This window comes from Taurulus bubalis, assembly GCF_910589615.1.
Source record: "Taurulus bubalis genome assembly, chromosome: 10".
NCBI classification, from domain to species: Eukaryota; Metazoa; Chordata; class Actinopteri; order Perciformes; family Cottidae; genus Taurulus; species Taurulus bubalis.
The window spans coordinates 12,298,657-12,442,835 of record NC_136598.1 but is presented as its reverse complement, the minus strand read 5'-3'; the positions used below and the strand labels follow the sequence as shown (position 1 = coordinate 12,442,835).

The window sequence follows — 144,179 nt, the reverse complement described above, 5'->3', positions numbered from 1 at the left end:
ATTGAGTCATCTCGTGATACACCTACTGATGTGGTTTATCTGTGCACAGTGGGGAGTTTCTTTATCCTAATGCGCGACAGAAACTGTGCCACATTGGTTTGACCGATTCGTTTGTTTATGTCGGCGTTCTAAGAAGTCTCTTCATGACTTCCTCTGCAACACACAGACGCCTCTCACGCGGAATCCTCTGCAGTCAGCTTTTAGCAAAACCACCTTGGAAACAAAACGCAACTTCAAGCACAACAGCGGTAAGTTTTGATTTAAAAGAGAATAAATAAGGACACTAATGCTTAAAAAAAATGTTCCAAATGCATGATTATACGCTTTTGACCCCAAACATTTTAAATCTGGAAGTTATTTAAATTGTATTTTATACAGTTTCTTGTAAATAACCAAAGTCTTCAAAAGTCTTGCAATTGACGTAATGTAAAAGTCAAAAATAAACTCTTCAATAACCATTAATTATCATGAATCAATGTATTTCATAAATGTTTCCTTCAGGTATATAAAGTTCATTTATCTATATAAATTAAAGCCCTCGCAAATCAGCAAATTATGACAAAATATTAGAATAGAATAGTTTTTACACTGATTTACAAATGTACTTAATTATCTTTCAAACTTTGTTTTCCAAAACCAAAGCAAACGTGAAATCCTATTTGGTTTTTGGTTTTCGGTGGGTATACAACACTTTGGAACGGATCACATATTGTCTCACTGCTCCATGTTCGTGTTTTCAGCCGGAGCCCACCATGCTGGCAGTCTTCACCTTGGCCTCCCTTGGCCTCCTGGTGCGGGCGTCGAACCCCTGCCCCCCGACCTGCAAATGTCTCCACAATCTGACCACTGTTGAGTGTCAGGAGAAAGGACTGGACCGGATCCCCGAGCTGCCAGAGTGGACAGAGCAGCTGTACGTCTCATACAATAAGATAGAGGTCATGCCCAGGTGGAGGCTGGAGGAGCTGCAGGTATGAAACTTACGGCAGCCTGGAAACTGTAAAGGGGTGCAGCATGTACACACTAGTAGTAGTGTGTACTGGTTAGAGACTCCTGCAGCAGGAAAGTCCTCGGTTTAAATGTTCCATGTCCTCAAGTGTCCACCTACTGTTGATTTCCTGCAGCAAGACAGTGATGAGTTGAAACTTACTCAAAGAACCATACTGGTGGCTGCCCAGGAGATAGGAACTCAGTGCTCCGCTCGTCAACATTTCTTATATCAGCAATGAATCAAATGACATGTGAAAAAGGTCAGTAGACAGTCCCACTGTACTGTACGTACTAGGGCTGCAACTAACGATTATTTTAATAATCGATTAATCGGTTGATTCTTTTTTCGATTAATCGATGAATCGGATAAAAAAACTAAAAATCAAAAAAACATTAATTTCCAACCCTTTATTCGAAAACAGAAGTGACAGTGCAAATTCACAATGCAAAATATCTTCAGAAAGTGCACAAACAGGTTGCTCCTTGAACATCCCTGAGCTGTTAATTGAAAAAAAAAATTGAAATGGACAAACACTAAAAACATACACATGTATGCTTTACATCTGCCAAATGTGAGCCCTTTTTTACTGTAATTGATCTCCTTGGAGCAGAGGCTGCATTTGTTGGCTAAGCCCAACTACGTGATTTGCTTCATTCTATTTAGTAAAAAAAAAACCTGCGGCCAGATCCACCGGTGTGCCGGTTAAACATTAACAAGTGACTGCGTGAACTGAACCAGACCGGGGGGTTACGGCATGTTTCATCACGTTACGTTTTTTTCCAAGCAAGACTGAACTGTAACGGAACATAACGCAACGACAATACACAACCGTACACAACGTTAGCTAACTTGAGAGCAAGCTGACTAGCTTCCATTAAAAACAAGTTTGAGGGAAATGAAGCCGCTGTAGACATCTTAACGCTGATTGGCCAAGACTCGACATGTCACATCAAAGATGTTTTATTTTTGCGAATATCACAACCTCAGCTTTTCTCCGTATCTCACTCCAATCTCAGACATGCTGGCAGGCCAGTTACTCTGCTGCACACAACATATTCTGCTTATGTAAACCAAATTCCGTCCCGTAGGCTAATCTCTTCTGAAACAGACTTGCCCATTTGGGCTTCCAGGAAACATGGCGTTTGATGTATTATCTTACACTAATACTATGATACATCACAGACCAGTCTTCTCTCCTTCCTGTATATTCCTAGGTCCTGGACCTGACTAAGAATCAGCTGAGTATCTTCCTATCCAACAACCCAGTTTGGCCCACTATGACGAAGCTGTCTAAACTCTTCCTACGCAACAATGACCTGAGGGTTCTACACCCTGGTCAGTTCCTAAACTGCCCTGCCCTCACTTTACTGGACCTGAGTGGGAACCAGATTGAATATCTACCGATCGGATGCCTCCGCGGATTAGCTAATCTGAAGACGCTGTATGTGAACTTCAACCAGATTCAAACGTTACAGGTTGGTGGATTGGAGGGAGCCTTCACCCTCGCTGAACTCCACTTTAGCCATAACAACATGACAAAGATAGAGGAAGGTGTGTTCAAGAACTCCACTGCATTGGAGAAACTCATTCTATCCAGAAACAGAATCACAAGTGTAAGCGGGTCCAGCTTCAGAGGAGCGACAGGTCTCCAGCAGCTTGACCTGAGTGGCAACATGCTGGCCGCTGTTCCAGCTGCGGCATTGAGGGATGTGGACAGGCTCAGGTATCTGCATCTACAGACGAACAGCCTCACCAGCCTTCCAGAGGATTGCTTCTCCTCACTGGGCCTACTGGTTACTCTGGATTTGAGCAGCAACAAGCTGGTCACTCTGCCTGAGGGGTCACTGAGAGGTCTGACCACGCTGAGGGAGCTGGACCTCAGCTCAAACCTCATTGATTCTTTCCCCTCACAAGTCTTCAGGGACTTAATCAACCTCACAGTACTCGATTTGTTCAATAACAGACTGACATCTCTTCCTTCCGACGTATTCAGTAACTTGACCTACCTGCAAGACCTCCAGCTGGACTGCAATCTGATCTCCGCCATACCTATCGGGGTATTCGATTCGCTGTCCAGACTCAACGAGCTACAGCTGTCGAACAACCGGATCCTGGAACTCCACCCTACTCTCTTCAACAAGCTCAAGTCCCTGCAGAACCTGTACTTGGAGAGCAACATTCTGAGGCACCTTCCCCAAAAACTTTTCCACAAGCTGAGGGCCCTCAAGGAGCTACACTTCGACGACAACCACATCAGGTCTCTACATCGCTCGGTATTCCACGGTTTGGGGAAATTATTCTCTCTGAAGCTCTCTCGCAACCATCTTGCCTCTCTACACCCGGACCAATTCAGAGACCTCATCAGTTTGAAAGAGCTCAGACTCGATGAAAACCGCATAGCCAACCTTCGGCCTACAGGCCTGTTCAGGAATCTAAAAAATCTTAACACACTGGATCTGGACAATAACCGGATCTCGGAGCTGTCTCCTGATGGCCTCGTAGGCCTGACACGCCTCAAAGAGCTCAATCTGAGCTTCAATCAGCTCCGTGACATCCCGTTCAACACCTTCTATCCCCTCCACTTCCTCCGCAAGCTCCTGCTAAAGAATAACAGCCTGAATAGTTTACACCCCCAGCTCTTTGCCGGACTCTCAAATCTCACAGAACTCAATTTGGACGGGAACAAGCTGGGTCACCTGCAGCCGGATGTATTTCGAGGACTCGCAAACCTGCAGAAATTGAGTTTGAAGTGCAACCATCTGAGAGCAGTGGAGAATGGGACTTTGGAGCCTTTGAGAAAAGTTAGATCCGTCTATCTGTCGGGTAACTTGTGGGACTGCACCTGTGCACGCATCCTCTACATCAGTGGATGGGTCCACACACATAGGGACAAGCTCGGAGACCAGCCCGTTTGTATCTCCTCCTCTTCTTTCTCACCCTCAACCGAGGACAGACCCCTTTCCGAGGCAGCTCTGTCTCCCTGGCTGTTACACGATCGCTGCATCGCCAATGCTGCAAGCGGCTCGTCGCCTTCATTTCCTGTAGCGGTTTTGTGCTCTCTGAATGTTCCTTCCTGCCTTTGCTTTTCATGTCTGCTCATTTTTTCTGTCACAAGTTCTTTTGCACCCTAATCTCAATATATTGTAAGTTTGAATAGGTTTAAATGCATTCAATATTTGCAGAGGAATAATGTGATGCAAAAAGTGCAAGATAGATTTGGGGGATACGGGATTTAATGTGGATGTGAGCATACATGCTTTGGTGGCACACATAAGTGGTGCAGCTTGAAGTAAAGCTTCAACATAAGACAACAGTTTAGTTCAGAGATCAGTTCCAGCATGCGTTCCTAAATACTGTAAAAACTGGCTTTGTGACAGACAGGAGATGAGTTGTGTCTGCATTTGATTTTAAATGTTGTAAAAAAAAAAGGTATATTTGTCAAAAAGCATGATAAAATTTCAATAAAATAAATAAAAACCTTGATATTTATTTATCAGTTTGACTCACAGTCACAAAGTTGAGATTTAACAAACATACACTCCACAAGAGTCACAGATACAAAATAGTTTTGGTAGAGTTCTCAGTGAGCACATCGGCTCTTCCTATGCACACAAGGCAACTTTGTTTTCAAAAACTCTGTTGGATTTCATCAATCTATTTAAGATCATAATCGAAAAGTAGCAACTTTATAAATACCAGTTGTACAACTTAATTAGGTATTGTTTAAAAATCCTGAAGAACGTTGCATACAATAAGTCAGTCACACTTTAGATTTTACAACCTAGCTCAAATGCTGCGTAATTTAATTGTGACTGGTTTGTTTCTGATCCTTCTGATCAAAGTGGGGGAAATTAATGAAACCACTGCAAGCTTTTAAATCAATCCGACTTTTTTTTAGAGTCTCTATTAATTTAAGTTTTTGAGTCTGTGACCTCACAGACTCAAAAACTTAAATTAATAGAGACTCTAAAAAAGTCTCAACAATTGATATTTAATGAGGTACCTGCACATACACTTGTTGTGCTAACAAGTTTAACTCTTTCTGTTGTCGCACACCCAGCTTTAACTCTGACAGGCGAGTTGGATTTCTGTCTTTTTTATATAACAAGCTGAAACAGTTAGGAAGCTGACGGTAATGTTCTTGAACTTCTGCCATCAAATTTTACGGACAAATACACTCAGATAAGAACCAAAAGGCTCATGCAGGTTTCTCTCAGTGACCGAATGTGAACACAAATTACATGATCTGTTAAACTATATAGCCAAAGAGCAAATTAAAGTTTTCCTGTACACTTGTGTCCAGTATGGTGTTTTGGTCCATGATGATTTGCTGCGGTTTCAGATTAAAACAAGTTGCATCAGTGACAGACAGATTATTCATAGCTCTCATATTGAAACTGACTTTACAAATTGCTGCATAAACAATAGTGATGTGTCCTTTCGTGTCGAGGCTTCGATGCGCGTGTCGAGTAATCCAGATAGATTTTGGTGAAGCGCGTATCGAGGCTTGTGTCGATGACGTATGCGGTGACGTTCGAAGCCTCGCGAGCCGGCCGTACCACGTGACCGATTCAGAAAATAGTTTGTGGGTTTGCCGTGCGATTTGAAATATAAGAGGCAGAGAAACTCAATGGATTTCCCCCCTTCCTCTCTGTACCCAGCTTCATGCCTGTGAAAGGGTATTTTATAAAGCAGGCGAAATAGTCTCAAAAAGCCCAGCACAGTGGAAAAGTTCTTATTTTTAATTTAAAAAAATTGGACACATCAACAAGCGGAGCTGAGGCTTGAAACACCGATCCTCTGACTGAAAGTCAGATATTCTAACCACTGACCCACAGTCACATCACAACCCTCTCCCAATTTGTTTCGAGTTTTGATTTTGACCCCGCCAATATATCATAAAGATCGACACAATAGTAATAAGTTAATAATTGATGTATTGGCGTCACAAACATAATTTATTCCATTTAAAGCTTCACACACCAAAGCCATGGTGTCGTTATGATCACTCTGCCTGTTTTACATCTATTGTCCACTTGGTGGCGCAGTAGAGCAAATGAAGCTCCATGAAGCTCCGGTACATGAGCGAACCAATTGGATGGAAAGCTTCAATGCTTCAGGAAGCTTCATCTCGCCATCACTAATAAACAGGATATAATCAAAAATTGACGGTGAAAAAAATGCCCAAACATAAGTTAAAAGCATGATAATGTTCATCTCGTGATTGAATTTGCCTCCAAGTAATACTTCATACTAATGTCATGTTATTGTGCCTTGTTCCCACCCGTCTATCTGAATCATGTTCCATTGACACAGTGATACAATAAGTTGTCACAAGCTAAGACAGTTTAGTTGTGCGATCTTACAATCAATAGTAATTGTAAGTTAAAGTGCAGCGCTGATGCAACTGGTTAGAACTCAGTTATAAGATTTTTTTTTGAAAGACTCTTAACGTGTATTTCATTTCCCGTCAGGATTCCTGCGTGTTCTCTGATGGCGGCATTTAGTCTTGACTGTGTCCATGTTTTCAATTTAGTGCAACATGAGCACCAAATATTTTAGTTCCGACCGCCTTCTGTCATTTAGAAGCACTCGTTTCTTATACTATCTCTTGCAGCTTATTCAAGTTGCCGTACCCACTTCCCTCACTGCAAGTCAGGTGAATGCCTTAAATTCAAAACAAAAAAAGGTGCTCACTTCAGCCTCTTAAACCCATTTCAACATCAACTAAATGGTTAATTTAGGGCAAATATTGAAGCCCTGGTTCTGACCATCCCATTACCCAGACAGACTCCTTCATTTTATTACTGCATCAGTAACACCAACCAGATTATCATCAAAAAGGCCCAGCAAAGACGTCCCTCTTCAGGCAACTCGTGTCAAATAAACTGTTGGTCCATTTCTATAAAGCCATCATCACAGAGAGCCTCCTGCCGATGCCAACCCACTCCGTCGAGGGGGGAGCAGACGTCTCTTCAGAGTTCAGCTTCAGACGTAGAAACACTTGTGGTCCTTCAGGTTCCTCAGGTAGGAGAAGCTCTTCCCGCACTTGTCACACATGAACTGCTTCTCCCCGGTGTGTATCTGCTGGTGGGCCTTCAGGCTGTTGCCTTGGTTGAAGCTGCGGCCGCACGTATCGCAGCTGAACGGCTTCTCCCCTGTGTGGATGCGCTGGTGTCGGTTCAGGTTCCCCGTGTTGCTGAAACACTTCCCGCACGTGTCGCAGCTGAACGGTTTCTCCCCGGTGTGGACGACCTTTCGGGAGAGGTTGAAAGAGAAACTGTAACTGGATATCATTTTCAGATGCACGATAGTAAAGTTTTGCTTTACGCCACATTGGGCCTCATGATAGATAGATATATTCATTTGTATTTATTTTTTACAAATCAGCACCATGATGTAGATATTTTGGCATCCTTATGATCCCTCTATTGCCGTTAAATCAAAACAATTTCTGGTTCACATCAGAGCATCACTGTACTGTGATGGACACGAGGAGGGAATAGCTTAACATGAGGTCAGATGCTAAATGAAGAGGACTACTAAGAGAGGGGACGTGGCTGTCACTGAGACGAGAGAATAAGTCGACCCAGACCAGCCACAATGACTATAACGATATGAACAGAAGAATACATTTTAATTAAGTTTGTTTTATTATAATATCTAAACTCCAAATAGATTGATTCAATTATTTTAAGCGAAAAGAGTAAGACGGTATCTGTACACGACATGTACGACAGGTGTGGACCAATCAATAATTTCATCGGTATCCAAAAGAAAATTTAATGTGCAAGGAAACTGGTGAGCGCCACGAACTCTTTAAATCCCTCATACAAACAACTTATCAATCATTTTAAAAGCTACTAATGAGTCTTTAAATAAAAAAGGCGGCCTAAAGGTTGTTAAAAGCAATATGTCATGCAAACCCACCTGATGCGATTTGAGGCTGCTGTGCTGCGTGAACATGCGGCCACAGATGTCACAGGCGAAGGGTTTCTCTCCGCTGTGCGTCTTCATGTGGATCTTCAGATAGCTGGACGACTTGAAGCTCTTCCCGCACAGCCCGCAGCTGTGTGGCCGGTCCACAGTGTGGTGCTGCTGGTGCGAGCGCAGGTCTGTGATGGAGCTGAGCCGGCGGCCGCAAAGCACGCACGTGCACGGGATGGCCGCCGCGTGCGTCAGCAGGTGCTTGCGGAGCGAGTCCACACAGGCCACAGCTGCACCGCACGCGACGCACGCCAGCGCTTTCCGCTCGCCCGAGTGCATCTTCTGGTGCATCTTCAGGGCGCTCTTCTGGATGAAGCACTTGCCGCACGTCTCGCAGTTGAAGGGACGCTCGCCGGTGTGGATCCGCTGGTGGCCCTTCAGGGTGTCGGCCTGGTTGAAGCTCTTCCCGCACGTCTCGCACCGGAACGGCTTCTCGCCCGTGTGTATGCGCAGGTGGCGCTGCAGGTTGCCCTGTATCGTGAAGCTTTTGTTGCAGTACTGGCAGTTGTAGGCCCGCTCCCCCGTGTGGACCATCTGATGCATCTTCAGCCCGTGGGCTCGGTAGAAGCTCTTGCCACACTGTTCGCAGTGAAACGGGCGGACCTCGGCGTGAAGGCGCTGGTGGTTCCTCAGCAGCTGCTTCAGGGTGAAACCCTTCCCACAAACATCGCAGGTGTGTGGTCTCTCTCCTGCGTATGGGAGCATTGAGTATTGTGAGTGTGACAGAATGTGCTTTACAAGTAGCATACTCCTATACAGATCCACTTAAACATTTTTTATGAATATAAATGAAAAATGACTGGATGTAATGTGAAAGGGGTGTCTTGCACTGACCAACACAAAGATAACTATCGCCTGCTACGCAGATCTACTGAGCTTTTTCGGCTAATTGTTTTGGTTTTTAAAGCCACATTTGAGGCTCACGGCTCTCACCACCCGACTTCAGTTCAGAGGGACGATCAACCCTCTGTACACTGATGAATGTAAGTCCATTACGTAATAATGTAGAGGGCCAGAAACTGACCTCCAAATGAACGCTAACGTCACTATGTGCTTCTTGCGCACTGTATCGCCACACTCACCCGTGTGAAGCAGCACGTGCGCATTGAGGCTTCGCTGGAACGAGAAGCCTCTGCCGCACTGAGAACAGTGGAAGGGCTTCTCGGCATTCGCCCCGTGGACGGCCTGGTGGGCCTTGAGCTGCAGCAGCTTGGTGAAGGTTTTCCGGCAGTGTTTGCAGCTCAGAGGCTGCTGGCCCTGACCCTTACTCTCCCTCTTTGCTCGACCCTGATGGGGCTTTGTGGGCTTTGTGACACGTTTGGGTCTGGTGGTGAATCCTGGGTCGCCGTCGACCGAATCTTCTGGCTCTAACTAAGAGAAAAGCAAAATCCACAGATTGTTTATTAATTATCTCCTAACCGGCGTGCTTTAAAAAAAAGAAAGAAAAAAAAAGAAGAAAAATCGGGTATTCACCTGGTAGTCCGGGTCGTCCTCGTCATCCTGGCCTGGATCGTCTCTGTACGGACCGGAATCAGAGGACGCCTGGTCAGCAAATGCCTCCAGTCCTTCCTCCTTTATTATCACAGGTTGGACACAGTCCTGAAAGAATGTGGACATATTTAAGAGTCAAAACATGTTGGCGGCCTGAGGAACTATATATGTGGCCACACCTGTCCACATGATATTGTGTCATTTCACACCTTAATTCCAATGAGAGGAAATCTTAATCCTACAGCATACAATGGAGTTTCAGAGCACGGTGTGCAACTTTGTGGAAACAGTTTGAGAAAGACTCCACTGTGCACATAGCCAGCTCAATAAAGAAACAGTTTTATCGTGGAAAACCAATGCCCAAGAACAACAGTCACATGGATGGAACAAAAAGGTGTTTTTTGGCCAAAGAGTTTACTCAACTGCGGCCCGCCGGTCATTGTCAAATGGCCAGCAGTGAATTCTTGAAGATGAACTAGAACATAAAAACATTGCACTCGTCATCGTCAAAACTAGAGAACTATATGTATTAGATACCAGATGTCGAGTAAATTTAGTCGAATCTGGACCGCTGAGCACAGAAACCAAAACTTTACCATTTCTGCCTCTTTGCTACATCTTAATATTAGACTTACTAAGCATGTGCTATTGTTTGGCCGTGACTCTTTGTATTGTTGTTTATGGCCCACAGTTTAAAAAGTTCGGCCACCCCTCATCTACATAGAAGAAGACAGGATTTTACCTCATAAGTTCTGCCTTTCCAAAGGTGAATTATAGGTGATCTCTTCACTCCAGCATCCCCACAAGCCAAAACTGTTGGAATTTAAAGAGTTGCTTATCAGTACTTTTGTGACAAATGATGCTTCAGACAAAATACGACGCAGAGCAGAAGATCTTCAGGTGCCTGAAGGGAGCAGACATGAAGGAGACACAGCACACTGCCATGTCTCTTTCTCAATGTGACACATTCAAAATGTTACTTAAAAGGAGAAGTACTTAGGTATCAGCAACTAAATATATTTAAAGTATGAAAAGTAACATTTCAGAACGATATACTATATTACTGGGTTATAATTAAGTAGAAATTAGATTATAGATTAAATTATTAATATGTTATATTATGTGTTATTATTATTTATATAGCTTTATATACTGGCCTGCAACTTAACCTATAATCCTGTATTCCTTTCAAGGGGGACAGAGCATGTTAATGAACACGAGTATAAAAATACAAGATGCAAAGAGAGTTAGCAAGAATGCTAATTTACATCAGTAGTCCGAGGACAGGTAACAAAAACAAAAACTTTACAAGTAACACTAAACAACTGATTGTGGTTGACGTTTTTTAAAGGGTTACTTCACTAAAGTCACACAATAACTCAAACAACAACAAACTGAGGCAGCGCTAGAGCAGCAACTCCTTTGTTCTGCAAGCTAAAAAGGACTATTTTTGTCAGTCTAATGGCTTTGGATCTAAATATATAACGTAAACTTAAATCAATATTGATTTTCCTAGGTGTCTAAAATACATGACTACCTCATGCAATCTCACCATTATGCGTCATAACAAGCAACACAACCAATCTTCCACTCAAAGTCAGATTAAGAAAAACAACCCAGTAAAAAGGATAATCTCGTCACCTCTGCGACTCTTCCTCCTCAATCGCTGGCTCTTGACTCCTCCTCCTCCTCCTTCTCCTCCTTCTTCTCCTCCTTCTTCTCCTCCTCCTCCTCCTCCTCCTCTCGGAGCCAAGTAGCCCTCCTCCTCTCTGCCGCTGTGTTCCGTCAGCTCCTCTGTCAGCTCCTCCGCATCCTTCTGGCCGCCGCTGCCCTCCAGTACCAGCTTCAGCTCTGTCTCTGCCACCTCCAGTCTCCTCCTCAGCTCATCGATCTCTGCGACACCCTGCGTCACCTACAAACACAGACTTTTTTTTTATAGAAAGCAGGACAAATGGGCAATGTGACGACTTCATAGTTCTCTGGCTTTCCTTTCAGTTTCCCCCCCCCCGCCCCCCATTGTTATATCATAAAGGTTGTTGTAAATGTTTTTGAGCAAGCTGAATCACCTCGAAGCAGAAATGTCATATTGTTAAAACATTACAGCACTACTTCAATGACGAATGTCTGCTCCTTCTCGTGGTCATCATTATATTTAGAAGTGATAAAGAAACCGATACAAATCAAAGCCATCTTAGTTTCAACAGTTTCCTCTCACATGCTAAGATTTGGTCACAGTGTTTATTCTATTAGATTAAACTCTTGCATGGCCAGTTCTTTGGAACATCAAGAGCTAAAACAATAAGACGATTAATAGATTAGTCAAATGACAAACTACATTTTCTGAAGCAGAAATTACCCAAATGTGCTGGTTCCAGCTTCTCAAATGTCAGAATACACAGTCGCATATATATTTGGCTTTTGTACAGTTGGTTGTAAAAAACACGCAGTTTGAGGAACTCCAGAAAGTTGCGATGGAACTTTTTTCTTCCGTTTCATAGAGCAAACAGTGAAGCGATCGATTGAGCAAATGAGAAGATAATATAAATAATTGTTAGCTAGAGCACGAGGATATCTTCTTCAAAGGTTAGAAGAGGAAATGAAGTGCATCAATGTTGTCGTTTTCACTGATTAAGGAAAGCTCTGACAAAACGCATGTTGCTGAACAGTGAAACTCACTGCATGCCAAGTGAAGATATGGTAAAAAAAAGTCTAACAGCGTCTGCGTAACGAACACGAAGCAGAAACTAACTTCCACATCCGTCATGACCTCAGCACAAATACAGCAACGCAGTAAGGCAACGTACTTCTATCTGCAGCAGAGAGGAACCCTCGAGGAAAAGATGGCAGATCTTATCCACAGCTTCTCGAGCCAGAGACGTCAGGAAGACGCTGAACCGGATCACCTGATGGGAAATGGACACTGTTACTCGTCGTGTGATACATTTCAGGAGGTGATGAAAGGATGGTGAGAACGTGGTCCGATAACGCTTTCATTTTCGTATCTTATTCCTGTTTTCTTACTACGAGATCGATTAGGATCAGTTTGCTTCTTATATGTTACTAGATGACAAATTTAAGAAAAACATGACTAAATCTAAACACTATATTACACAATTCTTATGTACAAATTACCAGAAGGTAAAATACACTTGAGCAAATTCCAACATTGAGCACTTAAGTCAAAATACTATTAGATAGTACTCACACCAAAATGGTACTCAAAGAAGCAAGGGTAAAAGTACATTTGACACTTTTGCAGTATTATGCAGTCTGTTATTTGTATATTACACAGAGGATTTGTGTTAATGCATTAATATGTAAACAGCATGTTAATGTTGTAGCTGGAGCTCATTGGTTTTATTTGATGCACTAGTGTAACACATTTGAAGCACTTGTTTCTTTTACTATCTATTGCAGCTTATTCAAGCTGCCTTACCCACTTCCCTCACTGCAAGTCAGGTGATTGCCTTAAATTCAAAACATAAAAAAAAAACGCAACTGGCCAGCGAGCTGTTCGCACATTGGTTCATATGGTGTGTTAGGAAGCTAAACTAAAAAATACTGTACTTTAGTACCATTTTGAGGTACTTGTACATTACTTTCGTAGTCTGCTACTTTATACTTCTATTCCACTACATCTCAGAGGCAAATGGTAGACTCTTTACTTCACATTCATTTGACAGTTTCAGTTACTTTGCCGACTCAGGGAAAGCCAGAATATCTTACTTTACCTTCAAATATTAAACAAACTAAACAATTTATGCAACTTTTAAGTATATTCTTATGACAGTATTTGTATTTTTACTTTAGTAAAGTTTTGAAAGCGGGACTTTGTAGTATTTATATTTTTCCCCGCAGGCTTTTGTTATTAGATACATACATAAGACTGTTTTTTTTTTGTCACGGTTAGTTTTCAGTATTATCCTCACTTATCCTCAGTGTCCTTGTGGTCACAGTTGACTACAATGTTAATTAACAATTGATCATTGTTAATTGATAATTGATGGTGGCGCCTGGTCCAGCAGCGGGTGAAACCTGTAGCGCCTCTAGACATACAGCAGATAGAGAGGCCTGCTGCCAACTCAAAATGGCGAACAAGATGGATTCTTCTCGGTTGTCGTTCAGCCAGAGCGACGTGTTTATTATCAATTTAGTCCAATGGTGCGCTCAACCCGACTCGGCGGCGCTGGAGAGAGGGGATGTCGAAGTTTAGCCGATGGAGGCTGATAAAGCAGCGAGCTAGCTAGCTCTTCTATTTCTATGCTCAGCCGGCTGGACGCCAGAGGAGGAGGGAGTCGAGAGCCCGCGGGGACACACCGGGGAGGACGTAACGGACACGGCTCGCTCGCTCTCTCTCTCACACACACACACACACACACACACAGTAAACCGACAGTTCCACGTACCTTCTCCTCCGAGGACCCGGGAGTGTTTTCGGTCGCGCATGGCAACACTTCTGACTGTGTTGGAGCGTAGGCGCCGATAACTTTGGTCATTTCTGTCACCGTCGTACTCACCATTATCTCCAAAATGGAGCCCACCTGCGCCTCCAAATCCGACATCCTGACAACGTCAACGTGTCCGCTTGTAAATGTAGCTTCAGCAATCTAATAATGAAACGAACACTGCTGCAATATTGTCGTAACGGTGAATAAAACAAACTCGTGCTGCTCACAACACGGATGTTCCACTTCCTGGTTCGTGTTCTTCAAAATAAGAGCACGCGGACTTGCTACAGCAGCGGTGGAGCAAGTATTCAGATAATTTAATGACCAATAGTACTAATACCACAACGTAAATGGACCTGCACCTGTACAGCGCTTTTTTAGTCTCGCGACACTCAAAGCGCCATCATGAGTAACTAACATGCATACACCGTAGGAACAGCTAAGGGACTAGTATTAGTATTATAAAGTCCTGCATTGGAAATGCTTGTAAGTATAATCAGCTAAATGTACTTAATTAAAGTATTAAAAGTACTCTATGTAAAACATGTCTGTTAAAAATATTGAAACATTACTAATTATTATTTGTTGTTTGACTAATAATAATTTGAATTATGGATCATTTAATCTGCAGATAATTAGGGCCCGAGCACTGACATAGTCAGAGCGGAGGACTTATTGTTATTTTAATGTTTTCATTATTATTATTGTGCCACTTTGCACAGGAAAAGATGTGCTTACAGTATTCAAAATGTGCACACCAATCGGACTCTGCGGACATTTTAATCGGATTGGGGGAAAAATTGTGGGGGAAATAGCTTAATAGCGCCCTCTTTAGTTGTGGAAGTAGATTCCCAGTAGGTGGCGCTATGACTGAGTTAATATTGGCATGCAGAAGTCTTCATGACTCATAAAGCATGTTAACTTTGGAACATTTTGACAAAGTACAGTTGAGTTACAACAGCTTGATGTATGGTCAAGAACCATATTAAATAGTAGTCAGAGATACACTCAATATCATGAAATATGATTCAATGCTGAAGGAAACCTGAAAATATGAAAAGACTGAAGAATCATATTATTTATATTCAACCTTAGTGGATAATTGTTATTGTCTGTATCTTTAGTTGAGAACACTTCAAAGTGTACAATTGCACACTGCAGGCTTTCTCGCAGACAGTCCGAGACGCCAGAAACAGTCCTGTAACAACAAAAGAAGTAGACTGACGGAAGTAGTGAACATTTTCAAAGCAAACTTTCTCTTCTTCTCTGCTTTTGCTTCTTGTTAAATGTATTGAAGCTTTCATAAATGTTCAAGGGTCATGAGTTTCGCTTTGACAGGAACACAGGTAGGAATAAAATAAATATATATATATATATATATATATATATTTTTTTATTTTTTATTTTTTATTTTTATTTTTTAAAAAAATTTTTTAATGGAGAAGACAGAGCTCTCTATTTCTGGCCTGACGATCAGCTTCACCACCTAAGTAGAGGACAAGATGATTGCATTTGCAGTTGTCCTAAACAGAACCGCGACCCCTGCACTAATACCAGTGCCATGGCTGTGGGCACAAGACCCGTCTCACCATAAGCCCCAAACTACCTTGTCTGGTGGAACCGTGTGTCTCCTGCAGAAACAACACATCCACCTATTTTTGGGTCTCGAGACTACAGACATCAAAGCCCTTTTGTTTCCGATCTCGCCCACTGTTCATGTTGAAAGACCCTATTTTAAGGCTTTGCTCGGAGGCATCAGAGAAGAGAACCAGACCAGATGTAACAAGCAGAGAACAATACAGGGAAGAAAACACCGTGAGATACATGATCATTTACTTTCCCCCACGGCCGTGTCAGCTTTTTATGCGGACACGCAAAACGTTTGTGTCCCACACCCCCAAACTCAAAACATTTGAGCGGTTCTGAGCTGGCGTACACCATGTAGGAGCCGTCACAAACCTCCAGGGTCTGAGCAGGTGAGTCCAGGGACATGAACACCTGCCGGACGTGCTTCAGTTTGGGATCTTTACATCAGAGAGGAGGTGAACTTTGTCTTGCAAAAGGTCAATATAAAAGTCTGTCTTTGTTTTTTTCATACTGATACATAATTGATATGTTCACCTTGTTGTTTGAATTTGTATTTATAAGAAGAGGACAGAGAAAAGAGAGAAGGTTGAGGGCAATCCTCATAAAAGATGCATTATTCGTTATCATTCTTATAAATAACTAGAATATGTTTTGCTGATACATTTACTTTTATTCTTTGAAGATTTTCATTTTGCGTCAAGTTTGTTTGTATTTTACGAGAAAAGGGGAGGACAGAGGAGAGGTTTGGTTTTCAAAGTCCTTTTATTGATCTACTGCAGGGAGTTACCAGATCACTGTCACATCAGTTCAGCCTGTAAATAAATGAATAAAACATCTCAAGCAACAAATATCAAGTTATCATAAATGAACAATCAGCTCTACCTCTACCCTGCCGGCATTCTGAGCCAAATGGCCAACTTCGCAGTAACAGACGAGGAATTCATTCAAGTGTCTTCAGTTTTCCTTTTAGCAGAACATAGATGAACAAAGCAAACGAATAAACTTCCCAGAGAACCTAGAACCACCTTTTTTAAAAGGAGGTCCGCAACAGGCAGCCTGTTCAGGGACCCGCCAGCTGCCTTTCATGGGGAAACATCTGGACTAAAGAACTCCTTCATCCCCTGACGTAGGTTTGGAGGAATAATCAGCCACAGGTTACAGCTGTGCCAAGCACACACTGGAAAAATCCTCAGCAGGGCAGGAAAAGCCACTGGAACATACAAATACTGGTATAATCTGGAGCACATTGAGCCTGAGGAAATTTCTGGCACTACTGGTTCTGTTGATGATTCTGAGTGATATGTCAAAAGAAAAGGCAGCTAAACTCTATGGACATTAAAGCAGCCTTTTTACAGTCATCCCTCACTTGAAAGTTGCTTTTCAAGTTGGACATGAAGAGCACAACAGCTTCAGCTGCATTGGAATGGAGGTTCACTCTTTCGAGGATCAGATACAAGTGCAACAAAGGATTTACATCAAGAATCTACAACGCATTCCTGTGGATCCCAACAGAGCCACGCAGCGGGAGGCTCCTCTAACAGACACTGAAACTGACATGTTAAAGTCGAAGATTGGCCGAATATTGTGAGTAGCAAGGCAGAGTAGGCCCGATATAATGTGTGACATATCTATCCTATCATCAAGTACAAAGCATGCTACACTGTGCAAACAAACTTGTCAGGAAACTGAAATCAGAAGAGGTGACCTTGAGGTTTCAGCACTTGGGAAAAGAAGCTTGTGGTGTTCAGTGATTCCTCGATGGGAAACCTTCCAGACGGAGGCACTCAAGGCAGACCTGGTCATGCTTATAGGGGAGAATGGACGGTTTTCACCTATATGCTGGCAGTCAAAGAGGATCAGGAGAGACTTTGGCACTTGCAGATGGCATTCACAGTGCAGTCTTTTTGGCTACACTCTACTTACCACAGGTGATTGCACACGGAATAATTTGCCCATTGCTGTGTAACGGACAATCTCTCTCTCTTCTTGATGTGGTCAAGTCCACCAAAACCGTGACTGAAAAGAGGCTCCGCCTCAGAATCAGCAGCGTCAAGGAGCTCGTCCACTCTGGGACCATCCAGCAGATCATGCGGTCAGCTTCCAAGGATCTGCTCGCTGACTGCTTGACTATTGGACGGGACGTCTGCACTCGTTCTGCTGAGGGCTCTCAGCGAAGGTGGCAACTTAAAGGCTAAACGAGCTAATCAACAAAAGCCTTACTACCCTCAAGCTCTAGTCATTAAAGTTGCAAGTGTATCTGTTTTTTGTGACTGTTTTTTTTAAAGAGAAAGAGGAGTTTGTTAAGTACGAAGTTACCCAGTGTGCATGTGTGTAACAGTTTGTTCTAGAGGAACAGAAGACGTGTCGCCATTGTTGTAAATGTCAAGCATAAGTTTTGAGTAAAGTCTTAAACAATCGTCGCTGGCGTTATTGAACTAACATGGTGCATATTAAAAAACCCTGCTGCGTTGTCATCTTTCTCACCAGCCTCAGGACGTACAGTCAGCGCGCACTCCCTGACATTTCCTCAGGCACAGGTGTGTCTCTTGAGCAGCCTCGAGTCCGAAAATCCAAGTCCACAGCTGCCGCAGGAATACGGCCTCTCCCCTGTGTGGACCTGCATGTGAAACTTGACGTGACCGAGCTGCCTGAACCTCACGCCGCAGACCTCGCACTCGTAGGGCTTCTCCCCTGTGTGGACCCGCAGGTGCCGGAGGTAGTTTGTGTAGATCCGGAAGGCCTTGCCGCAGTGCTCGCATTTGTGCGGCTTCTCCCCGGAGTGCTGCAGCTTGTGGGACTTGAGCGCCTGGCGGATGATGAACGTCTTCCCGCACACGTCGCAGCCGTACGGCCGCTCCCCGGAGTGGATCCGTTGATGGTAGTCGTACGTGGCTTTGTAGAAGAAGGACTTCCCGCACGCCTCGCAGCTGTACTGCATCCGCCCCGTGTGGATGAGCTCATGTCTCCTCAGCGAGCCCGCCGTGTCGAAGCCCTTGCGGCAGGTCCGGCAGCTGAACGGCGTCATGTCCACCGTGGTCTTGTCCCGCCGGTAGATGACTCTGCGGTTGCCCAGGGTCCGTTTTCGGACGACCTGCCCGCGCCTCTCGTCGTGGGTCACTTTCTGGTGCCTCTGCAGCTGGCAGTTGTAGAGAAACGTCTTGCCACACAGGTCGCACATGAACGACTTGGCGGCGCCGTGCAGGAGCATGTGCGCCTTCAGCTTGTTCTGGACGAAGCTCTTCCCGCACACGTCGCACCGGAAGGGCTTCTCGCCCGTGTGGATGCGAATGTGCCTCTTTAGGTTGTGCTGCAGGGTGAAGCCAGCGCCGCACGTCTCGCACGTGAACATCTTCCCCCTGTGGACGGACTGGTGCGTCCGCAGCGACCTCCTCCGGGTGAAAGCTTTGCCGCACACCACGCACTTGTACGGGTGCTCCCCTGTGTGGACGCTCTTGTGGCACTGCAGAGTGAACGCGTACCGGAAACTCTCCCCGCACTCGGCGCACTTGTGCGGCTTTTCCACGGTGTGCACGACCCGGTGGGCGCCCAGCGCATGCTTGGTCTTGAAGGCCTTGCCGCAGGCAAGGCACGCGAAGGACCTTGCATCCGTGTGGACGAGCTGGTGGGTCTTCAGGTACATTTTGGTCTTGAACGTTTTCTCGCAGAGCCGGCACTGGAAGGCGGCATACTTCCTCTCCTCGTGCCGCAGCAGGTGGTGCTCAAGGGTCGCTGCAGTTCGGAATTTCCTCGGGCACTGGTCGCAGGCGAACGGCCGCTGCTCTCTGTGGGTGTTCGCGTGCTTCATCAGATGAAGATGCCGGTTGAAGCTCTTGTTGCAGACGTCGCATACAAAGGACTTCCCTTTGCTCTTGACTGCCGGCGCCGCGTTCCGGCTGTCCACATTTTTGGATTCTGCCGTGTTTGTCGGGGTGTAATCCTCTACAGTTTCTAGACAGAGGACAAAAATGTATATACAAATCGTCACACAGGAGATAGAGGCAATTTGAAATAAGGGAACATTTGGGCATCATTTTAGTTAATTAACTTCTCAAGTACATTTGAAAACTAACATAAATTGCTGGTTAAAATACTGGGCGCCTGTGGCCCGGTGGTGGAGTAGACAGTCCTGATGGGCAGGTGGCACCTTGCATGGCAGCCCCTGCCATCAGTGTCTGAATGACACCATGAGTGTTAAAGCTTTAGGAGGTCGAAAGACTAGAACGTCCAGATTTACAGTTTAATGAAGCATGTTTTCTAATTGTCTTGATGTATTAATGCGGTTTACTTCCACATGAACAACTTAAAATCTCACCTCGTCGACTGGCGTCTAAGGACTCGGCTTCAGAATTCACCTCCTTCATTGCCTCTCCAACATCTAAAGAAGAAATAAGTCATCAGTCAGTTAGTCAACTAAAACACCCAAAATAATAATTATATTTATATGCTCTCAGGGTCAAATTTTCCTTTTAAAATGTAAATTATATTTTCTGGTGTTGTGAAATCATGCTCTTAATCATTGCTATTGCTGTCAATAACATTATTGTTTTCTGTTGGATTATGGGAAATGAAAAAGTAGTAATTCCCCTTTTTGTATGAATGCAGTTTAATGAGTTGTTCTCCTGTGTCCCTTATGGAAATAAATATATCCATAATTTAAAGGACGGTCCATAATTAATTTGATAAAGTTTGGCGTAACTTTTCATCCAGTCGAGGTTGTGTATTACCCCATGGTGTTTGAGAGATCATATACAGTATTTATTTTGTGTATTATTATCATAATATATGGAATCTGTTTCATGAAACAAAATAAAACAAATACAAATATGTATTAAACTCACAGGAGGATTTACTGCCTGAAGTCACCACATGTTTTAACCTTTCTGCATCTGTGTTTGTATTCATAAAGTACATTTGTTATTTTGTGATATTAAAAATGGATGTGAGCTTGCCGTGTCTACTTCCTGTTTTTCCCCACTTTTCCCAAGAGGACATGAGCTTTTAATAGGGTTAGTATTTTGCAGTGGACTTTTTTTTTTCCTTACCAGCATCATGTCCACTCTCCATCCCGTCAACGGGCGCTGTTTCTGTGACTTCCTCCGTCATCGCACCGGCCTTTCTTTTCAACGTCCCGAAGGGCTTCAAGGTGTAGATCAACCCGGTCTGCTCGAACAGGACGGGGCAGCCGCTCAGGACGTTCTCCCTCCACGTTCGGGCATTCTCAAAGTTTTCCGTCGTGACCTTCAGCTCGCCCTCCAGCCGCCCCGCTTCGGCCTTCAGGCTCTTGTTTTCATTGCGCAGCATCGAGGACAGCTGGCAGAAAACGGCATTAACCTTTCTCGTCGCCTCCTGCGCCAACATTTCCGCGATGCGGTCAAAATCTGTCTGCGGGGATGAAAATAAATTGTTTACTGATGTTTAATGTGTTTATGGGTGGACACATGGATGTGCCATTGTCTCCCAACTGCTCGTGCTGACAAAACAGAATCAAAACGAATGGTTTAAAACCGTTCAGCACAATCACACGACACAGTGAGCATTGACAAATAAAGAGTTTCAGCTGATAACTCTTAACATATCTATATAATAGAATTATGGTAAAATGACAGATGCAATGGTTCTGTATGTGTGTTAGGTTAGGAGTTAATTTAGGAAGCTAGTTTCGGAAGGAGGTAAGACAGTATTTAGAGTGATGTCAACGTCTGCAGATAAGAAAAAATTAAAATAAAAAAAATATTTTTTCTCAAATCTTATTTTTTTAAATTAGAAATAACGGATGATTAGACCTCTTTGGGCCTGATCAGTCATGTAAATGAACCTATGTGAGAACTATTTTATATAAAGTGGTGGGGGGGCATGACGGGTCCCACTGTAATCCACGTCTGTGCTATTGATCCGTTTAAGACCCATAATTACAAACACCCACATTCTGATAAAAAAAAACATCACGTGTTTTATTTTTATTTTGTAATTTTTTTTCAGTCAAACATATGTTGCCATGCCAGCCAGATTCACAAAATGCTCATTTAGATTGTCACCAGAGATATGATATAATAATATAATATATGTCCCGTTGGCGCAATGACACCACCTTCTTGTATAGGTTCCTCAGTTTTAGGCAAGGACTCATTCCTGCACCACTCCATACGGGCGTGTAGCTTAATACTCAAGCATAAATCATGGTTTATTAGTTGATTCATATTCAGCGGTAACGCACCACGTAGGTTATACCAGACGCCATTTGTAAAAAAATAACTAAACAATTCACAATACAAACACAATTAAAAAAACGTAATAAGCGCCTACACCAATATTAAACTACCAATATTGAGGTTATTAGGGACTAATAACTTTGTTGTTACTGTTCAAAATTACAGTTCGCCATCTTTGTTACGCTACGTGATTTATTTCCGGTGGTCCCATCTCTCCCACGACAGCGTTTCTGGCCGCTCAACACGTTGACTGACCTCACGTCTCATGTCGGGTTCCGTAGTTAATTTTTCTTCTTTGGAATTTCCGATGTCAACAGCGGTCTTAATGGCTGTCTGAAGGATGGCTTTAGTTTCAGAATAAAACACTGAGTTTTCTGACATTTTTACCCTCAAAGCTAACAGCCGACGCTGAACAACAGTGTTGGTAGACAGCGGCACCATCGAGTCCGGAAATGGAAGTGGCACAAAGGTCGTCATATTTCAAAATAAAACTCTTGAACGTTAATTCGCTTGCAAAATGCTATTTTATTGCAATAACGAGAAAATAGTATGACATTATACACACAACTCGACATTAGAGAGTCATTATACAATTTAAATCCTTTTGTGTGAAAATAATTACATCTTAATGGCCATTCGTTGAATATTATGAATAAACAAAACATAAATTAGTACAGATTAAAGAAAGACAAATTAAAAGTCATTCAAAAATTACCTCAAACTTCACTGAAGCCCCAACTCAACTAGAGAAGATAAATTGTTTCAGCTGCTGAACATTAGATCATATTTAATTTTTAAATCAGGAAGCTGACATCTTTGCTGCGTTTGTCCCCTTAAAAACATTTATATTATCTTACCTTGACATTTGAGGTTTCACATTTTGCGATGTTAAATGTTTTCCGACAAGTAAACAGAAGTATATGTGTTTTTAAGCAGCTGAGGTTATTGAGACAAAGAAAATAAATAAAACTATTAATGCCATGAACAACACTGCTAATCTTCACCGTCAATAGTAGTAGTGCTGCAGCTACTTTGATAATCAATGACTTTATTAATCACTGTGGATAAATCCCTAGCCTGTCACGACTAATGAAAACTAAGAGTTACCAGAGGCTTGAAGTGTCTAAATTGACCAACAAAAGTAAGTAAGTAAACAGATCTCCTGTCAATAAATTAGCATGTTGTTAGCAATTTTGTGAATTGTACCAGCTCCCGACGACAGATTATGAAGATGAAACTTAAGGCACAGAGCCACACACACACTATTTGGTTTCCCTTAATACAACACAGTCCTCCTGCGCCTACGGCCCGTCGCAGCTGTGCTTCTTCAGCTGCCTCGAATCCGAGAAACCCCGGGCACACTGCTGGCACGAGTAGAGCTTCTCCCCCGTGTGGATCTGCATGTGGGACTTGAGCTGGTTTGACTGGTGGAACTTCCGGTGGCAGTACAGGCACTCGAACTGCTTCTCGCCCGTGTGGATCCGCATGTGCCTGTAGAAGTTCCCGTCCGTTCGGAAGGCCTTGCCGCACTGGTCGCACTTGTACGGCTTCTCGCCCGTGTGGATGCGCTCGTGCTGCTTCAGGCTGCCGGCATGGAAGAACCGCTTGCCGCACACGTCGCAGACGAAGCGCTTCTCCCCCGCGTGGCTCCTCTGGTGGTAGCCGAAAGAGTACTTGTTGTGGAACGACTTCCCGCAGATGCCGCAGTTGAACTCCTTCTGCTCGCTGTGGCCCCGCTCGTGCAGCCTGAGGGAGCCTGCGGCGCTGAAGCCCCGCAGGCATATTTTGCAGCTGAACGGCTTCACCAGCAACTTGATCCGCTTCCGGGTCTGGAAGAAGCGTGGCGTGCCGTCCGCATCCTCGCTCCGGTCCGCGTGCACGTACTTCTGGTGGATCAGCAGCCTGCAGTTGAAGAGGAAGGTCTTCCCGCACAGATCGCACATGAACGGCTTCCTGGCGCCGTGGATAAGCATGTGGGACTTCAGCTTGGTGTTGTCCGAGAAGCTCTTGCCGCATTCCTGGCAGGTGAACGGCTTCTCCCCCGTGTGAATGCGGAGGTGCCGCTTGAGGTTGTTGTTCAGGCTGAACCGGGCGCCGCAGATGTGACAGGTGAACGGTTTCTCCCCCGTGTGCACCACGCTGTGCCTCTTCAGGGCCGTGCCGGTCCGGTACGACCGGTTACACACCGTGCACGTGAACGGCGTGATGCCCGTGTGCTTTCTCTTGTGCACGGTCAGCGAGTGGGCGTACTTGAACGTCTCTTCGCACATGCCGCACTTGTACTTCTTCGAGTTGGAGTGGACGATCTGGTGGAAGCGGAGCGTGTCCTTGCTCTTGAACTCCTTGCCGCACGTGGCGCAGCCGAATGGCCGCTCCTCCGAGTGCACGGCCATGTGGCACCTCAGCTGCACCGACGTCCGGCAGGTCTTGTCGCAGAGCTGGCACTGGAACATCTGCTTCCACTTCTCGTGGCGCAGCAGGTGGTTTTCCAGGGACCGCTCGATCCGGAAGGTCTTCCCGCACTGGTCGCAGGCGAACGGCTTCGGCGGTTTGGACCGCTGGTGGCGCCTGAGGTGATTCTGGAGCGACTGCTCCTTCCGGAACGATCTCTTGCACTGGTTGCAGGGGAAGGGCAGGGGCGCTTTGCTCGTCTCGTGGCGCGAGAGGTGATTTTCCAGAGACTTCTTTTCCAGGAAACTTTTGTCGCACTTCTCGCAAGGGAAAGGCGTCTTGTGGACCTTCATGTGTTTCTTCAGGTCGCCCTTCAAATGGAATGTGACGCTGCAATGCTCGCAGGAGAACCGCTTCGCCGTCTGAGAGTCTTTTCGGCTAACCCTCCTCCCCTGCACTCCAGCTGTCTTGATTTGTTTCTCTTCTGCGATGTTGTCAGTGGAAACTGGAAGTACAGGGGGGGAAAAGATTTGATTTTATTTTTTGTTTTTTTCCCCCCCCAAAGACGATTGTATCCTCTACCTATTCAATGTCCTTCCAGAACTTTAATGTTGTGGATTTATTTTCTACGCAAGAAGCAGTCGTCTAATTGTACCTTCTTCCATTTTAAAAGTTGCTCTCCTGGTCCTCCTCGGTCTCCCTGAAGGTGCCTCTTCTACAGATTTCTGTGACACATGAGAAAATAAGTTTAAAAAAAATTTGGTACCATTAAATGACGTGCAATCAGCGCCCCAACAGGTTCTCAGAATTACACTTCCTGTTTATTTTGAAACATGACAGAACTTTTGAATTTTTTTTTTTTACAGTCAGCCTGTTTGCCCTTGAAGTACACACTGCATCTCCATCAGAGTGGGAAATGAACACCATCAGATGCAGCTGAAGTACACGCACATGTAATAATTCAGACATTGTGCATCCAGACAAATCAGTCTGCAGAGTAAAACTCCCAAAACTGCACGCAAAAAACACTCAAACCTTTTCCTGTGCCGAGTCAGCGCTGCTGGAGTTCGGGCTGGGGGCGCCTTGAAGCACAGACGATTCAGGGACGAGGCGCTCCTGCGGCCCCGTGGGAGCGATGCTGTCGCCGCCGACAAACGGCGCCGGGCCTGCCGCTGGTTTGGGGACAGTCACCGATCCAGCAGTGGGGCTGGGAACGGCTTCGGGACCCTCCGCCGTCACCGGGTCTGACGTGGATTCCTTCGCAGCGACCAGCGGGTCGGAGACGGACAACGCCAGGGCTCCTGTGTCGTGCCAAACGACAGAAAGATATCAAGCATGCGTTGAGCGATGAAGCGCAGAACTGCCAAAGATTCAGTCGCTCCAGCTTCTCAATGTGCAGCATTGGTACATTTCAATATCGTTGTAAATGAAACGTCTTTAGGGTTGGGGCTTTAAGTCAGACAACACTAGAAATCTGACTTGAAACATGTTGTGGACCAATCAGTAATCTACAGTAACTATACTGATCATAATATAATTGTCATTAGACTGATGCACACGTAGTTAAAAGATAAACGTCATGACCCAAACATTAACACCCCACAAGTTCATAATGTATGTTCTTTAAACTCAATGCAACTGACAGATGAGTCACGTGACCACCACAGGGACCGGTCGGCTCACCTGTCAGCTGGCAGTCCGGCACCAGGACGTGGGTCGCGTCGCCTCCCGGCCCCCTGCTGCCGCCGTCCCCGATGCTCCTCAGCTCCTTCTCCAGCTGCTCCATCTCCCGGCCCAGCTGACCCACCCTGGCCTCCAGCTCCTGCTCCAGCTGCCCGGCTTTCTTCTGCAGCACATCCTCCAGCTGCTCCACTTTGGCCCGCAGAGCCTCGTTCTCCTCGAACAGCTCCGAGGAGAACTCCGTGAACACCTTGTGGATCTGGACCACCAGGCTCTTCTCGATCTCCTGCACTTCGCCGAACGACGCCGCCCACTGTGCGTTTGGCGCCTCTTTGGCCCAGACGTCCCGGAAAAAGGACACGGTCGCCTGGATGGCGACTTCCACGACCGACGCCACTTCTCTGCCGAACCTCGCCTCCATTTTTTCTTTCTTCAGTCAGACGCTAAGCTCGCCTCGCCGTGTCCGCCAGTCCGCGGGGCATTTTGTTTGAGCGTAAGTAGGAACTTGAACCAGTCGGTTGGGCTCGAAACTCAACACTCTTCCGTGTAAACGTTACGTTCTCATTGGTGTCCTACATGGCGGACCGTGCGTCACTAAACAGGCACATCCGCTTCCGGTGTCACGTCCGCATTTCAAAATAAAGGCAGACAGACGCCCCACTAAGATCAGTAAGCGAAAACAATCAATGGTGGAAGTAAAAGAAGAAATAATTCAGTGTAAAAACACAAATATAAGTCTGGCATTCAACATTTTACTGAAGTAAATATATTAGCATCAAAGCATACTAAAAAGTACCCAAAGTAAAAGTACTCTTTATGCAGAATGGCACACTCCAGATGCATATCTTACATTATATTACAAAATGAGTGATGTAATAATGTGTACTTTAATGTTGCAGATGTTAAAGGCGGGACTATTTTTAATTACATTGTACTCAGCTGGTTAGCTTAATCTATTATATTATAATTGCTAAATTAATATATATTTGGTATTTATATATTCCTCGCTGACTTTGAAGTGTGCTACATTTTTGTTAATGTAACTGATGGGGCTGGTCCTCTTAAACTTATTCTCCTGTTTTTGTGTTTTTTTTACAGAAAATACTTATGATCCCATACATTTGTACATCATCAGGCTGCTGTAGGCAGGCATACAGATAGATAGACGGGCTGAGGGCAGATAGACAGTGGTGCTCTGTGTCCTGGGAAGAGAGAAACGCAAAGATTCACTATTGAATTTATTTTCTTGAATTTATTTTTATTAAATAACGTTTAGAAATATCTCCATTTGTTCGCAACTGTTGTTGTTGTTGATTGTTGTTTGTCTCGTCTAACGTCTCATGTCTAATGTTTATGCACCTTCCGCCATGAAAAATTCCTTGTTTGTGTGAACATTCCTGGCAAATAAACAGTTTCTGATTCTGATTCTGAGTGTGTGTGTGTGTGTGTGTGTGTGTGTGTGTGTGTGTGTGTGTGTGTGTGTGAGGTGTTCTCTGCATAAGAGTGGGTCCAAGTGAACGATTATGTCAGTAATGACCGTATCTGCTGTTGCTTGAGGATTATTTTGTAAGAACACGGTTGTTATTATTATTATTGTTATATAAAAGCCTTCTAATAAAAGATCCGAACAATCAAACAATCGAACTTATCTGCCAGCCCTGATTGTCCTCAGAAACATAGAAAAATGTAATGCTGGATAAAAAAAATAATATTAAAATTATAATATATGTAGTCTGAGCCCTATTCAAAAGTATTTAGTATAGTATATATTCCAGGCAGTCTGTGCCGAATGACGAGCGTGATGGGAGCCGGATGCATCATGCAAACAGAAGATGGGCTACTTCAAACTATCATCAACACGTGCTGATTCGTACAGCTGTTCTCAGGCCACGTCCCATAGTGCAAAGAAAAGGTTGCATGAAGTTTCATTGCATTGCTACCATGGACATCATCATCAACAACAATACTCATTCTCGAACAGACACTTCTGGAATCCTCATCAACGACTGCATACTGCTGTGTGGTTTTGGTGCACAAGACAAAGACTGAAATGTTGTTTCATGTTCGTGGCTGAATGACTGCTTCCTTCTGCTGAAGCACAAGTCAAGGTTTCAACCGTCTGCCGAACCAGCGCCGACTAACTGAACGTTCTTACTTCTGGTTGAACGTCCGTTTTTATTATCGCATGATCAACATGCCGGATTCAGAGAGCGGGAACGAGCGCCGACCTGCATCCGAACGGAACTCAACTTTTTTTTAAATTAATTTCCAGGTGAGAAAAGAACAAACGGTGACTATAAACAGGTGAATGATAAACCAAAAGGTATTTTATTCGTCATTTCATCTCGGGCCGACAGACTTTGAGGTGTGGTGTGAACAGAACAGACGGGCAGGGTACCATCCAAACCGTTCCAAACCAAATGGGAACATTTACCCGCCTCCACACATCTGGTTACTCCTGCTGAGTAGAACGGGTTCAAATGACGAGCTTTGTTGCGCTCTGTGTACCCTGCATGCTCTTTTGTCCCGTGTGCAGCAACAAAGTGTTCATTAAGCCGTCAGACGCGTAATCCGACAGCATAGCACTGTGCCGCGTCGCTGCACACATGGAAGATTGGCCCGCTCAAAGTTCACCGCTCCGGCTTCGTTGTGTCCCACATGCATGGAAAATGATTGCATTGATCTGGCATTCACACTGAAGTTAGATGCATAAAGTGTGCTGAAATCAAAACAGGAAAGAAAGTTACAGTTCTCGAGACATGTTGGTTTTTTATGATAAAACACAAACCAGATAACACACCCTAAAAAAAGAACAAAAATATCACACTTTAAAGGAACAGAACAAATAATTCACCTGGCAAATGTCCACTTATGAAAATGTAAAAAAAAGATTCCGAGTGTGAATCTCGGGCTCGACAGGCCGCTTAGAGAGGAGAATGTCAACTTTTAAGTTTAAAGTCCAGCTGAAGTCACAATAAAAAACACATACAAACAATTATGTCAGTAACACACACAACAAATAAATTCCTTTTTAATTCATTGTCGATAGTTTTTATATTACCTAAAGAAAGGGGAAAAAAGACCGACTAAGCTCCGGTACTTGTTGGTATTTAAGAGTAAGGACCCCACCCTGATCTGGACTGCCTCATCGGTCCCAGAAGGCCCGGGAAGTGCGGCAGATGACCAACCAGACATCTTCATACTTGAAGTTCTCTCTCTCATAATACTGAAAAAACAGTGTTTGAAAACACTTCCGGTAGAAGCATGAACCTCACCTTTATGTTCCTCGTCAAATTCGATGTTTGAGTGTGGAATGGGCTCAGTGTTGCCTCTTGAGGGGGGAGCCCTTTCCCACAATGAGGCGAAGAAGAAAACTTACTTTAACAAGTGACACAAAGGAGAGATAAATACTTCATCCCAAGACGTTTCAATCAGGGTTTTTACAGTTTTACTTGAGGGAAGACATCACGGAGAAAGACGGAAAGCTAAATAAAATAGAAATATAGTGGGCACCATTGGGAAACCAAACATATGACAAATCAATTTCTCCATTTTGGCTTCTGATTTTTTTTGCGCTGCAGATGAATATGCTGCGCTGCAGCAGCGATTTCAGCTGGACTTTCACTAAAAGAATAAAAAGAAATAAAAAGAATGAACAAGGTTTTCATACAGTAGCAGTGATATTAAAACAGCATTCGTATATAAAAGGATATTAAAAAAAAGGATTTAAAATGCTGTCTGACCAGGATGCTCTCACCAGTAACTTGAGTTTACCCATCAGCCACCGCGGCTGGTGTTTCCCCCAAAACTCATCAGCTGCATTCACTGTCATGTGTTCGACTTTGACCATTCTTCTTCCATCTTTTTGTTGTTCTCCTTGCCTCCCTGTCGTATATGGCTTTGTGGTGAGTCGACAGGAAATGCAAACCGATTGTTTGGTGGATGCCGAGTCAAGCGGGCTGCAAAGACGAGCTTCTATCGACCAGATATTTCTCTCCAAACAGAACATGCAATCTCACAACTTCCAGACTTTTCTAAATATTTGGTCTGTCTGATATCCTGGCTCTCGACGCCGCGTCAGTTCATTCATTCATTCCCGTCTACACTGATGGGATGTTGAACCTGGACAGTTGGATGACCTTTTACACTCTTTATAACCTCTGACATTTGAAACCTGCTGAGTTATATTGTTCTTTCTTTCTGTGTGTGTGTGTGTGTGTGTGTGTGTGTGTGTGTGTGTGCGCGTGTGCGTGTGTGCGTGTTGTGGATCGGACGTGTCTGGAAGACTAAGGTGGCGTCGGAGGGGACAAACGTATCAACGTGCGATGCACACGGTAAGAACACACAAACATAAAGAACCTGAGAGCTATGGAGACCCTGGGAGCGGAGAGCAGCGGCGCACATACACATAAACACACACACACACACACAGACACACACACACGCACACACACACACACACACACACACACACACACACAGACACACACACACACACACCACACAAACGCACACATGCACAATCTCACCGCAGGCAGAAAACAAGATATTTTGAAAAAAATAAAAAGAGGATGCAACTGACTTGTGTGAATAAGTGAAAGAAAAAGATCCAAGGAGGAGTTTGATGTTATAAGAGAATAAAAGAGTAGATGAGGCCGGTGTTCAGCCGAAGGGCCTCATTCATTAAAAACATGCCAGCCAAAGAGTTTGTGCTTATGACCAAAGCCGAACGTGAAATGAATGGAGAGCTGAACCTGATGCACCAATTTCCTTTAAGGCATCAAAACCTAAATCTTCAGCTTCCCTAAATATGAATTTTGTGTGTTTAAAAACAAACAAGCACAAATTAAAAAGTAAAATGAAACAACATTTTAATGAATGAGGCCCCTGGGAGCCAGAATCTACCATTTAATTAGTTTCATCTCTATCTGATTATTGATCCAAGAAGTGTACATGTGTTTAAAAAAGAAGAAAAAAAGACTCTTGAGAGCCAAAGTTTCTGCAGTGAGTGCACTGGGTCACATGGGCTGACTTTATGTTAAACCCCTTGTGACTCATCTGTCATGCAGAAATCTTCATGGTAAAATCTTTGATCCACAATGAATGCTATATGAATGGAGGGAAGCCGCTCTGTTGGGCACATCTGTCAACATTTCAAGCTATTTCCAAGGGTGATCGTTCTTAAGGATTTTAAGCCTTTGGATGCTTTTCTATGACAAACGTTTCTGCTTTTCCCCGATTGTTCTGAAGTTCATCTACTCTTCTCTTAAACCATCATCTTTGCACCAGAATCCGGCACATCACTGAAGCTGTTTGTCAGTGTTGACTCGTCCACGATGAACATGGTTCCAGTTCTGTTTGGTATCAAAGTAAAAAAAAGTCTCCTACGGCCAGACCTCCGAGGCGGATCGGACGAAGTGGAGGACAGAAAAAGAAAACAACTTTCTCTAAGTTTGTATGTCTGTAAAACATTTTGGCATAATTTTCATTCTCTTTCAGAGGAGTAATAAGACATAGTGTAGGATGTCTCGACTTACAGACAGACAGATAGATACAGTAGATAGGACAGACGGACGAGGAATACATACAGGTACAGCTCATCTCATAGAAAAAAAAAACATGGAACAGAATGAGCTATGTCATGTCGCACGACCGGCAATCACAAACAGCCTTTGAGATAACGTGACGCGCGTCCCGCCACTCTCTCGTGCGTTATCGCCGTTTAGCGGTGCAAAAACTCTCTCTTGCAGTTCTCCGAAACAGTCACCAGAGGGCGGAGGCGTCAGTGACTCTGTGTGTTCTCACAGAGACACAGAAGAAGAAAGAGAGCGAGAGAGAGAGAGAGAGAGAGCCCTGAATCCGTCCTGTCCGTCCTATGAGTAAAGCCTGGGTCAGTCCCTCTGTCCTGCGTGTCACTTTCCATCCAAACACGACCGCTTTGAAGATAGTGTTGGAGGCGGAGAGAAGGGCGGGGAGGGGTGAGGCGTTCACTAGCAGTCTACGGCCCCGCCTCCTATCCGGAGTCCGACGATTCAATCCCGACCAATTCCGACAACCGGCTCACTTTTTCTTACCGGACTTCTCCGAGCGCTTCGAGTCTGACTTCCCTCCCCGGTCCGACTTCTCCGACCGCTCGCCCTTCTTTTCCTTTTCCTTTTCCGTCTCCTTCTCCGCCTGCTCGATCCGCTCACCGCGGTCCGAGCGCTCGCCGCCCTGCTCCGACCTGTTGTCCGCCTTGCTGCCGTCGCGCCGCGTGCCCTCGTCGGTGGATGAGGTAGTTGGTTGGGGTTGACCCCATTTGGCGATGTCCTCGTGCTCCGTGATGCTGGCGGTGATGTTGGTCACCCACACCTTCAGATCGTCCTGTAAAGGAAGATCACGGATGTCAGCTGAATGGTCCTTTACCGGTTCAGTGATTAAGAAATGTTCACATGATGTGATCAAATAAAGCCACTGCTATTTTGAGATGTAATTACAACGAAACGAGAAACGAGAATGTCTCACCTCATCTTTCGCATGAAACAAGAACTCACTGCCGTCCTTCGTTCTGCAATAAGCGGAGAGAAATTAAACTTAGGAAACCTGTTTGGTGAGACACTGAACCTCGAGTTGCTCACCAGATGATTCACAGCAGCCCACTGTACCTAAAAGGCTTAGGATGAGTTAAATGGGTTGTAAGGGTTTAGCATTTTGGGATAGAATGAACCCTTCATCTCTACATAGGGATCGGGTCTTCTTCCTGTTTCACCGTCGTGTTTCTAGCCCAGAAGGGACAAACCAAACAGTGGCTTTAGACAGGGCATTTAGGGTGCCTTTAGACAGGGCATTTAGGGTGCCTTTAGACAGGGCATTTAGGGTGCCTTTAGAGGGCATTCAAAGAACTACCACAGTATTTCTCCGACACGCTTGTGAAACTGTTACGAAACCGTGGTGCCGCCAGCCACCGTCTGTCTTCCGTTGCTGTTAAAGTATTCTTATTACGGTGAGGAAGGCCTCTGAGAGAGGGCAAACCTCGAGCCGCTAGATGCCAGGAAATCCTACACACTGTTTCTTTAAATCCAAAACACTGTCATCGTCATCCCAGGACTGGAACCGTTAGGCACAGTGTTATCAGATTTGAACTTGGAGCAGCAGCAGCCATATAAATTGAACCAGATAAACCAACATGCAAATGTCTTGGTTTGGTCCTGTATCATGTTTGCCAGACCAGAAATTGGAAGCATCACCAACACCTTTCAGTATGTATATGAGTATGTCCCTTAAAACTACTCCAAGCATGTTGTTTGATGGAATTTGCGCAGAAAAAACGAGACCCAGAGATGTAGCATTGTTGCTAGTAACCAAAGTGTATTAAAGTATACAAAACTGACTTAAAATAATGTTCTGTGTCTGAAAACGTTTGTATGCCCTGTCTCTGTATAGGGAACTCCAGAAGCTGGCTTGATCGATAGATGTATTTGTAACTTTTTTGCTCACTGGAACACAGCTTTTTCTATTGCAGGAAAACAGTGAAGAAAACCATCAGTCGCTGAAACGATAGCTCCTCCATAGTCATCTCTACATTGTGACTCCCTTTCAAAGGTCAACTCAAAGGTCAAAAGGATCAAAGTCAAACTAGACACACGTGGATTTGTTGTGCTGATTAAACCAACTGATCCCATTGATTTCATGTTGTCGTAAATATTGTGAACCTGGTTACTAAGAATTGTATATTCAACCTAGTTCCGTATGACAACAGCCTCTCACTTGAGCGTGAAGACGTTCTTCTTCTTCTTGTAGCCGTTGGTGACGTCGCAGTGGCAGTCGGAGAGGTTGAGCAGCGGCTCACTGTTGTAGGGCGTGGCGGTGTTCTTGGCGTCCTTGTAGAAGCCCATCTCCCCTTTGTTGAGCACGCAGTACAGGTTGACCCATGACCTGCTGTGGTGTGGGAAGGCGGGAGGGGTGAGGGGGGGGTGGCGGGGGGCAGGGGGAGTAGTGGAGGAGGAGCAGGGGGAAAGGAGTACGGGAAAGGCGGTGGTTGGGGAGGGGGAGACGGGAGGAGTCAGGAAGAGCTGCGGAGTCGCTCTCGCTAAGCTAACACCTCACTCACCTGACCAGAGCAGACAGGTAGGTGGGCGGGATGGACCGGCGCCAAGAAGGGAGGAAACACACTGCTGAACAAACACAGACGGACGGACAGACGGACGGACGGAGGATGGAGGGATGGGGAGGGAGGCTACGGTCTGTTTGTGTGTCTCTGTGCGTGGGGCTCATATATGACTTACCTTGGAGGAGACGAGAGGAGCAGCCAGTAGCAACGAGGAAGAGAGGAGAAAAAGAGGGGAGAGTTTGGTTAAATGGCATTTTGGCAGCAAACGCAACTTAAAACTCCAGTCATGCGCCATTTTGCCTCTTTGAGCGTGTTTACATGCACACGGCATTCCATTAATAAGCTTACGCCCAATTGTAGGTATTATTCAGAGCAAGCTGTCTGCACGCCACTTCACGTCCCGATTTCAAACACCTCTTTGTGACAATAGAAAGAAAACTTCAGACTGGAGAAGGCCGACGGTGCATGTGATCCGGTGTCTACGTTACTGTTGTGAGCACTAGTTTCATTCAGGTTAATTATTGTCCTATGCACAGCCACTGGAGAAGAAGTGGACATCTAAGATCTCAGGGTCCCTCCAATAATGATCATGAATAGAAAATTCCAGATCTGAAGACATTCCCTGCAGGCATTACTGAGATATTGCATTCACAAGAATGGGACGGACATATGGACAACCCGAAAAAAAGCGATGTCATCCGCCCCCGGCTAAAAATATAGGGATAGAATAATACATAATATAAAATTATACATATATATATATATATCATCTGTCGTGTAATTTCAAAATAAACTGAATGTAAACAAATATCTAATGAGATGTAAATGGGTAATAAATCCTTCTATCATGGTAAAGATTAAGATCAAAGAAATGATAACAAGAAAAAAAAGTTTTGCATTTTCTATTTATTTTCACATAATTCTAATAAAGATAACAAATGCTGTTCTTGACTTTGGTAATAGTAGCTTGACTTCCCCATGTAGCTTTATCTCAAGCTTTCATCTTATGATGGAATGCTCCGAAAATGAAGCTGACTGAGAGTAAACATTTGTTTTTGTCAACATTACTTTCCAGGTATTCCACAACGACGACCGACTCTCATTCAGAGTTTTTTTGATGCATAGGAATGGCGGCTCTACGGCCAAAGCGTGTCTGTTTTTAAGACAGGAGAGCAGATGGAAGAAAGAAACTAAGTACATTTACTCAAGTAATGCAGTCAAGTAAAACTTTGACGAACTTGTACTTTAGTTGCGTATTTAACTTCTCTTCTACTTCACTGCGTCTCAGAGGCAAATATCATACTATTTTATTTATTTGATAACTTAGTTACTAGTTGCTTTGTGGACTGAGATTAATAATACAAATATAAATCAACAAATAATGTTGACTATACAGGTTAAAATAAGACAGTTAATGCATCAATAATTGTATAACCAGTAATATAAAATATATGATTCTGAAATACATCATTGCAGTGCATAATGAGTACTTTTACTTTAAGTATATTTTTATGCTAAGACAAACGTACTTTTGAGAGCAGGACTACAGTCGTAGATTTATGTCAGAATATGGACAGGAAACCTCGATAACGCGTCTCAGCTTTTCAGAAAAAAAACTTAATTAACTGAGCAATGAACGTAAAACTAGTAACTGACGGATCTGTATGCCACGATATGCGGTCAGTTTGTCACTCAGTTCATCAGGGCACTACAAAGAGTACACACCGTTCACATGCACCGCATCCTCCACTCATCCTGAATAATACCAGAATACACGTGCACATAAGTGCACATAAACATACTCAGTGCCTCATCATGTAGCTATGTACCAGAGACAGGTTGAACCTCAATCCTTCCTCTTAGACTAACGGTATCCTCTCTTTCTTCAAAATTGATTGGAGGAAAATGGTCTGAGCCCCCCCCCAATAGATCTCTTCCTCCAACCAAAGTTGAACACAAAGCAAAAAGAGAGCGTACAATAAGCCCGGGCGAGGAGCCGTTTGGAGATTCACACTTGTCCCGATTGAAGCCATTCAGGATTATGCTTTACCTTGCCATGTACATTACAGGGCATGTACATACACGAGACATTCATCCACTGCCTTTAGTGGGGCACGTGAGTGGGACTCATCCACAACTGGAAGGGAGGGATGAGCGTTTAGCTGTGCGTGTTCAGCCCAGCCACTAGAGGGCAGTGCGGAGACAGACGTTGCCATTGGTGTCTCGCTGGAGGAAGCAGGGAGGTCATCTATGGAGGCCAGGTAGTGAGTGTGTATGTGTGTGTGTGTGTGTGTGTGTGTGTGTGTGTGTGTGTGTGTGTGTGTGTGTGTGTTGTGTGGAGGCTAAGTGACTGGGCACAAGGCAGTGTACGGCATCGCAGCTCCGTCAACCTCCACTCTCACGGCATTCACCAGCCAGCCATCTCCGTTGTGCTCTACTCTGTGGGCTCCCGTTAAGCATCATGCAAGATGTTTTCACATGCGGTGAGATTTTTGCTGGATGTTGTTTTAGTTCATGCAACTGTTGTCTTCACGTTCTGATCCTGGTGATCAGAGATGGCATACATTAAATTTTCAAAAGGTCCAGTACATTAACATGAATTTAATGTAGCTTTTACCATTTTTGTCCCTGCTGTTTATTTATACCTGCTGGTTTTAGTCTTTATTTGTTTGTTTTTTGTTAATTCATTAAATAAAATAATGTATTATTATTTTTGGGGTGTGAAAATCCATCTGAAGAAACTGTGAAGAAAACAATAACAAAGTATAATAAAAACTATTAAAACAAATTTGTAATAGTGGGTTGTAATTCATTTATAATTTGATTCATAATTGATAGAATTATTGTGATTGTTAATTATCAACTGACAGCCACTGCGATTTCTATATTCATACAGCTTAGTATAGTAATACAGTTTTGGAGAAGAAAAAAAACCTACACTTTCTACTTTTTTTATCAGGTTAGGGAGGGAAGACCAAACTGTATAGTGATTCATTTCTACTTCACTGCTAAATCTTTTCCGTTGTATCACATTACTTCTCTTTGTATATTATATTATTATACTTTGTACATCTATTATCAATTGTAGGGAACAGTAAGATGTGCCACAAATATTGTTGATGTAAAAATTCTTTGGAAGCAGATAAAACTGACCTAATATTTCCACTGCAGAATGTAGATTTTTTTCTAATAAGTTATCTAGTAAACAAAATAGGTAAAACACGGTAACGTCACAGCATCCCTCGAACATAAACATGAGTAAACCTTAATGTATGCTTCTAAAGACACACAGTATGTCAGCTGAGTGAGTGTTGCCTGTATCGTGTTGTTGACCCTCACGGTGGGACCAACCAATGAGGCCTTGTGTGTCATGCATCTGGTCAACGTGTCAGACGCGGCGTCAGTCGAGTGTGTTAGCCTGTTAGCTTAGCATGCTTGAGTCATGCCCCTGTCGCCATTGCCTAATCATTAAATGGAGGGGTCAGTGATGTCATGAGAAACAGACAATGGAGATACGACATCTGCCACAGTCCACACCCGTTTAAAATATTATCATTTTATATATTATATAACGGTGGACTTTGGAATGTAGATGTTGGTACCATTTTATGTGAACTTGCTTGACAATATGTGAATTGCTCTTTTCGGGTAAATCATTGGTAATTAATTGAACAGAAACCCCTAAGCCTGATAATCATGACACCAGTGTCCATCCTCCCTGTCTACAACTTCTATCATCTGCTGGTCCAGGATGATTATGACCCTGAACACCCACCTATTGGTGCTCTTCTTCAGGGTCTCGATGTCCAGCTTGCGAAAAAGGAAACCCTCATGGTGTGCGGTGTGTGCTGGCGGCTGGGGCACCGTCGGGCTGCTCTGGGCCGGAGCAGACCTGGACCGCCGCGTGGTCTCTCCCGCCTCTTTGGGTCGCGGCCGGCGCCGCGGTTTGGGCCTGTCCCGCGCCCGGGGTCGGTCGACACGGGAAGGCTTCTCGGGTACCCCGTTGGGCAGGCGGGGCACCTCGCCACGGGCCTGGAAGTTGGGGGAAGGGAGATAGAGTCAATGAGGATTTGGTTCATGTTTTTGAAAGAAAGTAATTCACTCTTTCATGGCCTTTCACATCGATGAATGTGTTTCACATTTACATCGCCCAAAGCATGTATGTTCCTATTGACAGGTTATCAAGGACCAAAAACACCCTCGCCATTGAGAAAAGCCTTTCGTGGCATGCTTTGTTCTTCCCTCAACAAAGAAAGATGCTACGGTTCTGATTTAGCTGATGCTATCGTAGCATCTAAGCTAACTCTCTTCACTGTTTCTTTGAACAAACAGTCGCCGTGTCATCTCATACACACCTAAAGCGCCTTAAGCTGCCAGCAGCTCCGAACAGGACGTTGATTGGTTTGGACACAAGCGTGTTGCTTGAAGCCTGACAAAGCAGGATTTTTGTGTGATTGCGTGATAATTGCTGCTGCTTAGCGAAGAGATGTTGGGCACTAAGCATTTTCTGAGATGAAAGTTTCTCAAGCCATTGTAGGAGCCATGTGAGAGGTCAAACCTAAAAATATTCAAGCTGGTGTAAACTAGAGACACCCTCACAAATAAGTGTTGGAATGAAAAAACTAATCCTAAATCGAAACCTGGAAAGATCCCATTTAGTAGTGGGACAGTAGGTTTTTTAACATTTTCCCATGTTATAAAAAACAACCCAGATGAGCTACAACAAAAATAAACACTGTGAGTTGTATGTGGATGAAATGCACAGCACATAAATCTCCAGACCTGTGCTGCTTCCCTTTCTTGCAGCTGCTCTACAATTTCTGCCATGGTGGATCTCTTTTCTCTGTAGAAAAAAAAAGAAGCAAATTAGAGAATCACATTGAGTAGATAAAAACATTAATAATGTTTTTTGTTTTTTTGCATTGCTTTCCTGCAATATGATACAAATGCAATGCCCTACACTCATGATAAAACATTTTTTAAGTGAAAATAAACACTAAATTCCAACTACAAAAATGAATTAAAAACATCTCTTTAACGAAACATCCGTTCATGTGATGTATGACTTGCTCCTGGTGTCCCTTAAAATGAGACAATCCCTCCGTGTGCTGCATAACACGTAGACAACATAACCGAGAAGACACCTCAGTTCACTCAAAGCCTCACCCGCCTCCTGAGCGTCTGTCTGAGTGCTCTTTCCCGGTGTCATGCTCACTGGATTCCTGTCTCTCCAGCCGGTGTCGGTCCCTCTCCCTCCGCCGGCCCTCGTGGCCCCCGTGGCCCTCGTGCTCGCTGGACGTTTGCCTCTCCAGCGTCCGCCTGTCCCGCCTCTCGGCCTGTTCCCTCCACAGCTCCTGAGGCAGCTCGTCCCTGCGTGCCTGGATCAGCTGCTCGCTGGACAGCTGCCGCTCTATCTTATGGTCCCTGTGGTGGCCGTGGGTCTGGACCTGGGGCTCGGCCTGGCCCAGCGGGTCGGTCCTGGACCCCCGCAGACCTCTGGTGGGCTCGCTGTGCAGGCGCTCCCTGCAAGGCTCCTGGAGTACCACCTCAGCCATCACAGCCACCTCCGGTCTCTCCGTCCCCATCACTCCCATCATCATGTCTCTCTCTCTCTCCCTCTCTCTCTCCCTCACTTTCTCCAGCCGGCTGGCCACGATCAGCGGCGTCACCGCGTCGTCCATGTGTTTGATTTTGGCTTGCCGCAGATACGGGGACGATTTGGCCTCCAGCGTCCTCGCCGCCTGAGCTGGATGGAGGTGACTCATCGCCTTGGTCGCTTGGTCTCTCGTCGTGCCGGCTATTTCTCGTGCCTGGTTGGCCGAAACCAGCATGGCCGCCGTGGCAACCGAGGCGATCGAGGAGGGAGAGGGCTGGCCCAGCCCTGCAGCCACGCCCACGACGTGCCGTGCCTCCAGCGTGCTGCGGTAGCTGGAGCCATTCATCACAGGGGTGTAGTTGGCGACCGTCGACCCCAGCCGACGAGCCACGGACGAGGGAGAGGGTGTGGGCGTGGCGGGCGAGGGCGAGGGAGGAGAGTTGGCTTCGTTCTGCTCATAGATGGTCTGTCTCATGACGGGGGAGAGCGGGAGACGGGGCAGGGTGGACGCACTGGGTAAGGCATCTTGAGGGTCCAGGAAGACTTTACGACCCAGCAGAGGGGTCGGCGGTAGCTTGCTTTGCTCGGCTTTCAACTTTTCTACCTGCGGAATCAAAATGGAACAAACTTTAAAATCGAACTTTAAGGGTTTTGACTTATTTTCTAGAAACATGTCTTCCTACTTTAGAAATCCTAAGCTTTGAGCCAACAATTATATTATTCTGGAACTTACAACTTAGCCTTTTCAGTTGAGAACTCTCTCTTATTCTGGCCACACAATAATGATGGTGATGGTGATGGTGATGGTGATGATGATGATGATGATGATATTACCGTGGTGAGTCGCCGCAGTGAGCTGAATCGCTCCTCCCAGGTGGCGGCGGCTTTGCGGAAGGCTTCGTGTCGACGAATCAGCTGCTCCACCTCGTCTACACTCGCGCCTAGCTCGTTGCTGCTGATGAGCGGCTCCTGAGCGGTCAGCCACGCCTCCGCCACCACCGCCTCCTGGGCAAACTGGTGAACCTCCAACACTGAGGGGAGGGGAGGAGAGATGATATTCACAAGCACATGAAGAAACGTGTGTTCTACTATATATGTGTATCTCTGTGTGTTTGCACATCTATTTCTACCAACACAGTGCTTCTCCTCTATCCACTCAAGAGCCACACAGCACCGCATGTGCATAGATTTTCAAAGTTTATAAAAATGCAGGTCAGCTGTGAGGCAGAGATTTAAGGCACCAGACGGTATATACTGTATGTAATGCGGACCTGGACCCGGATGCGCATTCAACCCACGCTGGACCCGTTCGTATGAGTCAGTGGTCACATTTAGTAGAGACAGCAGTCTGTGTAGTTACTTCACGACACTACTCTAAACTTCTGTCCGCCTCTCTCTCTCTGTCTCTGAATAATTAACTAATGCATATGATAATAAACAGATACAAAACAATGCCAATCCTACTTGTATACTTCACATATAACCTATATCCCAGGAAGAAAAGGGGAAAACACACCAAGTCTTTCTGCGTCCGTGCTGCTCTTTTGGTCCTGAAACGTAGATTCTCTGCATTGATTAGTTTGATGTTAGAGGATCAATTTTGTTTATAGACTATGTTTGTCCATTCTAACTCCTTAATCACTATATTAACACTGAAAAGACACTATTGCCTACTGCCTTAAACAGGACCCGATTTGCTCTGGACCCGGCCTTTGGACTTGGTTTTGATCCTGGACTTGACTAAGTTGGTCTTGACTACAGTCCTTTGTGTGAGTGTGTGTGTGTGTGTGTGTGTGTGCGTGTGTGTGTGTGTGCTCACATTGCTGTAGGAAGTCCCAGTGCTTGTCCCACTTTTCAGACAGCTCATATTGCTTAGCAACCACCTTGTCCAGCCTCTCCTTGATCTGAGAATCAAAATGAGCGACATCAGAATCACAAGTTCACAGGGGCGACCAGGTACTATTGTTGTGTATATTTAGAGCATGGGCCTAGTCTTTAGTTTGAGTTTAGTTATATTTTTGTAGTTTTCTTTTGCAATTCATGTGTGACTTGGCTGATGCAATTTCCTGTCTGGTCTGATTGTCTTAAAATGGAAATATAAATATAATATGCAAATAACACATCTAAATTATACATTTATAACTGTAATACACTGCTCCAGATTATTACCTGAAGTTCATAATCATTTTCATGTATCCTGATCTCACCTCTTCAGCTGCTGGGTTTCGAGCAGCCAGCAGAGTTTTGCCCATCTCGATACAGTCCAAGGTGCTCCGGGTGCGAGCCTCCACTTCGCTCTGCAGACTCTGGTGGTAATTCATCAGCACCTCCACTGAGGACACGTCCCTGCAGGACCCACATAGAGCAGACACTCAGCTCCTCGCTACACAAAAACACCTGCTTGGTGTATTAATAGTGTGTCGCTCGGAGAAACCTTTGAATCCCCTTATTAAATAAACCATTATCAATCAAATTGATTGATAATGGTTTATTTAATAAGGGGACAGTGCACATTAATAAAAACAAATCTGTCTAGTCTCTAGTCCCGAGAGGCAGATGTTAAAAAACTAAAACAAACATAAAAACTGAAATTAAATTAAATAAACAAGGATTATAAAATGTTGATGCTTTTACAATACATGCACAACAGTCAAACACAGCTAAAAAACAATAAAAGACATGCTGATGGTCGACCGTCAAGACAGACAGACAGCGGACAACAGACAAACGTACAAAGTACAACACGAACAGAAAGAGGGCAGCAAAGAGCAGTTATGTTCTACTGCTGACAGAGCTGGGCACCAATCAACCATTTCTTTAGTTGTGTCCTAAAAGAACTGTATGTCCGTAGATCTCGAATAGTCCCTGGAATGGAGTTCCAGTCTAGTGCAGCTTGTACAGAAAATGCAGACTGACTGAAAGCACTTTCCTGATCAATCAAATATTTAGTCTCCAGTGTGTAGAGATGAGGGGGCTTATTAGCAGAACTATGTTGGAATTTATGTATAACCACCTGAAACTAAGAATCTTTATTTTCGTTAGATTAGAATCGATCCGTCATATCTACGTAGGTAGCGGGTCCTTTTCACAGAGTCCACCATGTTTCTACAGTAGCCCAGAGCGGACAAACCAATTCCTACACACTGTCGCTGTAAGATTAAAAACATTTGCTAAAAGAGTTGTGACGCAAACAAGTTGAACAACACATAACAAGGTCTAAAGGTCCAGCCCTCTTTGGTGTAAAACATACAGCATGTTATAACTTGATTTTGTGTCGATACCTGGGCTTCTCTCCTGTCCCTATCTGACAGATGATCGATTCCATCCACATGATCTGATCTCGGACCATGCTGAAGAACCTCAGCTTGTCCGTCTCGGTGGTGATCTGCACCCGACACTCCTCGCAGGACGTTAGCAAGTCTTTCCACAACTGCATCACTTCGTTCTCGCGGCACGCGATGGCTTCGGCCTTCTCGCCGGCGTACACCGTCCTCAGCTGGGCCGCGCTCTCCTGCAGCTGACGCACCTGGCAGAGTGGGGGAGAGCGGATTTTAGGGAGACGCTAAGCCCGAGCGAGGAAGAAACAGAAATAAAAAGAAAAAACAGAAAAGAGTGTGTTTTCCAAATGACGCACTAAACACAGCTGCTCTGACAGCTGTGTTTAGTCAGGGCCAAATGGTACAGGCTCTGTCACTGGAGTTGACACGGAGCAGCTGTGATTTCATTTTGTAAAATGTAACACTTTTTTTTTGTTCCCCAGGTGCACGACTGAGACCAGATGAAGCTAATTTAAATGCAGAGTAAGACGGTAGTTTTGCCATGATGAATCAGACTCAGACTCACAAAAAGCTAAATATGTTCTACTACCAATCGATATTCAGTTCTACTCCAAAGTCAATTTGAGATTTTAGAGTGTACAGAGAGAAATGAAAACAATACAAGTGAATGTCTCGAGCTGAGTGAACACTGAAGCAGATCATGTTACATGCTGTCTGTTAATTTGTATGCTGTGTACCTGTGTGACCAGCAGCTGAATGTCCTGCTCGAAGCTGTGCAGGAGTCTCTGCAGGGTGCTGGTGTTGGCGGTGCTGCCCTGCCGAGCCCGAACTTCTGGCAGCCGTCGGTGCTTGTCCTCGATCTGGGCCAACACCTGAAAAAGAAGAACATGAAGCCGTACAGACGTGTTCCATGTATACAGTGTGTGGTGTGTGTGGTCCACTGAAACACTGAAAACGTATTTTCAGTGAAGGCCTTGGTTACAGTAAGCTAAGGTGAGACGTGTCTTCTTGCACCAGAACATGCTAGAATGTAAGATGCATGAAGACATAAACAGGTCAGTCTAAATTAATCAGAAAAATCTGTTAAAAAACAAAACATAATTCTCCTTATTTGTTGGATTATGTATGGTACATGTTGTGTTGCATAGGATAACCCCTCAGAAATCAATAAGGTGAAATATTTGCAACATATAATATTGCCCCACACAGTGAAAAAACCCACCATGTCATATCTATGTTTTGTCTCGTTGCCCCTCACCTCTCTGCAGTCGGAGAAGAACTTGTGCAGTTGGTGTGAGGCGGCAAGCATCTGCGCCCGGGTCTCCATGAGCTCCAACAGGTCGGCCCAGGCCTCGTTCACCCCGTCCTTCCACTCGGCGATGGTGGCGGCCTCCGAGTGGCCGTAGTCGATGAGCTCGTCCACCATCTGGTTGACGGCCGTCACCCGCTCCTGCCCCACGCTGCCCGTCTCCGTTGCGAACTCCGTGAACTTCTCCTGCAGTACCTGGAAGTGTGTCGGGGAGTTAAGAAGGGGAAAGGAAACGTAAGAAGGGAGTCAATTATCCATATGCTCCTAGGTGAGTTGATTATCCACAAATACACTAGCTGCTGTAAATTAATAAATACTCATTAAAGTTGGTATAATTAACAGCAGATTTTTGGTTTTCAACTTTATAAAAAGTGTTTCTTCAATTTATTATTCATTCGCAGGCACCGTCTGTCGACACACTTACGGTGACATGCTCGTAGTCTTGACCCAGTTCCGGCGAGCTGGCGACCACCTCCCTCTGAGCGATCCACTGCTCCAGCTCGTCCACCTCCCTGTTGAGCTGGTAGAGCCAGTACTGCTGCTCCAAGCGACTCTTCCTTTCCTCCACCAGGTCCTTCAGAGACACGTACAGGCGGTCGATCTGCGACTGACGCTTGCTGATCTGCTCGCTGTGGAAGAAGAGAGGAGATAGTGTGGTGTCAGGGCAAGTATATATATATATATATATATATATATATATATATATATATATATATATATATATATATATATATATATATATATACACACATATATATATATATATATATATATATATATATATATATATATATATATATATATATATATATATATATACACACACATATGTATAAAAGAATCAGGAACGCTCAGTGGCCGCTATAAAAACATCACACCTTTTGGAATACTCAGCAGGAAACCCTACACTGCCTCTACCGTCTATGTCAGTGTTTTTCAACCTTTCAGCCGCGGCACATTTTCTACAATAAAAAAATCCCAACACCAACAACCAAAATGTCACATTGTAGCATAATATGCTTCAGCATATATGGTAGGTAATAATTGTGCTACCTACTGGCATGGAAGAGTATTTAATTACTAGGCCAGCCACTATATTGCAGGCTCAGACGCTCAACAATGGAAAATTATTTTCGGCAACTTAATAATATTTAAGTGAAATTGGACATTTTCCCACAGCACACCTGACGATATCTCACGACACACTGGTGTGCCGCGGCACAGTGGTTGAAAATCACTGGTCTACGTGTCCTGCGTGTCCCAGCAGAAATTCAGATTCATCAGACCAGACAATGCTTTTTCCTCCTTCTGTCCGGCTTCAGCGAGCCTGTGCCCACTGAAGCCTCAGTGTCCTGTTCTTTGATGACAGGAGTTGAACCCGCTGTGATCTTCTGCTATTGTAGTAGCACACAGGTTCAGCTCCGCACATTGTAACGGCTGGTTATTTGAGTTACTGCCGCCATCCTTACAGCGTGAACCATACTTGCCAGAGGTTCTATTAAAATAAGTGTTTTTCATCAACAAAACTGATGCTCACTGGAAGGTTTTGTTTTTGTTTTGCACCATTCTCTGTAAACTTTAGAGGTTGGAGTCACTTGGATCACATTTCTTCCCGATTCTGAAATATTGGTCTCAACAGCAACACAGGACCATGTCTGCATGCTCTTAGATTGTGTATGTGTGTGTGTGTGTGTGTGTGTGTTTACATGCTCACCAGTCTGGATGGCCCATCTCCAGCAGCTGTCGACACTGCTGTGACAGCAGGCCGACGGTCTCGGCGTAGTCCTCGATGGTTTGTTCCAGGACCAGGTGTTTTTTCAGCAGCTGCAGCGTGCTCGGCTCGTCCTGTTGGGAATAAGACAAGACACACACAAGGAAGAGTTTCACTTTCAAAAGAACACACGCTGCACAAATGCTCGATGTATAAGTCTGCGCAAAGAGGGACGAGTCATGCTCCGGTTCGGGTCCAACAAAACAACATGATTGTTAAAGCATTGCTGATGATTTCGCTGTCAACCAGGGTGGTTATAATGACGGACATTTTATGCACACGCACCTTTCCCTTCTCCTCGTTCATCATGTGCAGCTCCTGCTCGCTCAGCCAGGCCTCCACCTCGGCTGTGTCGAAGTAGTACTGCTGGGCCTGGTACATGGCGTCCAGGATCAGCTGCCTCCGCTCGGTCTCGGCCCAGAGCAGAGCCCACAGCTGGGCCAGCTGGTCGTGGCCCGCTCTGATGCAGTTGACCTCCGGGCTGCGTATAGAGCCGATGATCCCCGCCCTCTCCAGGACATCGTCGATCCGGCTCCTGTGGCCCTGCAGCTCCCTCTGAAGGGTCTGGAAGAGAGACATGGGGTAATGAGGTGACTGTTTTGATCTTGATCTATTGCACTTCCTGGGAGAGGGATCCCCCCTCTGTTGCTCTCCCTGAGGTCCCCCCGACCCCTTTTTAGCGGGAGTTTTTAGTTTTCCGATGGGAGGGTCCAAGGAGGATGTTGTATACTGTACAGATTGTAAATGATCCGGATCTGAGGAACATTTGTGAATTTGAGCTGTACTATTACATTTTATTGAAAAAAAAAAGTTCTCTGTTGTTTATAACAGTCTGATAATAAGACAAACTTTTGGACAGGAGCAAGACAAGTACAGTACGTAAGAAGGTGGGTGACCGGGTATGGAGGCCTATTCTGACTTTCTTACCTGGTTCTTCTTCATGAGCTGCTGGACTGCCTGCAGAGAGGAGCCGTGCTCATGAGACATGGCCATTGGGAGGCGCTCCTGGATCCACAACTACAACCAAAACAAGATGACACGCAGCAGTCAACACTTTGCGCACATGTACACCTCATTACCCGTGGGTGAATATGTGTATCTAATTCAAATGTAGAGATATCCAAATTCTTGTGTGGACGACAACAGGGTTGAACATTAACATCCCATTCATAAATCCTAACATTTTAGGATTGTGCCAACGGTCACACTCACAATCTCGTCCTCCAGGTCTCGACCGACTTGGTGAACTTCCTTCGACGCCAGCAGGATGCGCCGTCTCTCCTTCAGCGGCTCGATCAGACGCACCATCCTGGCCTCCACAACAGCTTGGCGGCCAGCAACCGTCTCCTTGATCTGCGTCTGCTGCGGGATAGAGGCCACCTGCATCTGGAGCTGCCCAACCTCCTTATACCACACCTCCATCTGACTCTCCATGGTCTGAGGAGGAGGAGGAGGAGGAAGAGGAGGAGGAGAGGGGGAGTAGAGTGAAAGTTATCAAAACAGATGGAGGGAAAGAGGATGTGTTGAACAGGAGAGAGGACATGTTGTCACGTGGAACAAAATGAAGATGGGATGAGGGGAATGTGACAGAAATGTAAACATGAGAAGTTTGGTGTTGTTATGAGTCTTGGGTGACAATTTAATTTTAATTTTAATCGGTTTGATTACTGATAGAGATTGAAGATAATATTTAGCTGTGTTTCCGATTTCTAACTCACCATAATAATACTATCACTCAGTATACTATTTTTTTTTACACTGTGTAGAAAACAACTTAAAGGAGCCGTGTAGGAGTGTAGCAGTGAGAAGGATTTAGTGCAGGAGTCTCAAACTCGCGTCCCGCGGGCCAATTGCGGCGCGTGGGCCGATATTGTGTGGCCCCCTACTTGACATCAAAGTTTAGTGTTAGTGCGGCCCGTGGGATATATATATAGAAAATATTTTGTTTGAAAACAAAAACTGTAATATTAATGTTTCATGTGCACACACCCTATGAAGCTTAATCTGTAGTATGAAGTCATTTCTCATTCCCGAATATGTTGCAAATGGAACTTATTGACTTGCAGTGCAACAGTGATCTAAAAGCTAAATTCAGAGAAGCACAAGGAAAACCAGACATGACTGGACCATTTCTGAGTGAATTGCCTCCATCCTTCCCTGAGCAGACAAAAGTGATCAGTCGGGTAATGTACCTTTTTGGAAGCGTATGTCTGTGAGAAACCTTTCTCCACTATGAACTTTAATAAATGAAAGTACAGGTCCAGGCTTAGTGATGCTTAGTGAAGCTGTACTCAGGGTTTCACTGTAACCTCCATCAGGGTTTCACTGAGACCTGGTTTAGGGTCAATGTGGCTCAGCTGTGTGAGCAGAAGTGCTGCCAGGTGTCTGGCAAGAAATAGAATAGAGTACAAATGTATTCAGGTTTTGCATTTGTTGGTTCAGTGCAGTTTCAATAAGTTGTTTTAAAAAATAATATACATTTGCACTGTTAAAAACTATTATAAATATTTATAGAAACTGCTGGTTGCCTTTTTTTATGCCGAAAATATGTTATGAATGTAAAAAAAAATACTGGGCTTTCTGTGTGGCCCTCCGATGAGATCACAATACCAGCGGTGGCCCCAAGCTAAATTGAGTTTGAGACCCCTGATATAGCGGTATCTAGTGGTGAGTTTCCAGATTGCATCAAACTGAATACCCCTCCACTCCTTTCCAAGTGTGTTGAAAATGTCAGTTTTTGCCCTTCTGAAATGTCATTATTTCAGAACAGATGGACCGGAGAGCGAAGACGAAAATGCAGAAGAGCCAAAGAAAAACTAACAGACATGAAGTATGGTGAGGTTTACTGTACTCCTTGCCAGGGTGGACGATGGTCAGTGGAGTTTGGTTTGGAGTTATGATGATGAGGTAAAGCAGTGCTAATGGCGGCCTGTTAAAGGAAGCTATAAGCAAAATGCTGTGGGTCTTTACACACCTGCCTGCCGCCTGCGTTGTAAACACTCTGACTCCGCTAAACCATCGCTGTTGGGACGCAAGTGACGAGTTACACCCCAACATCACAAGTACAGAAAAAAGGACGGTAACAACTTCTGTTACGACTGCGTCTATAATGCATTATAAACATTCTTGTACTACGTTATAATTTGTTTATAGCTGTGTCTATGTATAATGCTGTATAACTGTAGTCTGAGGGAAGGCCCACAGTCACAGCCTTAGAAAACCCCTGCTTTATAATCATAACTCCATACAAGGCATTTCATAATGACTTATTAGATCAAGTATCACCTTCTAACTGACTAACTGACTTTTTAAATGCATTATATTCACTGTTATAAAGCATTATAAACATTCTTATAATGCTTTATAAACAGTTCTAATGCAATATAATGTGATTATAAGTAACGATAAGTTGTCATTGTTTGCTTTAATTAAAAAAACAAATATATGCATATATATATAATCTATAACAACATTATAATGCATTATAACATTGATTATAATGCATTACAAAATATTATAATGTATTACAACTATGGGAATTATTATACACAATGATACTAAAAAATGTCAGTGAGTGACCAGCAGTTATGAATAATTATACTTGACCTTATATGTTATTATTAAATACTTATATTGTTATTATTATTGATAACTATTTATGAGTGCTTATATCTATAATAATACAGTGCTATAAGAAGATTATAGGGCATGTTTATAATGCATTATAGGCACACCAATAGAAAGTGTTATCAAAAGGACTTTTTTACTTTGCAACCTGAAATTAAACCTATTGGATAATCAATTATAAAATATGAAGTTATTTGAACGTCTGAAGTCATCTGTATGCGAGTAGACACATCGCTGTCTACACCCTCCATGCTTGAGAATGAAGTTGGGGTTAATTGGAAGATTTTTGGTAATATTTTCATTTTGCGTTGATTAAGTTTTGGTTAATGGACTCCACATATATAAATACATATATATGTATTATTAAATATATCTCAATACATCAGTAATTCATGAAGGAACGACAGATACTTGTTATCGCGTTGGATGCTTATTAGGATGAGAAATGTCCTACAACAAAAAACAATCCAGAAAAGAAACCATCTAGCTCACAAGCAGAATCCTCCCCAACAATACACGTATTTAAACCTTAAAAAAAGCTACGGTGAACTTTACCAAACTTATTTGTCTTTCCTATACATTTAAATAGGAATGACCTTGTAGTGTAATAATCTGAAGCCTAGAGCTGGAGAACAGAAACATATGTTTCTGTTGAACAAATATAAACTTTTTAAAATGTTGCTTTTTAATTTTTTTAAACTTTTATTTAAAAACCAAATACTGAGCTTTAAGCTTCTAGGCCTCCTTTGATAATGAACCAAGTGAAAAAACAGCTAAAGAGGTCAAATCATTATGTAGCTGAACTGATCAACACTCTGCTAATGCAGCCTTTGAAGAGATCTGTTAGAGACACATCTTTTTACCCAGAGGGTTTCTGGTTATTTGTGTTTTTTAAATCCTACGTACATGTAGCTTTTTCAGCTGCTTGTTGACAGTGGTGAGGTCCTGTCCCTGATCCACATAGGCTAGCTGACCCTCCAGTTGGCCCAGTCTCTGGTCCAGGCTTTCGTAGCTCTGCACCAGCAGGTCGGCCTTGTTGGCCTCAAAGAGCTGGCGGGCTTTGGCTTGGGTGGTGCTCTCCAGATCCTGCCAGCACTCCCTGATCTCCTCCAGCTTCCTCCGGACCACCGCGCTGAGCTCCGGCTTCTCCTGGATCAGATGCTGGCCCTCCTGGATGGACGGGATGAGAGAGAAACAGAAGAGCGATAAAACAAGTCAGGCTTCTCATGTTTTAAAGGGGGGACCATTAAAGGCGATAATGACACACAGATTAGGGTTTAATCCCCCGAAACGGGATCCAAACTGTTTCCCGTTTCCTCAGAAAAATAACAACGGGAAAACAGGAATAAATGGTAACATTCCAAGTGTACTTGTATATCGCTTTAGCTAGCCCTACAACAGCCCTATATACATATATATATATATATATATATATATATATATATGTATATATATATATATATATAAAATTGCCATTCACGTCCCTTAATTGTTCTTAAAGCGAGCACGTTGCTTGGGCCTTGTCGGTCGCTAGGATTGTTCCACATTCAACCGACTGTACTGGCTTGGATGCACATTGCACAATGTTTGAAATGTAAAAATCATTGACTTTAATATTATGTGTAACATTGTCTGGCTATTACACTAGCATCCTCTGAATGCTAACAAAATATAATGGAGAAAAACACATTGCTCAGTTTTCAGACATTTAAGGAAAAATTCCCTTTGGAAAAGTATGATTTTTTCAGATATTTACAGTTACTGCATTACTTTTTAAAAGAAATTCGGAAACATGAGGTAACTATTGAACATAACGAAATAATACAATTAACAGTATGGGCATACATGAGTAGCTCTAAATCAGTAATTTCAAAGGTTTATCAGGAAATTACAAAGAGCAGAGGAGCTACCACAACATATATCAAGGAGAGATGGGAGAAAGAACTAGAAGATGAAATACCCAGTCAGCAATGGGAGAATATGTGTGAAACCGCGTTTTCTACTTCCTGTTCTATGTACTCGTGTGAATTCGGCTGGAAGAACCTTGTTCTTTCTTTCTTACCCCTAAAATTAAGACCTACTAACTACAACAAACCATACATGCTGGAGAAATTGTAAGGAGGGGACAGCGAATCACCATCATATCTTCTGGATCTGCCCCAAAATACAAATGTTCTGGGAGAGCACTTGGACAATGATGCAACATATTCTGGAGCAACAGATACAATTTACATGCAAATCACTTTATTTGGGCGATCTCCCAGAAGGAATAACAGGAAATGACAGGTACCTCCTGAAAATGTTAACAGTAGGAGCAAAAAAAGCAATCACTCGTAACTGGTTACAAACCGACCCTCCCTCAACAGAAAACTGGACTGAAATCATTAAAGAAATCCACGAGATGGAAAGAATTAACTTCCTTCTGAGACTGAGAAAGGACACATACATAGCTAGATGGACAAAATATATGTCAGAATAAGGAAATTGGCACATGACTTGCTAACCTCACCGGTTTTCGGATTTTGTTGGCTCTAGAGCAGACCTGGGCATCTTACGGCCCGCGGGCTCTGCCAGTCTGGCCCGCGTGAGGTCAAACAAAAATAAAAAATAAATAAATAAGGTGCACGCCATGAATGCAATACAAACGGCACTGCTTTTACTTTGAAGGCGATTTATTGATGTGTGCGCACAGGCGCGCTTACGCAGCCTCACGACGGGCAGTGTTGCCGACTTGGAGACTGAAGTGAAAGCGTATTGTTCTGCAGTTTCTGTCCTCAGTGAGCAGCGGGTGCTGCGGCGAGACCCCCGCCTCCCATGGAGCCTCGCGCTGCAGTCTCCACCTCCAGATTGAAAATGAATCGCGCAAAGCCGCCGCGGATCTGATCCTCTCTCACTGATACCTGTCAGCTGTCCTTCACATCTCCACCTCATTCAACTAGACTTCATGCACTTGTTAAAGCAACACAGACTGGACTTTTCTCACCGTGTAAAAACAACTGAACTGGAAAACATCAAAAGCACTTATTGCTTTTGTTTAAAGTTAATAAATTGCTGGTCTTTAACATACATATTTAAGGTAAGGTTTAAAAAATTTTTTTTACTTATTTTCATAGCCTTATTGTAACATGTATTCTTACCAGTAGCAGCTCAAAACCATATAATTTACAGTTTTTTAATAAAGTAATAACATTCATATTGAGTTAATTGAATTAAGTTCAGACTATTGGTTTGGCCCTCCACAACGGTCCAAATTTCTCATGTGGCCCCTTGGGAAAATTAATTGCCCATCCCTGTTCTAGAGGCTCATTATCTCTTAAAAAGACAAGCACTATGTTTAACCAAGATGCAACCCCGTATATACAAGTTTAGATATAAGTATAAGAAACCCTGTGAATAGAACCCTTTGAAAATATTTTTTACATATGTTTGTTGGACTGAATTTATGGTTGACACGATTGACTGACAACATCGTTGAAGTGTTGTATGGATGTTTTGATTTTTTTTGTCTTTCTTCTTATTATTTTTACTTGCTTAAAATATTCTTTCTTACTTTTGAAGGATTTATTTCTTGTTAAACTGTAAAAAAAAAAAAAAAAAAAAAAATTAACTACCACAAAAGAATCCATCAATGAACTTGACGTTTCATATTCCTCGCAGAGGTTCAACACAAATTAATTATTTTGTCTTAATAATTATTAATACCACCAAATGATGAACTAAAGTTGAGTCAGGTTGGGAACCCATAGGTTTGTGCATATTTCTAATGGTTGCATTTAGTGTTGCTTGTAATGTGACCAATGCATTTCTATTGTAGCTGAAGTTAAGCCTTGCTCCCGGGAAAATCTGAATCCGGACCATGTCCCTAGTGAACATGGAGAGAAGAGTCAAAGGCATATACAACACTTCAGGTACACAAAATGTCTTCAAATAACGAATGTCACGCCATAATCACTGTGCAATATTAAACATAACCTGTTATGATAATAAGGTCACTGCCAACCTCAATCAGCGAATCTGTGTCTCCACAAAGCACTTGGGAAGTATGAACATAAACTCATAATCTTTAAGCATATATCAGTGTTGTGTTAATCACTTACGTCCTCATCACTATGCAAATGTCTGCCAAACAGTGCTCCAAAAGCTAATCAGCTCATTGGCTCTGACAGCATGAGACAAAAGTTTCTTTCAGGTGATTTTCTTTGTGTCCAAGAGAACGCAAATGAACAGTGTATATTCAACACACAAAAACAGCTGTGTGTACAATCAAAGAACAAAATAATACCTATAAAATACACAACAATGGAGGTGCAAAATAGACCAGAAATGACATTTTAAACATTTTCAAGGGCTGCAGCTAATTATCAGTTTTGTTATCAGTTAATGTCGTGATGATTTGTGCATTTAGAATCTTTTGCGTTGATAAAATGTCTGAGCAACAATCAGAAAACACAAACCCATTTCTTTTCACAAGGATGCAGTCGGTACCAGTCTTCTCATTTGAAAATAACTAATTATTGTCAAAAAACAATTTGAATTTTTAACAAACTAATCAGTTGACCCCACGACACTGAAAATTAGGCACTGAAGCTGTGACAGTTATTTGATCGATTCGTAAGAAAAAAGGATTTGGCGGCAATTTGAATAATCTATTAATCATAAGTAATTTAGAAGTGTGAATATTGTCTGGTCTTCTAATTCTTCATAAGAAGGCATAAATCCTTTTCTCTGTTTCAGCAGAACGACACATATTCACTGGATCTTATGTCGGGATAATTATGTGCAGACACAGTGGAACTGGGCTGGGGTGTGTGTGTGTTTATGTGTGTTTATGTGTGTGTGTGTGTGTGTGTGTGTGTGTGTGTGTGTGTGTGTGTGTGTGTGTGTGTGTGTGTGTGTGTGTGTACATCAGAGTGTGAGGAGAGATTAAACCTTGTTGTATTGAAATGACTCATAAATTACCACACACTCCCCTTCCCCCTTCTCTCTCTCTGTCCTTTTTTCATATTTCTGCCCCCCTTTGTACCTCTTCTTGTTCTGAACCCCCTTTACACACACACACACACACACACACACACACACACACACACACACACACACACACACACACACACACACACACACACACCTGCTCCCTTCCTTTATCTCTCTCTGTTTTGCCTCCCCCACAGTGGAATTCTTCCCCCATCAATTGTAATTCGTATTTTGCTGCCCGTCTGTTTTTTTATGGGTTGAGGAGAAAAGGAGTAACAGAGAAAAAAAGGAAAACAAACTAAGAAAAAAATGATATATATATATTAAATAATTTAAAATTTTTAAATGAAAAGGAGTAATGAGCACAAAGTACAACTGAGGCCGATGGGAATGTCATCCGTTTAGCAGGTTTGGTAATGAAAACATTCAGACAAACTGAAGTTTTGACCTGATTATGGAAGAATTTCATAAAATCATATAAGTGACTTCCGTTTATCCTGATGTGGGTATTAAAGTGTGCCCCAAATCGTGTTGCAATCCCACTCAGATCCACAGATGCCAACCTCATGGTGGCGCTAGAGGAAAAGTCAACAAGAACCGTCAGTCACAGAACTGGAAATTATACCTGATTTTGAAACTCCAAGAACAAACAATTAAAATAGTCTGACCAAGACTGAATTTGCACCGAGCAGTGGAATAACTTTGAGCAGTGACTCATCATCATCCACCGAGGACAACATCCTGCCGCCTGATTCACTCAGGTTATGATCAAATCTATCAGAGCAGCCCGATGACTGGAAACTGGGACGACACTGAGATTATGAAGAGGTTTCCGGTCAGAGCCCCCGGACCAGCTGAGTGAGAAGGGTTGAGGGTATCTCACGTTACGCCACCTAGCTCTGCGCTGTAAAAGCATGCATAGTCGTGGAACAAAGGAAAGTATAGTACTACAAACATTGCAGGTTTCAAGTCTTCCCTAAAAAGCTATTTTTTATAGGAGATATAGATATATAACTGCATCAGGTTAATGTCAGATACTTTAGACTATCTCAGAATGTATTAATATTTATGTTATATTTATTTTTGTTCAAGGGTGTATCAAACAGCAAAACATATAGCTATATATTTTTTATTATTGTCAGTTGCTGTGTATAACATATGGTAATACATTTTACAACATAGTGGTAACAAAGTGGCAATAATTACAATAATAAAACGTCTAATGTTTATTATATTCCACAATGTCTTAAAAATGTATTTCTAAATGTGTGGAAAATGATTAGATTTCCATAAATGGAAAATATATATATGTATTGCATAAATGACGTGACATGGAATCCTATTTCTTACATTAAAAGAAGGTTATAGTGAAAGAAATACAACCACTATTGGTTTTAAATCCTGAACCAGCCGTGGAGTGAAGCAGAAAAAGGAGGAGCAGAAGAAGAAACTGCAGTTTGTGTGATACAGCTCCCGGACACAGAGAGGAACTGAGAGCCGTACAGTCTCTACACTACACCACCCGTTGTCCTCCGTTCCCAGCGTTTCCCCCGGCTGCTGATACATGCCGTCCTCTGCTCTGAGTAGGCGGGGTGCGTGGGCTTCGAGTGGCTTCACCCCACCGACTCAGAGCTCCTACTCCACCCTCGTGCAAAGGGCGTCATGAGAGCGCTGTGTTTTCTTTTGAACGTTTAAAGGATGCACATGTGTAAAAGATCTGGGAGGAATTTTAAGATCAAAACATTCAGATGAACTGACATTATCAGTGTTGACGTTGCATCAGAGAGCCGTAGGCCCGTCCTGTCTTGTCATGCCGCTTATACCCGGAGAGGCGACAGTGAGTCACTGTATTGCCAGTTTGCCCTCAGTCCAACGCGAGGTACAGGCTCTGTATGTTTTGATTGGTCGTTTGGTTACTCGATTAAATCGAAAAGTGTCCGAAATGGGAAAAAACTACGACTCGTCATTTTTTCACATCCTCCCTGCCATCAGAAGAAGGAGGGCGAGCGGCGTCTCCGGGAGGCAGACTTCAGTTAGCGGTTAGCTCAAATTTAGCCAGCAAGAACTCCGGCACTGTGGGGTCAACCCGCTCTCCTCCGGGCGAAGTAGTTTCCTGGTGGCGAGGAGGCTTTTCAGGTTTCTGCCTTTTTTGATTTAATCCAATCAACATCTTATGAAAACGTACACGGACCGTATAGTCCGGGTTAGTGTCACAGTGAACACACAGACGGCTAACGGAAACTACAGCCACATGGAGATTATCAGTGTTATTATGACCGTCTCTCAAGAGTTTTAGCAGTTTCGCTAAATTTGGCGTATTCTTGACCTGCTGTTAGTTACTAGTAGGCATCAAGTGTTCTTTGAAGCTTGACTTAAACTCAGGGTATCTCTGCCCTTGCTGTATTTATTTTGACTACTCTTTTTTTTATTCTGTCTCTTGCAAATTGCCCCACTCCATGGCAGTCATTGGGGTACCCACTTAATGGGGTCATAGCCTTGTTACAAGTTCCCCTCTCTCCCCTTATTTCCGGTCTGCCTCTCCACCTACCTCTCAACTGTCCTATGAAGGCTAAAATGCTGAAAAAAAAAAGAAGGAAGTATTCCACTAAATCCCTGTCTTATAGCAACACAGCACCACTCTCTTTTAGCAATCACATAAAGAAGAGCTACGCTGCTGTGATTTTAAGATAATTAAAATACAGAGAGAATAAACCAAAACAAAAAAGAAGAAAAAGAAGAAAGCAGGCAAGGTGCAGGAGGACAGGGAGCGGGGACTCCTGACACGATGCTGATGCTGCCAGTAACAGACGGCCGCCCTTAGTCTGCTGTCTGGTTTGTATATTACAGCAGACATCTGCTCCTGAGTGTCACCGCTGACACTGGCTGCCATGCTCAGGCCGCTGCAGCTTGTGTCAATATTTACTCTGAGTACGAAAAAGAAATCTGCTCGTCCGACCAAACAGACAAAAAACAACCTCGGAAAGCTTCGAGGACACAGGAAGTGATGAATGCAATATCTATCCATACTAGATACTCATAAGTCACAGCAGTACGTAGTGTTTCTGAATAGCGTGCACACTATTTTCTCAAGCAAGTGATATTTCATAGTCGCAGTTTGATTGACATTCGACGACACACAGATTTAATTATTCCGTGTTTGTATAAAATTAAATATAAATAAAAAACAAACTGCTTCAACAAGAAACTATAGTGATTAGTACGTAGTATTTATTGTGTATAATATAATTTGTATGTAGTATGGTCACCACCTGGAAATCTTCCTCATGTTTCCCTCATAATATGATGTATTATTGGCTATGATGCTAGAGGACACAAAGGGAAGGGAAAATAACACCTTTCACCTAACACATGCAGCATAAACTGAGATATTACCAACATGAAGCCCACTACACCACCGTACCGGGGATATTTTGTTAAATTCATCACTGGTCGACAGCACATATAAAAAGGCATCATACGAGTAGCCTGCTCTGGCTAACAGAGTAGAGGGTAGAGAGCTATGCACTTACTACAAACACACACTGTGAGAGGACATATTTCCCAGAAGGTGCCCATCTAGAGCCGGGAGACGAGCACTGTGAGCACCCGTCTACCTCAGAAAAAAAAAGTGCCCTCCTCTCCTCTGTGCTGCTGTGAAAGCACCACTTTGACTAGAGAAGGACTGAACCTTTTTTTTTTTGTCTTTCTCAACCGCTCTAAGTGTATCTTATTTTTTCTTTTACTGAGAACATCAGACAGCTCAGAGTGCTCCCGGATTTGGGAGGTAAAGGACAAATCACTCTGTTGGGATTAATTTCATTTCACTGCACTTTCCTGTCTGATATGAACTTCACGTACCCCACAAAGTTTAAACACAAGAATAAGAATTGAATCGGTTGACCCTCTTGCAGAAATCATGTTCATGGTTTACTGTTAAAAGCGTAATTTCTTTGAAATCTTGCTGGAATAAACAGACTCATTACTCTTTGAAAGTGGGGCTCTGTTTGAAGCGTGAACAGCAGGGTTGCAGTGTATAATATCACAGTGAGACGCATTGAGGTCAGAATCAGCAACTAGACGATGACCGGCTGCGGTTGCCGTTGCTTTTGTTAGTTTTTCATGTTTCAGGGGATGGAAAATACAGCGCGGCCCAGTTTTAGCAATACGTGAAGGAGCACCTACTTAATGGTAGATATGACTAAAATAGCAATATGGGAAATATAATGTGAAACGAAGAGCCGCAGAGTCGACCCTTTTGCTCTGTGTGGGCGGGTTTGCAAAACTACGAACTCAACTAATGCAGCAAAATCATAAAAAACCTTGAATACTATTATCCAAGAAAATGTGGCTACCTACAAAGCAATCACTTACATCAATCAATCAATCAATCTTACATCAGCATCTAGACCGTTTTTTAAGATGCTACGACAGAAATATGTTTCTATATCAGAGGAACACTTACAGATTTGTATGCTTCATACTGGCATGAATGCTGCATGGACAGTGTTGACAAAGTATCGAAATAAAACTGGAACGGATCGAACGAACATGAAAAATACAACGGCAGAGCTCCGCTTCAGTTCAACATTTTTCCCCAGTGAGAGTGCTGGGATCATCACTGCTCCATTGATGTTCTCGCTGCACACATCCTGCAGAGCCAGCACAAAAGCTACAGGTCAAAGCTTAATGCACACAGGGCTTTCTGAATTGAGGTACTAATGTGCATGCATAATTTAGGTTATGGCAACTCATTTAGCAAAAACATGACCAGAAGATGACCAGGACACCCTTCATCGGCCTCAGATACATGCTAGCGGGGCATGGAGGCACAAGTCTAACATGCTAAATGTCACCATGCTGACCATTACATAAGTGCATGGTCACTTTTAGCATGTAACAACAAAAAAAATGTCAGAAAATCCAGTGATGCTCCGACATCCCAACAGTAACGCGCTAAAAAACGTCGTTAGCGGTGTTTTGAAGGAACTGCTAACGTTTAGCGCGTTGGCTCAAAGCTATAAACACTAAAACCGATGTTTTAACATTCAATTATGAATAAAAAAAACTATCAAGCCTATTCACAGTCTGTTCACCTCAAACTGTTCATCGCTCTACTAGTGTGTGATGCAGAGAGAGAGAGAGAGAGCGAGAGTGGGTTCAGGGCCACAGAGATTGTTATTCTTAATGAGGCCAATTAATTATCAAGCATAATAGGACAGCAGTGGGAGGGGGCAGGGAATCGAAGAAAAAAAAGCCCATTGGATTCAGGCGAGCAACTGCGTGGGGAGGAAGCCGTGTTCGTTGTGCGCTCGCACACGCCCCCACACACTCTCTTCACACAAACAAACACAATCTGCTGCAACTGAGGCGAAGTCGCCCTGTTACAGCCGGAGGTTTCTGTTTGGTTGAAATCACGGCAGAGACATTACAGAATGACGAGGCACATCTTTGAACGGAGGTTACCACATCTGGAATACGAAGCAGTGATGTAGTGACACTGTATACGTCTCTCTGGTGGTGGCAGCGACCTGTCAATCACAGAAATCACAGTATCATGCTGTATTGAAGAAGACTTGAAACTATAGATTGAGACATAAACTCATGTTTACAATGTTTACTGAGGGAATAAATCAAGAGAGAAGAAGAGACTTCTATATGATCAAATGTATTGCAACTGGAGGAGTCTCCCCCTGGAGGCCATTAGAGAGAACGCTGGTTTTAAGACACGTCCGCATCGGCTTCACTCGGCAGAACCGGAGGTGCTTCTGAAAGCGTGCAATGCATTATTGGTTGAGAGAAACCTGCGCAAATGGTACTTCTGGATATTCGTCTGTTGTCATTTTGTTACAAATGTTTCCACGCAGATAATTCATTTATTAATTCCGTTGTCATAGTTTCACGTTATAGATATGATCCACCTATAATCATATGTATCAATGTGGCCCATTAAGGAAGCCCAGTCGTCCAGCAGCAACACAGCAGCAGAGTTATTGATGAATCAATTACACGACATGAGCACTGCAAACCTCAGCTTATTAGATTCAGCTCTCTGTACTACATTAACACCTCCTGTTGGAGGCTGAATCTCAGCACTGTGCTCTCCCAGTCTGTGTCTGACATCACTTCCTGTTGTACCGTGACACGTTTCCTGTCCTCTGGTAAAAGAGAAAGAGGATTGAGATTGAGACGGCGCGAGTGTGCAAAGGAGAGAGAGAGAGGGGGGGAGGGAAGGAGGAACGACCTTCACGCGTGAGCTGCACGGAGAGAGGTGGGAAGACGAGGAGATGGGCTTTGGGGATTGGGCAGCTGTTGCCAGGCAACCAGCGCAAGCACAGGAAGAGTAGACGAGTTGCTTTACGTCACTACAGGAACTGACACAGCACAAAAAATGGATCATATCAGCCAAAGAGAAGTCAAACTGTCGGGGTCTCCCCTTTACCTACACAATGAGGGGAAGCTTTTCCCATCAAAACTATGATTATATGCAGGTTTTTATTTGTTTTCAGTGTACAATGAAGGGGGAGATGGCAGTGTTATCTTTTTTGGGGAGCTCTGATAGATACGACTAGCAGTTTTTCTCCGCTACAGGAACACATTTATAAAATAAAAATGTTGATGGCATTTTCCGAGACAACACAAGATTTCAACATGGGTCATTTTTCATGTGTTTTCAATGACAAGAAAATTTTTGCTCCTGTTTTCCAGGTTTCCAGGACACGTGTGAACCCTGAAGATACACACACACACACACACACACACACACACACACACACACACACACACACACACACACTTACAGATGGCTGACGCTAACCTAAAAAACAGACAATGTGCTTCGCAGAGTCCTTCACGGTTCTTGGCCGATTACATAAATAGACTGGAGATTCTCAGAGGACACAACCAGGACACAAAAGACAGAGTGTTTGGACCGGAAGTACTTCATACAGTGAACAGTAATACAATCAGCTCGAAAATTAAACAATAAAGGTACTTTATAAGAAAGTTTAAATATTTATATATTATATATTTTTTTTAAATGCCATACAAATATATTTATATCAGGACTCCAGCTCCTTATCAGTACTGCAACAACAAGACGCCGAATCCTGTGAAGGTTTTCTGTCCCAAAAAAAAGGTTTAAGTTGCTAAGCAACGGCCACGGAGCAAGCTTTTGGGGTGAAGATGGATGTCACGTACGACTTCAGAAGCAAAACCCAGTCGATCTGCCAAGAGCTGGATGGCCTGGTGAGACTACAGTCTGCTACTGAAGAGCATGAGATGGGACCAGTAGAGCTCTACTGGTGAGGATCACATTGGCATAATATTATCCACGACCTCACATTAAACCTAACCAAAACCTAACTTTGTTCCTAATCCTAAAACCAATTCTTGATCTGTAGACAGCTCTTTAAAATAGGGCAATTTATATATATGTATATATATATATACAATATTTTAAGTACATTGTGACTTTTTTTTATATAAAAATGTATTAATTGCATGAAAGATTAATAATTTGCATATTTTCCACATATTGTGCAGCGCCCAATTTCCAAAAATGTCCTCAACGTCAACGCCTAAAGTTGGTCCTCACAAAGACGACATACAAATGCACAAACTGTCCTCGCCACGAATGCCTTAATTCTAACTGGAAATAAAAAATGAAATATAGTAACAGTGCTGTCAGTGTCTTCAACCTTCATCTTCAGGTGAAATATGATCATAGTGTATATTTTTCGTCATACTGTTCAGGTACATGTGGTGGCTTATTAAGTGTGAATAGCATGTTAGCGTGGCCGTCTTTTACACAGTTTGGTCAAAGTCCGGAAGCGGAATTTTGTTTTGGATAGATGTTTGGTTGGGATGAGAAGGAGACTCATTCTGCATCCTGCAGTGTGGACAGAAGCCTCTACACTCTATACACCTTTTATTTGGCTGCAAAATCAAGTTGGACTCGCTGTAGTATAAATATACGAATATAGGAAAAATCCATAAAGAGATGAGAGCAGTTTAAGTCTTCAGTGTTTGAGTAGTATAAGATATGGTGTTTAGTAGGATGGTATACTGCTTTTCTTACTCTAAGCCAAATTACATACTTTCATCCAAAAATGAAAACAAAGAAATGCACTAAACAATATTCTGATACTTTAGCTCGTGGGCGTGAAAAAAAAACTAAAACACAATGGACTCCTTTATATATCAGAGCGGCAGCAGACTTTTCAAGACGACCAAAGCCACTTTTGAAATGTCCAAAGTAATCATTCCAATGATTTACAGCATGTGTGCAAATAATGCATTTATACCAGATTTAATAACAAGCAAAATTCCTTTTAGCGCTTTGTAAATGATCATCTCCAATTTACCACACATTTGCATCCGAAAAAACATGCTATCATTTGACCTCCTCTTCTCTGTGTCGCTCTCTCCTCCAGTAAGCGTTTTCCCGTAACCCAAATCTGCCCTCAGATCAGCACATGACCCATGAATCTATAATGGAAGTCGCTCGGCGCTCTCAGGCACTGCAGCGCCGCTCTCTCTCTCTCGACATTATATATCGCAGCCAATTTTTCTCACATCACATGCCCACGTTATGCTAACATGCACACGGCTACACGCATGCACACACACACACACACACACACACACACACACACACACACACACACACACACACACACACACACACACACACAAACACACAATGCCCACTATAGAGGAAGAAACAGAGGAAAACGATTGGGTTCTCAGCAACAGGCACAGTTGTTAAAGACAATGAGCAGATTCTGGGCCAGTAGAGGGTGAAGCTGTTCAACTGTATACGTAACCATCGGCCATAAAGTTACAGTGATGATGAAGGACAGAAAAATTATGTAATGTCTCAACGCAAACACTAGCTTATGTGAAGCTTTTCTGTTCTGACTGTACGAGACTGTTTCGACTGAAACCCCCCTCTAAAAAAACAGGAACGTGTTTTCTTTTGAAAAGTGTTATTTTGGTGACTAAGATTTTGTAATTATGTCACATCATCTACCTGTACCCGTGTCTGAATTAAAGCTGCTTTTTTTTTAGAGCTGTTTTTATTATTTTGGAAAACATCAGGAAATAATGAGAAATCAACCATCGACATTTTCTTAAGCCCGACAGTTATATATTCAAACTGCACATTATATTTGTCTGAGCAACAGTTCAAAGCCCCAAAGAAAAATCAAGTATAGTATAATGTTGGGAGAGGTACAGCAGAACATTCTCCCGTTTGAGAAGTCCTCATCGTTCTCTGCCTTTCTGCTGATCCAGTAACTGACTAATCAGTTCAGCTACAGCTCCGACCGTGTCATAGGAAGTCTTGGAGTATGATGCATAGATAACACACGACGCATGCTCGTGTTCTGGGGCCATGGCTCCATTAACTCTGCTCCCACCAGGGAAGCTCAGTTTGCAGCCATGCCCAGGATGAGACTGCAGAGGACCGAGCCGTGACGTCACAGTCAACTGTATGCACCATATGATGAGTATGAGTTTTAATGACTGAAATACACCCAACATAGCAAAATGTATGTATCACATGGCAGTGCTAGTCTTTATGACGATACATGTAGTGTTAGTTGGATGTTTCTTCACTAGAAACACAGTTCAGAAATTAGAGTTCTTCCTTCCGAGCAGACGTGCTGTCATAATTTGTTTATACCACACATTCACAGACCAACAGCAGCCCATATGGGCTCATCGTCATCATCATCATCCATGTGTCCGCTCAAAATTCCCTCAGCAGCCACTCGGTTTCTTGCTCTGAATACTCTGAAGGGTAATCACAGAACCTGATCGAGTTTTGTACCGACAGCCTGCACGGTGAGACTGCTGACCGCTCGCCAGCAACTGTCAAAGCGATCTGATGACCTGAAACAGGCATCAGCAGGTCAGGAATCTGCTCAGCTTTGTTGTGTAATCTTTTATGCATTTTCCTCTACTTTGTGCCTAAAATGACGTTCCGATGTACGGACACAATCTTTGCTCAAAAACACGCGGGAGTGTTTCTCTATGTGCAGCTAAAATGGCTTCAGCAGAGTTGTGTCTCTATGAGAGAGAGAGGAATATGTTGCACATGTTGCCTGCGAACAAACAATCAGCTGTCAATTCATTCACAAATGGTGAAACAAATAAATAATGCCACATGATAAATAGAAGGCTTCAAACGGACCATACGATCTGCACAATAATTCCTGATCGGAGCTGTCCTATTATCCATCTTAAATTACCGAGATGATTGACGTCAGGCTATGTCGGTTTCTCAAAGACTGATCCGCCCTCAAACAGTCTCGTTAATTCAAGCCAGACGTCAGTCATCTGGATAATTGCGCGTGCACGCTCCTCTTCAAAAGGGGGAGGTGTCGAGCAAAGATTCCATGATCTTCTAACGCTACAATGGCAAATAAGATCAGAGAAAGAGCGTCTCTTTTCCCCGCTGATGAGCAGGAGATGATCATGACTACATATGATGAATTTAAGTCCATAATCATGGCAAAGTCTAATGTTGCGTTCACATCCAAACAGAGCGTTGCGAATATTCACAACGCTTCGGTTGCGAATGCAGCATAACGTCGCCTCAACTGCGACGGCTAGACATAAGCATCGCAAAATATCAGACAAGTTAAATGCGTAAGTGTTGGGAAAATGTATCGGCTCATTTTAAGTGCCTCATCACCCAAATCAATCAGATTATATTTATTTAAATGTACCTGCTGGCAGTAGTATATTAATTAATATATACTTATGAGGATATATGTACTGTATGCGCGTATGTATCATGTACTATATATGTGTATATACATGTATGTGGAGATTACCATATAACTAGGAGTTTGAATATGTGTATGGGCAGATCAGTATGTATGTATTATTTGTAATCAAAAATTCAATCAATCGAAGCAGTGAAAATAAATTGTGTGTGATTGTCTCTATTCTTATCATGAGTCCACCGTAATAATTTTCTACAATAATGATATGTATGGTGTACTAATAACACTGCCATATAATTATGATGTACGGCTCGTGGAGGTCTCGTAAATAAGTGATTCTTTGTCGGCAGAATCGATAGCGCTCGTACAGGAAGTCATGATGATGTGAAAATGGATCTTGGCGAGCTGGAAGAACTCTCTCCCTATAAAACTAATATAACTAATATCGCTCCTTCATTAATGAGGAAGGGAGCTGCCTTTTTTGTCCGGTGGGAGTGGCCAACTTATCCAGTGAATTTCAGTAAGCCTGCGCTGGAGCAGGTTAAGGGATTTGGATATGTTGCTATGGTGATTTTTCCAAACTTGCTTCGTGGAACCGAAAAGCCGGTCAACTTATCCTGAAAATTATCCAGCTAACTCAGTAAACCAGGTACGAGGAATAGGGCCCAGAGGTGTGAAAGCCTGGACGTGCTGGCAGCTGGGGGAAACACCACTAGAGTAACCCAATTACGCCTGCGTCAATTGCAGCTTTAAACAAGAGGCTGATGTTTCCGTATGAATCTCCTTAATATGAAACAGATCTCATGAGGTCACAGAGCTCTGGTGAAGGTTACAACGACCATCCTCTCTATTTAAAGTCCCTGTCCGCATTTTCCACTGGCTTTGTTACGCTTTAATTAAGTGAGTTTAGAGCTTAGGACTTTTACAAAACAGTTGAAAATGAATTTCACATTAGTTAATGAAAGGCTGTGCAACTTTGATGATAATATCCGAGCAGCAGTGCTGGTCTGAAGGGAGACATAGAAGGTCACTTTTCTCTTTAAAATGCTAAATATAAACGCTAAACTTCTGTGACTAAACTGATTGTTACAGCTGCTATTTATCCCTCCAATCGCAGCGAACATAATCCTTCATCAACATTGCTTTCTCTGATAACAGTTAGCACAGTGAGCTAGTTAAGTTCTTAAACGGGGGACTCATTAGAAAAAAATGGCTCAAAGTCTACATGCCCTAAAGGAGGAAGACAAAATAATGTAAACGCTTGATGAGTACAGTGTTTCAAAGCGACATAAGGCAACAAACAAAGCTTCAAATATGCCAAATTATTGATGCACAAATTGCAATAGGTCAAAGAACTCCAGAGTAATTAATTTTGTCGGGGGGAACCTCTTGAAAATATTGACAATGTCTGCCAAACACAGACTGCAGCAACAAAAAGGCAATAAAGGCAACATACTCTGAGAAGAGCACAGATCATAATATCGAGTTCACGTCCTCCGCTGCTTATCATCAAAAGAAACCCAAATACTACATCATAAAATACACACAAACATTATTCCACATTGCAGAGAGACATTACATCCCGTTCTAAGGAGCCAAAGCCATGAAACTCATTCAACGACAGAATCAACTTTCAGGCAAGAGGAAAGAAATGAGTACCAGAACTGTTTCAGGGGAACCGACGGCACTCACCTTTTCAATCTTGTCCAGCCACTCCTTGTTCTGGGCCAACTCGGCCATAAAGGCCTGGTGCTTCAGCCATTTCTTATGAAGTTTCTGGGTCTCGTCTCGGCTGCTGTCCTTCGCCATCAGCATCTTCTCACACACCCAGTCCCCCAGCTGGGCGAGAGAGGCAGGGAGAGAATGCAAGCGAGAGAGAGAGAGAGAGAGAGAAGCGTCAATACTGGATGAGCAAACACACTGTAAATAACTGTTAGTGTGGATAAACCGATTAAAAAAAGATTCTGATGCACCAAAACGCACACAAATAGGGGCATTCAAATTGAGTCCACTTTCTAGAAAATCATACTGCATGCTCGGCTGTATAACACACACACACCTACACTACATTATCATCATACACACGTGTACGTTTTCATTAGCGTCTCGGATTTGTCAAAGCTACAGATAAACTGGGTTAAGTGTATTGTAGATAAACGCACAGCGGGAAATGCAAGGTCAAACACACAGATGTGAATATTTAATGACGCTCAGCAGACACATGTAGGCCAGACACACGTGTACCAACAAGCATGGCGGCGACAATTCACATGTACACACAGCCACCACATCCTCAGTGTCAACACACACCAGCACAGTAAACCGCCCCTCTCACATCCACACACACACACACACACACACACACACACACACACACACACACACACACACACACACACATCTGCTGTCCATCAGAGAGTAAAATCTGCGCTGACCGCATCACCCGAGATATTCAGGTCAGCATCGGCGCCCTCGCCTCTCCGTCACCGGCGACCTCACACCTGCGAGCGACACTTCCACCCGCGCAGCGTCCCCAGCCCTCTTAACTAACCCAGCTGTGGAGCGCTTAACGGGAACGAGCCAACGGGATTGTGGTGGCTGCTGGGAGCCACGGGTGTCCGCATCCTCGCCGGTCCGCCGCCACACACATGCAAAGGCGCTCTCTTCACCCGCAGAGCCAGATGGAGAGAGTGAGAGAGAGAGAGAGAGAGAGAGAGAGAGAGAGAGAGAGGCGCCTTCTGGGAAGCTGAGCACGAGACAGCCGCGCGAAAAGAGAGAGAGAGAGAGAGAGAGAGAGGGGCGGGGGCGGACCGGTGACGAGTGAGAGGGCAAGAACGAGGAGGACTGAGAGGAGAGAAGGAAAAAAAAAATCATCCTCCCCCAACAATAAAATGGCAGGATTCCGACCCAGTGCATGGGCGCCCCTCCCCAGGCTCGCACCTTTTCAGCGAGCGAGCGGGCCGCCTGGTTGTTGGTTGGAGAGATGTGGTGGAAGAGGAGGAGGAGAGGGAGGAGCCAAGGTCTGGGATGGGAATTTTGGGGGGAGGATCCAGGGCTCACTGATCACAGCTAATGATGCTGGGCTGGAGGAGGTTCAAGGGGGGGGATTTAAAGGGTGTCAAAGCAGGAGGATGGAGACGAGTGAGGAGGGAAAGAGATTTGCTTTTGGGAGTGAAACGCGCCGGTTCTCTGCGAACGGCCAAGCTCTTCTACAACTGCTTTTGTGTTATCCCCCCCCCGTCCGCCCCACACACACAAACTACACACAGACACCCCTCCCTCTACCGTCCCCCTCTCTTCCCCTCTCTGCAGCAGTCCTAGGCAGTCGTACTCTCCGTCTCCAGCTCGCCTTACTCTGCTGCAGTGATAAAGCAGAGAGCAGAGAGCAAAGAGAGAGAGAGAGAGAAAGAGAGAGAGAGAGAGAGAGAGGTTTGGACGGAGGAAAAGAGACCAAAAAAAGGTGGGATGATAGTGGGAAGAGATGGACAGGTAGTTGGACTGGAGAGTGCAGGGATTCATCCTGAATGATGTGTTTGCAGCTTGAGGGGACAAGGGGGGTTTCTGACCCTCTGTTTGTCTTCCTCTTCTTGGAGCTATCGCGGCATGAGTCAGGACACGCCGAGTAACATGACAGGTCCCATGACTGCAGGGGTCATGGAGGGTCACCGGCTGATGCCCCCCTTGATACTGTAAATTAATTGAATGAGAGAAGAGAAGGAAGAGTGTGTGTTGGAGAATGGGGGGGATGGAGGGAGGGTGGGGGGGACTTTCCAAGGTTTGGGTTAAGTTAAGTAAAACAACAACAAAATATTTAAGTGACCGAGTGATTCCAGGACAAATGCTACTCCACTGCTGAAATACTGTGGGAAGACTTTCAGAAAGAACCCCCTGGCTTAAAGGCTAAAGTATGGAAGCGTTTCGTTTCTTCTTCTGCCGAAATCAGAAATGAGGAAGTGAATAACGAAGTACATTGTAACTTGTTTGGCCAAGGATTTACTCAGCCATTGAGAATACAAGCTTTGGCGCTATGTTGCACACTTTGGAACCGAGATGCAACGTTCATCTCAACGTTTTCCCAGACCCAGAGAGACTCTCCATGGAGTCACTGTAGGATGGTAGTAACACGCTATGAGTGGACATCCGTTGCAACAGAATATATTCTCTCTCATACCTGCTGTGCTTTATCTCTAACAGCACTAACAGTGCAAAGTACGACAACAGTGCCGACCGAGCTAACAGTGTCCACCTGAGGGTGAAAATGCATAGCGAGGGACTGTGTTCAACAATGCAGCCTTTAGGCATACACCTGCTCTCTAACTGAGTTCACCTCTTCAGTACCCTTTAGTCCTGGTGGTGTAGTGTAGACAAAGAGGAAGAGACAAATTGAAAAGGAACTTTTTTGTTTATATAAGAGGGGGAAAAAATATGTTTATACTTTACAGCCACAAAATTACCAAGTTAATTGAGAGCCCGTGAGAAAGTTTATAAGTCTCGGAGTACTGCTGGTGTCATCCGCAAACAACTGAACGACTACAATTACCACCTCGCGGCTGTATGCCACCGGCAACCAGTGAAGTTGTGGTTTACATCCACATCTGTCCAAAATGTCATCACTTGCAATGATTGACCACCAAATTTTGATCAGTTCGCCTGTGGGTCCAGGAGGACGTTTGATCCAACGGAAGGACGGTCAACCCGATAACATCGTTGTTTTCCTGCGCGAAGGCATAAAAATGTGTAAAATACATAATAAACCCAAGAAATATTTCTAAAAGAGCAGTGAGTGCTCTCAAAGTCTGTACCGCGACATAAGATTAACCTTTGTTAGTCCAACATAAACACTGATGATGTCCTACAGCACCTCTTACCCTCATGGTCAACCTATCACCACTGGAATAGTTATTTTTTCTGACACTCACCGAAAAGACACAAGTTTGTACAAACGAACCACGAGGCTTAAGTCCAAAATCATAAGCCTAGGGTGGGACTGTTTGGTTTTGCACAAAAATATCCTATCGTATGAAGCTTGGAGTGAATGTGTTGGCAGGTGAATGCCAACACATTCAGTGCAGCATTAACCGAGCAGAAGAACACACGGGAGAACACACCCTGGCAGCTGAGAGCTCGGGTTCCTACGGTCTGACGCAGCGTCACTCGCCCACTGTTGGCAACACACACACGCACACACACACACACACACACACACACACACACACGGTCGGGGGAAGTCTCCTCATGCATACTGTATTTCTACAGACACGCATACCACATACCAGCCGACAGATAGATGTATGGCTGACACACACACGCACACACACCAATACACATACACACATGTACACACTGTGGGATACACTCTTCCTCTTTTCAATTAGTAATGAGGAAATGTGCTGCTGAATTATTCAGTAGAGCCGAAGAGAGAAAGTTGCTGAAACTAAACAAGGTTCTGGGCCCAGAAAGAAGCCCGTGACTCCGCAGGGCGAGAGAGCCTGAAGCGTGAGGACCGTGTCAAGGACAGCTTCCAACACAAGTTAGGATTAAATATGTGATGCTAAAAATACAATGCTGACATGTTTCTCTCATATCAGTAAAATAACTTGTGTGGTTCTGGTGTCAAAGTGTAGCTCTGAGTGAAAGGAGGATATAAAAAAATATATATCTGTAAATACTCATTATCAGATTTACCCATCCAGACCATCGTCTTACAACAAACTAACAAGTGTTTCCATTGCAAACTATATACAAGCCGGTTGAAACTTTTATGACATGTCATCAGGACACTGCTATGGAAGAGTATTAGGACCCGGCATGAGGAACACAAACATTAGATTTTTGTGAAGATTTTATATTTTATTTTGCATTTCGAGAATAAATTAGAAATGTCAAAGACCAAGTTCAAAGACGAAATGCTGAGAATCAACGAAGACACCATTCGAGAAGGAAGTTGAAATGTTGAGAATGAAGTTGAAATACCATAAAGAATGAAGTCTACATTTTGAGAATAAAGACAAAATGTTGCATTTTTAGTAAAACTGTTGAGAATAGTCAAAACACAATTTCAAGAAAAAAAGAATGTCAAACTTTTGAGAATAAATCAAACAGAGTGTTTGCACATATACTGAAATGTATTTTGACTTTATTCTTAAATCACAACTTTAAAACATCTTCATATTTTTCCCTCTATGCCTGGCCATAACAGTCTTCCTTCCACTGGCAATAAATGACAAAATGATAACATCTTATTGTTTGCACTTTAAAATTTAGGACTCAATATATATATTTGGATTATATTCCCACATCCATTTTATGTTTTGAGTGTGATGATTGCAGGAAAAGTTAACACAAAAGTGATCAAAACGTTTGATGTACAAATGTCTCGTGCTGCCACTAGAGGCTGCCACAATATGAAGTTGGCGATGCTGACAAAAAGGAACAAAGAAATGGTTTTCCTTTTTTTTTCTCCGACCCCCCCTGTGAAAATACTCTTGAACCAATTTAATACAATTCCACTCCAGCGAGTTCAACCAGCACAACCAGTCTGTGGGCTTCCTACCTCGTGACAGTCCTGAAGAAACCTCTGAAGTGCCCACTGGTCGTTTAGTTTTTCCAGCCACTGCTGGGCCAGCTCTCGGTTCTGGTTTCCCCTGAAGGACGGAGATGGGAAATTCAGTTTCAAGTATGATAAATATCTATAGTAGAACATATCTATCTTTGTTTATCTTTTGACAATCCGCCATCTGACTGAAATTCCCAACATACAAGCATTTGAAAAGCTTGTCAATGGAGGAATAATAACTGTATTTGTAGCAAACAGCAAACAAGACCAGCTATCATTTCAATAAAAAACTAAAAGCACCTTAATTAACGTAATAATCGTGAAATGGTTTCCTACAGAACCAGAATGTAACACTGACATGACTACCTTGCACTGTGCTCATCTATTCGTCCCCATGGGAGAAAAATTAATGTCCAACAAAATAATTAATGTAAATGAAATCTAAAAACCGTATGGTTCTTTACATTGCTATTGTTGGACACACACAAAAAACAACCCCCACCTAACACACGCACGCACGCACGCACGCACGCACGCATGCACACACACACACACACACACACACACACACACACACACACACACACACACACACACACACACACAACCTCAGCTATCACACAGATTTCATGGTCAGGTGTCAGCTGTGGTGGACTAAACAGGCCGAGATCTGTGTTTTTCTTCTCTGTGCTTTGTTTAATTTACACTTGAGGGTCCCTCTCCTTTCAAAGTCTTAAGCTGCTATTATTCTTTTTTCTTTCTTCTTATCGTTGCATTGTGTCCAGACAGCTGCTTGCTTCTTTGTGCTATAGAATCAGCTTAAGTGTGTGGAGCTGCAGTTCGTGCTCACTTTGAACAGAACTAGCATGAAGAAACCTGAAACGTTTGCATAATTTCCTCTTTAATGGAGATTTATTAAAGAAAACAAAAACTATTACGGGTTTACAAGCTTTTTCTTTTAATATATATATATATATATATATATATATATATATATATATATATATATATATATATATATATATATATATTCACTAAGATAGTGATAGTCACTGTTTACAAAAAAGTCACTGTTTACAAAAAAGCTTTTCTCTGATATCTTATGCCGTGTTCACACCGGAAGCGACGCGAATTCGCGGCGCCGCGTCCACCGCGGAAGTTTACTCGCGCGAGTAGAAAGAGGGTGTTCACACCAAACGCAAATTCGCAGCGCGACCAAAGGGGCGTGGCTTAGCTCTGTTGCTTGCCTCTGTGAGAGACAAGCGACGAAGCTTTCATTTCCGCTATCGACCATGGAATAAATAACCACTAGTTCTGCTTTATACTTGCTGTGGAAGTCCCAAACATGTCGGAACATGAAACGCCCTCGTATTTGGGTTCATAACATCATCCGTAGTCGCACACAGCTGGGTGAATTTCACCGACTCCTCCAGAAACTGCGTCTCGCGTATCTCCGTAAAACGATACCGATTATGCCATCGACCATGGAAATAACCACCAGTTCTGCTTTATACTTTTTGTGTAAACTCCACATATGTCGGAACATCAAACTCCATGGTGTCTGGGTTCATAATATTATCCGTAGTCCCACAACAGCGTCTCAATGAAGCCGCTGTCAGCGCTGGTTCAGGCGGAGCAGCAGCAGTTTCATTCAGAAACGGGGAGACGGCGGTGGTGACGGGCGGAGCTTCTCAACGCTGATTCTCAACGCTGATTCTCAACGCTGATTGGCTGCCGCAACTTTGCGTCACGCGATTTCTCTGCCAGAGTTGGGATAATTCAACTCACGCGAATTCGCGCCACGTCCCTCGCTTTGTTCGCCCCAGGTCAAACGTTCTGTTCGCGCCGCCTCCAACGCGTCTATCTCGCCGCATATTCGCAAATTCGCAAATTCGCGCCACAGCACGTCTGTGGATTGACTTTACATGTAAACTGGTCGCGCCGCAAATTCGCGTCGCGTCCGGTGTGAACACGGCATTATAACTGTAAATGTCCTTATTTAACTGATTTTGCCTTCCACTTCAGATCTTTGGCCTTAATCCACTTAAATCAGTCTAATCCACATCCTTTCATGTACTGCTTCGTAAACAAGTTGGTGTTGGCCTGCGGTACCTGTTGGCGAGGGTGTCGATGCGTTCCTTGATGCGGTCGGAGTAGATGTTGCTCTGGCTGATCAGACTCTCTCCGGCCTCGATCACAGCTTTGATCCTGTGCAGGTTGAGCTCCATGGTAGTGGTGAAGTCCTTGTGTTTCTTTATGGCGGCCTCCACCGTTTCCACCGTGGTGGGCAGCTCCACGTGAGCGAGGGCCGACTCCTGGAAAGTGAAGAAAGTAACAGTGAGACAGTTTCCTGGTTTAAGAGCTAATCAAGTGACGTCAGGGGATACGAAGAAAAGCCTCAATAAAATAAAATAAATATCTCAAGAGCAGAGAATGGATAAGTTTTTCTGGAAATTTAAAATCTTATGAACAACAACCAGTTTTACTCTTTTCATTGTTGATGAGTTGATCAAAAAGATTTAATTTGATAATCCATTAATCAGTCACAGTCGATATAAAACAACAGCTTATTCCAATGAGGCTATAAGGGAGTGCTGAATGTCTGATTATACATATAATTACTTAGTGTCTCCCTATAAATCATGATATGTAACCTATTTTGGTTTAAATATCAGTCTATTAATAATGCTGTTCATCAATCTCCTTAGTTCAAGGTAGGCACAAATATCACAACGGCTAAAATCAAAATGAAAGAAAACGTAGTATAAGACCGGAGCACAAATTATCTAAATGTAGTACCACACTGTACTCAAAAAACACACAAAAACAACGCTGTCCATTATTGGGATTATTATGTCACAGACAGGGATCAATGAGCAAACCAGTTGACTATAGGAGCACATCTTTACAGATGTACTATGTGTATTGAACTGAAAGTGAGGAAGAAACAACGAAGAGGCAGATAGAGATCTACGGCGTGGAACGTCTTTGATACTTATTAAAGAAGAAATGCCGCTCTCCCTGAATCAAACCCCCGGGCTAATGAGGAGAGCTGGTTCCTGGTAAAGATCTTTTATCAAGCCAAAAGGGACGTGACACACACACACACACACACACACACACACACACACACACACACACACACACACACACACACACACACACAGACAGAGAGAGTCCAGGGCAGCTCTACCTGTGACATTTAAGATTCGAAAAAAATTAAGATAATTCAATATAGTTTTTCCTTCCTGATACCGATACCTGAATTTAAATATCGTCTGACACAGCTGTGTTTGTGTGTATATAACATATATATATATACACACACTATACGACTAACCTTGTATGGATGTGATATGATTCATTGTTGTATGGCCTACCTCTCAGGTAAAACTCTTTGTAAAGCATGAACAAATACATACCGGTACAGAGAACGTATACCATAGAAGTTTCTCTTATCACCTCATTGGACATTTTGCTGACGTTACACTCTCCGATCGGTACTACACATGTGCAACTTTCAACTGAGATGGGAAAAAAAGGCGAGCTGGCTCACTCCGTTGTTACTTCCATCGGCGATTTCAGACGCAGCAATCTTTTTATTTATTTTTCGGAGCCGGAGATGGAAGTAGCCAACGAGTGAGCCGTCCAGCTTCTTTCTCTTCTACGTTGAGAGTTGCACACGCAGCGATCAGGCTGGATGTACGGATCAGGTTGTGAGGGACGCCTGCTGTTGTTGGTCGTGTGTAGCCTAAATTGTCTGATAAACGATACGGTAACGTAATATCGGATCGGTGCAAAGACACGCATGCTCGCCGATCCAGCATTTTAGTTTTGTTTCAGAGGTATTTACGATACTGGTATTGTTATGGGAACAAATCCTGAGGAAACCAACCTCAATGCACATGATCCCGAGATAAAACAAAAGCGAAACGTCACCTGATGTTAAAACAGCAACATAAAAGCACATCATACTGCATGTTGTATACATGCAGTATTCGCTAGAAGCTTTTCTAATCTGTGAATAACACACAAAGCCAGTTATCATGCAGAACGATGGATGATTTCAGAACAATCCATCCAAAGGTTTTTGAAATATTTCTATTCTGAACCAGAGGTTTTTGACTTCTTGTAAACTCCCATTGCTCGGCGTTTGCTGGTCTCACCTGGTTGTTGAGGAAGGATTCGGCCTGTTTGACATCTCGCAGGAATAGGTGGAAGATGTGAGCCTGGACCAGAACCTCTCTCCGGCTCTCCCACATCTCCAGGAGTTTGTTCCAGCCGACATCGAGCTTCTGGAGCCACTGCTGCAGGGCGGCCTGAGGGAGGGGAGCCTCCTCGGACTCCAGCAGCTCGTTCATGGCCTGCAGGCGCTCGTAATCCTCCTCGTACCTGCACGAAAACGACAGAGACCATGGCACATGATGTCATGGTAAATAATAAAGTTATGTTAAAAAAGAAAATCAAGAATGAGCCTCTGATTGTCCTCAGCGACCCACCGTCCGATCTCCTCCTTCAGGGCCGCGTGTTTGTTGATGAGCTTCTCCGCCTCTTCCAGGTCGTTGGGTAGCTGGTCTGAGGCGGCGGCCGTCTGCGTCTGGACCAACCAGGTGAGGAAAGAGTCCAGGTCCTGGCAGTCGGGGAGAGGAACATGATCTTTTTTTGCCTCGTAACAATAACTAACTCATGGCAACATTGTCATTTCACACTGTTGAGCTCATCTGTTTTTAAAAATGCAACTAAATTGGTGAAGTCAGTCACATGGCAGTATCAGTGGGATGGAATAAGATGGCAAGTCAGTCTCTATTCAGTACACTCAGAGTGATGGATTCCTCCCTGTGTACCTGTATGAAGCTCTGCAGTCTGCTAGCCACCATCAGCGAGTCCTCGCAGCCCTGCAGGGTGCGTTTCAGCTCCTCCCATTCCACGCTGATGCCGTCGAACGGCACGAGAACCTCCATGGCCTGACCTGGGTGGGCGGTGGCCATGTGCTCCGCCTCCTCCTACATCACCAGACAGAGACGACGTTGTGGTGATTGTAGCCTTGTATGCTGCATAATGCAACCTGCATATGCTACTACCGTAAAATGCGGGTTATAAGCCCTTTCATAAGCCGCACTTATTATCTTTACTGATGCATTCTATAGTGGTTTGTTTTACAAAAAACAAAAACAAAAATGAACAGGTTACAAGGTTAACATTAACAGTGATAGCCGTCAAGGCTAACAAGACTAAAAAAAGAGCAGTTTTTCTGATGTAAATTATCAAAACAGATTTGTATTTATATTGAAAAACCACAGTGAACACCTTAACGAATGTCATCCTTTACTGTTTGTGTACTCAATGTATTTTTTTCTCCCACAATTCCCTACCTGTAGATGCATCAGTTTGGGCTCCAGGACAGACAGAGCTCCCTCCATGGTGGAGAGGCGTCTCTGCAGAGCCAGGACTCCTCCCAGGTCGCTGCCCACGTACTGAGTGGCGTCGATGGCTTTTCTCTTGTCCTGGATCTGGGACTTGATCTCGGCACACTCCAGCAGGTAGTTCTGCAGGCGTAGCATGGACTCCAGCTGATCTTTCTTCTGCTCCACCAGCTCCACAATGCTGTTCCACCTGGTACGGTGTGACGGACAAGGACAGAGTGAGAATGTGGTACTGAGGGAGAAATGTGCGACATCGAAAGAATATCATTCCTTTTCACTACAAAAGAGACTCGTTTAAAGCTTGTACATTTACCCTCCATTTTCCAAGAAGAATATTTTCAGAGCACAGAGCCAGTTAGGATCGTTTATCTCCTCCAAACCCCAAAACCCACTTGAACACTACATGTCATCATTCACATCCATTAATACACTGATGGCAGGGAAGGTGCCAACCTCCCCATCAGGTCTCTAACTAACCATCCAGACCCACTTAAACATTGCAGACATTTGGGGTTAAGTGTCATGCCAGTGACACGTCAACATGGACTAGCGGAGCATGGGGATCGACCCGCCGATCCTCTGATCCTCTGATCGAAGGACAACCCCGCTCTACCACTGAGTCACAGTAGCCCCAGAGGTGCAGGACTCATACACTGCAGTGAAAACGAGGTCACGGAGATTAAAATGTGACCCAAACCCGCTTTGTGCTCAGAGGGTTAAGGCAGGATTTATTTTCTTCCACTAATAATGTTTGAAAAAGGATGAACAGAAAGACTACCAGGCATTAATCAAGCTCTCTATTGTTGCGGGAAAAATATTTGATTGATTGAGTCGTATCTCTTTTATTGGTGCCTGTATGAAAGCTCTTGTTTTTGGTTTCTGTTATGTCAAAGCTAAATATCTTTAACATAAAACATGAATCCTGAATCCTGCTGCATAACCGGTAAAAGACACGCTGACCAGATATGACCTGATTCCCCAGAGACGGTTGATTTGGTTTGCTCTCTGCCCGGCCCTGTCTGCTCACCATATCGTCATACAATATGTTCTCCTGATTCTGCTCCAGATCAGCAGGTCTCAGTACACAACCTATTCGGCCAAGACGCGCGCACACACACGCAGAGATCCCCGTGACTGTAATGAGGTAATGGCAGAGTCGCCGAGAGGCAGACAGGGCGCTCTGCGGGCGGGCAGGAAGACAGCTCGGTGACACTGACCTCAGAGCTGTTGAAGTCGCCTAAACATGTAACGTGTGTGTGTGTGTGTGTGTGTGTGTGTGTGTGTGTGTGTGTGTGTGTGTGTGTGACAGGGCCGCTGCTTGTATGTGTGTATACAGTTAAGCAGTGGTGAATAAGCTTACCCAAATAGACACAGAATGATTTTTTGTATGTTTTTATATACAAATTAAAGGATAAACATGAATGCATGCTTACATGAATCCTGATGATTTAAAGACAAAATATTAATTATAAAAAATATTTCAATTGTAAAATTGTAATAATACTGTAGGAAGGTGCACACAATTGGTTAACTGTTCATATTTAGGGCTCCAACTTGCTTGGATCCAACATTTCCTTCTGAAATGTTGCTAAATGCTGTTGTTGGCTTTATAACTCCTGTCTGAGCGTTTAATGTTTTCAACCCAAAAAATAACAGCAGCCAATAAATCAGAAATCAATTTGAAAGGTTGAAAATGTAAAGACGAGAGAAGAAACTGACTGAGATACATAACTATGGGCTTTACGGGATGAACATATTCAACTAATGGGAAACAGAGTTATGTGTGTTTCATTGTCGATTTACACACAATAACCCCAATAATGTACGTAGTCTTCATGTGTAAGCACAGAAAAGCTGCCCTTGTCTTGACTGAGGCAGCCGGCACAGATGGTTCACCCCGAGACAAACGCCATGAGCCATGGTCACAAGACTCGTAGACACCCGGCCGCCGTGGACTCTGCTGGCAGACGTAACCGTGGTCAGTGAATGTGGCTGAGACGGATAAAAAAGCCACTCCCTGCTAGAATAGTTATTTGCTACCAGTGAACGGAAGTGACCATGTTTGAACTGTGGAAGAGTGACGTAGAGACGTCGAATACGGCTCAAGTAGCAAGAAGTAGAGTAATTTTCTCATAGACTTCTATACAACCAGAGGAGTCGCCCCCTGATGGCCAGTAGAAAGAATGCAAGTTTAAGGGACTTCCACATTGGCTTCACTCTTCAGAACCGGAGGTTGCAGCCTGGTCTACCATCCGGTCTTCCGTGCACTCAGTATAGACGTCCACAGCTTGACAGCTGATAGTACTAATAATAGCCATGTTCTTTGTTTACGTTCATTATTTTGGAACTAGCGGTGAGCTGCGTTCATTGAAAAAGCAACAATGCATAATCGTTAATGCTAGGAGAAGTACAAGTCAGTTTGATTTCCGTACCTGGAGTTGAGGTGATCCTGACAACCTCTGACTTCTGTAGAGGACGGATGACCTCCATCCAGGAGCTGCTGAACTATCTGGTTAACATCCAGGATCCTTCCCATCAAGCTGTTCATCTCCTGGTCCAGGCTCTCAAACCTACAACAAAGGGCATTGTGGGATACATGGACAGGACAAAGACAGTTTTTTTCACTTTGATACAAACAACTCAGCTGAGCTTCCATTTGCTGCCACAGCGACCAAACCTTCCACCTCCCCTGCCTCACCTGTGTGCCACCATCTCCACGTCCTCCAGTCTCTCTGGGATCTCCATCTTGTCCAGCCATTGCTCCTTCTCGTCAATCCACAGCTCGCAGGCGTTGACCTCGCTGAACATGCGGTAGACGGCGAGGGCGTCGTGGAGCCACTGCTGTCTGAGCACCGCCACCTCGGCCACCTCGGTGTATAGCTGCTCCACCTCTCCCATGCGCATCTGCACCTCCTGCAGAGAGGGGAGAGGACAGGAGAGAAGAGAAGAGAAGAGGGGACAAGGAAGGGTAAAAAGAAAAGATGTAGAGGGACATACAAAATACTTGACAGGAAAAAAGTGACACATCCTTTCGCTGCTCACCTCCTGTTCACGGTACTGCAGAGGCAGCACCACCATGTGCTTGCGCAGCGCTACGACATGCATGCGATGTTTGTCAACGGCCTCGCTGACCCCCCTGTGCTTCTTCAGAAGCGACTGGGTGGAGTACTCGTCATGTCCAAAGTCCTCGCTGGAGACCAGGCGGTAGGCGTCCTGCAGCCATGCCACCAGGTCGTCCGTCTCCGTGGAAAACTGGAAAAAGTTGAGCGCGTCCTGCAGGTGGCCAAGACGCTGCGCGGCCTGGTCCTCCAGCCTCTTCCACTCGCCCTTCACCTCCATGATGCGCTCCTGGATGCCTGCCGTGCCAAAGCTCTTCTCACTCAGGATCTGCTTCCCTCGCTTCATGGTGTTCTGGAGGAGCAAGATAGGATGGAGGAATAACACGGTTAATTATTTTTACAGGTGGTCTTCTAATAAGCAGGTTCTTCAATACTGTCGTCAAATTGATCAAAATACTTTCAAACTGTGAACCAGACATATTATACAAATGAAAATGTACAAAAGAAGGGCAATGGCGATATAATAACTGTATTTGTAAAAAAAAATGTTAAAAGGGATGGTTTGGGTGTTTTGAAGTGGCTTACGAAGGGGTATATGTCAACGTATTACCTACAGTAAATGGAGTTTAGAGTATCAGTACGTGAGCAAAGCAATGTACTGCTGTGGACTGGGGGGAGCGGCAAATCCTATTTTATATACCTAAAGAAATGTAAGAATAATTGAAGTCTTTATCTTTGCTTTCTTGATTAGACTTCTTTGACAAAAACAGTAATTTTACCTTGCAGAACACAGGAATTGCTGGTCGATCGCTGTCTCCAGAGCATAGACGGATATAACAGCTTCAGAACCCCTTTGAAAATAGCTCACAGCAAGGTACAGTAGTGGTAATATTCTAAATATAGCGTACACTTTTTTATTTAGGTGAACCTGTTTTAGGTGTCTAAAGTACATTTTGCTGCTGCACCCGTGCACCGTCTAGCTCCAGTGCTGCTACTCCTGTTTCTCCAAATTTGGGGCGTGTCGACCACTATCTACCAGTGGTGGGCCGTCAGGGCCTGCTAAGCCTTCACTGCTGGCCTAAACAGAATCACAAAGTTATAGCTATTTTATAATTTAATTGTTTTTTCACAAATACACTACATGTATTATAATTATTTTTTCCTATCAGCTTATTTTCTCATTGCACAGCTCCTTGTCTTCCTCTGTTTCACTGCCTGCAGTCTTCAGGCTGCAGGCAGTGCAGCTTGTTTTAAGGAGAAGCTTTCATCCAATCAGATTATTTTCTCTCCTGTGTCTCTATGTCAGCAAAGCAGTTTAAGGCCTTTGCAGATCAAAGTACACTGAGAGTGGATGTTGTGGTTAATTGTCATGGACTTCTTTAGTTTGACAAGCTTGGCGGATTCTTTGACATGCAGGGCCTGCGAAATGGCGTGGATGTATATGATTGGTCAGTGGCCCAGCGTGACCATTAACATGCGCTGTGATTGGTCAGTGGGACACAAAGCTTCTAGAAACTTCTAGCTGCTACCTAGAACCAAAAAGCTACCTTGTTGTTGGATTTACTGATGACTTGCTGGTGGATTTTACTGACACTCCATTAGCTGTTTATCAGCTAATAGAGTGATTTGAAGGCGGAGTTCTGAAATGCACTGCCCGCCACTGCTATCTACTGTAGTTAACACACTTACTATGAATAAATACCTCTCACAACCCCACTTCAAAACGTCCAAATTATCCCTTATTTTTGGTAGGTGACCTCAAAAGCCATTTATAAATGAATAAATGCACTGAAGTACATGAAGCTCAGAACTGAAACGCCAGGTACTGCAGGTATTCCAGGGGCTCATTCTCAGACAAAAGCACAGAAAACGCATACACACCTGCAGCAGCGACCGGTGAGCCAGCAGTTCTCCAGCCAGGGTCTTGTGTTTCTGTAGTAACTTCAGCACACTGCTTAGGTCCTTCCCGTAACCCTGAGCTCCCAGGATGGCGCTCTTCTCCCTGATCCAGGCCTCCGACTCCTCCAGCTCCTAACAGGGCAACAAAGATTTACATTTCAATGTTTCAACAAGGAAAATATTCTAAATAAAAAGTATATAATCAATGAAAAAACATCGTTGAAAGAACTGAGAAGGAAAAACACGGTGAAGGAAGAGTCCTCCCTGTAATGCTGAAGTCCATCTAACACTGATCCCAGTCTGTTTCCGAGAGCCTCCAAAAAAGGCAGAAGGGGATCTCGCCAAATGAATCAGTAATTACGGCAGTGATTCAACAGTGTGAACCAATGACTCTCTGTACAAAGAAATCTGCTCTTCTCATTATACGCTCATTACTTTCATAGTTCGTTCTAAAAGCTTACTCACTAACACTAATAACTCGTCCATCAACTCCGTGTGAGTGACGAGCAGCTTGTTCAGCAGATAGACACACATTCCCAGTCTGACACATGACTGCCGAATGAGACGAGATGAATGAGAAAAATGGTGTTGGAATTTAGATCGTATCTGAGTGTTCAAACGATTAGAGGGCGGGTCCAGAAAAGGACAGCTTTCTTTGACTAGAAATAATTTGTTGTGTGTGCATAACTAACAGGATTATAATTTGCACCTTCTCTCCCAGCCTCCAAGAGACACAGCTGTGTTATTCAGAAATGTAGAATAGATATGCTGTGAAACACAAACCAATGTCCTCCCCGCACTGCAGAATATTTTGTTCTCGTGCAAAAGGAGCAAGAAACAAAGCGTTGTTATTATTATTACTACAGTATTTTGCTGTGTGCTTTATCATATCTTCAGTGGAGATTCCTGTTAGATTTCTCTAATTAGCCAGCTGTCAGTATGAAAATTGTATAATAAATTAAAGACAGAGTAGGATTTCCCTTCAAAAACAATGTATAGTTAACTTTAAAGCTGGTGCAGGTTTGAGAAGATGAAGATGAAATTCTTTGGAAATACAAATAAAAAGACTGATGTCTTCAGTTGCGTTTTCCGAACGACGGCACTCAAAGGTGGAGTGATGAGGGGAGGAGAGGAGACGCAATGGTCGTTTAAATACAAGTTGCACATTTAAACACAGAACGTCTCTCCTGGAGGGCATTCATGTCATTGCACACGTTTGTGCACACGATAATAAACAGACATTATTATTATTATTGTGTGCTCAGAGCAATCAACGCGCCGCCGCCCCACCCCTACCTGAAAGAAGGCCCACAGCTGTCTCGACTCCTCAAGCTCATCCCGCCGTTTTGCTGCCAGTTGTTTCAGCTCCTCCAGGCAGGTAGAGACGTGGTTTACACGGTTACAGATCACCTGTGGGTCGCACGGTTGGTAACCTGGGAAACGATAAAATTAGGTTAATGCCCGTGAAAATCCCAAAACGGATACATCACTTCATTCGTGACACGCGCGTTCTCTGAGCTGGACCACCTACAAAGTGTGCTGAGCAGATCACCTTACTGATATCGAGTGGCCTCAAGGTCAAATACATCTTCACTGGACTAAATGAAATCAATACTGGTCTATTTCAGTCGACTGAGGAACAGATCAGAGCACTTCATTACTACTCAAACAAATCTTATATTTTGTACCAAAGGTTCAATCCAAAACATATTGGAGAGGTGTTGTTGTTATTGTGGATGCACCAATTAGCCTTTTTTAGTCCAAAACGATATGATAACGAGCCTCGATCTCATACCAGTGTTCAATTAATAGGCTGTATGCCTCAGTGTGTGGAAGTGTCTGGGATCCTTCTTCAAGGCAACATCAGGTCTGAACATTGCTTTCCTGACTAAATGTAACTAATAAATACATAGATATAAGTGCACTGAATTGTTAGAGTCTAAATTGAGGACATCCAATACCAGATCGGCATCTTGTCACCGGTATCCAATACACCTTAGGTCTGCATGACGTCAACACTGAAAATGCGTCAAAATCAATATAAAAAAAAAAACTGTCTTTGTCCTTGAAGCGACTAAATACACTCATAAAGCTGTACAAAGTGTTCAGTATTATAAAATGGAAAAGCCTACAGCTTGTCAAAATAAAATTAACATAAATTAATACAAATATTTAGCAGTTATTAATTATTAAAATCATTGTTTTCGAAATATCGTCAAAAACTTGATTGGTTAATCTAGAGAGAATTTGGTCAAATGGTTGTATACTTATGGCACTACTAACACTAACCCTGAAGCTTAGTTTAGACTGTTGCTTTCATATAAAGCTAAAGACAGTGTGTGTGTGTGTGTGTGTGTGTGTGTGTGTGTGTGTGTGTGTGTGTGTGTGTGTGTGTGTGTGTGTGTGTGTGTGTACCCTCTATAGTGGTGAATTTGAGCGCAGCGGTGTTGAGGGTCTCGACCCTCTCGGCCTGCACTGTAATGTCGGCTTCCTGCAGGGCGTGTTTCTGCAGCAGGTCGTCCACCTCGAGGAGATGCTTCCCAAAGTCTTTGGACAGAAGCTGGACCTGAGACGGAGCAGGAGACGACAGGGAGCATGTGTGATGTTATAATACATCAGGATGTCTTTCATTTCTACTTTTCCCCCTCTCTATTCTATCCTACTATATTCCCTTTGTCTTATTTCTTTTAAAAGTCATAAACATGCAAAAAAAAGAGCTCTGTCTTTCTGGATCTCCCCTTTTTCTTTTTCTCTCTCTATGTCCACTATATTCATTTCCTCTGTCTTTGTTCAACTACTGATTACAGTGGAGTGTCTCTTTCTCTGTCTCTCTCTCTCTCTCTCTCTCTCCCCCTCTCTCTCACACAGCCTGCGGTACCTGTATGTCCTCCATCCAATCGATCATGTAGACCATGTCCTGGAACGTCTTTTGCAGGGCCAGGTTCTTCTCCAGCCGGGTCCTCCTCCCAGCCACTAGCTCCTTCAGCAGACTCCACTGGCCCAGGATGTTCTCCTTCCGTGCCAGGATACGCCGGATGTCGTAGTATGCTTCTGCCTCCATCTCTGCCGCGAGTTCCACCACCACGCCGATTCGCTCTTCGTATGAGGCGATGTCCGCCTCGATGGCCTCATGTTTCTTCATTGCCGCCTCGACTGCTGGCAGGTCGTAGCCAAAATTGTCCTGTAGCGAAGGGAAGAACAATTAAAAAGAAAAAGTTGCGAGATGCCCAAAGAATTTGGGGAGACAAAGGGGGGAGAAGTGAAAAGAGAAAGTGAAGGAAGACTGATCGAATGAAGATTAACGACTGAATGACGACCAAAGCAGAACCTTAATTTGCACACAGTAGTACAGGACTTGATTTTACAGGAATTCATCTGAATGGAACGATATTTTCTGTTGCAGGCCTACTATGTGATTTTGACTGATATAATACATGAACTAGTACAAGCTATATCTTGCACATTTTAATTCCAATCTTGTTAAAACAACACAAAAATGTCCAAAGTTCAACTTCTGGACCAAAGATGTCTCTAAGACATACTGAGTATAATAAGTACTGAGTACAATAATACATTTAAAAAACACAGGAACTATGCACTTAGACCAGTGGTTCTCAAACTGTGGTGCTTTTACCCTTTAGTGGGACGCGAAGGTATTACAGGTGATGCGTGGGGGGGGTGATTTTTTAAATATATAATTTTCTTTTTTTTTATATATATATATATATTTTTTTTTTTAATGAAATCCTTTATTACTATCACAGTGGGGAAATTATTCTCTGCATTTTACCCATCCTTAGTAATTAAGGGGCAGTGTGCTGCTGTGAAGCACTGGGGATTCAGGGTCTTGCTCAAGGACACTGAGACATGAACCTATGGAGAACAAGGATGAACCGCTACCTTCTGGTTTCAGGACGAACACTCTCCATGAACATGATAACTTTACATAGTACAAAAGTACAAAGTAACACGGACATAAAATGTCATTAATAAATACATGGAGAAATGCCTGTACTTTCGTGGAAATGTTTACGTTACGCCGTTAACAGGTTACGATGCGCGACTCGACAATTCTTGGCGTTTTGCTAAAAGCCTCTGTGAGGTCTTTTCTGCTGCTGTGTCTCTCAAAACAGAATAGATCTAAGCTCAACATTGAGCATTAATTAAGAGTGGCCGTATCAAATCTACCATCACATTTAAAAAATGTTTATAGAGGAAAGCAGCTCACTGCAGCCACTGATACAACGTGATGGCTCACATATCTGCACTCATTTTGGTTTGCACAGGTTGAACGTGATTGTTATTATCTTGAAAATATATTCCGTGCAAAACAGGTTATTTGGAGCCACAATAAGTATTTTTTTTGACAAATATTAGTTATTTTTTGCACAGATAGAACTTTATTTGCATTGTTCTAACAAAGTGATTCCAGATGTTATTAGTTTTTGTCTGATGGAGCGATCTAGTTTACTTGAAAGGGATTGTAATTTTCTTCATTGTATTATTTGAAAAAGCACGGAGTCACAAAAAGTTGGACCATTTTGTTACAATTTTGTTGGGGCGGTGGGGCCCGAACATTTTTCTTCCTCCAAAGTGGGGCCTGACAGAAAAAGTTTGAGAACCACTGACTTAGACTAATGCAGTTCATAAGTAAAGTTTTATATTGATCTGTTATTTATCATTATGTCACTAATCATCTGGGTTTTGCATCCGTGAAAAATAGTTGGCATAATGCATTAAATATAATTTAGAAAAGGAACTGGAACTGCCTAGCAAAACTGAAATTTAGCAGATCCTCTTTCTCCCCTATGCAGTCAACCCTTTTGCTTATTCGTGATTCCGTCTTCACTGGAAGAGGCAGCTGCATGAGGTCCTTACCTGCGATACGAGTCTCTGGTTCTCATTGAGCCAGGCTTGTCTCATGGTGGTCTTGTGGTCAAAGCACTGAGCCAGCAGCTCCAGCTTCTCCTGACGAATCAGCTCCTTGCGCAGAGCAACGCCTCGCTCATGCTCCGCCTTCTCAAGTTTCTCCCAGGCCTGGACAGAAAATGACAAAAATACCCAAATAAAAACAGTTTTATTGCGGTAATTTAACAGAAAAACCTAGGCCAATGCCAAATGTTTGTGAGAACTTTGGAAACTAAGTTTGACTGCAGGTTTTACACTGAGTATTTTAGAAAACCAACACAGCTGGTAGATGTAAATTACCTTGTTGATGTCTGAGATGAGCTTCCCCTCATGAGGCACGTAGGGTTTCTGGTTGTTGGCTCTGAGCTTGCTTTGGATGGTGAACAGAAGGACCTCAAGATTCCCCTTCTCCTGGAACCTGAACGAGAAACAAAAAAACCATAGTCAGCGATCCAGTCCTGTGTAGGACATGCCGAAAGCACTTCCAACTTTGGTTCAGAAAAAAACAGCATGAACGCTTGCTCCCAGGGAGGTCTAAATCTCCTGTATGAACACCTGGGTGGTAAATGATGCTTCAAACTGATTTGGGTGCATATTCTGAACAAATGCAGAGCCACTGGAAAAAAAAGAATGATCTCTTATATAAAAGACATTGAGGACGATGGAAAGGGATCAAGTGTGCACATGGGCTCTTGACAATTTCCTGGGAAAAACAAACTCATAGTATGTCATCTGGCTGGAAGTTGGTACACTTTCTATGTATCGATTCACAGATTAATTGAATGTGTTTGTAGCTACAATCAGAGTAGGACACCAAGTCGCCAGTTGTCGCCAGTTGTCGCCAGTCGCCAGTTGTGTTTTGCAAGCAGTGCGTTAATGACTACATACTCTTCAGTAAAGGGTACGCATGGATTCATACGCATGCGAGTAGATGTGCAATGAAAAAAGAAATGTCACTTAAATATCAAGTTGCCTTTTCATAAATCCACAAAAAACGTACTTGATGGGCTTCTCGATGGTGCAGTAGGTTGTGAAGGCCTGCAGCTGCTGCTGAACTCCGGTCAGCGAGTTGGCAAACTTCTGGTTGCTGATGACTGCGATGGTCTTTTCTATCCAGTCCAGCAGGTCCGACGCCAGAGCCTCGTAGCGGTTGACGATCTTTTCTGCCTCAACACAGTTTTCTAGGACCTGAGTCAGACAGAAAGGGGCAGGCCAGGATTTTTTTGAAAGATGAAGTTTGTATATTTCTCCATCTCTTAAACAAACGACATGCAATATTCGCCCGCTAGGGATTTCTAATCCCTCAATCAAAGCAATAACAAAGGACGGGGTGCGGTAACATCATGAAGTAGCGTGGGATCATGGGAGGATTTCTTCAGTGTTCATCGTTCAGGATTTTATTTTTTACCGGGAGACGAATCCTCATCCTCTCCAAAACAAATACAATTGTTGAAACATTTGAGATTATGTAAGTACATAATCTCAAATAGATTTGGTCGTTTTAAGACATTTCAATAAGGAAAAGTTACATATTTCACCTTTAGGCCCCCGCACATTTTGATGATTTGTTACTTATGATTTAATTAACAAATACTGCCGGCCCTTCACCTCTCATTGAATATCGGTATGTGTGTGTGTGTGTGTGTGTGTGTATATATCAACATGTGTGCGACTCATTACCTTGCCAACCCTCTTGCCCTCCACAATAAGAGCCTTCATCTTGGAGAAGTAGTGGTAGTAGGAGACCACATACGTGATGATGGACTTCTCGTCTGGGTTCTCTGTGTTCACATCTGAGACGGAGGGAGGTGGAGAGCAGAGGGGTTATGGTCTGTTTGACTTCTATTTATCTCAATGAGTGAAAGAAAATACATATATGGCACTGCTTTGGTTGTAATACGGATATAGCTGTATGTGATGCGTGTCTGACTGAACCAATTGAACATTCTCACCCTCGGGGTCCAGCAGTTTGGTGAGGCCCAGGTGCTGCTCAGCAATGTTGAAGGCTTGCTGGAGGTTGTGGGTTGCATTGGACCGCGTCAGCTTGTGGAACTCTATCAGGTCGGACCTGGAGGGCGCAAGATGATGAAACAGAGTTTGTCATATTTATATGACACTAATGCTAAAATCGGCCAAACCCGCTACACGTCTCTCCACAATCTTTGTGGTGGAAACCACCTAACCTGTGTCTGTGTATGAGGGCGTTGAAGGCGAGGCCGTCTCTCCAGCAGGTGGTGAAGTTCTGGATGTTGACCTCAGGGTACCTGGAGCAGAGAGAAATTCCTTTCTCACAACTTGAAACGGAAACCGATAAAAACACTAACACACCGACTTGGTACATTTACACAAAAGGCTCATGACATTCACGGTTGCAGTTTACAGTCTCCTGTATTTTCTTTATTCTACTGCTCACCCTGCAGTCTTCATCTGGCACCAGAGCAGCAGGGCGTCCTTGGCGGAGCGAGTTTCTCTGTTGTCCTCCGTCTCTATTTTGATCACCTGAATCTGAAGAAGAACACAGCGACGCGAAGAGTTCAGTGTTTGTGGACGAGTCCTTAAGGCACAGACCCTGCTTTATGTTTCTGTATTTACCTTTCCGTTACTGAAGACTGTGTCTGCTAGTATGAGCATATTGTGGAATATCAAGCATCCTGAGGCAGAGCTTTGTTTTGTTTTTGTTGTATATGGCAATAACTATGCAGCTTCAAAAAACATCATAAGCAGTGATAAGATCCGTGATTAAATTGGAGAAAAGCAACCATTGTTAAGATTTTTCTAACTGGGACAAAAGTTTGTCACCATCTTAAGTCCTGCATACAAAGGCTCTGATTGGCTCAGGAGCCACGAGAGCAACACCAGCCAGATTTGAAACATTTGAAACACTCTGTCATAGCAGTATTCCTGAAACCTCGAAGGAGAGAGAGGATTATCCGGAGAAACAGACAAGAGCAGTAGGCGTTGAGGTTCTCAGGGCAAGGAGGTGTGGAGCCTTTGTAACGCCTGATGATAGGTGGCAGTGACAGCCATTCAGCCGATAACATCACAGTGACATGATCGAAGGTAATTGGGAGACATGACACCCTGGAATCAGCTGCTACCCATGTCGTTAGGCACAACACTGCACACACACACGCCTGCGCATGAACGCACACGCAAGAGGATGAACACTACGCATGAGCACAAATAGAGACCAGATGAGTTTTGGGATTACGCTAAAAATCCTTCGTCCGTCTCTTCATCCTCAGAGAAAATCACAATGTGAAACCAGCACTAGATTTTATTTAAGCGGCAGATACGTCGTAATTAATATGAAAACAATGAATCAACTACTGTAGAGATGGAAAACACATCATTGTAAATCAAATATCAGATATCGGACCGATAAAATCTGGTATCGTAACAATGGGGCCGATCGAATTTAACTCTATGTTTATATAATATACATTATAAACTGGCATTTTAATTCCAATGTGTCGCTGCATTTAAAAGGTTTCCACTTGGATTGTATTGAATTAATAAAAAAATTATACTGTCCTAGCAGGAGAAAACACACAGAAAGTAAACTAGTAGTTCACACTTCAACATGATGCCAGATACATAGGAAATGCATAAAATGTTGCTAACATCTCGCCAACAACTAGCGCACAACAACAACACATGAACAGTGACACGGAGATTACATTAGTATATGCACTCAGTTTGAATCTGAATCTATACATCTGGTCAAATATACAGCAAAGTCACATTAATGTGTCTCGACTCATTGTAAACAGCAAGTGAGCTGGCAGTGTGTTAGGCCAGCGAACGCTCTCACACACGCACACACACCGCAACACAAGGACATTCGGCCAAACACACACAACACTATAATTATTATTTGTGAATGGTTCTGTAAATTCATTAGGATTACCTCTTCCTTTGCCTGTCGCCTCTCTCTCTCTCTCTCTCTCTCTCTCTCTCTCTCTCTCTCAAAGCAAACTCTCACTTTCGCCACAGAGAAAAGGAGGAAAGGGGGGAAAGGTGGAGATGAGGAGATTGCAAGAGAGTGCAAGATAACTGGGAGCCTCTCGGAAGACCTTGGGCACCCTGAGGACATTATACTTAGCGTTTAAATGTTTTGGTTAAATTAGGTTATCGACCTTATTAACATGCCTTCAGATTATGAATCAAGCCACAGATTCTGTTAGCATCACAGTTCTGGACAAAAAAATAAAACAATTGTGTAAATAAATAAATCTATTTTTGAATTGTCTGTGCAGCTTAGCTTTCATCATTATTTCATTCAGTCCTAATTATTTTTAATAAATTGTCTCTGTTCAAACCCAAATATTTCATCTTTCTACATGGTCCCTTGATATTGTGTGGATTTTGTTTTAATTTCGATGTCTATATTATTTCTATACAATCATTCGAAACTCCTTCAGCTCAGACTCCAGCATCAACTAGCCCACCACGGACAGCCCAGATCTGACTTTGCTGTCGCCTTCGACCTGCAGTCGGAGCGCCGGCGAGAGGAGGAGAGCTCAGCACCCGGCAGCAGCTTCTCTTCGTCCGGCCAGGAGCAGAGCAGAGCCTCGCAGCTATGCCGGTCCGCTCTGGGAGCCAACGTCGACACCGCGCTGCTGGAGGCCCAGGCTGTATTGCTGGGCTCGTTGCAGTGAAAGGAGGCATGGGAGAACCAGAACCAGGACTAAAGAGACTCAGGTGCTCGGAAACGTGACCAATTTCATCCACAGGGACCGCCAAAATTAACACAAAATGTTGATACAACTTCCTTGTAGTAACTTTAAATAATGGCAGGAGTGTAAAGGCTAATATGATAATAAACAGTTATAATTACAGGAGTCTAAATGAGACAACATGACAGTAGTAAAGAGTGTGGTACACTGTATGGCAACTGAAGAACCTGATCTCTATTTTAATCTATTTTATTTTTGTCTCTGTGAAAGTGTTTCCGAGCACCAGAGTTTCTTAAGAAAACCTCTAATTTTACTGCAGCAGGGATCTTAAAGGGCCGGTCCTCTCAGTTCTGGTTCTGGTTCTCCCTTGCCTCCCTTATCGCCAACGGACCCAGCAATACGGCTTGGGTCTCCAGCAACGTGCTGCCTGTGTTGGCTCCCAGTGGAGACCGGCAGTGGAGCGAGGCCACACACTTTTCTAATACACAACACCAATGCTGGTATTTTCCCATCAGCCAACCATTTTTTTCCCCTGTCCTCATTTTTTTCATAATTACTCTTACGATCTTTCACACACACACACACACACACACACACACACACACACACACACACACACACACACACACACACACACACACACACACACACACACACACACACACACACACCTGAACGACAGTCCTCTGCACCGATCTTTTTTCTCAGCGCATGCAAAATTGAAGAGGCCATCGACTGGTGGCTCTCGGGAGCAGGAGAGCGGGACGCAAGCCAAGCTCACAGCTAATGGCGGCAGAGCTAGTAGTCAGCTAACGCTCAGGCAGCCCAAAGCTGTCGGCTTACAAGCTTGACTCAAGGCACAAACAGGCATTACTAAATTAACAAACAAGCATGTTAGGAAACCTGTTACTTTCTGAAGCATCGCTGTGATACAGCTATTAAATCCGTTTGTGCAATACATTTCTATATTGGTAAATATCTCCCTCTCTCTATTTGTGTTTTACTTGGTGCATGTGATTGTTGGCTTATTATTTCATTTTTTTACATTACCTCAATGTCTTTTGGAGTTTAGATAAAGGTTGAATGAAAACGTACTGCTGCGGATTAGTTTGTATCTGAAAGACACACAATAACACAAACAAACTAAACCAATCAGACTGCTGTAGATCAGCAACTCTGGGAGGTACAATTATTGTTTTTGTCAATGGACTGTTGTGGCTTTTAACTAATGTGTTAACTTAGTTAACATTTCCTAATGTGTTAACTAAACATTGTTGTTTTGGGAAATTTTGTTTGCAGGTACAAAACGAAATGTCTATGCAAAGTGTGACTTTATGATTACAAAAACCACACATATATCAATAATGCAATCAAGAAATTAGTCTTAAGAGGTGGACATCATACAACACTCATTTCAACCTTTACACTGAAATGATTGAGTCCACTCAAATTGCACACACAGAACATTCGTCTTCTTTGCCTCGACAGCTCGAAGAGGATCACTGAACACACTAAGAAGTCTGCTAGCGGTGCTGTTAAATGTGCTTTGTGGTCGGTAGCCAGGCCTAACATGACAATACTGGGTCCCATGAGACAGCTGCTGTGCACCATGAATGTTACAGAAGGGTCCAAATAATGCTAAACAAGCGGTTTGTGCCAAAGCCAGGCTGCAGTGCTGAAGCGTAATAAAGAGGCTTCTGCTGTACTTACATGGCAGGAACTGATCCTGTATCACTGCTGCGAAAGCCTGGAAACCTGTGTGTGTGCGTGTGTGTGAGTGTGTGAGTGTGTGAGAGTGATAGAATGTGCATGTCAAGTCAAGATGTGCTAATAGGTGTGTGTGTGTATAGCTAGACTGATGGAGTGTGTATGTCAGAGAGTGTGTGTGTGTGTGTGTGTCCTTGTTGAAGAGCAGACTGCAAGGCGACTGCTACCTTCCAGGCCTCTGAGCCCTGAGTGACATTCAGGCTTTATCCACCAAACGCCGCTGTCGCATACTGATGATGCGGCAGTTGTGACCCCCCCACTGCCCACAAAACACAGAACCCCTGGCAGCTCGTCCTAAACGAAGCCACGGCTGATGACAGCATCCTTGTGCTTCAGTAGGTAGCATTGGAACGTGCACCAGCGTCACAGTGCACTTATGGAGGAGCTCACTTTTAAGCCTCAGTATCCCACGGGAAGAATCCCATTTTTGAAGGTCAGTCGTAACGTCCATGTGAGACTGTTGATATACAGAATATTCTTCAATTTAGCAATCTTTAAGATTTTCGTGAAATCAAACCCTGCTGATTTTTTCAACAACAGCCATTTATATTATTACATTCTATGATTACCTCTCTGCCTCTTGATAGAGGTAGAGTCCACCACTCCAACGCTGGATTCAAATTGCTTTCGCAAACACACAAGGGACTCAGAGGACACAGTGTAGCGTGTAATCAAGTTTTCACTCTCAAATCAGAGCTGCATTAAGTCGCTGCGAATAAAAACTGACTGTTTCTTCCTGCCGCTGCTTCAGATGGCCTGGCTTTGGTTGTGGAGCAGTCACAAAGCACTCAATATATTTGTCACAGCGGTTAAATGCTGACTGTGATTGTGGTCAGTCTCAACATTTCTTTATGACCAAGGATCAGTTATAAAGATTGCAGGGAGTATTACAACAACAAAGGCGAGATACCAAACTGACAAACCAATCAGAGAAAACCCAAATCGTGTTTTGCTCATTGCCATAAGAACATCACCGAGCTGTGATAAAATGTCATAACCCGAACAATGCATGGGTGCTTTATACGGGTTTGTGCTTACCTGGAAGCGCAGGATGATGGTCCACATAAGGCCCAGCGTGAGACGGTGGTTGCCATCCACAATGTCGTGGGAACCCACATTTTCCAGATGAACCCTCTGTTCTTTAAGGAACTGCAGGGCTTTGTCCACGTTCTCCAAGCAGTGGATCCGCATTCGACCCCGTGTAGGCCTCGGCTGGGGACGGGGGTCAGAGAGGGATCGGCATGTCACATATCTTTGATTTTATTTCAAATTTACTTTAAACTAGAGCTGAAGATTTGGACATTTTTGGAAACAGACGAAATAATGAAAGGCTCAGGAACAAGCAATCTAGTGAGCTAATGTATTGATGTTCAGAAAGGCTGTAGACAGCACCTTTAACAGTTAACACTTCACACCCTGTGACGGATCAATTCAGAGAGACTACAAAACAGATACCACGGCCATTATGGTTTGCCATTACGTGCACGTCCGTGTGTGTGTGTGAGTGTGGGTTCCCACCAGCAGCTCTCCACTGAGGACCTCCAGCAGTCTGGTGAGCATGTATCCATCCCTCAGGTCGTTGTAGAGGTCCGCTATGCGACAGGACACTCTGGACAAATGGGAGTTGACCCACTTGGTAAAAGTCTTCTTCTGCACTGCATCTCGCTCATCTGAGAGAGATGAAGGAATCAGTGTCACACCAGAGAGGAATGAGACAGTTAGGATAGTCAAATGTTCACCTAAATAATATAATCTAACATTTGCGTGAAATCAAATTGTGCTTCCAGTCTAATCTAGTGAGATGCTCAACCTGATTTGATACTTTCTCATTTACAAATCAAGCCATTTAAAAATGTAATTAAATTAAAAACAGTAGATGGTTAACACACCATGCCTCGTTGCAGGTATGTGTGTGTCTGTATGGATGGGAGTAAGCACGTGTGTGACCTCTGACCTGCCAGGGCCCTGATGCGGGAGCACTCAAACAGCTTGGAGCTGGTGCATTCTGTCTCCCAGAATCCTGAGCTGCTTGGTCGGTTGTTGTTGTTGAGCTGGCGCTGGGCTTCCGCGTTGTCCAGGTCTGGGGAGGCATTAGCCATCGCGCCCAACGCCCTGCAACACAAAAACACAAACACACACACACACACACACACACACACACACACACACACACACACACACACACACACACACACACACACACACACAATGTTAACGTTAACATATTTGCCAGGAATAAACTCCAATGGCTACAGCCTATTTAGAGCCTATTTAGAGCTGCAAAATATTACTAAATCAATCAATTATTTAATCAATTATGAACATCTGCGTTAAACACAATATTTGAAATGGTGCTGATTGTGTTATTCCTTGAGGTGGAACTAAGTTAAATCAACACAGATCAACTAAAGTATAGTGTTGGTCGACGAAGAATTTCTTTGTCCTCATGTTAAGATATGATCACACGTGCTGTAAAGACACACACACACACACACACACACACACACACACACACACACACACTCGTACATGCAAAAAGCATAGAGAAAGGCAGCTCACACTTCCTAATTAAACTATGACTGACACTGTTTAACCCTTAATTAACCCCACAGGTTCATTGAAACAAATTGAGATTCACACAGAGAAAAATATGAAACATTCCTTGCAATGTTACCAATTTAACTTGTGTTTTCAAAATGCACAAATAACACGGCTCACAGCAACAACAGCAGCAGTATGAATAACATTTATTTCCCATTCATGAAAGATGCAGCACCTGTCCTTGGCATCAGAGCTTTTTATTATTATTTTTTATTTATTTTTTACAAAAGATAAGCTTAAAATAGAATCTCTCTGAAGGCGGGTAAACCTGACGGAGAGTAAAAGTGAACTAGCTCATCTCTCTGACAGCTGAAAACCGGAGGATACAAATAGCTTCTAAACTTAAAGGTGAGAAATGGAAATGTTCAAGACATCAAAATGATAACGAAAATAATCCTTTTAACTTTCAGATATTTATGAGTTTTAGTCTCATTTTACATACATATATAACAGATTTCCATTTAATCTTAACAAAAAGCACTGCATGTTCTCCTGGGAGCGTTTTTACAACACACCCTAAACCTAAAAGCAGCTCCTCCAGTAACAAAAAAAAACAAGAGGACTTTAGGACTCCTAAAAACTCCTAAAATGATGTATTTGATGCCATTTAAAATATACTTAACAAGTCAATATTTTATATTGATTCATCTATCCATTTATTTTATTAATTAATTAATTTAATTAAAGTTCCTTCCTAAAAGTTTCTCTGAGCATCTTTGTGAATACTTAAGAGAGCTGCTAGTTCTGAAGCCATGCGGTAAAGATAAGATCCTTTGGGAATACGTAAACAATAAGCATCAAGCACGGCACGCTTCCGTTTTACGTATATCAGAAAATTCGGAGCAGACGTAAAGATCAGCGAACTCTGTGATAGGACACTTTCTCGCTCTCAGGCAGATATTTGACAGATTTATTTCTCTGACTGTAGTTAAGAGGCGCTATGTTATGTGTCTTTATTTTTACACTTCCTTCATGATATTCCACTGATCTCCTTTAAAAAAAGAAAAGGAAGTCTGCATATTTATAATCTCTGTCAGTGTATGTCGTCAAAAACTAAAAACAAAGCAGTGTATTCCGCAAAACATTAACATAAAGATGACCAGCAGGAAAGACAAAATCACGCAGCAGGAGCTACAGTATTAAGATGTTTCTGAGGACGTTTCAATCCTTTTGTTTTTCACCCACTGTATAAGCTCATCAGTTTGGGAATCCACTGTAACGCACATGAATTTCAAGCCGACTGCAAACACTGCTCTCTAACGCGGGTAACAACTTCAACGGACACTTTTTAAGCCACAATGAGAATTTTACGTTGACTACTAAAAATAAACACTGTACGACGTTTGCACTTCGAGACGATATCTATGATGCGAGTCCCGGTGAACGCTACACTGTCAACATTAGTTTGAACCCGTTCCTCCCCCATGTGTCTTTGTGTTACACCATTAAACATATGCATTGGTTTCTCCTGGTAAAGAGCACATGTCCCCACAAGACACAAGATATGCCATTTGGTGCTCTTCTCCAAGGCTGCCTGGGGAGAGGGGGGTACATGTGTGTATGCATGTTGTGTGCTTACATCGCAGGTTTACATTAATAAAAACAGGATCTGAGGATGTTTATGATAACCACTAATTGATTCATTGGGGTATCAAGTGAAAGAGAAGAGGTTTTGGGGGTTTCTCTGTCGTTTTCTGACTCAACCTTTTTGCTGTAAATCTTTTTGTCTCTCCCCTCATCCCACCCATTTTTTTTGGCCTCTCCCTCCCTTGCCACTGCAACAAAAGTCTAAGCTCGCTGTTGTCCCCATACCTAAACCCACTGGAAAACAATGTAGCCATATCGAGTAAATGTCAGCGTGCCCGGGAAGACAGAGAGAGGAGGGGTAGCTGTGCACATGCACTTAGTCGTTCTCCCTGGAGAGGATAGCAGCAAAACATCACAGCGCAGTGTTTCTGGTGATGAAGCAGATAGAGGACTGCACAAGAACCCCGCAGAAGTGAAACCTACGGGGAAAAGGAGTTGATTTATAGGTCAAGCGAATTAATCTAATGAAAAGGAGAGCTTGTTTGCAGCTGTGTAAAAGGTGATATTCAGTACGCAATCAAATCAGTTTTACACGGGAAAATTATAATAATGTAAGTGGTGATGCAACTAATGATCACATTCTCGAACGACAACTAACATTGTCGATAACATTTCTAAAACGTCCATTGAATTGTCCATTAAACGAAAGGGAAATATTCAAAAGCCTTTTTTTGTCCAATCAGTCCAAAACCTTTAAAAAAACCAGAAGCAGTTTATGTTTGGCTTATTTCTTTTAAATATATTTTGCATTTATGCATCCTCTATAACACAAGTTTAAGAGCAGGCCTCTTACTTTTAATTTAGTATTATTTATAGTATTTTATCGGCCGCCAACCTCCGGTTCTGCCGAGTGAAGCCGATGCGGAAGTGTCTTAAAACTTGCATTCTCTCTTCTGACCGGCAGGGGGCGACTACTCCGGTTGCCAAAATAAGTCCTTTTGTAAAGAAGCCAAAATAAGTCCTTTTGTATAGAAGTCTATGAGAAAATGACTACACTTCTACACTATGAGAAAATGACTACACTTCTCCCTTGATTTATTACCTTAGTATAGGGGTGGGGGATAAAAAAAACATTCTTAAATGCATCGTGATTCTCTCAGCAGATGCTGTACTTCCTGCGCCAGCTCAGGAAGTTCAACCTGCCTCAGGAGCTGCTGATCCTTTTTTACTCCGCCATCATCCAGTCTGTCCTCTGCTTTTCCATCACTGTGTGGTTTGGATCGGCCACCAAATAGGACAGAGTCAGACTACAGCGGATAGTCAGGTCTGCAGAGAGAACTATTGGTTCCAGCCTGCCCCCCATCCTGGACTTGTACACCTCCAGAGTCAGGAAGCGGGCTGGAAAGATCACTGCAGTCTTCTCACACCCTGAACACAAGCTGTTCCAACTCCTCCCCTCTGGTAGGCTTTTCCATCACTGTGTGGTTTGGATTGGCCACTAAATAGGACAGAGTCAGACTACAGCGGATAGTCAGGTCTGCAGAGAGAACTATTGGTTCCAGCCTGCCCCCCATTCTGGACTTGTACACCTCCAGAGTCAGGAAGCGGGCTGGAAAGATCACTGCAGTCTTCTCACACCCTGAACACAAGCTGTTCCAACTCCTCCCCTCTGGTAGGCTTTTCCATCACTGTGTGGTTTGGATTGGCCACTAAATAGGACAGAGTCAGACTACAGCGGATAGTCAGGTCTGCAGAGAGAACTATTGGTTCCAGCCTGCCCCCCATCCTGGACTTGTACACCTCCAGAGTCAGGAAGCGGGCTGGAAAGATCACTGCAGTCTTCTCACACCCTGAACACAAGCTGTTCCAACTCCTCCCCTCTGGTAGGCGCTACAGAGCACTGTACGCCAAAATCACCAGACACAGGAACAGCTTCTTTCCACTGGCCGTCATTCTGATGAACAGTTAATCAGAATCTTCCATCTGCACTATCTGCACTTTTTTGACTACTGTCTTTAATAGCTGTTTTATCTTTATCTAGTTTACTGTATACTGTGTGTGTATAAGTACGAAGAGCAAAGTGAAACCGGAGTCAAATTCCATGTATGTGCAAACTTACATGGCCATTAAAGATGATTCTGATTCCGATTCATGAACAATTCTGACTGCAGAAAGCTCAATATTCGGAAATTTAAAATTAAATTCTCAACGTTATGATCGCCTGTAACAATTCTGTGACACCAGGCTGTCCGTTCCTTACCACTGCCCCAGAACACAACAGCGCCCTATTTCTCGTACCTGGCTCAACAAAGTAGAGCAAATGTCCTATTATCCATTAAATTAGCGAGATGATTGACGTCAGGCTAACTTCTACTGTTAGAACTAATGTTCTTATCTTTTAAATATATTTTGCATTTATGCATCCTCTATAACACAAGTTTAAGAGCAGGACTCTTACTTTTAATTTAGTATTATTTATAGTATTTTATCGGCCGCCAACCTCCGGTTCTGCCGAGTGAAGCCGATGCGGAAGTGTCTTAAAACTTGCATTCTCTCTTCTGACCAGCAGGGGGCGACTACTCCGGTTGCCAAAAGAAGTCCTTTTGTATGTGTATATACATGTATGTGTAGATTACCATATAACTAGGAGTTTGAATATGTGTATGGACGGATCACTATGTATGTATTATTCAGAATCAGAAATTCAATCAATTGAAGCAGTGAAAATAAATTGTGTATGACTCTGTATTCTTATCACGATCACCTTAATCATGTTCTACAATAATGATATGTATGGTGTACTAATAACACTGTCATATAATTATGAGTGCTTTCAACACATCCATAAGTTTCTTAAGCGCTAAATAAATTTAAGAACAGCGCGGAAAGCAGCGGCTGATAGTCTATGTCTGTGAGACGGGCAATGGGCTGCGCCTGTGGTGTTCAATGTCCGCAGCTCGAGAAGCTCTCGTAAATAAATGATTCCTTGTCAGCAGAATATATATATAGCGCCACGTACAGGAAGTCATCCTGATGTGAGAACGGATCTTGCCGATCTGGAAGAACTCTCTCCCTATTAAACTAATATAACTAATATCGCTCCTTCATCAATGAGGAAGTGAGCTGCCTTTTTTTGTCTGGTGGGAGTGGCCAGCTTATCCAGTGAATTTCAGTAAGCCTGCCCGGAAGCAGGTTTACATTTCTGGATGTGTTGCTATGGTGATTTATCTAAACTTGCTTCGAGAAACCGAAAAGCCAGACCTACGTCATCTTATCCTGAAAATAAGCCCGCTAACACAGTAAGCCAGGTACGAGAAATAGGGCCCAGAAGTAATACATGTGCGTCTTGTTTACGCTCTAAACTAGTCTAAAGTCAAGCAGCCGAATATGAATACAATCTGACTGGCACACCCTGGCTGAAAAGCTAACGTATTGAAGCGTTTTGCTTTTTCTTCCACCCAACTCAGGGGGAGAAGTGAATCACGAAGGATTTGCGTCCCTACTCAGTCATTGAGAATCAGAGCTCTTGTGCTATGTTGCACACTTTGGAACCAAGATTTTACAGACACAGAGAGACTCTCCAACCAAACCAAAGTTTACATCATGGAGTCAGAGGAAAGCAGGTAGGATGGAAGTAACACGCTATGAGTGGACATCCGTTGCAACAGAATATATTACACCGTACCTGCGTACTTTATCACTGTATAGTTTTACCACATGTTCCAGAAAGCGTTATTTTTTGTATGAGAACTGAAAGCTCTTTGCCTATAACAGGGGATTTGTTTGAAGAGAAGTCTTTATTATTTATTAGTGAATTAGATCAGCTTGTTATGTGAAGTGACTCAGAAGATGCTGAAGTCGGTGTTTTGCTCCTACAGGCACCATTTTATTTATTTTCTTGTTGGTTCTCTTTGCAATGCTGGAAAATGTAACACTCCAGTTGACAAAGCTCTTCTATTTGTTACTAATATTTAATTAACACAATATAATGGAAGGAAATTAGTCTGTTTGTTTCATATGCAATGTTGTAAAAATAGCAGATAGTCCCAATGAGAAAAAAAAATCATGTATCAAAAAATGGTGATGCATCAACATGAATCGATAGTCGTTTTATAATCGCATCGTAGCCCTTTGATCCCCACCCCTACCTCAGTAAACATTGTGAACATGAGTTCATGGTCTCACTCTCTAGTTTCAAGTCTTCTTTAATTTAGCATGATGTTCTTCTTCATTCCAAATATGGTAACCTCCGTTCAGTGGTTGTTAAAAAAATGACATGGCGACGGCCATAATCCAAAATGGCGACGGAGAAATCACCGAACTCGAGGCTTCAAAGCGGCCGTCCACAAACCAACGTGTGACGTCGCGATGACTACATCCACTTCTTACATCCAGTCTATTACAGTATTGTTACTGAAGTAATGAAACAAACGACTTGTTAGCAATAGATTAAGGGCAGAGGATGCACTACTAGTAGAGTCTTTTAAAATCTTTAGTCCATCTGTTTTCTTTCTTCCTATCTGATTGTTGGTGCATTCCTTCTTTGAAGATGAAGGACTGACAGAAACACTTGCCATCTTCCGCTTAGACACCACTGAACCTCGCCTGCTATTAAACGCCTTTCTCAGCTGTACTGATAATATCTCAGCATGGTGTGTTGCACCTCAGATGAGTGGCAGCCGATGGTGTGATCTCAGATGTTGCAAATGAGCTAGCCCCATGTTCAACCTCCCTTCATCCTTGTACATGTTTCACCCATAGGCCAGCGTTTCCCTTGAGAAAGTCAGAGCCAAATCAAGGTTGGTTGTATCCAGTCCCACTGTGGACCGACTAATATCGAGCCCCCTGACTGATATCTATCTACAAAGCATGAAGCTAGCGAAGGTTCATATAGTGTGTGTAGCTACGGAGAAGTGGGAGTACGTGGAGGATAAAACAATGGCAGCCAATCAGTAGGCCTGTCACGACAGTTACACTATACGACTCATTATGCCATATATAGACATGACCTCGATCATTTTTGCTGACTTCGGTATTACTGTTTTGTGTTTGTATGCATGTTTATTGACATAAGAATGTCACCACTATTTAAGCCAACGTGATGCCAGAATAAACAACAACGGTTTTCCCTATTATTATAAGGCATTTTGCAAACGTTGAACATTTTAGTTAACAGAGCCTGAGAATCCATTTCATTTATTATCTTTGATTGTGTGGTTCTATTTTATGTCTTATTCATTTAAATTTCTTTTTTTAAATGTTCCAATTCCAATGTCTGAATATTCTCAAGAATTCAAAGTTAATTGACCTTTGAAGGGGTGTACTTGCATTATATGTAATTAAATCATAACCATGTAATCATAATATCAGTGGCATGAAATGGTTTTTAATATGGCCATGATATTGTTTATCGCAACAATTTCTGGGGCAATATAATGTCCAACAAAATCGTCCTAGTAATAATCATGACAGTCCTACTAATCTGAAAGGTAACGCCATTTTTTAAAAACCATGTTGTAAACTGTCCCAGCTTTCACCAGACTAAAATAAAAAATACTGTGATGCTATGACGTAGAAAGAGAGACTCGAGGTAGACTGTCTATTTCTATATAGAAATAGACAGTAACGTGTGTGATATCATGATAAATCATTACAAGAAACGTTATGATAACATCATCAAGATGGAATCCAAACCCATTACAATGGATTACAGAGGAGAAACAACATATTTACCACAACAGCAAGTCAAAAGAGATTTTGAGATTAAAAGGGTCCCCCGATCGGGGGACCCTTTTATATCAGGAAAATCAAGAAAAAAAATCATGGTATAAATCCCTCCCCCCATAAAAAACAAACATGTTAGGTATCAAATTAAACATAAAAATCAGGGCTACAATAATATATAATCCCGATGTACAACCTCTAAACACAACTCAAACAATAAATAGGATTAGGGGTTAGGGTTAGGGTGTGGGTTTAAAGGGCTAATCTCATGACAGTCAACATAGTGTGTGTGTGTGTGTGTGTGTGTCCTCTGTTCTCCTTGCCGTGATCCTCGCCTAACCTAAACCACCTGGTGTCTCTCAATCAATCCGACTCTGCTCAGATTTATATTTGCGTGTGTGTGTGTGAGTTATCACTGTTATTCTAATAATGAGACTCAGCTGTTGAGGAATCAGCCGGCCCCAGGCAAGAGCGACAATCACACACACACTCCCGAAATAAATGGTCAAAATCGAGAGAGTGGAGTCGGAGATGTCCTGGCCAAAAATGATGGATCCTGCCATTTCTTCCAGATAAACGTTTCAAGTCTAAAAAGCCCAAACCAAGATAGACCTGATAACATCACAAGGGTAATTTATTTCGGAGGACGAACAGCTGTGTTCACAGGCCGACTCTTATTTCTCGTGACGAGCAAACTGCAGCTCCTTGTGTCAAAAAACTGTGGAGTGCTTCTGAGTTTCCTCATTCATCATCATGCACAAACACGCGGTCGGCACATTCCCTTCCATGAAGGTTTGCGGTAAATGGACTGGAAACAGACAGTATAACCCGTCCCGACTGCAGCATCAACAACAAAGTGCTGAGTAATGCTGCTGCTCTCACGGCCGGCCGGTATGGAAAGTTGGATCAGTCATCAACACCTAAAACCACAAAGCTGCACTAAAACGTGAGTGATAGAGTAAATTCTCTGCCGAATGCTTTCAATGACATTTATGCTACTCATAAACACAGCACACTTAAGAAGGTTATCTTCAGGGAATCTTAACTGGAAATATTGTTGATTTAAAAAATGTCCGCAGAGCAATATCTATGTTTCACACGCCGTTGGTTAAATCTGCTGACATCCATCAATGTTGCTGTAGTCTGTAAACTCAGACGATTTATTTATCTGGAAACAGAAAAGTAAGGGAAACAATATCACAAACACAGGATCAACATAAACAATGCTTCTGGATCTTTTTGTGCTTTCCCAGACTGGAGGGGATCTGGTTCTGGTTCTGGTGGACTCCACGGGGTTACAGGAATCATATGTTTAAGTCTGTCCGGGATACAGAGTCTCCTGCTCCAACACTGAAGGATCAAATGTTTAAACAGCAGCAGCCTCTCTGATCTCTCCATGGAGCGGGAATCACTGCTGTGTGTGTGTGTGTGTGTGTGTGTGTGTGTGTGTGTGTGTGTGTGTGTGTGTGTGTGTGTGTGTGTGTGTGTGTGTCCACCTCAGTGGAAAATCACACACACATTTTTGTTTACCTACACGAAATATGGCAATAATGAAAACAACAATATTACCTGTCTGGTTTAGAAATGTACTGCAAATAAATCATGTGGTGCAGATTAGGCCATATCTTTGTTTGAGTAGAGCGGAATAGACACGTCGATTCATCACGTGTGTCTAGTGGCTCAACAAAACTAATCAGCGACCATTTTGATAATCTGCTAAACATAAATAGTAGACATTCTGCGGTTTCAGGCTTTCAAATTTCAGGATTGGCTGGCGTTCAGTCATTATTGAGTAGTAACATGAAATATATTTGGGTTTTGGACTAAAAACCAAGCAATTTGAATAAGAAACCTGGGAAACTGGCTCATGAAATATCTGTTTGGTTCTTGTTGTAAAAAGAAAGAAAGAAAGACAATTCAGAGAAAATAATTCATAACTAATTGTTGGTTGCAGCCCTGAAACAGATGATGAGGAGGAAAGTCGATGTGAACAAAAGAAGTTGTCATGTCCCACCCACGCTGTTTGATTGACAATCTAAGTAAAACAATAACTGGCACCAGAGATGTCTTCTCTAGTCCCTCGCTCGTAGGACAGAATGTCGATCAACTGAGGCATCCCGTTTTTTCTTCTGGTGGACCGACCTGAACCCGAACCTCAACACGGTTTATAGGACAGCATCTAAAAAGAAATGTTCTATATTCAGAGTAGATCATAATAATAATAATAGTCAACAATAATTGACTAAATTGATATATTGGCAAATGACAAAAATTGTATAATAGAAATTATTGCTTATTGATTTTCTATTGATTTACTATTGGAACAATGGCCTATATGGCATGTGTATATAACCTGTGTGTGTGTGCGCAGAACTGTCACTTTTGTGCTTTCTCCTCTAAACCACTCAGTGTTATTATTGCCCTCTCTCCCCAGCTATGCTGTCGCCGTTGGTAACCACAATAAATCACCATTACACCAATGGTGTAATGAAAGCGTCAACCCATCTACACACACTGCTCTCTCCTTTTATTATCCTTCACACTTTTTCAACGTATTCCCACTCATATCTGTGTCCTAACCTCCAGTCATGTCTCTTGCCTGCACAACTAGAGTTTTGGGGTTATTGGCATTTGGCACATTATTATTATTGGGCATCACTTCCAAAGAGTGACAATACTCTAATCGTTTCAGTACGCGAGATGCCAAGCATCAGGTGCCCTTGAAACAAGCACTGAACCCGTGAATGCTGCAGTGAGGCTGCTCAGTCGCCAACACCAGTGAGTTCAGTGGCCAAAGGCTGCCGTATGGTGCTGCCTAGCATCGGGAATAGCCTGTTGGCTTCTCTTTTGATTATTATTTATTGAGTTCATATTTAAAGAATTTGCATCGTTTTCGTCTCAGAGATCCCATCATGTCAGTTCAAGCATTACCAACTAGCTAGATGCCCACACAATAGGAACTGCACTCGCGAGGGAGAAGTTAAACCAGAAGCACCATCTCAGGTTCTAGAAACTTCTGTGATTTGAGTAGTCAATCAAATAATGTGACTTGATCCATAATGACACGTGTGTCTTTGTATTTTCTGATCTTGTGCTAACCTCTGAAGAGTAAACAAACAGCAAACAACTAAGAAGGCCCAGATCCACTCTTTAGGAGCCCCTCTTCAGGCCTTTTTAAGCTACAAGAGCCTTTCCAAGTGACTTGGTTTCAGTCCTGCCGCCCTACTCCAAAGGTCAAATGTTCCTTAGTCCCAAGAATTATCAGGGTGAATTTTACAATACTGGATGTCATGGAGTGACCAAACTCCAACTTGAGAATGAAACAGATAGCGTGCAGTGTTACTTTAGACGGCAAGGAAGCACTAGTTGGTCAAGGTATATCTATATAGTGGGTATAGATAGGATAGGCTAAAAAGTTAGTTGAATGATGAAGCTGGCAATATTAATTTTTTCCCCTCCCAATCCCATGAATACTTTCTGAACGCCCAGCTCTTTTTCAGATTAGATTTGAGTGAGATAATCATAATCAAGAGGGAGTGATTTATTTTATAGAAGGGAGATGTTACAGAGAAACAGAAAGCCTGACATTGGAAGAGGAGAGGTGAAATAGTGAGAATCAGGGGCAAAGGATACAAGAAGCAAGAAAGAGACGGTGGGGCATATCACTGGAAAGATGAAGAGAGAGAGAGAGAGAGAGAGAAAGAGAGAGAGAGAGAGAGAGAGAGAGGGGAGGAAAGAGAGAGACAGCTGCCAGTGTTAATCAGTCAAAGGCAGCAGCTCTGTGTCTCTAAAGGCTTAATGGGAACCAGACCCTCAGTGTGCGTCCTCTTTTTTACCACACACACACACACACACACACACACACACACACACACACACACACACACACACACACACACACACACACACACACACACACACTCACACACACAGCGGTCCTCATCAATATCGTGACATGCACATCACAACATTTGGGGGACATTTAGGCTGACCTCTGCTATGTGGCCGATATTGCATCTCCATATAGACATATGTGAGGATTTCTGTTGATTGATGTAAAGATTGGGCATCAATTATATTCACTTCGGAGGGTCTTAGGAAAGTAAGTGAAACCTCCTTATTCTCCAGATTTAAATGTATTGACAATCATACAGTACAACATGTCACATGCTTATAAAACATGGTCTGGTAATCAATTCGATGACTGATGATGATGTACATTAAACAACAGGACACAACAAGTTAATCCTGTGCGGCCGCAGCTGCAAAAACAATAAGACTCAGATTAAATAGGTAACAGCTTGTTTTTCTCTGGGATACTTTCCCCAAAACCGACACAGTTTCTGGGGGTCATGGTGAAGAGAATAGTATTTATTAAGGGTGGGTATTATTACGCAGTAGTAATGTTGACTGTTAACTGTGTAAAACCACCTAGTATGATAGAGTACACTATCTATTGAACAAGGTTTTCTACCCTACTGTATTTAATCAGAGCAGCGATAAAGTTTGTTTCTTCTGTGCATATATCTTGCTGATCTGCAACAAAAACCAGCAACAAAGGACATCATTTGTATTCAGCCTGATGTCATGAGCTCTGCTACGAGACCCCAAGTCAAACTTAAAATTCAAAAAATTATTCTCCACAACGTGTTCCAGAATTATCTCACTTTGCAAAACACACCTGAAACCAAGATTGTTCTGACAGGGATGAAGGCTCTCTCTCTCTTTCACACAAACGCACCAGGTGCTTCATCGTGACGTCACGCAGTACGCACTTTACACACAGTACTGAGTCACTTCTACTCATTTCACCTCAGCAAAGTGTGAGAGAGAGAGAGAGAGAGAGAGAGAGAGAGAGAGCCGACGCCCAGTCCTGAGTCTGCGAGAACGACCGCAAGTCTTACTCAAAACTGTCACCTTGTGGTCCGATAAACAACAGAGCAGCAGCAGAGGGCTTCAGTGTCCCAGAGAGGCTTTCTATCGCCCAGACACCACAAGGTGACGACAAGAAGGGTGTCAAAGAGAACTCTGTCCCATAATAGAGCTGTGTGTGTATATATATGTATATATACAATAGATCCAGATGTAGTATGATACAGTAGCAATATGAGGGTGTTCATAACACTTTTGAGGATAAGGGTCAATGTGTTTATGTATTTTGGTATTATACAAATAGTAGTGATACTAGACGAGATGTACCATAAAGTCTAATAAATGTACTATTTGGTAAACTGAGCACCACAGGCGCACTTGCAAAACCCCTGTAGGCGTATTACACAAGTTGAACAGTGACACCGCTAGATTTTAACTTCCATTAAATACAATAATGTCAAAAAGCACTAGTCTATTATGTACTGTGGACTACTATTAAAATACAAAAAGAGTGATGGGATCAAACTGGCTCTATTAATATCACAAAAATGTTACCAGCAGGATAGCTGGTGGTTTGCTATCATATTTAATAAAAATGACTGAACACACACACACACACACACACACACAAACACACACGCACGCACGCACACCTTGCACCAACAAACCAAAGCTAGCCAACTGACCCACACCTGCATGCACACCTCTGCATTAGCTCCCCGCTTAGCCAGCACAGATGTCAGATGCCAGCACCGCTTAGCCAGCGACCATGTAACAGTGCCGACCGAGGTTTTGGTCACATTGCGCTGCAGATGTGATCAAAAAAACACCACGTTGAGACCTGGCAGGCTACAGTGCATCAGCTCCTTCTGCTCGCGCTGCTAAAGTGAGCTATGCTGCTGCTGTTGGCCTTGTCTCCCTAAAAGGGTAACAATAATCTGAATGTATAGGGGGCTATGTAAAAGATAAATTAGGGGAATAGCTGATACCACAAGGGGCAGAAATGCCAAAGTAATGTCAGGTCACATAGTGAGCCAGAGACACACTTTACTTTCCTTCAGGAATATATAGGATGACTGTAGAGACTCGTAGGGAAGTTGCAATTTGCATTTGGGGTACAGCTTGTCAAAATGCCACAGTACCCAACGTAGTCCACCAGAAATTTAAAGTTACCAGTTATGATGAACATTGATAATAAACTGATCCGGTGTAACATGCAACAACATCACAAAGCCGATACACTAGGCCGCTATTCGGCTGCTTCCTTGACCCATTTATCCTCTCGAACTGCAGGCAGCCAGCCCTGGTAGCGGGCATCCTAACTTTTTCCAGGCGTGCATCGTGTAACACATGGAGTTGAAAAAAAAGGAGACATGTAACCGCGCGGTTCTCCCCTCGCGGGATCACTGCGGTACCCTGCACCCAAATCGCAGGCCGGCGTCCCCTGCAAAAAAAAAAAAAAAAAGGGGAAGGGAAAAATAAAAAAAAACACCACCGTGCACCTCGACTCCTTGCTCCCACTCAGGGAAGGATTGAATAAAACGACATCCCGTGGAGGAATGAATCATGCTGTCGTACTTCTGTCGGCCTTACCTTCAGCTTCAGTGTCAGGCTTCTTGGATGGGTTTTGTCCGCCTCTTATACCCAAGACGACCGTTTGGCTGAATCGATGAGGAGAGCGGTTTATCAATGGAGAAATCTGACGCGCCGCTCTTATTCCAGCAGGGTCTTCCCTCGATTAGTCCTTATTACTACCAGGATGAAGCGGGTTGTCCGGGTAATCACGGCGGCAGCAGCCCAGAGAGCCTCTGCCGTGGAGACGCGGTGCCTTGGCGCAGGGAAGCGGCGCTGTGCTCCTGCAGCGGTGACCGCGGGCCGGGAGATGCTGTTGGTGCGGAGGATGCGAGCCGGTGGAGGGTGATGATGATATCCATAGAGGTCCCCGTTTCCACCTGACACAACCTCTCCTTCCTCCTCCTCCTCCTCCTCCTCCTCCTCTTCCTCTCCGCTGGTGATGCTGGAGAGAAATATCAGCATTAGTGCGGCGAGCAGAGAGAGATCGGGGGGTGGGGGGGAGACAGAGAGAGAGAGAGAGAGAGACTGTCAGTGTCAAATGTGAGCAAGAAGCCACGAGAGGTCGTGCTTTAACGTTACACGTCGTCATTTTACAGAAGCAGACGCGGTTTTAAAGTCGAAACAGAAAACCAAATGTTAAAAACAAATGTTAAACATATATTGTTTTAACAATGTTTCAATTCAACTGCGTGGCTTTGACACATAAGTCTGACGTAAATTTAAGTACGTTACTGTTGGCGTTAGCACAGCTAAGGTAGCTGTTAAGTGCTCAAATTACACACAGCTAATTTTAAATGTTAGCTTTAACTTTATCCCAACAACGAGGGAATGGCTGCCGCTGTTATGACAAAAGTTGAACATACCTTAGGCAAGTTGTGTTAAGAGCGTTAAGATGTTTGGCTAACTAACTAACTAGCTAGCTAACTAGGTTAATTAATATCGCCTATCTACCACGGTTTCTGTTGCACGAAGAAGAAGTGGGCGGGCACCGCTTTTTTTATTTTTTAAATAACTATAAATCAGAAATTGCTTATAAATAAACCTTCTCGGTTTTAAAGCACTTGACCTCTCTTGGACAGGTATATACCGAGGCCATGAGTCAAAATTTGTTCAGGAAATGATTGGTCCCCAATATAACATCACAGTTTTCCAAATAACACTAAGATCTAAATGTGTTTTCAGAGTAATCAATTAATTATTTAGTTGACTTAAATGTAGTCAAATATCTCTCTCTCTCTCTATCTATCTATCTATCTACCTATCTATCTATATATATATATATAGATATATATATATATATATATATATATATATATATCTATATATATATATATATATATATATATATATATATATATCTATATATATATATATATATATATATATATATATATATATATATATATATATGAGATTATATTATATTAAACAAACTGAATGTTTTACATTGTATCATACGTATGTGTCAGACAAATGTCCAAAGCGAATAACATTTTCCCTGTAGCCTGTGAATCTTTTAGGCGACTGCAGCCAAGGACAAACTAATTGTTGTGCAGCTGTATGTAAAGTAAGTAAATGGATCATAATTACACCATTATATTTAGCTGTGCATTGGTGACTTTTGTGAATAATCTTGAGATAGGCCTAAACAGACACATTTGTTTCAAGACATGTAATTATCAACAGGAAAACAAAAAAAACACGAGTCACTGGTTAAAACAGTTTGTATTCAACATTTTCCTTCTACAGTTAACTAGGTTTTGATTTCTCTCCTTCTGCTTGCTGTTCTAACATCAGTGAATACTATAATTGCTTGTTGGTTATTGTTTGCTTAAAACTGAATCTGCTATAATGAGCTTGGAAAAACAAACTTGTTTTATAAATTCTATTTTCTACATTAGAAACACAAGTGAAGAAAGGATTTAGCGAGATGAATCCTCACATCTCTGCTCAAGTGTCCAAATGCAAGAAGAAAAGCTAAGTGCACCTGCATTCGCTCTCAAAGTGAGTTGGTTTTGGAAGCCCTGAGGAAATGTATTCTAAAAAATAAAATAAAAGCAGGTCAGCCTCTTGTGTATTCACCACATTACGAGCACAACTTGTGTATATCAAAGTATTGGTTTGACCTTTCACTGGTACATTTAACACAAGTAACATGTGCAGGTACTTGTACTACTTAAAAAAAAACACTACATTTATTTGGCAACATATAGTTACTACTTGCTAGTTGAGACTATTAATACAAAGTCTATATCCTTTATTAGAAATAAATCCTTTACTATAATTGATTGAACCCCAGGTAAAAATGAGTGTATGCTACAGTTGCTCTTACACATACGCACAAATAAATATGAAACATACTATGTGAAATGAGGGATACATTAAGTGTGTTAAATACAAATGCACGAATAGTACAAATCAGAATTAAATACAATGTTTTTACTCGCAATGTACAGTATTGCTCCGTTCAGTTATTGAACAATTTAAAAGTATTTTAAATAAGCCCCACCTAGCTGTAACATTAAAGTGATAGAGCCACATGGTCCAATACTATTTTGAAAAAGTGCAATTATGCATAATGAGTACTTTTACTTTTTACGACTTTGAACGCATGGCTTTAACTTGTAGCAGAATATTTTTAAATGGTTGCATAACTATACTTTTACTTGAGTAAAATATCTCAGTACTTCAGTAGTAATATCAGAGCAGCGCGGCTCCTTTAAATCTCCGTGGAGGAGGAGGGGTCTGAGTTGCGGAAGCACCTCTCTTCTGTCACATAAGAGGTTTCTACACATGACAAATGGGACTTTTTTTGTATTGAAAGTAAAGTCCACATAGGACTCAGTTTGAACCTGCCAGGTTGTTGTTGTTGTGTCGTGGAACTCGCTTGATTGCAAATGATGTCGGACTCCATCAAAAACGTCGCGATATTTGGAGCCACGGGAATGACCGGGCTGGCTACCCTCCCGCTGGCGGCGGCTGCAGGTGAGGAGTGAGAATAGAGTGAGACAGAATATAATAGATTATGTATCGGTGCCTTATGCTGGTCACACTGTTCACCCTTTATGGGTCACAATACGTGTACACTTCCGTTACAATCGGAGCATATTACATGGATCCATATCAATGTTATAATATATAATAGCAATATTATATAGGAACAACTATGGTGATTTTTAGATTTGGTCCAAATTCACCCGCTCTACTTGAGGTACACTTTTAAAGATCCCAGCAAATGCAATCTGATTTAATTTAATTTACACGTTTCACATGTGGCACTTTTTTCTTTCTTCCTGAATCTCATTTCAACTTAAACGGTATTATGTTGTTTATAACGCATACATTCAAGTGTACAGTTTACTTTTCGGATCAAACTCTGCTGCAGTTCGCTCCATTATTATTGGTTGGGATACCCCAACGTTTTGAAACTCTCACTTGATGTCACATGATTAATTTAATTTAGCAGCGTTTTTTCCTTCCCTAACCACGAGGGTGAGCAATACTGTCGAGTCATGTTAGACGTCAGGCGGTCCGCAGCACTTTGCTGAGTCACAGAGAGCTGATAGTGGAAGCTGGTCACTATCTCGCCCGTGCAAAGAGGGTGGGAGCAGCTTCTGCAATACACTCCTTAACTTTAGCTCCAGTTAAAAAAAAGTAATCATTGCATTTTCTGTTACATTTTAATACCACACATGAGACTTCACAATTATAATTTGGAACTTAGAAATGCAAGACAGGCCTTCTTCTCTGACATCATAACCAAAAACAAAAACAATACACGCGCCTTATTTGCTACCGTGGACAGGCTAACAAACCCTCCGGTGTCGGTAACGGCTACGCTCCAATCCACCTCGGCATGCAATCAATTTGCCTCCTATTTTGCTGATAAAATTCAGAGAATTAGACAAGCAGTCGGTGGCTCCACACCAACCACAGGATATGTGTTGTCCCCATCTTTAAATAGCATCCATTCAAATATCATGACACAATTTCACTCAATTAACCAAAGAAGCCTAGAAGACATTATACAACATCTGAACACATCCTCCTGCTGCTTGGATATTCTACCAACACACTTTTTCAAAAAAATTTCACACTGCATGACCGTTGATCTTTTACAAATTGTAAACACATCCCTTCTCTCAGGTGTCTTCCCACAAGCCCTAAAAACTGCAGTTATTAAACCACTTCTAAAGAAGGCTAGTTTAGACCCCGAAATATTGAAAAACTATAGACCAAAATCAAACCTCCCATTCTTAAGTAAAATAATGGAAAAGGTGGTTTTTCAACAGCTGAACAACTTCTTAGCTGAAAATAACTGTTTTGATGTCTTCCAGTCCGGCTTTCGTCAGCACCACAGTACTGAAACTGCTCTTGTTAAGGTTTTCAACGACATCCACTTAAACACAGACAGTGGCAGAACTTCAGTCTTAGTATTACTGGATCTCAGTGCTGCATTCGACACAGTTGATCATGACATACTACTAGACAGACTGAAAGTCTGGGTAGGACTCTCTGGCGCAGCACTTAACTGGTTTGAATCCTACTTGAAGGGCCGACAATACTTTGCGTCGGTAGCTAATTACACATCAGAGCTGACTAGGATGACATGTGGTGTTCCCCAAGGTTCAATACTGGGGCCTCTTCTGTTCAACATCTACATGCTTCCACTGGCTCAGATTATGAAAAACAACAATGTGTGTTATCATAATTATGCAGATGACACACAACTCTACATAACTATATCACCAGGGGACTATAGTCCCATACAAGGGCTGGCTAAATGCATTGAAGAAATCAATAACTGGATGTGCCAGAATTTTCTTCAATTAAATCAAGATAAAACAGAAGTAATTGTTTTTGGTCCCAAGGACGAACGATTGAAAGTAAGCGCTCAGCTTCAATCACTAATGTTAAAAACCTCAAACCAAGCCAGAAATCTAGGTATAGTTATGGATTCAGACCTCAACCTGAACAGCCATATCAAGACAATTACAAAATCAGCCTACTATCATCTGAAGAATATATCAAGGGTTAGAGGACTTATGTCTCAACAGGATCTAGAGAAACTTGTCCATGCATTTATCTTCAGTAGACTTGACTACTGTAACGGTGTGTTCACAGGCCTCTGTAAAAAGTCAAACAGGAAGCTGCAGCTGATTCAGAACGCTGCAGCTCGAGTCCTCACTAAGACCAGGAAAGTGGATCACATCACTCCAGTTCTGAGGTCTTTGCACTGGCTCCCTGTCAAACAAAGAATTGACTTTAAAATCATGCTGCTGGTTTATAAAGCATTGAATGGTTTAGGGCCTAAGTATGTTTGCGATCTGCTGCTACCTTATGAACCATCCCGGCCCCTCAGGTCGTCTGGGACGGGTCTACTTTCTGTTCCAAGAGTCAGAACTAAACATGGAGAAGCAGCGTTCAGCTTTTCTGCTCCACACATCTGGAACAAGGTCCCTGAAAGCTGCAGGTCTGCTGAGACCCTCAGCTCCTTTAAGTCCACATTGCAGACCTTTCTGTTTGCTGCTGCCTTTAACTGAACCAGATTCAATTACTGCATCTCACTACTGCATTGTATTTCTTAAACTGCACTGCAACTTTTATTCAACTTTTATTTTTTATTTTGCTTTTTCAACTTTTATTTTTTATTTTGCTTTTTGACTGTTTTGATATTTTCTTAACTGTTTTTAAATCTGCATTTTGTTTTGATGCTTTTAATGGTTTTATGTAAAGCACTTTGAATCGCCTTGTTGTTGAAATGTGCTATACAAATAAACTTGCCTTGCCTTGCCTTGCTCACTGTGCAATAAATAACCAATCAGGCCAAAGGGACAGTTTCAGTGTGAGGGTTCCCAAACAAGGGGAAATGGTCAGTGTTAATGGGTCCCTAACCCACAGCTGCTCCTCTGTGGTGGTGACTCTCTTTGACCCACTTCTTTTGATTAATTTTTTCATAACCTTGATGAAGTCGTCATGAGCTCCTGCGAGATGTGAAGGAGAAATCATGAGAATTTAGGGATTATAACAACGGGAACCTGAAATGGCATCAGGCTGTGTTGATGTCATGATGAATACAATAAATAAATAAAAATGTTGTAGGGCAACTATTTGGATGTTTAAGAGCATCCCAGCGATGACATCTGTGTGTTTAATTCCCCTTGTTTCCTCCATCAGGGTACAACGTGACGGTACTGGTCCGGGACCCCACCAAGCTGCCCGCCGACCACAAGGCCTCCAGAGTGGTGGTAGGAGATGTGCTCAACAAAGACGACGTGAAGAAGACCATGGAGGGCCAGGATGCTGTGGTCATCATCCTGGGCACCAGGAACAACCTGAGTTAGTCTCCATGGGTTGAAGCAAAAATAACAACTGAAACTTTCTTACAGCAGGCATAACATGACAACATGATCAGAGAGGAAACCAAAATGCTTTGGGCTCTTTTCACATGTTCACACCGCTGGCTTTGATTGGTCGTCGTTTTCTCACGTTCACCTCACACAAGGAGGATTGTCGTTTTAAATGGTGTAATAGTGGGAACTATTCACTAGAGGCCGTGCGAGTTTTACAACACATAGATCTATGTCGTTGTTTCAGTGTGACGCAATCTGAAACACACTGTTTATAAAAAAAAAGGTGGGCCTTATTGATCAAAAGTAGCAAAACAATAATAGCAAATGCTTAATTTACAGTAAAAGTCATGCATTCAATTTCAATAATACACCAATTCCATTGAGTTTTACATTACTGACAGTCTTGCGACCCATCAGCTGTCACATGAATGCAGAATCTGAGAACAGAGAATACATAATTGACGCATTAACTTGTAAGATGTCTTTTAATGTTGGTCTTCTGAATATGGCATTTACTCAAAATGAACATCTTGTGCGTCCATGTATGTACACGTATGTGGAGGAATGCCAGCGTCTCAAACTGTACTAGAGTACAGTTTTTGAATATCTAATGACGCTCCACGAGGGTGACCTGCGATCTGACCTGTGATCTGATTTGTGCTCGCCAGGCCCGACCACCATGATGTCCGAAGGCACCAAGAACATCGTTGAAGCCATGAAGGCTCGTGGGATCAGCAAAGTGGTCGGCTGCATGTCGGGTACGACTCACTGTTGTAAAACGTAAAAACAAAAAAAGTGCTGAACTTCAGACAAGCAGTACAGTTAAGACAATTGTATGAAGTGCGTTTTTGACAGCGTCTTCTCCTTGTCCCTCCCAGCCTTTCTGCTGTGGGATCGCTCCAAAGTCCCGCCCCGGATGCTCCCCGTGACAGAGGACCATGACAGGATGTACGCAGTGCTGCAGTCATCGGGGCTGGACTACGTGGCAGTCATGCCCCCTCACATTGGTGGTCAGTAGGAAGTAGAGCTTTATTTAAAATTATGTTTAAATAGGTGGAACTTTCAAAACTTTTTACTGGCGTAAAAGAGCTGCAGTCAGACAATCTGATTCCATTTATATGGGAATGTTGTATTGTAATTTGCCCTTCTTTATAATCTGGACACAATTACATTTTAGTTAATAATAATAGAAAACATGAAATAGACACACTTTGCATAAATTTACTCCAAAGCACAGTTCAAGAATAACATGAACACGCAAGAATACACTGATTACCAGCCAGCGAGGACATCAAACCTTTTTATTCTTTTATTTTGTAGACAAAGAGAGCATTGTTGTGTTTTCTTTTGTTTCTTTATAACCAGTTTTTGTTTCTGTATCGCCCTCCTCCAGACGACCTCCCTCTGACTGAGAGCTACGCGGCGGCGGCGGACATGCTAAAAGGAAGAGCCATCTCTAAACACGACCTGGGACACTTCTTCGTTAAGTGTCTGTCCACCTCAGAGTGGGACAGCAAGACCGTCGGTGTGTGGGGAGAGTACAAATAAACCCGGCGAACTGTCCGGACAGGGAAAGGGGCTTCAGCTCTCTTCCCAGCGTCATTCTGAAGAGAAAATCCATGTTCATGCGGAGAATTCTGGAAATAAATTAAGGAGTCATATATGTGCAGATCCAAATTACCAGCATGTTGTGATAAACCGCTAATGCGTCCCTGTATTTTCAGATAGATTTTATCATCAGCTTCGGCTGCTATTAACAATGCTTTTGAATTATAGTGGTTGAAAATAAAAGATTGTATTGTGCTGAAAGAGTAAAGTGTCATGTGAATGAGCGGAGCTGCAGGCTGTTTGTTGCTGGAGTGACAAAACAACAGCAATGGTAGCAATAAACTGTATACTGGCATTCTGTCATCTACATCATTTACATCACACTTTGTGAAAGCTACAGGAGGAAATGAGGAACAGAGTAGATCAGGCATACATTAACACATACATTAAAAACAACAACTCTTAGCAGGAGTACCTATATTCATTTGTTTTCCAGATAACAACAACAATGAAATACTATTAGATGCATGTATGTCCTTTGATGTGAATCCATATATGGATTACTGTTTGTGCTGTTGCAGTACAAACTATAAATTTATCTAACTGGGTTGGATCAGTGTTACTAAACATGTCTTCGTAGGGGTTTGGTGTTGTGTGTCTGTTGGCGTGAATGCGTTGATGAAAACTTGCAGATCCATTGGTCTAGTCTCTCTCGGCCTCCCACGGGAGGCCGAGAGAGACTCATGGGAGTCTTTCCTTTTAAAAAGGACAGCAGGAAAGTCAGATGAGTGGCATGCATTACGCATGACGTGTAGCTGTTGTGCCACTCCCTCTGACAAAAGAATGTGTCAAGTGACTCAAGTGCAGGGAACAAAATCCCGAAAACTTGCAATTTTGTCCTTCAAAATAAAACCAGTTTTTTTTCAAAGGAAAGAAAACATGTCAGAAACAGAACAGTTATTGCCATACGTTACACATACAAGGAATTTTCGCATACAAAAAAACATGAATGAGAAAATATACAAATATACAATAAAACATGATAAACAAACAAATAACAGTACCAAATGTACAATAAAACATGGTAAACAAACAAATAACAGTACCTTAAAACAAGTATATTGTTTAAGTGTCATGTATTTATTAATAACGAAAAAATGTGCTTGGGTGTGTAACTTTAAGAAAATGTATGTGTCTGAGTCAGTGGGGGACCCGGGCTTTGTTGATGAACCCGACTGCAGCTGGAAATAAAGTGTTTTCACGGCCTGCGGTCTTGGTCCTAATGGATCGCAGCCTCCTGCCAGAAGGAAGGGACTCAAACAGTTTACGTCCAGGGGGAGCGCGGTCAACTACAATCTTTCTTGCCCGTGTCAGGGTCCAGGAGGTGAACAGGTGTAGAGGGATGGCTGATTGCAGCCAATCACCCTCTCAGCAGAGCGAATGATAGGCTGCAGTCTGCCCTTTTCCTTGGCAGGTCCCCATTTAAGGGACTGGGTTATGGTGCAGCCATCCCGGACTAAGAGGAGGGAGACTAAGACATGTTTCCCCAGCTTCACATGCTGCCTACTGTCAGGTGGCTGCATCCTATTGTAGGTTGCTACCACTTTACCATTGATCAATTGTCAGTTATCAGTTAAATATGGCAACAGACAATTGAGTTGCTCCACGGTAAACAGAGTTTTTTCATTTTGTCTGCGGTCAAGCGCAAACACCCGAAGGATTTATGACATCGCAGCTAGTTTGGAAGCCAGTTGTGGTCCTGTGATTTTCATAGATTCTGGGTTTGTTTTTAAAAAGGGAGAGGTAGATGTTATTTAAGTACTTTTTGTTGAAAACCACCAAATTAAGATAAGGCTTTATTGATCCCCAGAGGAGAAATGCAGGTGATGCAACAGTACGAAGACAGAAATAAGTACAGATAAATAGCAACGTGAAAACAATTGGATAATAATAAGAGATATAGACGACTCGAAAAAGAACACATGTAAAAGTAGAAACTATAAGAGCAATTAAAGACGTACACCAGAATAATATAATGTGATTAAGTAATGACATTTAGTATTGTCTTTATTAATATAGCAACATAATACAAATAATATATATATATAGTAAATGATGTAGTAAGACGGTGTAACATATTAACAGAATATAGTACATTATTGTAGCCTATGTGGGTTATAAGATATAGTATAAAGTGCTATAATAATATAGTTAAACAACATTGTAAATACAGCATATAATGACACCTATATTGTTTTCAGCAGAGTATTTATCTATACTAAACATGTCTCAATGTAATATAATGCTATAATATGATGTACTGATATAGTATAATAAATATTGTAATAACACATTACATAATAATAATAATAATAATAATAATAATAATAATAATAAGAAGAAGAATACTTTAATTGTATATAGCGCTTTTCTAAATACTCATACTCATGCTTTTTTACATCAAATATATTATAGTGTTGTAGTGAATCACAGTATAAGGATAATGTCATATTATAATATTTAAAAAAAGTGCAGCAGACGTTTGCTGATTTTTATTTTGAAAGAGTACAGGAAGTTGTGACGACACGTTTTTCTCTGTCGTCCAATGCACAGGCCGAAAAGGAGCTGCTGCTTTTTTTTAAAGTGGGCTCACTGGTTCTTCATGCGGCGTGAAGTTGAGTGGTGGAATTTAAATCGAAACCGTGAACTTTGACATGTCGATAGTTTGTCTCAGCAGAAGTTGACCCTTTTCCGCCCTGACGACCGCTGCTCTCTCAGGTAAATGACTCGTCTCTGAAATAAGACCGGCTCGGACAACTACGACTTTTATCACCGAGAGTTTAACAAACTGATTTATCACGTGGACATGTAACGTTACATGTGCGGGACTTAGACCTGTTAACTGATTTTGCTTTGGCATCATACGTATTTAAATGTTCCGTGAAACGAAATCAAAGTCTCTCCGATTGTTTTGATTTAGGATCGGTTCAGCAGCTTAATATCCTCTCAGACATGAATGTTTTTACAGTAACTTAAGTATGAAATAGGACTGGAACCCTCATATGGTAATTACTATTATATTTATATTTTATTTTATATAATATTTTTTATAATTCATATTTTGTCTTTAAATCATCAGGATTCATGTAAGCATGCATTCATGTTTATCCTTTAATTCGTATATAAAAACATACAAAAAATCATTCTGTGTCTATTTGGGTAAGCTTATTCACCACTGCTTAACTGTATACACACATACAAGCAGCGGCCCTGTCACACACACACACACACACACACACACACACACACACACACACACACACACACACACACACACACACACGCGCACACACTGCCGTACTTTGTTTATAAAACCAATATGTTGATGGGAATCTCTCCTCTATCGGTGATGTAATCATTTAGGAATTAGAGCTATGCAAATGACATAATATTAAACTTGACAATCCGGCCTGCGTGGAGAATAATCAGCGAATAGTATTTAGTATTATATGACCCGTGGTATCATTATCATATTTACCATATGTATATATAAATATATATATACATGTGTGTGTGTATATATATATATATATATATATATATATATATATATATATATATACACGTTATAAAGCTCACTTTTATCTATATATATATATATATATATATATATATATATATATATATATATATATATATATATATATAGATAAAAGTGAGCTTTATAACGTCATCTTATTCAGATTGAGTGTAACGTACATAAACTACACTACCCACCATGCCTTTCGGCCCATCCAGCCCCCACTGTGAACCTTTTTGGAGTGAAACTCAAATCACGGGCGGGAGAAGACCGAGTCAGTCGGCTCGCGCAGTCGTAGCGGAGTGAGTTTGAAACAGAAAGTTTACAATAGTTTTTTAATTGTCGACTTACTTTTTAATTAGCGGAGTTAAACGTTAAGTTGTTTTTTGTTGTTTAGGTCGAAGAGGAGGCGAACCCCCTATAATCTAAAGTCAACGCTGCCGAGGAGAGACGGGAAGTGATTCAACAGGTCTGTCCGCTTAAACGTGTCTAACTTCCTCACTGTGTTTAAAGTTGAACACGCTCGTGTTTGAACTAACTACGTTCATAGTTTCCGTCTCTTTAATCGAGATATTTCAAATCAGTCCGATCCGCTGCACGTTATTCGACGGCCTCTGTCGAGGGCTCCGTTTCCCTCCTAACGTCACAACCCCCAACCCGCTCACTGCAGGACCTAACGGGAGCTAGCGACTTGTAGCTTTACAGAGAAACAGCGCTGAATGCACTGTATCAGTATTATGCTTATTTCATTTGAAGGTTTCATATTCGTGTTTTCAGCAGTATGCGTTAATTCAAACGAAACAATGAGTTAAATAGTTATTCGCCAAGTCATTCGGCCAAACACGAAAAGCAGTAAATACATTTAAACACACCGAGGATTGCACCTTTAATACGGTTGCTGCTAATGTGTTATTACCACAAGCAGCTGACCAGGTAATATGCGATCTGTTCACTACCTACTGTCTCAGTCTATGGGTGCAATTCATTCAATCATTTATTTATTACTGATAAGAGGCCACAAGAGTAGAATATGATTTTTTTTTACCACATGTTGTTAGAGCTCTCTCCAAAAAACTACCTTGAATCCTGAGTGTTTGTTAAGCTTCAATGTTTAATAGATTACATTTCCATTGATTAACTTTCTATTGAGTAACTGCTTGATTATTTTATGATCCAGCGCAGACATAATTGAGTTTCTTATCTCATAAGCATTTAGATATTCTTCTGTAGTATCTTTTTCGAATGTTAACTAGAGAGGATTTTAAGCAGCAATACAAGTCAACCTAACGGTTTGTGCCTTCCTCCACAGTTTAAAGATGATCATCAAGGGGCAGAAGCGCAAACATCCACCAGAGGATGTGGAGGTTTCCGACAGGAGCAGCCCCACCTGGGAGAGCCAGCGCCAGTTTGTCTTCTCGGTCTCCCTGAACAAGTATCAGTGTGGCCAGGTGCTGCCTGAACCCAGCCTGCGGAGGTCTGTCCTCATAGCCAACACTCTGCGGCTGATCAGCGTGGAGGCTTGTATGGCGCCCTCTGTAGACATGGAGGTGTCAGAACCGCCTTGTAGCTCTTCATCTGCCCTCCAGGAGAGTATTTTTACCGGAGACGCTGCAGCAAAGCATCACTCTGAGGTGATGTATTCTGACAGCCACTCGGCTCTTGTCAGCTGCCCTCTGGTTTCTTTAGATTGCACGTCAAATTGTGCTACAAGTAGGTCTCCTGCAAACTGCCATTTGGGTGCATCAAATGTCCCTCTGTCAGTTAGAGACGAAGATGAGGACTGGGGGTCGATGTCCACGGAGTCCGATTACTCCCTCTCGGCTGCCATCAACTCCATTCTCACTGCGCTGGACTCCATCATTGACGGGGGCCCTCAGGCAACTCCACGGACACCTCTCAGGTCCTTGGAGAACCTGTCGGGGCCCGGGGATGGAGGCATGGGGTGGGTGAAACAGGGAGTAAGAGGTTATTCGGGAAGCTGGGAGCAGCAGGTAGAGTCTAGCGATCTGTTCCAGGATATAGACACATCCCTGCTGGAGAGGGACATGGGTGTGCTCGGGCTCAGGGGCAGTGGCGGTGGATACCAGGCTGGGGATGACTTTTACCAGTATCTGCCCACTTTCTCCTCTTCCTCCTCCCCCCACACCACTTCTCCCTCTCTCTCAACCAGGATCTGAAGTACCTGCCTTTGTTCTCCTTGTTCAGCCCACACCTTTCTTAGCCACCCATCTCTAGTCATAATCAAGGACATGGGGCTTTTTATGCCACATGAAAGTTTGTGATTCTCCGGCAATAATGGAGGCCACAACACAGTGAAAACTATCTGTGTAGTAAACCAGATACTGGCGTTTTTTCAGGATTCATCCAAAAATGCCTCAACGACACCACAGCTTCAAGTAATCCTGCGTTCGCATGGACTGAGAAAAAAGCTGGGTGTAAAATGTTAATATGAGTTCAGAGAGAATGTGATTTGGCTGGTGTTTGAAGGAGAATATTTGAAACACTAATATCATAGGTCAAACTTCTGTGAAAAAATCGTTTAACCTCATATTTATCAGCGAGTTAGAACAGGGGAGTGGTATCAGGTGCTAAGAAAGAAAAGAAAAGAAATCCACAAAAAACGGTGTTTTCTTCAAATTTCGTCCATCACTTTATCATCAGTTATAAATCAGCAACTAGCAGGTGGAGGTATAGTACGATGACGTTTCATATGTATCCTGCATCGGCAGTAAAGAGTACACAACTCTTAATGCCACTCAACCAGCTTAGGCCTCGTCCCATCTGAAGGCCGAAAAGGGTGAAACTAAAAGTTTGGTTTAGTCCGAAATGTTTCCGTCTTAGAGGCAGTCTGAGTACGGCTGCAGCTCAGGAAACACATCGCCGTTCTGCGACGCACCGTCGCGCTCAGGAACAGCATTTGCTGTCTTTTACTAGATGCTTTTATTCAAAGAGCATCAACAGTACCGAGATTGTGTGCAACACGTCCTCGTGGGGTTTCTAATGCGACGGTACAGAGTCACTGTACATTAGCCGGAGTCACAACCACTACGCGGCAGCTTCTGTTGTACAGATGTGGTGTTTGTGATCAGTCCTGGTGGGTGCTTAGCATCATGCTGTGAGCAGCTGTTCACTCATCAGTAGGTCTGCTCGCATGTTATGTCTGGTTTACGTATGAATTATTGCACTTTTGTTAATAATATGCATTTCTTAATATGTATTTCTTGTCTCTTATTTGTTAAGCAATGGTAATATTGCTGCTCAAATGATTCCTTCCGAACCCTTAAAGTGGAGTCCTGTTATGTCCTGTAAATGTGTGTTGTTGAAAAGAGAAAAACACTTAACCAGCTATGCATGTTGGTCCAGCATTCAAACCAACACTGATGACATGTGTAACAGGGGAAATGCTGAGATGACTCATTTGAGGAAGCACATGATGCCGTCTGTCGGGTCTTTGTACTCATGTCTGTGGATCAGAGTTGCTTTCTATGCAAAGGGCCTTTGTGAATAGCTGGGCTGCAGTCTCACACTATTTATGAATGGCATATTTTTGTTAACGAGATGTAATGTCATACCATGTTTGACAATGTAATGGTATACTAATGTACCGGCATGGCAGTTATTTTATTTACCCTACAAATATTTGAATGGTTATGTTTGGAAATTGAGGGCAGAATGCCTGGACACTGTATTTAGACTTTCTTTTTTCAGAAGACGAGTCTTTATTTATACCGATGTTTTTAATAAATGTGAAAATCAAGTTGTGCCGTTTGAAATTATTTATTCATTACAATGCATAAAGTACATTTTACTGCTGATATTTGACAGTTTTGGAAATGGATGGGGAAAAATGATGATTACTGCACATACATTATGCTGTGCGTAATTTAAGACCCTGAAGAAAAGCACCATCAGTGAGTGTATTTAGAGAACCATGAAGGTGAAAGAGCATCACATAACAGACAGAGTATCCAACCAGAGCGGTTTCAGTTTTGAGGCAGTTTCAGGCCGACCTGCACGTCAGACGTTCTAATTTGGATGTTGTCGCGTCACAGATACTTCCAGCCCCTCAGACTCCTGCTTTGATTCGGATATCAACACACATCAAGGAACGTTTGCTTGCTCAGCATTTGTGGATCAAATCCCCAAAACAAAGGACGATGACATAATACAGGGAAAAGTTATTTTAATTCACAGTTGTCCAATGTGAAAACATGTTAAACTGATAGAACTAAACTACAAACAACATAAATACCAACAACGTGTATTTACAGTATCAGGATACAAGCCTACTCATTCAACTACAACTTCTGATGGTAAAAGAAAAATAACTGATCCGAACGTTAAAGTGCATTTCAAGTGTTCCCGACCTCCAAGTCACATATAACGTGCCGTGTTTGAAAGTAACATGTGCTTTTTCCATTGAAATGAATCACTTCCTCACTCACCACAATTAAACATTTATTATTTACAGTCTTTTGTCTCTTCATCGATCCCTCTGTTCCAAACCTTTGACCCTGTCTTCCGGAGGTGTAGTAACACCAGGGGGCAGCACTGTAAAAGGAGAGCAGCCATGGGCCCCGTGTCCTGAGGCAAACCCAGTCTTGGTCTCTGGTGTCTGTAGTCCTCAAAGCTGACCCAGGGACAGGCAAGTCGCTGCTTTTACTCAGGAAATCCGAACACATCCCTGTGTTTTAAACGGTCCACATTTGACCTCACTCTGATGACAACGTTTTTACAGATTTCTATGTTATTTCACTGCAGTTGTGATCATTCATGCTTATGAAGATGCATTCAAGTGGTGAAGGCCAACCCAGGCTCTAAAATATGAATGGACGGTCCGGTCTATAGTGTGGAGGTGCTTTCCCCATGATGTGCAGACATGAAACAACAAAAAAAAAAAAAAAAAAAAAAAAAGACCTTGGTGTTTTCTAGGGGAGGCTGAAGAAAACAAAAGGAACAAATAAAGACAACAATTCAGATTCAGCCCACCAGTCTGGATTTCAGAGGTAGAGCTTTCTTCTTCTTCCTCCTTCACCTCCTTGTCCTCACAGTTCCCCACAGCTCAGCCTGTGTTGATGGTGTTGTACGAGGGCTGCGATCCGGGCTCCAGGGGCTCACTGGCCTCTTTCTCCGTGATGAAAGGGGGCGTCTGAGCCTCATGTCCGTCCTCCACGATGGGCTTCCGGTCGTCATCCAGGTCGGACTCCTCGCAACGCGGCAGCTGCAGGAAGGAGGTCAGGCCGTGCAGGTCGGCCATTTTGTGGATGGTGCGCAGCAGGAGGAACATCATCATCAAACCCACGAACAGGTAGACTGGGTTGGGGGCAAAGAGACAGAGGGTCATTCATTCAACTGAACAATCTATTTGACTTCATCTCTTGCAAAAGAAAGCCTTTACCATAAGCTGACATTTCATTATTTCTGAAATATTGAAGGCATCAGGAGGTGTGTGTGTGTGTGTGTGTGTGTGTGTGTGTGTGTGTGTGTGTGTGTGTGTGTGTATGGGGGGGAATAAAGACTGCATCACCATCTGGTGAATGTGGCTGTGATGAACACCTCAAACACCAACAGCTAAATCTCTTTTCTGCTCTATTTTTTTTTTTTCACTCCAATTAATGCTTGAAAATTCAATACAAATATTATAATAAGGTCACAGAGGCACATCCAGGTGACCCGTGAATTCACTAAACTGGCGTAACCATTTTCTGGTATTTTAGGCACATTGCCATCTTACAGAACTACTGGGACAAGCTACAAGCTGAAAATGGAAGAACACACCTACATTCTTGTCTTATTCTGGTCCCATTTTATCCAGATCTGATCCCAGTCTATCCGGTTCTGGTCCCATTCTACGCATATCCTGTCCTATTCCACCCTGATCTGGCCCTACTCCGCCCAGGGGAAGTTAAGTAATTGTATTTCAAGTACAAGTAACAAAAACACTGCCCATTTCTGATTATAACCCTTTCAAATATGAAATCCTTATCACTAAAAGGGAGAAAACAAGCCTTTTTTAACTTCCTGGATTTCAGGATTTTCCCTTCAGAGTAATCATTAACCATTTCCATGCCTTTAGGGCTATGATCTATAGAGATGGTGCGAGGTAGAGTTACTTTATTACAGGACTATTAAATGGAGTGCAGGTCTGACGTTGAATGGATCAGCTCATAATCAAACAGCAGCAGGTTGCAGAGAATCTGTGACAAACTTGAATTACAGCATTTCTTTTTGCAGCTTTAAAGTGTTGGCTGAGACCTTTACCAGTTGCACTCGGCCACAAAAAGCCCCGTGATAAATTAAGTCTAAATTGGTTCCGATGCCGTCGGTACATATGGTATTTTCCACAGAGTTGTGGTTTCAAGGTACAAGTAGCATGTGCTTTTTGTGTACTATATACAAAAGTAGAGCAGGGCAGCTTTCAGGGCACAACCACACTGCTGTGAAAGTTTCAACCAGATAAGTCTTGTGACACAAAGCTCCTTTTAATGTTTTATATCAGCAAATCAAATATGAAATGATATTCTTAACAAATGGTTGTTTCATCGGGACAATCGTAGAGAAAAGGCAGACTAGCAGGACACAAGCATGTCGAACTCTAAATCGTTACTAGTTCAATGTCCCATGACTACGCAAACTCAGAAAGTCTGTCCGGTAAAGAGCAGAGGAACTAATGTCAAAGTCTCACACACGAACCTGGCCGTGGACAGAGAAATCTATTTCAGGAACTCCAGTTTCACCCAAGAGGAGGACGAAAGGTGTCCTCAACATTTGTTATTCCTGCTCCGACTCTGCCGTCCAGGAAAGCCACACGGTTTTGTACCGTCACATGAACATGCACCACAATGACCCAGATAGCCACACAGAGATCAGGCCCTGGACAATGGCCTCTCACAACACCAGTGTGCCAACTCTTCAAGAAAAACAGTGTAGGATTACAGAGACCGCAGCTCAACAGCATACTGTGGGAGGTGTTCAGTAAGCTGCAGAGGAAGTCCCAGGGAAAATATGGCCTTAGCTTTGGTCCACAGCCAGGACTTCAAGAAACACAGATAATAGCAGCTTATGATCACTTTAAATTAATTACTTTAATGAATCAGTAGTATGACATCTGCCATCTTTTAATCTCATACTGCCCTTTCATTATATTCCACCTGTGAAGCAATCATTGTGATGAAATATAACAGGAACATGATGATTTAAAAAAGGACTTTGACTGTTCAAACTACGACCTCAAAATATTTGCTCTTCAGCAATACTGAGAATACTGTGCTGTCGTGGAAAATACTTTTTTTTCTTCTTCCTATTACAACAACATGTTGAGGGAGTCTGATTCTGAAGGCACGACTTCAGAATTAGACTGTTTTTTTGAGACCGAACAAAATGACGCCTGGTAGTAAAATAAGTGAACCCATCATGTATGAATGTACATATGATCAGTTTCAGCCCGTCTCGTCACGTCAGGCCACATCTTGATCCTTCCCTCAGAAACCAGCAATGGGCTGTGTGGGTTAATTGGACTCGACCTATATCAGTATTATATAATGCAGCCTGCGGGACGAGGAAACAACACGGCTGCTCCGTGTGAACTGCTGGGCCTCCTTCCAGACTCAAGTCAAGGGATTAACCGAGGACAGAGGGGGAGAACAAAAAACAGTCACTTCCAGTGTGTCCACCTGGGTCCCTATGATCATAAAATTGAATATGAAACCCCACTAAGGCAAAAGTGTGTATCAGCTGAAAGTGTTCATGTCCTAAACCAACTTTTTGCAAGTAAGAAGCTATTTTAGGGTGGAATTCTCTTGTTCCGCTAGTTAAAAATCACTACAAAAGGCTGCATTCACCTCAATACATTGTCCTAAATGTGTTAGTCAGATATCCGCTGTAGAGCTCTCTGATTGGGACCACGGGGGAGTAAAACAACAGCATGGCTACTTTGAGAAAAAAGGTAATTCCAACCCTGATTCATTTACAGAGGAAACACCCAGCAAAGAGGCTGAATAACAAGAAATACACCATCATGTGATGGTGAGGTCTCAATCTAAAACAAGCACAAAGAAACCACTGGGATCCAGTGCAAGGTTTTTAAATGAAGAACCACATGTAAAGTTAACATCTGACGCATGTCATTGTGAACACGGCCAAATGGTTTACACTCTCGAAAAGGAGGATTTCAAAAAATGTTTTTATTAGTTTATAAAAACACGCAGACATCACTTTGCATGTCTGGATGTAGCTGTGCGTTGGGGATGAAATGAGGGGAATTACACCAACAATCACTGGGTAAAAGAGATGAAAGATGACTTGCACTCATGTTGCCAAAATTATGGCAAAAACAGGAGGGTCGTGACAGTGAGCAACGTCTGGCATTTGTCAGTATTTTTCCACACGTCTTTGGGAAATTTCACATGCGAGGACTAATTCATCTGCAATAACTGAGTTATGGGCATGCATTTGAAACGTACTTGTTTGCTCAGGTAAACTGCGTGTGAGTCACTGTGTCCCGGATCTTGATGAAATAACACCTTCTTATCAAACATGTACTAAGGATGACAAAGCCTTAATAAGAGGAAGTGTGAGAGCTGGGCAGCGCGACTGGAGAAACGTTCAGACTAAACTAAACAAAGTGAACCATCAGAAGCCAATTGTAACCAAACAAACCAAGTAATGAAACTGAAGCAGAAAATCATTATTACACATCACATTTAAAATAGACTTGTACAACAGCTTTAACACTGCATGTCCTTCGCCCATTCATACACCACAGCCTGCAGCAAAACAATGTTTAGGTTAAGTGTCTTGCCCAAAGACACATCGGAATGGACTGGAGGAGCCGGGGATCGAACCGCCGATCGCCCAATTGAAAGACAACCCGCTCTACTGGCTGCGGTTTTTGGAAACAAGTTTAAAATACATAGCTAGAAACCAGTGGGGCCAACTTCCATATTTGTCCAAAATGTCTAGGCATTTGTGTGAAATTGTCATAATTAGCAAACACATTCTTGAGTTATGCTACGTTACGTTTTTACACGTTTTGTGATGTTACAGTGACCTTTGACCACCCAAATCTGATCAGTTCAAGCCCAAGTGGATGTTTGTGCCAAATGTGCAGACAGACGGCCGGACAACCGGAAAACATAATTGCCAGCACTGAGGAATAAAAACACATTTTCTTTTCTGACCTATATGAGGGACTTAACAACAACTGCACTCACCCATGACGGAGACCTGGTACAGCTGCCGGTACTTCTGCCGGGGCTGATTCCCAGGAACGAAATCTCCCAGTCCGATGGTGCACAGCGAGATGAAACAGAAGTAGATGCCGTCCAAGAACGACCAGGACGGCTCCAGCGTGCTGAAGACTGCCGCCGGCGTCACGAAGAAGCACAGCACTATCAGGGCCAGCAGCAGCACGAAGTGGAGGACGGTGGCCAGCCGAGGCTGCATGCCGCGGCGCTGCAGGAGGCCGACGGGAGCGAGGACCAGAGGGTGCATGATCCTCTGGACGCAGGCGGTGAGCACCAGCATGGTGAAGGGGACTCCGATCAGGGCGTAGAGGATGGAGAAGGCCTTTCCCGTGTCAGACAGGGGAGTGGTGTGACCGTAACCTGGGGAACAAGAGGACGGGATGTTGGGAGGGAAGAGAAAAGACAAAGAAGAGGGACGTTAAAGTGGAGATATACTGGATCTCAATGGAGCCGAGCTGAATATTCTGTACACTAGGATAGATAGCATCATGCTCGGTAAGAGCTTTAGGACCTAACAAAGTTAAATCCTCAGTAATGAAGCTCTGATTAATGCTGGCTAGAATTAGGTGATGTGTTTGAGCGGTGCTGCCTGACTTCATGCAGCCAGAGACTTCATGCAGTTAGGACAAAGCTTTCCTTGTCAAAGTCCGCCCGCAGGTTGTTATCCACCAATACCAGCACTCACTTACCAGCGGAGGAAAACACAAACATGGTAAATTGGAAACTCTGAAATCACATGACTTGTGTTTGACCACAAAAACATGGGATGGGTGAAGAATTGTGTCAAACGTTTTGTTGACAGTGACTGAGTATATCATCTGTAGTATGAACCTGGTCGTGTGAGCACACTGCTGCTGTGGACCTTGAGACTGGTGAGGTAGTCTTTCTTTTTGTGTAGGCTTGAGGCAATGCAACACAGTAACCAAATACATGCTGGTACACAGTAGCTAAAAACATGATGTCACGGTTATCGCAGAAATAATTGAGTGGAGCTGTCCTCCAACCCCAGGGTACTTAATCCAACTGTATGTTCAATATTATCTAAGATCAATTCAGAGCCTGACGGACACATGATTGCATGTTTCTATCTGGAGGCTAATTTAGAGACACAGATCAGTTTTACACTGCCTTTGTGGTCTTCTGCAACTCTTTGTAGTCGTTCTGTTTCTTCTTTGTAGTCGTTCCGTTTCTTTGAATTTGCTCTGTCTTTTTGTAGCAGTTTTGTGTCTCTTTGTAGCCATTCTGTGTCTCTTTGTAGTTTTTGTGTGTCTCTTTGTAGTCGTTTGGTGTCCCACCCCTGAATCAATCAGTAAGACTGCAGACAAACTCAGTTACCCAAACAATTAATTGTTGAAATTACTTCCCTGTCTGTCCACATTGAACTCCCTCAAACTGAATATGTAGAACCTTCTGGTTCCACTTTAACTCACTGTCCCTATTGTAGTTGTGCACAGAGCACACACACAGCTATCCTATGCAATGAGGGAGTATAACAGGCCGTGTAAATTACATTTTGCGTGTGTTCACTTCTGATCCTCCAGATAAAAAGGTTCAGATAATACAACCAGCGCGATCACCTGACTGCTTCACTCGTTTCTCTTGACAACCAAACCAAACATATTAACATGACAATTAAGGAAGTGTCACAGAAGGAAACACATGCAGCATTGTGAAAGTAAGCCATGCATCACATAGAGCAAACTATTTCCTCGTCATTTCTGTTCTGCTTCATGCATGAGTTTGCATGTCCCCATGTGAGTGTCAGCGTTCCTGGGAATGTGACGGAGCGTTTTCATAGTACTTTGCTTAAATAGCACAGAAGCTTGCAATAAAAACACCTCCCGGAGCGTCTCTGTGTGGCGCTACTGGAATGATGCTGCAGTATGTTGGTTCTCATGTTCGAAAAAACTTTTCGAACATGCTGCACTGGCCCGGCCTTCCCTGCGTCACTATGTTTTACCTCAACATCCTGTTTCAACAGGAAACATGTCAGAGAAAGGTCACACGAAATGCAAAAATGAAATACATTTTTTTGTCGTATCAGCTGAATAATCAGACCAGCTGGAAAATTCTGCAAGGAGAATGTAAAATTAGTACCACTGTTGCTGCCCCGTGCGTTACCCCCAAATGGCTGTGTGTAGTTAAATGTGAAGCAGGGTGTGGTTTTAAAACATAAACTTAAATCAATGTTACAAAAAGGGAGAAGTTATGTTGCCAATAAGGTATGGATAATATTTGGAAAAATAAACATTCACTATTGCAGGGGGGGAGACAATGAAAGTCCTGTAAATAAACAAGTCCGAAACAGATGAGCAATTCTTTCCAAAAATAAATAAACTTGTCATCTTTGAACCACGCCACTGGAGCCTCCGGCCTTCAGTGGAATGAGCAGAGAGCAGTTGTCTCAGGCAAACATTATTAATACGTGTTAAGGTTTGGTTATCCGAGCTGTGAAGATAGACACATCTCTAGTTGGAAGCCAGAGACAGCAGATTACACGGTGGCTTGTTTTTTAAAGTGTCACTTTCTTCCGCACTAATGAAGTTAACTACACAGCCACACAAAAGGGGACTCCGGCGAGTTAGTATTCAACTTGTATAATGTTAGGCGTCTTGAGAGAACATTTCCCATTTCCACTCCCCATGCCTGAATAAACACTCTACTCCCCCGTTTGTCCCAAATTCAAAGTCTCCAAGCCGTGGGTTATTTTTGCAGACTCCAGAAAGCCACAGGCAGACATTTTACAACTGTTTACAACTACCTAGGAGCAGTTCTCCTAATGATGAGAAAACTGAACATAATGAGCAAAATCATTCCTCTGCAGGACTTCCGAGCTTCACATGCTTGATAAAGTGAACTCTGCATGGATCTGCAAGTGTGCGGAATATCTCTTCTACAGATTTAAAGCTTTACATGCTAAACAATGAGGTGAATCCCTACAACCATTCATGTAAAACTCGCACAACTGTCGGCAAAAGGATGCGAGATGGATCATGTCCTTTTTTATATATTGTATAGTGCCTAAGTAACTCATTCCACTTTCCCAAACTGCTTCCTGCTTTGATGTGATCTTGTACAGCATGTCCATTTCTTCTCAGGTCTAGAGCTCACTTAGAAGTAAAGAGGAAACCTATTTCCCCTCGGGCTGTGTCTGAAGCATCTGATGTCAGAAAGTCACACAGCTACAACGTGTCGGTCACACCCATGACGCGTGGACAAAGAAGAAGAAGAAGAAGAAGAAGATGAACCATAAAGTTATTACCAGAATTTTACTTTTGTGGTGTTTTATCTCCCAAAAAATAAATACAAGTGGCTGTATTGGACCGGTGTTGTCTTTATTCTCTTCATAATGTATGGCTTTGGGTCACTATAATGCGTAATATTATATTGTAACTTGTTTTCATTCGTTTTGTGGCTAAAACGTGACTTTTCTCGCAAAACAATTAACCAAACTTCCTTGGTGTACTTTTTGTCTGCACAACTCACCGACGGTGGTGACCAGAGTGTTGGCGAAGAACATGGAGGACGCCAGGTCCCAGTTGGAGGCGGCGGAGGCGTTCCTGAGGACGGAGACGCCGTACTTGTTGGCCGCCAGCACTTTGAGCAGAAAGCGCTCGAGCGCCGCGGCGTTCACGCAGCTCTGGTTCAGGAACTCGTGCTTCAGGGCTTCCACGTCGCGCCGCAGCTTGTCCTCCACCGGCCGCTCGACGCTGGAGAAAACGAGCGCTCCGAAGAGCAGGTAGATGACATAAAAGAGCACAAAGCCGGTCAGCAGCAGCCACGACCTGCCTGCGGAATGCATGGCTGGTTTTGTTGTTGTTGTTTTTTACTCCGGGGTTAGCATGCGTGGAGCTGCTCGCCGGGGCTTCCCTCTCCGTCTCTGGGATCGCTTTCCTCTCTCTTTCTCTCTCTCTTTTCTTCCCTTCTCTGTGTGGGAACTGATGTTCTTCTTTTTTGGGGGCTGTCCCAATTGAAATTGAACCCCTCCTGTTTAACGCATCCTCCTCCCACCGGAGAAGCAGCAGCAGGGGTGTGGTCAGCTCGAGGGGACTGGAAGTCCTGCATCCTGGATCCTGGAAAGAAAAGTCCCCAAGTGCTGTCACCCAGGACTGAGTCTACAATACGTCCAGGCAAAGCTTTAATAAAGCTGTACGTTGTTTGACAAACCGTACTTTAAGGGGAGAGGCTACAGGTGAATATGGTACATATATACAACATATGGGATGAGTGGATACATCTTAAAATAAATGCATTTTTTGTCGTTGTATTACTTTTGTTACATGTACTTGTTTTTTAAGAAGTTGGTCAAAATGAAAAATAACCAGATTGTCTTAACTTGGAAATATATTCTTTTTGAATAAATATTTATGTGTTCACTTAGCAATTGGGTGACAATAAGTTAGTGTAAAGATACATATTGTGTATATATACTAGGGTATTTTATTCAGTTCGAAATGTTTCACCTGAGACCTTTGTTGTTTTGAAAGACTGATATTGTCATTAGGCAATAACAGGTGGAGACAACACATTTCCTGACATTTAAAATACATACATACAAATCTAAAATGATTTTATAATCTGGGTTTTATCTTCCAAAGTTTTACTTGAGTGTGTGAATGTTTGAGTTCATTTCAGACAAAAGCTCTCCATTTGACAGTGACACAGAGGGATAAAAAACACATCCTTATGTGGCAGTTATATTTTTTATTTTCTTGTTTCCTTCACAGGATGATTCCATGGAAAGGAAAGGAGAGGTTGTCATCTGTTGCCCATAATGTCTGATCAAGCAAGTGATCGAGGGAACAGAAGTCCTGGAAAACCTGGATGTGCCAAGAGCTTGTGCCTTGTTAATGGGGCTGATATACAGTCAGGTCCATAAATATTTGGACATTGACACATTTTTCATTATTTTGGCTCTGTACACCACAACAATGGAGTTGAAATGAAAACATCAAGATGTGCTTTAAGTGCAGACTTTCAGCTTTAATTTGAGGGTATTTACATCCAAATCAGGTGAACGGTGTAGGAGCTACAATAAATTAAAATGTGGCCTATCTCTTTTTAAGGGACCAAAAGTAATTGGACAAATTAATATAATCATTAATCTAATTGTCAATTTTAATACTTTGTTGAAAATCCTTTGCAGTCAATGACAGCCTGAAGTCTGGATTCCATAGACATCACCAGACGCTGGGTTTCGTCCCTGGTGATGCTCTGCCAGGCCTCTACTTCAACAGTCTTCAGTTCCTGCTGGTTCTTGGGGCATTTTCCCTTCAGTTTTGTCTTCAGCAAGTGAAATGCATGCTCAATTGGATTCAGGTCAGGTGATTGACTTGGCCATTGCAGAACATTCCACTTCTTTGCCTTAAAAACCGCCTTGGTTGCTTTCGCAGTATGCTTTGGGTCATTGCCCATCTGCACTGTGAAGCGCCGTCCAATGAGTTCTGAAGCATTTGGCTGAATATGAGCAGATATTGCCCGAAACACTTCAGAATTCATCCTGCTGCTTTTGTCAGCAGTCACATCATCAATAAATACAAGGGAACCAGTTCCATTGGCAGCCATACATGCCCACGCCATACCACTATCTCCACCATGCTTCACTGATGAGGTGGTATGCTTTGGATCAAGAGCAGTTCCTTTCCTTCTCCATACTCTTCTCTTCCCATCATTCTGGCACAAGGTTATCTTTGTCTCATCTGTCCATAGGATGTTCTTCCAGAACTGTACAGGCTTTTTTTAGATGTTTTTTTGGCAAACTCTAATCTGGTCTTCCTGTTTTTGAGGCTCACCAATGGTTTACATCTTGTGGTGAACCCTCTGTATTTACTTTGGTGAAGCCTTCTCTTGATTGTGGACTTTGACACAGATGCACCTTCCTCCTGGAGAGTGTTCTTGATCTGGCCAACTGTTGTGGAGGGGTTTTTCTTCACCAGGGAAATGATTCTTCTGTCATCCACCACAGTTGTCTTCCGTGGTCTTCCGGGTCTTTTGGTGTTGCTTAGCTCACCAGTGCGTTCTTTCTTCTTAAGAATGTACCAAACAGTTGATTTGGCCACACTTAATGTGTTTGCTATCTCTCTAATGGTTTTGATTTTTCATCCTAATGATGGCTTACTTCACTGATAGTAACAGCTCTTTGGACTTCATATTGAGAGTTGACCACAACAGATTACAAATACAAATACCACACCTGAAATGAACTCTAGACCTACTCCTTAGACCTAGATATACTCCTTGTAAATTAATTAACGAGGGAATTACACACACCTGACATTGGAAGAGCTGAGCAGCCAATTGTCCAATTACTTTTGGTACCTTAAAAAGAGTGTGGCCACATTTTAATTTGTTGTAGCTCCTACACCATTCACCTGATTTGGATGTAAATACCCTCAAATTAAAGCTGAAAGTCTGCACTTAAAGCACATCTTGATGTTTTCATTTCAACTCCATTGTTGTGGTGTACAGAGCCAAAATAATGAAAAATATGTCAATGTCCAAATATTTATGGACCTGACTGTATGACTGAAATACGACACATAAAAAAAATGATGATGAAAACTTTTGAGGTATTTCATAAACATACTTCTCAAACAGAATGAAGGCCTTCCTTGTTGAGGCTAAATTGTGAGTTTATTCAAACGAAATAACGTGTTGCAGTTTTAGAGAGGTGTTGATTCAACTTGATTATCATTTTGGAGGATGTCGTGATGTTGAACTGGTATTGAGTTATATATTCAGTCTACCAGTGGCGGGCCATGCATTTTCTACCTAGGTCTGCTGTCTGATATCGTATACATGAATACGCGCGTGTCGGGATGCTGTTCGGCGCATTCGATGCACCTCAGTATAATACACTACAATTTCACAATGAGCACAAACTAGCCTATAGCGGTCATTAAGTTGAATTAGGTTTTAATAAAATATTGTATGAGTCAGGCTATGAATGATATATGAAAAAATCCCCTCTGTAAAAATACAGATAGAATTGAAAGGTTGGTGGATTTATGAGCTACTGAAGTGGATATTTCTGGCTCATGTTTTGTAAAATAGAATTTTGCAAGACATTCCAGGGGAATAGGGGGAACAAACAACTAATAGATATCAACATGAAACTTCCCCAATTGATTACTTACATTTAGGCATGTTCTACCCTACTGAAATGAAAAATAATCCTTTGACTGATTATGATTTCTTTCACAAATTTCCCCCAAATTATGAGGGTCCTGCATTTTTTTTTCCTTTCTTTTTTTGGCCTAAGATCACAAAAAAGAGACATGTCCTTGCTTGTCTTATATCCATGAGCAAAAAAACAAGTATATCAGGTTAACTTACCAAAATAAGAATCTCATTTTTACATTCATTTCATATTGTAATTATGCCCTCATTTTCACGGCCATCATCCAAATTGACATGGAATGAGGCCTCTGTCTTTGTTTGAGTTGCAGATGGGTAAATGTGTGTGGGACATGTGCACTTATGGCGGTCTGTAAAACCTGCTGAATCATTTTTATTTATTCATCTCGTTGTTCAACAGTGTTTTTGTAATTTAAATCCCAGTGTGTGCCAAAGTTTCTTCTATTACTGAGCCTCAAATTGACATTAAGGAACCCAGGTCAGTCAGGGTCAGCGGAGAGCTCCCATGATGTCCATCATGGCCTAAAGGATTTTCCACGGGCCGTGAATGTAATTCTGCAGCACAAATGCAGAGCTGTTGCAAAATTTGCCTTGAAAATGGCAACATTTATGGATGTTGAAGCTCCAGTGTGAATATGTCTGTACGGGCCGGGCGTTGACATCAACTGGTATCCACTGAGCAGCACCGCTGACAGTGGCTCCAGGGAGGTCCTGGGTTTGGATCTCTGTCCTGGTTCTGTCAGTGTGGAAATCGCTTGTTACGTGTTTTCTCCGAATAGAAAAATCAAGCATATAGCAAAATGTAGACAAATGATATACTCCGGTCCTTACATTCATCTTGTGGCAGATGCTGTGCTCAGAGTCATATTTGGTATCCTAATGCTCACTCATTCAAACATGATATAATGTATACAAACAACATGTTGTGCTTCTACAAGGGTCATGTGTCCGACTATCTCTTGGCCTGGAGCAGTGACTTATGCAGTCTCGTTGTTACCAGCGGCCAACTCCAATCCCTCGAGACCTAACCCGAAGCTTCAGACATTTTGAGTGGACTCGACAAACTCTTAGCGAGAAAATGCTGAATCAGTCGAGCTGAAAGAAAGTGCAATTTATATTCCAGGTCACGTGACGCTCAGTAATGAATGCACACCCTTAGCATGCTCGGTTAACTTGCCCCTTCTTGTTTGTGGCGTTAGTGTAGAAAAGAAAGACTCAGTGCAGGCTAAACGTTCAGGCCGGGCTCTATAACGCGCACTGCAAAGCTGTGTTATCACGCTGCAGCCGGCAGGCCGATGCTCTGACTCAGCAAATAAAAGTGCTTTACTCTCTCTGGACCACAGAGCTGCTTCACTGATCTCACCAGAAGATCATCACAAACATATTGGTCTCAGCGTCATGTTCAATACATACTCATTTGTCTGCACAAACCTGGGTGAATTCATGCGTGCATATGTGCACCTCAACACGTTACATAACGTGTTGTTTTTGGTCTCGTCAGAGATTTAACAACGTGTGCTCTTTAATCTGTTTGTTCGCCTCTGTGTACTCATAGTCAGGGTGAGACGGTGCTGGTTTGCCTACCAGCTAAACAGGTCAGGCGTGTGACCAGGAGGTTTCTGTCAGCTCAGCAGCTATTTTCTTTTTTGGAACTCCTCCTCTTCTTCATCATCATGAATTGGATAACTTAACTGACGTCTTGTATACTTTTTTTGCCACAACTATTTCCCTAAATGTCCGACGCAATGCATGTTGCAGAAGTGGCTCCATTCAAGTCTGAGTAATCCTGCAAAAATGTGATGACATCATTGCGATGATTTTTAAATGCCTGTTACTCTTCGCACATGAGTCTGACTTTGAGTTCTTAGAGCCTCATGCAAAGTCTGAATACTCCTGGACAAGATTGACGTATTGTCCAAAAAATATGACTGTTGTGATGTATATTTTTTTTTGGGGAGGGGGGATGTCACAAGGAAGCGACCAGCCATCACACAGTATTGTTTTATTACATCGGTTACCAAGGCGACATACTCCTCCTTCCTCGTTTGAACAGATCAGAAAATATTCATCTTGTTCTTTTTCAGCAATTTGTAGTTTGTACAAATGGCACACACACACACACACACACACACACACACACACACACACACACACACACACACACACACGGTTGTTTCTGAATATCATCATGAAGTGAAATATACAACAGAGCAAAATAAACTTTCTGAGGTGACAATGTGTAACAGTATGAATAGTATGAATCATAAAATAAAAAAAACAACAACATTGTTTTGATTGGCAGCTAGATTCAAGTTTTGCCCGTGAAGTGGACTCAACGGTGAGCGTTCTGAAAGAGGGACAAAGGAAAAATAGAAACATCACGTGCCGAAATGTAGTGTTTGAGTCCACTTCCGCGTGTCTGAGAAACAAGAGGCAATGTTTCCTCCTGAACCGGCCTGCGTCGCTCATCGTAAACATTGACACTTTCATCATTGTTCCTGTTGACACTGACTGGAAGACAAACTTGTTTCTACCAGGAACCAAATACATTTGTTTAAGACTCGTTTCCATTCTTGGCTATTCCGTGGCAAATACACAATGAAAGCACATGCATCGCTCTGTAGAATGGAAAAGAAAAAAATGTTGAGACTCATCCTATAACATCTTCAGCATTCTGCAAGTAAAAACAATGCTCTCCAGTTGGATCACATGATAACATGATCTGTGTTCTTTCTATCATCAAAACAAGAAAGGGAGGGGAAATGAATGCTTTGACATTCAGCTGGAATTATTTGAAGAGATATGTCGGCGTCAGTCCAGCAGGTTTCTGTTGTCGGGAGTAGAGATGTTACAACATGTTTGAATAAAGATTTCCTGCGGTCTCGAGGTCAAAGCCAGGTCGAAGCAAAAAAAGAGAAACTTTATTTCTTGGAGTCGGGCGGAAGATTTGTCTCTGTATTTGAAAGTATAACTGAAAATGTAGTTTTCTCGGGAAAGCTCCAATATATCAGACTTGGCACTTAATGATACAGAATAGCTCAAAAAAGGCAGAGCAGCTCCAGAAGAAGAAGAAAACAATCTCATGGGTTGAGTTAGACAACTCTAGTGGAGTCAAAGAGAAAATTCATATTCTGCATAAGAAACATTTAGCAAAAGGCAAAAGAAAAGAGAAGGAGAAGCGGGGATGAAATATTTGCCTATTCTAATACAGATAAGCTAGTTAGCAATCCATGTTCACCAACCCAATTTAGGAATGTAAGAAAAACACTATGTGATATTTATTTCTAATCATTCATTCCCTGCGAGTCAATGTTTTTGTTTGGCTCAACCCAATGAGATTTAATCTGACCATAAAGCAGGAAGTCTCTGTCTGTCTGTGTGTCCTTCGCATATCTCGAGAACCCCGTATCTGACCTACTTCACACATGGTGTTTTTTTTGCTGCGGTCCCCACAGAGTGCTTTGTTGACTTTGGTGCAATTTGGACACTAGGATATTTTTATATATTAAAGGAGGGAGGAGCTTCAGGGCTCTTCGGACGTTAGCATGTCGCCCACAGCGGGGCTGTACGGGCCGCGGCTCACTGATGCTGCAGGATGCTGGATACACTCACATTACAACCAAACTCTTCTGCACTTCCCAGCAGCACTTCTGGGACCGCCAGCCAAGCAACCCGTCCACTCTGAACAGGTGCTGCACTAGTTCAAACAATGAGACAACTTCTACCAAAAACAGCATCTCTGACGAGGAGAACATATTTCTATTAAGGTACAATTTCAAATAATAAATGAACAGGAAGGAAAAATCGCAGGTTGACGTGGGGACATCATGAGGTTCTTGACTCTTCCTCCAAATAGTTACAACCAATCTTTGACAAGCAATCTTTGACAACCTGCTGTTATCAGGCTCAACAAGGAAAATGAAAGTATGAGGGTGGTGGTGGTGAACAAGGTGGCACATGATGGAAACACTCCACCAGTATGCATCAACAGGAGCTGGAGGAGACGACTTCTGAACCACAACCGTTTTCATCCAGGTTGCGTCTATTCACCGGCTCAGGTTTAAATAACCAGGGAGAGTGCAAAGAGTCAAAAGGTCAGTAGTGTTTGACGAGCAGTAGTACACAAGTTGTCAATCCACAGTCTTTAGAAACCTGCTGTTGGTCCGTGCCGCCATGCCGGGGTTAAAACCCTGCAGTTCTTCAGGCAAACTAGAGGATTCAGAGTCCAACCAGAGCTGAGTCAGCACAGTTACTCCATGACGTTCCTGTTGTAGTCGTAAGACAGCCGTCGCTTAGCGGCAGCATTCTGAGCGTGCCGATTGGCCGAGGGGAGGCCGGGGGAGAGACGGCGATTGGCTGTGCAGGGGGCAGGTCTGCTTTCCTGCAAAAATGCAAACACAACGATGCAGATGGGATGTCAGGCAAACTGAACACCTGCTAAACACAACTCAGTGGTTTACTCAATAAAGTGCTGATGTGATGAGTTCATTAATCGTGCAGAAAATGTTTGGACTACAAATCTGATAAAACATTGTATTTGGTGCTATGTGAGGATTTGCTTGAACTGAAGCTCAATTTAACTCTTTGAGCCCTAGGGTCCCCAAAAATAGGGACCCTTTTATATCAGGTCACATGGTACAAATCAAGAAAAAAACATGGTATAAATCCCCCAAAAAACAAAAAAAAAGATGTTAGGTATCAAATTAAACATAAAAATCAGGGCTACAATAATATATAATCCCCATGTACAACATCTGAACACAACTCAAACAATACATAGGATTAGGGGTTAGGGTTAGGGTGAGGGCAGGGCTACATGTAAAAAAAGTTTATCAACAGTTACACAATGTGCATGTCTGACAGCTACAGTGGCCTTCAGGTAACTTTTTCAATGTGGTATTTCCTACTCTGCTCGACTAAAAAAAAGACTATGGAGCAGTGAATCACACATCTGGTGCTCTGTAGTTTCCTCACATGCTTTTTCAGTCAAACTGTGAGACCCGCCTGCCTTGTGTGCGCATTTATCAGCCGCCGTGAAGTGTGAGGAATGCTTTGCATATAACAGCGGCCTCCTCATTTGAATGGAGCTGCGGTTTTCTTCGGTCAAACGGCACCATCAGGTCATTTTACAATCTGTAAAGGCAGCCGTGACAAATTCACTTTAACAACCTTGAAGCTTAACGAACGGAAACTGAATACTAAACACAGTGTTCCTCTGCATTAAATTATGCGTAGAAAGCATGTGTGCATGTGTGTGTTGAGAGATAATTTAATGTATATTTGCTGTGGTTTCTAACAGAATGCTGAACACTGAAACACATCAGCATGACGTGAACTCAGTGTGTGTTTTAAATGATACTCACGGCGCACGACGGCTCCAGGTGTAAAGTCCCCAGCAGAAGGTCACGAGACACGCCGTTCGCTCTCTTGTATCTCTGACAGATCATTTTGTTCAAGTCGTGGAAACCGTCCAACAGCCTGCGGGGGTCAAAGGAGAACAACGCACAGGAAGCCATGGTTCAATGGATGCTGTTGTCTCTGTCACACAGTGACAGGTGTATAAAGGTCAGAGACAGTCTTCATTCACAGAGAATGTTTTTAAAGTTGGAAAACTGAAACACAAATGGTCAGTAAGTGACTATTTGTGTTTATTATAATACTTTCTTTTATATACTCTAGATTTTCTTGGTGAATGTGTGATAATCAGTCATAAACACTAAAGACAGTCTTGCGAAATATATATATATATATATAGAGAGAGAGAGAGAATATATATATATCAGAGATAGAGTCTACGGTACCTCCACCTTGCAGTTCACCACTTTACCCACATGGTGGCCACATTTTGTTACATTTTATAAACATAGTATTTCATGCCACATATCTCCACACAACCATCTTGTTTCCAACATAAATACACATTTACAACAAAACATTAAAGGAGGTTTTTGTTTTAAATATACCTTGGTTCATCATTGTGCAACTCTTGACTTAGATGAAACACAAATACGTAGAAACAAACAGTGCTGATGCACCTGCTGAAATGTTCAATACTTGCAATGAGAAATTATTTAATTATAATTGTTCCTTTACTTTCATCCCAAATTGTCATACTTTTTGAAGATGTATTCCTAAGGGAGATAATTCACACTTGTGAACAGCAGTTTCCTGTTCAATGGAGTGTCATATGCTGTGTCATCCCACTTTTATGTTATCATGAAGAAGTTGTGTTATTGACTAGGATTCATGAGGACAAAATGTCCCCACATTAGAAAACATATATTTTCCTCTAGTTTATTCATTGTTGACTGTCTGCACTCTTTTCCAAGTTTTCCAAAAGGAAACGGCCACTGAGTCTACGCAAAAATCTGTGACGTAGATTACCAAAGTTATCAATAAATTATGAATAAAGTTTTCGCTAGCACTAATACAGTCAACTGTGTGTGTCTTTATGCAAAAACATACACCAGGTGATGTGGGAAAACATCGTTCGAAGGGCTTAGGAAAATAGCATTATGACGCTAAAATGTACCGACTTAGCCCAACATTTGAATGTTCGGATTTGAATACA

General features: G+C 42.9%; 5 protein-coding genes across 5 annotated transcripts; 3 read left to right on the top strand and 2 right to left on the bottom strand.

Moving 5' to 3' along the window:
- Positions 1-2,265: 2,265 nt before the first annotated feature.
- LOC306742169 (uncharacterized protein) lies at positions 2,266-5,054 on the top strand (the record flags this gene model as incomplete). The annotated part of the gene is made up of 2 exons (XM_079224509.1): positions 2,266-4,029; positions 5,049-5,054. The coding sequence occupies 2 exons, from the start codon at positions 2,266-2,268 to the stop codon at positions 5,052-5,054; spliced, it is 1,770 nt and encodes a 589-aa protein (XP_079080635.1).
- Positions 5,055-31,841: 26,787 nt separating this feature from the next.
- On the bottom strand, positions 31,842-95,545 carry sptbn4b (spectrin, beta, non-erythrocytic 4b; the record flags this gene model as incomplete). The annotated part of the gene is made up of 42 exons (XM_079225356.1): positions 31,842-32,144; positions 32,286-32,328; positions 33,528-33,698; positions 37,646-37,902; positions 38,653-38,713; positions 39,037-40,070; positions 40,301-40,497; positions 41,286-41,370; positions 41,674-41,812; positions 42,748-42,992; positions 43,482-43,616; positions 44,003-44,248; positions 44,478-44,682; positions 45,768-45,898; positions 46,110-46,388; positions 46,752-46,841; positions 47,037-47,261; positions 50,358-50,621; positions 66,848-66,994; positions 71,709-71,799; positions 73,824-74,026; positions 75,878-76,103; positions 76,211-76,341; positions 76,556-76,714; positions 77,084-77,324; positions 79,567-79,704; positions 79,833-80,047; positions 80,177-80,545; positions 82,075-82,224; positions 83,389-83,525; positions 84,508-84,658; positions 84,971-85,273; positions 86,971-87,129; positions 87,301-87,418; positions 88,001-88,188; positions 88,681-88,793; positions 88,953-89,068; positions 89,184-89,264; positions 89,414-89,505; positions 94,485-94,658; positions 94,965-95,116; positions 95,401-95,545. The coding sequence occupies 42 exons, from the start codon at positions 95,543-95,545 to the stop codon at positions 31,842-31,844; spliced, it is 8,109 nt and encodes a 2,702-aa protein (XP_079081482.1).
- Positions 95,546-112,537: 16,992 nt separating this feature from the next.
- blvrb (biliverdin reductase B) lies at positions 112,538-117,994 on the top strand. The gene is made up of 5 exons (XM_079225241.1): positions 112,538-112,730; positions 115,923-116,084; positions 116,767-116,856; positions 116,977-117,108; positions 117,492-117,994. Exons 1-5 carry the CDS (start codon positions 112,643-112,645, stop codon positions 117,644-117,646), a joined length of 627 nt encoding a protein of 208 aa, XP_079081367.1. The 5' UTR covers positions 112,538-112,642; the 3' UTR covers positions 117,647-117,994.
- A 4,548-nt stretch (positions 117,995-122,542) lies between these two features.
- Positions 122,543-123,447, top strand: sertad3 (SERTA domain containing 3; the record flags this gene model as incomplete). Its single annotated transcript, XM_079225249.1, has 1 exon — positions 122,543-123,447. The coding sequence occupies one exon, from the start codon at positions 122,543-122,545 to the stop codon at positions 123,401-123,403; it is 861 nt and encodes a 286-aa protein (XP_079081375.1). The 3' UTR covers positions 123,404-123,447.
- Positions 123,448-126,288: 2,841 nt separating this feature from the next.
- On the bottom strand, positions 126,289-134,273 carry kcnk6 (potassium channel, subfamily K, member 6; the record flags this gene model as incomplete). Its single annotated transcript, XM_079225343.1, has 3 exons — positions 126,289-126,539; positions 130,439-130,831; positions 133,958-134,273. 3 exons carry the CDS (start codon positions 134,271-134,273, stop codon positions 126,289-126,291), a joined length of 960 nt encoding a protein of 319 aa, XP_079081469.1.
- Between the last annotated feature and the right edge of the window lie 9,906 nt (positions 134,274-144,179).

Excerpts from the sequence above, each read along its gene's own strand:
- blvrb (XM_079225241.1), top strand. The coding sequence starts at position 112,643 with ATGATGTCGGACTCCATCAAAAACGTCGCGATATTTGGAGCCACGGGA. Across the intron at positions 112,731-115,922 it reads CCCGCTGGCGGCGGCTGCAG|GGTACAACGTGACGGTACTG; the intron begins GTGAGGAGTGAG and ends TTCCTCCATCAG. Across the intron at positions 116,085-116,766 it reads GGGCACCAGGAACAACCTGA|GCCCGACCACCATGATGTCC; the intron begins GTTAGTCTCCAT and ends TGTGCTCGCCAG.